The 121896-nt window shown below is 42.0% G+C and overlaps 1 protein-coding gene across 3 annotated transcripts; it reads right to left on the reverse strand.

The window, feature by feature from the left end:
* Window positions 1–5003: 5003 nt before the first annotated feature.
* On the reverse strand, window positions 5004–120925 carry LOC108938188 (copine-5-like). 3 transcript variants are annotated; one of them, XM_018758554.2, is made up of 21 exons: window positions 120816–120925; window positions 86636–86676; window positions 85476–85522; window positions 77594–77697; window positions 76660–76699; window positions 75417–75431; window positions 75160–75236; window positions 46908–46971; window positions 30604–30707; window positions 30170–30274; window positions 27009–27050; window positions 26614–26689; window positions 23911–23964; window positions 22450–22511; window positions 15996–16042; window positions 14324–14505; window positions 13320–13447; window positions 12028–12130; window positions 7714–7771; window positions 6835–6908; window positions 5004–5216 (listed from the first exon to the last, which is right to left on the reverse strand). In XM_018758554.2, the coding sequence occupies exons 1-21, from the start codon at window positions 120923–120925 to the stop codon at window positions 5028–5030; spliced, it is 1722 nt and encodes a 573-aa protein (XP_018614070.2). In that variant the 3' UTR covers window positions 5004–5027. The 3 variants fall into 3 exon arrangements, with proteins under 3 accessions (XP_018614070.2, XP_018614068.2, XP_018614069.2); XM_018758552.2 differs by lacking the exon at window positions 75417–75431 and having other exon boundaries at window positions 75160–75255; window positions 76661–76699; XM_018758553.2 differs by lacking the exon at window positions 75417–75431.
* Between the last annotated feature and the right edge of the window lie 971 nt (window positions 120926–121896).

The following is a 121896-nucleotide window of genomic DNA, read 5'->3' on the forward strand; positions in this document are numbered from 1 at the left end:
CTGTATCATCACAGCCTTAGTTCACTGGAGAGCAGCTGAAGGTAGGTGGCGGTGAATGGATAAATTGATTGAACAGACCTGAATGAGTGCAAAGGTGAATCCCTGGAGACACATGTGGCTTGAACTCTTTGGTCTAGCCTGTGTCAGTGTCTGCCAGTGTTTCCCTAAGGGTGAAAAAGCAAAGTGTAAATGAAATTGGAGTCTGAAAGGACAATCTCGAGAAGACTTTTACAACAATCACTTCAATTAACCCTTTGATTCTCCTGGTTTTCAGACATATGCTTGCTGTTCATGAGGTCAGTTGCATGTCAAGCAAAATATATCAATCATGTCAAAACATGTTCAACAAAATGTATACATTTATGTTGTTTCAGTTTGTAGTACATTCATTTTTTGATGAAGACCAAATATTCTGATGATTTCTATGACAGCTGGACTGGTTTTTGGGACAGAAGGACATGGATCCAGGTTTCACATTTAGACGTAATTTTTATTTTAGGGTGAGTGAGTTCTTGGCGAGAAGGGGAACGGACGAATAGGCAGGATGTTTCACTCTGGGCAGAAGGGCTTAAAGAAAAGTCTTGGTAACTCAAGTGTTTGTTAGTTGTAATCAAGACAAATCACCATGTATGTGTGTGTGTGGTTGGTGTGGGGTGTCTCTGTGTGCCACAGTTTGTGCTCGGAATACTTTTGTATATAGATTTCACATTTAAATTTCCTGTTAATTAATAAGTTGAAGTGAATTCAGATAATGATCTGAATTTTGGGTTTGCCATAAGAAATGGCATTTTGTGATATTGTATTTTTACTGGAAGAAGAAAACTATATGTATGAATTTAATTGTTTTCCGGCTTACATGAACAGTACTGTTGACTCAAACAGACATGCACCTCACAAATGCACCTTTAATGTTCTTCTGAAAGGAAATGTAGATGTATTGTGTGACAGTATTTTCTACCATTCTGGTCAAGGCCTGTTAACTAAAAGACAGCTTAGATATCAAAGCTGCACACAAAAAGTGGGCCCCAAGGACCAGGATTGTTGGGAAATCCTCCTGCAGTGTAATAAAGGCTGTCAGGGGCTATATCAGCTTTCTGTGCTGTCAGCCTGCATGCATTGGCACAGAGCAGCACAAAGGCAATGTTATGGTGGAATACAGGTCGTGGCGCCTTTAGGGAAGTGGCCGACATGAGGCTGATGTGTGGGCCATAGATGCCTTCCAAAGGGGTTGCTGACTTATTAGTGCTACTAAGCACTTAACAGACAGCGGGTGAACTTTTTACCCTGCTACAGCAGTGTCTGTGCATGTGGCGTTGTGCCATTTGGGTGTCTGTGCTCTGGCGTGCCATATGGTATCTAGTACCAGAGGCGAGGTAGTGATAGGGGAGTTGACTCCTGACATGGATCCAAACTCTTGCAGATTCAAACAGCCATTCACTTGTATCTGGGCCCCTTGTGGTCACTTATGCATAAGTGACATAATTTCATTGTGTGTTGTCATTGATACACAGGAGAAAACTTTTATGGTACCTGATGTAACACTGCTCAGTGAACAATTTAAATTTCCAGTTCTACACTGACATCCAGAAGGAACAAACACCATTACTTTCATAAAAGTAGTCATTTTTTTTATTAATTTTCAATTAAGGCAATCCAATACAAAGCATTTCACAACCCACCGTATGACAACAATAATGTACAATAATGTCTGACTTAGAAAAAAATAACCATGCCAGTAAAAGACCAAGAGCAGTAAACCACTAACATGAAAAGAAGGCAGGGATCCCAAAAAAGACAGAAAAAATATAACAGCGACATGCTGGGTGGCAGTAGCTTTCCATTAGAACAATCTCCATAGAAACAAGTCAAAAACCAGAAAATAATTGGGCACAAGAGAAAAGAGGAAGTAAAACAGTCTAGTGAGCTTGCTGCCATTTTTGGCTTGAGCATGCAACCAGGGGCCTGCATCATCGTGTTACAGATATTGACGCAGGCTGTAACTGCATGCAGCAGTGTGGGCATTGTGTCTGTTCCAGTGGCACTGTTCCTGACATTTTACCTGTCTACACAGAAGGGTACATGAAATAAAATCAGGGGTTTCTTGAATCAACATGTCTCTATAACTGTGTCATCAGATTTCAAATGACTCGCCTGCGATAGGTCCATAAAAGCTGTAAAAACTTTCCCGGTAGATAAAAGAATTGCAGATATATGTTATAAAATATTTGCAATAGTATTTTAACAATAATTGTCTATAACACTAAATAAGGTATTTGTATTCAGTAGCAACTTGAACTTATCTGGGGTTCATTTCCCAATTATCTAAACTTTACATTCTTGAGGTACTATCATTTGTAATTGAACAGTACTTTGGGGAAACACATCCCTAATAAAGTCCATAATGATTAAAATTACAAAGGAAAAATACATTTATTTCATCAAGAAGAATTTATTTGCGGAATATATTGAATTAAAATATTTTTGAAGCAAAATAAACTGGGTGTTTATGAATTGCAAGAATCTTCTTTGCAGTCGTTTATGCCATGAACCATTTAGCTGTTTCCTTTGTATGAAGAAACTGGATTTTATGAATTCCCTTCCATACCAAGTATGGCAACAGGTACTGTTGTCAAGCCTTGGTCCAGACCTTGCATTCCAATGCTTCCAGAATTATCCACGTCTGTAGTAGCAGCGCTTTTACCTTCCCACTCTGAAAATTGGATAAGCAAATTAGCAGTAATTAAAATCTGATTCTCACTTGAATTGAAAAGAAATCAAAACATGTTTTTCTTTTTTTTAATAGCACAGTAGCATAGTGGATAGAGCCAAAGGTTTGGACTCACAGGTTGCAGGTTTGAATTCTACCTCCAGTTGTAGTACCCCTGAGCAAGGTACTATTGTTCAGGTAAATTTTCCTGGTTGTAGGAATGGGTAAATAATGGTAGGTAGTTTAACATTCTAAGTTGCTTCAGAGAAATGCATCAACCACATGAATAAATGTGAATGATTTTTGTTACAGTATTGTGAAAGCAGAAAAAATGTTTAAAGGGGAAAAAAATTATGGCTTTGTGCCAAAGACATTATAGCTGAATGTATTCGTGTTTACAGTTCCACTCCCCTAATTACATCCTGTATAAAATTCAGGAAAGTGGCAATAAAAATAGGCCCATTACTCAAAGTGGAGTAAGAAAAGAACAAATTACCACTGTCCATAAATTATGCCAATGGCCAATTAATTTCCTTTTAAAAAGGTTTGAAAACCACATTAATATCCTTATGAAGTCTGCTTTAAAGGAAAAAGGAGTGAACATGTGATGCACAGATAAAATGAAACCTACAAATTAACCTTTCCTTTTACACCTAGATCTTACAGTTAATGCAGCTAATTAACCAGGTATCACCAGAGAGTCACACTCCTTTACTACATTGTACTTGGCCTTCAGGATACCTACAGAAAATTTTAAGAATTCACAGCTTAAGGCAGAGGTACAGTTTGTCATAATTTACATAGCATTTTTACTATGTATGTTATGAAAATGTTTGCTAATGCATACTGGACTGGGTTTCTGTGGACCCCTCTGGAACCAACCAGTACATTGATACCTGCGTTCTCAGCGTTTCTTCAGAAATACTAAGGGATCTCGACTGAAACAGATGGTCAACCCAAGAAAATATTTATGTATCAGTGGCCTCAGTATATCTGTCACTCCAGGTTGGATTGGGACTAGGGTTAGCTAACTGGAAAGCTGAAATGGATTTCATTACACGTGACACAGTGTCAACCCAAAACAATTTTCCTGAATTTATTTTCCATGCACTGTCACCAGCTGTAGAAAATTCCAAAGGAAACATTAATAGTAAACAATGTACACTGTTTGAGAGAAGTCGTAGGTGACCTCATACCTGGTTTGCACCCTTAAAGAGGTGGTATGTGTGTGTTTCTCCTATATTAGCCTTCTGGCCCAGAGAAACACCACAGAAATCAGTAGCAGTTGCTTGGCCCAACATGGAGGCTTTTCAGTGGTGCTAAAAGAAAGCAGTTTTAACAACAGCTGTATCTGTGTCCATGGCTTTGACCTGGAGGTCAGACCACACCTTCCCCTCCTATAGAAAGTAATTTAATGGGAATAAAATAGAGCCCTCTACTGAAGAGAACTGTGATGTCAGGCCTGTGGGCTATGCCCTTGAAAATCTAAAAGTTGGGTCATGGTTGGGCCATCGTTGGTTTTGAAAACTTGCACCTTGAAAAAGTTACTGACAGTTCGTGCGTGCTTTTGCTGGAGCTATTATCAGTACTCTCCGATTGGCTCTGAAAAATCAAAAATCTAAAAACTGTTTCAGAGCTGGGCACAATTTACAACATTCCCTCCCATACAGAATCAAGCTTTTCACAATCAACTGGTAAGGGCAAAGGTGAATACGAATAAAGCGGAACAGTTCAGCCCTATGCCATAAGCCTTAGTCATATTAATCTTTTACATGGAAAGTTCAGTGTTGTTTACTGACCTAAAAATAGCTGAGGAGCAAAAACCATGGCTATAAAATTACTGAGAAGACTTAACATTTTTCCCCATAATAAGTTGCTGAAATTTGACAAATCAATGTGTGGACATTTTGACAGACACCATTCAGAAGGTATCCACAAATGGCACCCACACGCACATGCTGAAATACACCAACGTCAAGTGGTTTCAAAGACCAGAGGAGGGCCAAGGACTCCAGAACATTTAAACAACCACAAACAGGCACAATTTTAGACCACTAACACCATCATCTTTGTCAATGACTCTTCTGCAGTCTATTGAATGCTCTGTGCTTCTGATAAAGAAACTCACTCTCCCTGAACTACATTTGTTTCAAAAACAGTCACTTTGTGGAGTAAGAAGGCCTTCTCTCATTGTTCCACCCCTCCAGTAAAAATAAACTAATCATAACAAACAAAAATTAGAAACCACTCTCTTTTGCAACTGGGCAATCCACAAGGATTTTCTTCCACTCCTACAGCATCTCGGGTTTCTGAAGGGCTCTTAGATCTGCGTGTGCAAGGGGAGTCCAGGAGGTGTGTAGGGTGGTGGTGATGGATTGGGTTTGATGCCACGGGATTTCATGTAGGAGATGAACTGGTCTGGGATCTCAGCAAGTACATCCTTGGCCAGCCGAGCCATGCTCAGCACGTGGTTCCCCGTCCGATCCATGTAGTCCCGAAAGGGCACAAACTGGGGACAGAAGAAAATCACAAATCAATGTGATCAATGACACAGTACTGAAAAAAGAGCACAGACTTACACAAATATTGGACAAATGGGGGCAGGAGATAGTGCAGCTGTTACAACTGCTGTTTTCACTAGAAGGACCCAAGTCTGAATCCAATCTACTTACCCTGATTTGCTCCATTAAAAGTTACCCTGCTGTATAAATGGGTAAATTATCACAAGTTGCTTTGGAGAAACATTCAGGCTAAATAAATAAATAACTAAATAAATAAATAAATAAATAAAATGTGAAATTCACATATTTTTATGTCAGACCTAGAAGCCTGTACATCTACTATGGTGATTGTACTCCTTCTAATTCCCAAAATCTTACAGTCCATTGCAAGTATCATACCAACACTGCAATCCAAGCCGTAATCCAGGAATCTTTCCCGATTTTTCATTCCCTTTAAATCTACATCAAGGCATGTGTTTCTGTCCTGCTAGTCAGAACCTTTGGTTCTCTGCTATCATCTAGCAGCCAACAGGACTATATTACAATGTGATAGTGATTAAGGAAATGGGTGATGTAGAACAGGGATAGGATAGGAAGGCTCAGAAGAGCAGGGAAGTCCCACTGGAGCTGTGATGTGATATCAGGGTCCTCCAGGATCTGTGAAATACATTCACCATGCACATGCCTGGATAGGCTGCTATGTTCACACAGACACACGTCTTAGTGACAGCTGGCCTTGTTCAAGAATCTGTTGCCAATTGTGGCCACTCCTTCCCCTAGAAGATATCATAATCCATCATGATAAAATTAAAGATGTATTACCACTTAAGTTAAATGAAAATATACACATATACAATGTAAACAGGTAAACTGTAAGTTAGATACATTTTTGCACAATGTTTCCTGCTAAATAATATTATCTAATAATACACCTTTTATAAGCATCACCAATTTTGTCCAAGGAGGCAATATTACAAACAGTGGCTCTTTTTACCTCTCTTTAATATCGTGACAACCATTCCTCTTGTACGTATAGTCGAAAAAAATATAAGATAAACTCACACAAGCATGGAACTGAAGTGGATGGCAAAAAGGACTGTTCAGATTCAGAATGTCAAACCAATCAGGATTTTAAGGTTTTCATATCACCTGAGCAGAAATTTATTTGATGTTTCCTGTCTTGGCTCAAACTTTATTATCTGCCCGATGGTTCTGGTAACATCAAACTTTGCTTTTAGAAAATCAAATATTTTCTATGTAGTCTGCTATCAAAAATTTCTGTCTTTGGTCTGTACTTTGTTCCATCAACATGTTGTAATCTGTGGTAGTCAGCTAGAAATTAAGGTGGGACCACCTGACATTGGACTCACTAAAAAAATCAAGCAGTCATGTGATTAAATTCTCAACCATCTAAAGGAGCTCTGGGGAGCTAAAGCAAAGAGAAACACACGTGAGCTGCTTTTGATTATCCTTCAAAAGAATTTTTAATTCATTTGTTGTACTTAAAGAAAAAGTGCCTTTGCACACTTTCCTGAGATGGACACACCTTCGTGGAGTGCATTCCGGTAGTTTTTTATAGATGGGTCAAGACCACTTGTGTATAAATTCTTGTTCCATAAGGCCCACCTGGACAATGTCTCGTTCAGCCAGTTTCCCTCGTGAAGAAATTCTGATGTCGTCGCCATCCAGTTCTACCATGGCTGAAGGGGCAGGAAGATGGAACAGTGGGGATTAGTGAAGGAGTAAACCATTCAGCTGGTCCTAAGCAAAACATTACTTTTTTGGCTATGGCTGAATGTAGCATTGTATGGACTTACTGTACTGTAATATGTGAGAATATACAGTGGCTCCTATGCACATCTTATACAAAAGACTGGTCATCAATGATTTTTACAGTAACAACAACAATGGCAAAAAACAGCAGCTAGCACTAGAGGAGAATAGTCCTTCTTTGTCATAGTTGCTGTGCTTAGGTCACACTTCCATCATGATAGAATCGAAAGTCAGCCATTGTACAGTGAATCTTTGTGTCGCCATTATGTTGCCAGATTTATACACTGTATGTTAGGTTATTTAAATCTGCAGCAGCTGTGGGCTGTTACCCTGAAATCCTGTGACTTGACATAATTCTAGAATAAACTCAAGAGGATGACATCTGCTCATTAGACGAGCACACTTTGCTACTAGTAATGACTCTGCACCCAATCATTAACGTCAGATGTAGCTGCTAAAATTAGGCTTGTGACACTCAATGAGTGCCTAATGACATGTAGAGCATCAGTAATGAGGAAAAGGGTCATCCATGCATTCTGGCTTCTCAATGGCTGGTTGCTTGTTTTAACTGAAACACCACAGAGAGCCACGAATGTCCATGAGTGCCACCAAGTACACATTCTTCATGGGGTTCACTCAAGTCCACTTGAGTCCATATAACTGACAGTAGCTTACAGTAGGACTAGCAAACCAGGCAAGAGTCTACAGAATTTACATCAAGTTCTTTCTTACCATCAAACTCAGCCTGTCCCACTCCGACAATAATGATAGACATGGGAAGTTTAGCAGCCTGGAGGAGACATGAGAATGTTAATTAACACCAGGATATGGGACAGTGTACTATAACACCAGTTAAACGGATTAGCCTCCTTTAGGGTATTCATACAATCATCCTTCTGGAACTGCACTTCAAGTATTATGAGGGAAGTTTTAAGTTCCTATATATTATAGAAGTGACAGGGGAAAATGATTAATCACTTTATGTTCGAGACTGCCAACATTTTGAGACAGTAGTGCAGGGCAGCCCTCGGGGGCCAGGGCATCTACAGATCTCTGATCTACTTTTCAGTTACCAGCTGTACCACTTCTGTTGAGCCAGTGACAATAGACAGAAACGACCATATAAGCAGTACACAAGAGAACAAGGTACCAGCAGCCATATTTCTCAAGAATTTAGAACTGTGATAATAAGACTGTTGTCTCAAAGCTCAGACCACCAATGATATTTTATGCAGTTTTCTATGTTCTTTGGCTTAGACACACTCACAAAAACAAGTTATTCCACTGTACACAAAGGAATGCAAGTGCTCCCAAGACCTTTGACTTTTTAGAGGAGTATTGAATATTTAATGAGTCTCTTCTACTTTGGGTCAGAGGTTATGAGCATGGTTATTAATAAGCTTTCCATTGTAAGAAAGTAGTATGTTGGAGTGTGCGATATCAGAATAGGTGAAGAAAAAAATAGGCAACCCTGCATTTCTAATGTTCCAGTTTCTTTCAGAAACCCCTGAGGTATTAGTACTAATCCACTTGGAAGCCATCCCCTTTAACTCCCTTTCTGCTGAGGGTCACAGTGAGCACTGAAATTTCACAAAAGTCATTTGAGTTTTCTTCGTTGCGTTGTTTTTAAAATCGGTGGTCTATTTGATTGTCAAAGCCCTGATCCCTTGGACACTTCAGTGGAATAAACACTGTTCAGCTGATGGTGGTAAATTAAGATGCTCGACACTGTCCTCCTTTTTGAGAAGATGGAACAAAGTTTAGAATGGGAGTGAATCTGAAATAGAGCTGAATAACAACACATTACATTGGCACAAAGAATGGGAAAAGAGAGAAATTCACAAACTTCAAAGTTACAACAAAATGCCATGGCCTAACCCTCCTAAGCACAAAATACCTAAACAAAGAAAGGAAGGAAATATACAGTATGCATGTGTTTGCACAGCAGCAAATTGCATGATTACAGGCTCCAGCACTGTAATCTGGCAGGAAATGTGGAGGGCCAGTGGGTGGGGCCGACACAATCAACACAGCGCCCACCTCGCTGTTGCCCACTTAGCCACTTTCCTGGCCTTCTGTTGGTGTAGCCAACTAATGGAGCTGAGAAACTTCGACCTATAGGTTGAAAATTGCACACACGTTCACAACCACACAAAGACACCCTTATTCAAATACTGTTAATGAGCTCTTATTTTCTCCTATCTATATTTCCTCCACCACCAAAGGGGAACTCCCACATAAACTTTGGAGCAAGTGGACATCATTAGACAAGGTGGAAAGTTAAGATTGGAAAGTTTTGCCACAACTGAAACTGCTGTGAACTGTGCTGCTCATGGCAAAGGTATCAGCAGTTTCCTGGCTACCATTACACCCGAGGCACTGTGGATATAAATACTCAAGAGCTGTCGCATACTCCACCTCACTGTCTCCAGCCTTGTTGTGATCTGCGCAATCAGTAAACAGAGCTCCCTGTCCGTTTCCAAGCACTGCAACAATATGCATAACAGAAGCCAAACCAGAGCATTCTAATATTCATGAAATGCAAAGCCAAGCATCACCTGGAGCATGTTCTCCATGAAATATTGAAATATTTACATCTTTGTAACTTGTGTTTTCATGAGTGCAGACAAAGCTTTCTATGATGTTTCAGAGTGTTACGTTAGATTTCAACAGTACTGTTGACAGGGATTAAATGATGCATCTGAAAACAGTTTGGCTTCATTATGAAATAACCAGTGGAAGAGTTGCATGACAATACAGATCTTGTTATCGTTAAGGATTTACAACTATGATCTAACAATCCTGATGAATCAGTCAGAATTATGGGATAAAAACCAGCTATCATCACTCCCTCTGAACCTGTCTCACTCTTGTTTTCACTGACAGTTTCCAGTCCCAGTCAACCCATCTAGCTTCTGCTTTCAGTAACTTCCATTATTCACAGTGAACCAGTCTCACTCTTGCCACTAGTGACAGTTACCAATCCCCCAGAATCCAACTAACACCTGCTATCAGTGTCAAGCACTAAATAAACGCCTGCCTGTCATTCCTGCCATTGCTATACCTCAAGGCATAGTGCAGTGGTGGGTAAAGATATGAAAAATCATGATGGAATACAGCCGCTCCCCCACATCCGTCTGGCTGACTGCTGCTACTACTACTGTGTCAACGACCCAGGGTTCCTTTCATAATAACAGTTGGCACAGTCAGTGCAGTGTGGTCACCCAAGTATGCCAACAATTTCCATCATTCTGAGGGCTACGTGGTACTCATCGCTCAGCAGCAGGATGAGGACAAATGGTGTCCAATGGCCTATGACAATGGGGAACTGCATACCCAACACTACAAACCTGTCAAACCCATGCTTATGCAGGCTGGGATTTGAATGCACCCCCTCAGAATCCCTCATGGGATCTAAACTCTCAACCCCTCGCTCCTACTGCTTCCTTTATTCCCTCTGGTGTCCAGCAGAAATGTTGCCACTTTCCTTTGCAGACAGATGAAAATGACAGCTGACAGTTTACACTGAAGATCAGATATCTGTGACCAACCCACCCCTTTTGGGCCATTGTTGCATGCAACACCACCCCCTCACATGTCTTGGAATATGACTGTCAAACTCTATATATCAAGAAACATCCTCATTCTTACACTGACAGTAATGTTGAGATTAATGCCAAACATAGGAGCATATCAGGTAGCCTGAAGGGAGGCAGCATCAACGTGTCCTGTTGTATCCCTGTTGCCAGTTAGGTAGTTGACAGTGCATTTTTGTACTACAACAAAATGTCAAGTTATGAACTGTACAGTTCAACTATACATACATTCTTGTTTTGCCACAAAACTGAGAAACTCTTTCATTGAGAGCACCACCATAGATTTCATGTTGCAGTGGATCTTGTGAAGACAAACTCACAAAGGAGGCTGCAATATCTCTGAAAAATAATGAGAATCTCTTCCAATTGCAGCTGGGGGAAGCAGGACATGGGAACAATGAGTTTGCAAGCAGTACACACCAACAAAGTGGGAAGTGCAAAGTGGGTCAGTGTTCCTGAAAAAGCCCCTAGAGGAGAGGCTTGGAAGGGAATGGGGGGGAGCCCAGCAATGCTTTGATCATGCTGCATACACAAACACAGACAAACACACAGACACAGGCTATGTAGCTCACAGTAAAGAGTTATAACCAACAGTTGAGGTGGTCAAAGTCACAGAAAGAGGAGTGTCTCCAGAAGGCCTAACATTTTTCACTCTTCACCCCCAGACAGACAGAGAGCCCCTATACCAGAGGCATCATGGGAGCCACTTCTCATCATTCTTGACTTCAAAATAAATCCTGCTATCTAATTTACACTTAGCAAGAACAGTTTTTTTTTCAGTGAAAGAAAAATCAGAAGGGTGCTTGATGGAAATTATACCCAGTACTCACTCATGTTTATTAGACTGCTTTTTCTCAGTGAGCATCAGGAAAACACATCTGGTAGTCACTCTTTCAATGGACCCCAACATTTCTCACTTACTGAAGTCTTTTCATATACACTTGAAAATAAAACATCTTTCAAACTGGGTATATGAGCATTCTCACACTGAGACACTCATCCAAACATAGAGTAAACAGCCAGTTGATAGCAATCACATAATCAACAACAACCACAGTGAAAAATACCTTAATGTAAGTCCACCTTAGAAGCGATGAACACTCAGGCCAGGGCAAGAATGAGCAGCAGGCAAGATCTTAAAAGGAAGGTGTGGCTGTTCTACCAGTTTGACTAACAGTCGCAAATTCCCTTTAAATCCAGTCTGCTGGGTGGCTCCTGGCCTCAACAATGGCAGTGGTGGGCAACGCAGTTCCCGCTGTCATGACAACAGCTCCCCCTGGAAAGGCTCTTGATGACCAGGAAGCATTTGCCTTCTGTCTTTCTTGGAAAACTAAAGCACACCAGCGACATTACACCTCTCTGCTTGTTTAGGTGTTTTCCTTAGTCCTGGTTTCATCATTATGTTCAAGCAACCATCTTTGCCACACATGTGAATAAGCTATGTACTTACATTCACAATGGCTTCCTTTGTTTGAGCCATGTCTGATATGACACCATCTGTGATGATGAGGAGGACAAAGTACTGTGAGCCGTCTTGCACAGCCACTGCATACCTGAAAGGAGGATGGTAAAAAGGATTCAGTTTACTTAAGGTAGAGGCACATTGACCTTCTGCACACCATGGTGAAAGCCATAATGTATAATAGCTGCAAAACTGGGAGTAGTTCTGCTCCGTGTGCACACACTATGAATTGTGTCAATCATCTCTTCTCCATCAGTATTCTAAATTAATAAACTGATTGATGCTCTGCATTCAGGGGATGTTCATCACGCTAATATTATCACATTTATCAAAGTAAGGCACTTATAACTCTTTTAACAGTACACTGTCAGAAAATAACTGAAAATCAGCGTATGAAAAGAGAGGGTTTTAAAATTTTGTTTAATTTAAAACCCCTGTATTAATATGTCAAGCTCAACAAAACTCTTTCAGACAGAAAATTAATGTAAGGTATAACAGAAGCAATTTACAAGATGATTTTATTACAGCTCTTCCATCTCATGTAGTGGAATCTTCTTCCAGTATGTGGGCTGGGAGGCTTGTGCTGCTGTAACTTACCAAGTCAAATCTTGTAATGTCTAGGCAGATTTTCTAACTACAGTATATGAGACCTCTGATCAGTCAGTGCATACTATACCCAGCAATAGTAGACAGAGGGTCAATTTATCCCCTGTCAACATACAAGTTAATTATTGTAGCCTCCTGCTTGTTCTCCTTTTCTAAGTTTGGACTTGTTTTCTCACACACACTTTCAAAACCACTTGTCCCGTATAGGGTTGCAGGGAGCCAGAGCCTAACCCAGCAACTCAGGGCATAAGGCTGGAGGGGGAGGGAACACACCCAGGATGGGACACCAGTCCATCACAAGGCACCCCAAGCAGGACTTGAACCCCAGACCCACCAGAGAGCAGGACCAGGTCCAACCCACTGCGCCATTGCACCACCCCACCCCCCCTTGTTTTCTCAACTTGAGCCATTTATCTCCACCTAATACACAAACAAGCACTGCCTGCTTCTGTGCTCATCACACCCACATAGGGCTCCAGCAGAGGAAAATAACCATAACTGAGAAAGAGGGGACAATCTCGAATTGGCAAAGGAAGATGCAGCTGATGACAAGGTTATTTTGTTCCCTTTCATATCATCAACGCCTTCTCATTGACGGCACTGGTGGAAGTGACAGCCATAGCCACAATGGCTTGTGTTTATGCAGAATCATGAAAGGCAGGAGCCAGGCCCACCTGGCCACATGATTGATGACAGGGGCAAAGTTGGTTGGACCATACAGCTGTACTGTCTTCAGGCTTTGGTGGTATGCTTCTAATATTCCTTCGATTCCATTGCAGTATGGGTTCTCTATATTGCCATTCTGAAGACAACAAAGACAAGTCTCATCCGCAGGTAGAAAGCAGTGATAATCAGATAGCATTTACCATTATGAAATCCTGATGAAAATAACTGGAAGTTTTATCACATAAACTATTTTCTTCTGAACATTTAGACAGATCTGCTGTCTATACATCATTTACATGTTCTCATAAAAAGCTATTTTGAGAAGTTAAGAGCACAAACCAAATTTAATTATTCATATCTTTATATGGAGGATAATATGCAATATATCTGCAGTACAGTGGATGCTTTCAATGAACCGTCAAATTAAGTAGTTGAAGGAAATGTTGACAACCAGTTTGCAATCGTAGGCTTTACTACAGAAAACTGTGACCAAAAGCCAGTGATGGGGTAAGTGTCTGTTAATGCAGCCAATGTTAACCAAGTAAATGCAGTAAATCAAGCAAAACAGAATTGTCAGTCAGTTTCATGCCACGAAATGTAGAGGATATCCCGTTATGCAGCTGTTCATAAATTTAATGCAAAAACAACCCAGTTGCTTAATTTTTGATGAACAAGGCATAACTGAGGATCTTCAGATATCAGTATGTCTTCGTATTATTTTTAGGAACACATTTAGACAATCTAAGATTTGTAGAACTCAATTTTCACTGTAAAAGTACATTAAGGAAGATTTACTTTTCTTATGCTTTTCTTAAAGGATTTTCTTTTCTTAAAGTTGAAAAAGTATTAAATTTTAAACACAGATATAATATCATGCATAATATATGTACAATTTACAACTGACAGGTGTACTATTGTGACCCTGCACAACACAGCAAATCCATTGGCTACGTGCTAGACAAGAGCTTTTGGAAGGAGCTTGCGGGAGGGGTAGGTTGAGTGGCACACTCACCAGGGGAAACTCATGAGACACCCGTCCATCTGGGGGCAGTTTGGCACCAAAACCCAAGGCGGGAAACATCTTGTCACTGTCATAGTCCTGGATAATCTCACCTACAGCCTTGAGCGCCATGGCATAGGCATTCATCTGGTAGGGGTTCATGTAATGTAGAGATGTAGACTGAGAAGGATTGCCTGTAAGGAGGAAAGGGGGTTAAAGAGCACCTCCCTTTAGTGCCTCAATGTAGTGCATATTTATGTTCATTTAGCTGATACTTTTATGCAGACCAATGTTATGCAGGAATCATGGCTGCAGACAAGAAATGTTAAAAAGAGCAAAAAAAGCTCATGAACGCCAATGTTCTTAGTTTCACTTGTTATTGCTTATCATTATTGGCGCAAGGTAGCTAGATTGGCATGGCATAGAGTTTTTCAACAATAAAATTCCAACAGTTCCTTATAGGAAGAAGACTTTGATCCTTACAGAGGGTGGAGGGATGCAGGGACATGAGCCAAAGAAGTGAGCCTCTACTATCTGCCAGGAAAAGAGCAAGTGCCTTGAAGCTGCCCACCACAGCATGGATGAAAGAGCAGGACCCATTGAGGGAAATGGCTGGCTGTTGCAACGTTGTGCTGCCCAGTGGACAAGCACTGATTCACTGTCCCATATGCATGGATTCCAGCTGCCACCTACACTGTCAGTTTTCGGGAATGTGATACCTCCAAAGACTTTTATACCAATGCTCACTTTTCTTTGCTATACAAGCGTCTGTCATCACTGTAGGCACACCACCTCATAAGCACAGTTAATGTTTACTGAGATAATTGCTTATCAGTGAAGGTGTTTACATGGTGCAAAGTTCGCAAAGTACTTGTATGAATCATGACAGGGCATGTACCTGCTGCATACAGTCTTCCCAAATGGACTTTGAGGAGGAGTCAATCCACAAAATAGATAGGGGTAGGTCTAACAGTGCTTAAGTTTAAGGATGTATAACAGTGCAAATGGGTTAGGCTGAATTATTTACACATTGCACAATAATTTACACATTGAAATGACAAAGTCGGTCGTGATATACAGCTTTTTAACTGCTGTGCATTCTGTTGTTATTTTCAACTTGTTTCTAATGTCAAAACACACACACACACACACTTTCAGAACCGCTTGTCCCATACGGGGTCACGGGGAACCGGAGCCTACCCGGCAACACAGGGCGTAAGACCGGAGGGGGAAGGGGACACACCCAGGACGGGACGCCAGTCCGCCACAAGGCACCCCAAGCGGGACTCGAACCCCAGCCCCACCGGAGAGCAGGACTGTGGTCCAACCCACTGCGCCACCGCACCCCCTCCTAATGTCAAAACATGACGGCATATTCATTTTATTTTTAGTTCAAAATTGTATTCGCTGACATACAGGCTTGCAAGGATTAACATTCTGGTGACCTTCTCAAGAGCAAACCTGTTAATGCAATATCTTGACACACAATTTATAAAAGGAAAGTGAAAAGCGAAGGTAATTAGTAAAACAGGCACATGTGAAGACAAGCTAATCAAATGCGTTGCCAAGCAGCCATTACTCATACACATTTCAAATGCTCCACACAATTTAAGGTAAATGCACTCCATACTTAGGGGGTGGGTTTAGGCACACCAGAAAGAAAAATATCTGAAAAGCAACTCACCATTAGATGCGGTGAAGTCAATAGCTACAGTGAAATTGATCTGGGTCCTGAAAAATGGAACAAAAAGCAACATGAAAAAATGCTGCAATTAGTCTGGAGAGGCACATCTGGAGGAGGACTGGTTCAAGTGACTGATGTTTGGACTAATTGGAGTAAATAGCCAGTGTGATTACATTGCACTCATATTAGTGACCAAAAGGAGCATATCTACCACCTCCTCTGAGGTCTTTGCTGGAGTCTAGGCCAGCTGGCACTAGCTCTCCATACCGACTGATGTCTTTCCCTTTTCATAGCTGTAACAATTTAATTATTACCCATTTTCATTCCAACAAAGCTTTAGACTCAGACAAGTGGTAGCACAGGGGTTACAGCTGCTGCCTTTGAACCCAAAGGTTGCAGCTTTGAATCTCAGCTCTGACTGTTGTACCTTTGAGCAAAGTATTTACCCTAAAATTGCTCCAGTAAAAAAATTTCTCAGCTCTATAAATAGGTTAGAAATTGTAACATTTCAAGTTGCTTTGGAGAAAAGTGTCTGATAAATACAAAAGTTTCACAGTAGGCAATATTGCACTGGTAGCAGTGAGTTCTAATACATTTGTTTTATAGTAACTGACCTCTTAGTTTAGTTTGAAATGTTAAATTGCACCTCTTTTTTTTTTTTTTTTTTTTTGCTGGTTTCAGAAGGACTGTTGATGACCAAGGTTGAAGCCATGGATAATGTTCAAATGATTAAGTGTCCTGGTCCATTGGTACTTTCAGGGCCTACTTCAGTCTTCTTTTCTAATATACATCATAATTTTTATTAACATGGGTCTAATGAGTAAAACAACTGTGTTATGGGACAAGGTTATTTGTGGATTTTCATTTCAGACTGCATTAATAAATAACTAGAGTAGAAGAGGATATCTTGTGCCTCAAGCATCTTGTCCTTAACTACAGCAAGCTTCTGTTAGTACGATGCAGAAGTTGCTCCTTATGACAGGAGCACAGAACTACTTTCACTATTGCCGTTAACCTGCTGAGAAAAGTCTAGATTGTCCAAATGTTTTCACTTGAATAATAAATCCAAATAAACAAGCCAAATACTGAAATGCAGCATTATGAAACTTGCTAACCGTATTTTTCTCAGAGAAATAAACTACCACAGTGCTGAAACCAAAGAATCACACAATCCCTGGGGCATATGTGGTGCACAGACTTTTCCTCTGAAACTACAGCTGAAAATCAATAATTGGAGAAGGACATTTTTTCTCCTTCAGGAACACTGCTCACCATATTTGGACACATTACAACCGAGGCCTGGGGAACCAGTGGTAAACTTTAAGCCAAACTCCCTTTTCTGCTACTATCACAAGATGAGGCAGAAAGGTTCAACAACACTGAAGACTGTATACCCTGTAACTGATCATCTTTCATGCTGGCAGCAACAAAAGTACAGTAGTTTTTCTTAATCAAATCCATCATAAAATACTACTTTTTACTTTATTACTTTAGATATTTATTTAACAGTTTTATTTTCAGCACATTTATAATGTATATGATAGCATAGGCAATATTTAAATGTTACAAAATCCCTTCAGTTTACAGCATTTATTACATTTATTTGTGTATCTTATGCTTTTCTCGAAAGCAACTTACTGTATTGTTTATCCAATTAAAGAGTTGGGTAATTTTACCAGAGCAGTTCAGGGTAAGTACCTTGTTCAAGGGTACAACAGCTGGATGTAGGATTCAGACCTTTAACCTTTGGGTCCAAAGAAAGCAGCTCTAACCACTACACTACCAGTAGTGCATACACACAGTATATCTTTTCATTGAGCAGATGCTTTTCTCCAATGCGATTTATAATGTAACGTTACTTATAATTACTCCTTTACTCAGCTGGGTAGCTGTACTGGAGCACTTTGCTCAACGGTACTACAGCTGCAGATGGGATTGAAACCTGTAACCTTTGGATACAAAAGCAACAGCTCAAACCACTACAGAGGCAGCTGCCCATATGTAGTTCAGGAACTGCTCTCACCAATAACAATTTCCTTTACTTGTGGAACATGGTCTGAGTCACTCCAACTGAGCCCAGCTGCAGCAGGTTCTGTACTAATGCCATACTGCACACCAAGCCAGCTGTCAAGAACTTGACCAGTGGAGTAATGTGGTGAAGAGGGATACAGTGTCAGTGTTTTCCCAGGTCAACCCAGGTAAGGGGGAAAGGTGCTGATAGGGCATAACTGAGGTCAGATTGTAACCAATAACAGGTAGTTGTCCAAAAAGCCTGGGCAAGGCTGGGTGGGGTGGGGTGGGGGTGCAAAATACCAGTCAGGAATGCCCTCTACTCTTCCCATACTAACTCCAAGAGAGAATAGTCAGCAAAATTCTGGGACTGCACTAAAAATTTTTCAGTGTCTCCATGTGAGTTACTGATATCTGCTATTATCTGAATGACATCCTTCCAACATAGTATAAATTGTACAATTCTGTAAACAGCTAACCACATGCAAAACATGACAATGATAAATTACTTGATTACTTTTTTTTGGCTTAATCACTTAACAGTGTTCAAAGATTTGTTTCACTAGCTAAACAATTATTTGACTCTCAGGCAATTATGTACCTAGCTGCCATGTGGCTCAATTAATTAAGTCATAGGCCACTGACTCTCTGAGAAAATTTCTTTAACTACTTCAGTTTGGGGGGTGCGGTGGCGCAGTGGGTTGGGCCACAGTCCTGCTCTCCGGTGGGTCTGGGGTTCAAGTCCCGCTTGGGGTGCCTTGCGACGGACTGGCGTCCCGTCCTGGGTGTGTCCCCTCCCCCTCTGGCCTTACGCCCTGTGTTGCCGGGTAGGCTCTGGTTCCCCGTCACCCCGCATGGGACAAGCGGTTCTGAAAATGTGTGTGTGTGTGTGTACTTCAGTTTGAAAACTGCCTTCATTCACTCTGTTGTGTTGACAGAGAGGAATTTGTTAACCATTTGACAAGAGTGGAATGTAAGCATGTAGCTGAAGGCTTTGTTCTCATTGGGAAGACAAATCTATTGCTCCATTAAAGGATATGCAATTAATCTGCTACATATAACTGATGTTTTGATAGCAAAATTTAGATTTTTTTGAGTTCCAGCTAATGTTACCCAACTTGCATCAATTTCAGCAGCAGAAAAATAGCTGATTCTGTAGGCACTGGGCTAAATAACATGCACGGTCACTTTGACAGCTATTAGAAATAGTTTACGTTCAGCTGGTGAGCTCTGGAAGGAGCTAAAATAAGTTTTTGAGCATAACACAACCTTATTTATTGGGTGGAGAGACATCTGTGGCTGCCTGTCCATTAAAGTCAGCTGGAAAGACCCTGGTGGAAACAAACATTTACGAAAAGTGCACTTAGAGCTTTAGAACATCCAGTTTAAGTCTTTTAACTTATTATAGCAAAGCTATTGCTTTAGCCCTCTGGGGAGGTGCTGCACTGGCTGCAAAGTACATGCTATTGGATTGTTTGGCTACTTCATGTTGACTCATTATTTAATTTCCTCAAATAGTTTTGGCAGCATTCGATAATCAGACAGATTGGTTTCAACTTCCAAGAGACAGCAAGACTGGGATGCGTTCCTTTGAGAATTTGCCAAGAAAAAAAATGATTCACAATAATTTTTTTTTTTTAAAGAAAAATCAGTGATACACACACTTTCAGAACCACTTGTCCCATACGGGGTCACAGGGAACCGGAGCCTAACCCAGCAACTCAGGGCATAAGGCTGGAGGGGACACACCCAGGACGGGACGCCAGTCCGTCGCAAGGCACCCCAAGCAGGACTCGAACCCCAGACCCACTGGAGAGCAGGACCCAGTCCAACCCACTGCACTACCGCACCCCCAATCAGTGATACATTCTACACTAATTTTTCAAATCCATCACAAATATATGACTCTTGGCCCTGTCTAACCTGCACTATAATGATTATCATCAAATATTCATGAATGGCAATTTACCTTAAAATTCATTGCATTATGCCTGTCCATTAAAAAGATCATGCTGCAAATCTATCCTTTTAGTTGATTTGAGGCAAAAAACAATTTTTGGCAAAATTAGCATTTTGAATGGAGGAGGAAAAACGCTGAATGTGCATTTCTTGTGGTTTAAACGCTCTCATGCTTTCAAATTGTAAACAATCACTCCTAAAATGTATCATTTCAGCCATGATTTTTTTTTTGCTGAAGTGTCTAAATATCTGGGTTTATATGTGTGTATTGGGAAGAGGGTCAGGTGGTGTGGGCCAGATGGGCAAGGTTGTCATCAGGACAGCCAGGGTCTGCTCAGCAGGTGACAGAAGCCCTGACAGCAGCTGTCGCAGTGTATCTGATTCTCACACATCAAGCAATACACCAAACCCAGCATCTCAGGGCTCTCCCACACCCCCACCCCACCCTGACATCCAGCAACTGAACTGGGTGTACCTCATTAGCCAAATGTCACCTTTGGAAAGTTGCTCAGAAAGGTAGTGTTTTTGTGTGTTTCACAGCACTCTCATTAAGTTGCAAATCAGGAAACTGCACAGATAACAAATCAAAATGGCAAGCTTGTAGCTCTCCAGCTGTAATAAAATAAAACACATCATGGAGCTTAGAAAACTGGTTTTACAGTGGTTTGTTGGAATCTATATAACAACATCTGCACATGAAACTACCTACTAATTGGTATCTGCAACAGACATTGCTTTGGCAATTTTCTACTGAACAGAGTAGTGAAGAGTAGTAGTACTTTTTATTGCTTTTAAACATAATTTACACTGTATTAGATCACCCACCAGTGACATTACAAACTGAATATATGTTAAATAAATTAACTGAAAGTCCCCCAACACTCCAAAACAGACTGGGTACAATAAGGGGTCCTGCTGAAACCTCACAGTAAATTAAAGAGTAAGATAAGTGGGGAAGCTTTTCAGAAAGATGGCACCATATTTGAAGACGGCTACAATAACCCATGAGCCTGAGAGGAAGACCATCTCAGTTTTAGTTTTTAAAAAGAAATTAGTTTCCTAACAGGATTTGTTTTGTTCAGTCATGCCCCAGAATATCTCAGGCAGCTTTCTTATTCAAAGCTATTTTTTAATTAATCACCCTTTTGTTCGTTTCGGATGTGAGTCATATTTGTTTCGTGACATGGGTTGAAAAGCTTATTTTTGCATAAGCTTGACACACGTTGTGCATTTCACCCAAGGAAACAACACAGCAGAACACAGTGAGCACCAAATATTTAGAGCAAGAGCTTTGCATGCAGGAAGAGCGCTGTCACAGGTTTCATAACTTCACTTCAATCCACCATTTTACATCAAAATCTCAACTTGAAAGTGAATGAAAAGAGAAGTTAGAATAGAAATTAGCCACTAGCATAGTGTCATAAATGGCATTTATATTACTGCTCGGGAAAAAGTTATGTGTGGCAAGGTCTTTCAGGGAGACAGGGACAAAAATATAACACAGTTTCTTGGCAAAACTTCTTAAGTGCAAAAAATGTATGTTGCTTTTCTTCAAAATACCAACCAACACAACAAAGACAGGCTGCCTCTTCAACCTGAAGAACAGCAAGCATGTTCTAAGTCTGCATGCAAGTCTTTACAAGTGTCCTAAAAAAATTCCTGGACACCCATAAAGCTTCATTCTATGCAGCAAAAAACACCACAGGCTAAAAACCAAAAGGCCTCTTCATCCATTACTTTGACATCTGAGTATAATCCATCACCCATGGATTATAAAAAAAAAAAAAAAAAAAATCCATGATTGTCAAAATTGCCATATCTCTTTCTTGAAGTTCTTTCCACTACATTAAGGCTTTGATTACTGCAGTTCACACAATTAATGGGAAGTCACACAATAATAACCCGAGTGCTTTCAGAAGGCAGAACAATGACTAAGGCTCACTGGATGGGAGAAATATAATGAGGTTAGTAAAGAGCTTTGACTTTCTAAAGAATTTCCACTGGCACAGCAACAGTGTCTTTGCACATGCCTATATGTTCTCCTAACCTTGTGCAGAGCCCACACACAGAGAGGGTAAAACCACTTGTCTTAAGCAGGGTCATAACAAACCGGAGCCTAACCCAGCAACACAGGGTGCAAGGCTGGAGGGAGGTAGGGGATACACCAAGGATGGGATGTCAGTTCGTTGCAAGGCATCCCAAGTAGGACTCGAACCCCAGTCCCAGCACAGAGCAGGACTCGGCCAAGCCCACAACACCACCCGCCCCCTGTGTGCAGATCACACAGTGTGGACATACAAGAAATTTACGGCCTGAAAAATTGCTATATATGGTTTCCTGAAATAAAGTGCCAAAACCTTTTGTTATCTGCTTTTGTGTGTATTTGACATTTTATGTCTGTAACTAAGAATCGGGTACACTGTGTTCACAGTAGTGGTGTGGGTAGGTATGTGTGTATATGTGTTGTAACTTCCATTGTACTCACCCTCCTTTGATGTAATCAAGGAAGGTCGATTCTGATTCCACTGAGAAGGACAACAGCGTCACCTTGGAATAAGAGACAGATATGAGGTTCATTGTGTACGCAGAGCATAAATGAGTTTAAAAGACCAACAGAAAAATACAAAGCACTGCTTGCATGGCTGCTAGCCTTAGGGTGGATACAGTGAAGATCTGCTTGTCAAAACCAAGCTCGCACACGCAACAGAACTGGTGAACTGATGGGACAGGACAATTAAATTGCTTATTGTGACCATCATTCTGCACACTTTAGACCCCTCAGTGAGCAATGCAGTCACATCATACCATCCCCTTCCAAAAACATGTCCCTTGCACCTTTGGCCAGGTTCTTTGGCTAGTAATAGTGTAAAAACTCACATGTATCAACATGTATATGATCAACGAAGGCTCTGAACATCAACAGCTCTTGGAAGGTTGTTATATTCATTAGATGAAAAACATTAATGCAATTTTCAAACCCCCCCAAAAAATCTTATAAGCTATCTGTTTGTACTGACTTTCAGAGAGTGTAGGAATATTCCTACAAGAATACCTTCATGTGGGCCAGTGGAAAAATCTGAAAAGTTGCTTCAATTTAAAAATGTGGACAAAAAATGTATTAGTTGATCAGCTAAACTTAGGTTGCAATGCCTTTTGCATTCATGTTAGGGTTCATTTATCACACCCTCTACCACAGACCAGCCGAACACACCTGATCTGAATCAGCAGGGTCGAGTAGAAAGGACGCCACAACACTGCTCTCAGGTTGCGAAATCTCAATGAGACAACAGTCCCCTCTGCGTTCGCAGCCTGACTCCTTCTACTCCTCATCCTATGTTTCTTATTGCTTCACCCTCGCCCTGCTTTCCTTTCCCAAACATCCTCAGTTTTGACCATAAGTCTGGACATTGACAACGACAAGGATTTACCCCAAGGACAACGTTTGCTCTTCGGTTGCTTGAAGCATGTTTGACCCTGACCACGATTCCCATCTTTGCACCTTCGGTTCACGACTCAAGATGCTGCACTTGGACCCCACCACTTGTCCCCTGGCTCAGTGGCCGTGACACCCTTCTTTACATACACTGGAAGCTGGCCATTTTCAATAAATATCCCTCCAAATATCATTTGCAGCTAATGACAGCTACAAGATCTCTCCGAAACAGTGTGAACTTGAAATTATGTCAAAGCTGTAAAAGGCATCTCCGAAATCAACACTTTTTTCAATTTATTCAGCATGATGTGTGGAAAATGGGAAAAGTTAACATTAAGATTATATATTTATTCAAGTTGGCTATGTCTTGTACTGCACTGTAACACTTCTGACAGCTGGAAGTACTGTAATTAATGGGAGGTAAATCTTTTTAACTATGTTTTGTTGGTTTGTCTGCATGTGCTCATATGAGACATGATCTGAATCCTACATTCAGCATAGCTGTACACTCACAGTTCCAGAATTCACATATTTCTTCTTCTTCATTTTCTTTTTTGGATTTATCACCTAGGAAGGAAACAGGAACAAATGAAGCCCGGTTAGAAGGTTCAGAGGTGAAATGAGAAATGAAAAAAGGGAAGAAAATCTCAATTTCAGATATAACTGTCCTTAACCTGCAGCGATCGTGAACAGAGTGAACATGAACTGTCAGACTTGTGGGAATGCGGATAGAGCTTAAAAAACAAGGTATATTGGGGACACAAATACAAAGCTGTGCAACACATTCCAGTTGCCTGCACAGCCAGCAGGGATGACACCTATAATGTGACAGCATTTTCCCTGTCATAGATTTCCCCTTCATGGCCAATTTGACTCCTTCTCTTTCTCTTTATATATTCTAAAAATAAACACCACAGAGAGTGATGCTACAAAGGCAGCAGCAAAATGCAGCAAGCAGTACGCCTACACCCGCTTTGAGTGGCAATTCCTTTTGATTGGAGAGAAGCCAAGGAAGTAGCCATGGGGGACACCTGTGTGGGGGTGGGATGTATGCATGGTTCAGCCAGACACGACAGGGATTGACATAGAGATTGTAGAACCCATCTGAGCACATGATGAAAGGTGGGGAGGGGAGAGGGAGAGTTATTTCATGATAGATACCCAAGTCACTGCAATGTGTCCATGCCCACTGGAGCAGAAAAGAGCGACTTCCAATGATCACTGGAGATTAGTCTTTGAAAAACAATGGTCTCTGGTCAATTCCCCACCCACTGAAGTCATTCTTTGTGCACCCTTGGCAACCATAAATAACAAAAAGCTGAAATGACTAATTATAGCATTGCTGGATAGCAGGGCAGAAAGGGGCAAAATGCTGCAAAGTGAAGCAAACAGGGGCAAGCACAGACAGAGGTATACACTGCCCTTTTTCCACAGAAGGGGTTTCGAGGCTTCTTTCCCACATCACTGGAACAGCTAAAGAAATACCCTCTAGCCTCTGTATAACCCCTTCCCTTCATCCTGCTGAGAAACATGCAGGGGGAAATTGTTTTTACAGGTTTGGATATTGCTATTCCAGGGTGGCATGGGAACCTGTACAGAGTAGAGCTTTGCACTTTTTTGTAGAAAGCCACCAGGCATCAGGACTTAAATGATATGGGAAGAGAGTTCTGTTGATTAACAACAGAAGTGAGTGGGGTCAAGGGAGCATGGAGTATGTACAGATTTCAGGTGTTGCCTTTCTCGTGTTGGGAGGGATTACACAATGAGTTTCATGAAACCTCCGCAAACGTTTGTGTGATTCCTTCTGATGAGCCAAGCCTGTGCCCCCTTACCCACCCACCCACCCACCCACAAAGAAACCTGGTTGAGCTCCTCTCCAGAAAAGTGATGTGCAAACCAGTCACGTGTAAAACAACATAGTTAAGAAGAAAATTAAATGAAGGGGTGGCTGTTAAACACGTACACAGATACAGTGAAAAAAACCGAAAACATTCAACTTGTAAAGGAGAACCTTACTGAGCCTCGTATTATTATGCACACTAGTACATCTCCTGTCATGCTTCAGTGTGTTTCATCTTCTCTGTGGATGCACATCTCCACTTTATCACAACTGACGAAGGAGTACAGTAGCAAAAGGCCCATTTGTCACATTTTTTTTTCAGATTCTGTTTTCTATCAGTTTAATTCGAAAACTTCTAGGTTAACACAAATCAGTGCTAGAGACATCTTCTAGGGAATATTCTAGCTAATTTGTGGTGATTCTCTAGACAAAGCAAAACAATATAGAGTGCATTAATCATTCAATCTGTATGATCACATATGGCAACAATATACTTATATTCAGATGAAAACTGGCCTGAGAAATTGTGGCAGGTATATAGTACAGCCCAGCAAGGGCAAGATAAGCAGTGCAGCCCTTACCTCTTCCAGACACATCCACTCGGTGAAACATGCATGTTCACAAGGCTCATTTAAAAACATATAGCAGGTATCACTGCCTAGTATAATACTTTTCCATTTTTTATCTCCCAGCAAGCAAATCAATCCCAGGCTATTACAAAAGGACAGCCGCTGGGATATGACTGTGATCATTTTTTCATTCCTTTTTATTTTAATCGTTGTTCACCCTTCCCAATAGCAAGACCTGTAATTCCATCCTGTGATTACCACCTCGAAAATCAGTCTGGGGACCTGACAGAGGAGGACAGTAATGGTAACCTTCTCTGTGCTAATGCAGGCAAAGGAAATCAAGTACAAAAATGACTTTTTGAACAGTACAATTATCAATACATGGAATAAATTGCCATGCAGATAAAGAATTAAAATCTTTTTGGGAACGACCCCATGTGGATGAACATGACAGAAATTCCAGAGGCCCAGAGTATGTAAAGTTTAGCTGCATGGTGACAATGTGTATATGTGGGATGGGGTCATGTTGGCAAGCAGTGCTGATTTAAAAAAAAAAATTACCTGTTTGCAGCATTGTGGTGTAGGGGTTAGGGACCCTGCTAAAAACTAATCGCCCGTCTGCAGCATGACAATGTAGGGTTTATGAAATTAACCAGATAAATTTTCCAGTTCCCCACTGAGGATGGGTTTTAAACTTCAGCTATGAAGGATACAATGAAGGATCAAAGCACCTGTAAAGCCCATCAATGAAGTCACCTGGCTGGCTTTGCATATTCCAGGCTAGTCACAGAATGGGACCCAACTCACCTCATACACATTAAACTGACTCTGGCCCCGTGCCAGCTCACGATAGCTAGTTGTGAATTCCCCAATGAAGTCATGACTGCAATATAAAAGGAGAAACATAAAAAAACACGTCAGGCCCTCCCAGAGCACAATGTCTGGACAAATTAATGGTATGTGCTATCAAGTGGCAGCACCAAGGAGGCACTGGTGCATCCTAATGATGACTGATAAACAGTTACACCTGACATGCAGTGATCGTACAGCACATTAAACTCCATTAGTAGTAACTGTATCCGAAGCACAATGACTGCTGACTAATGCAGACAGGTGCAATTGCACCTTAAGATCAGGGATGAAAGACCAAATTAACAAAGACACTAGCAACCATATCGTGGCAAACTATACTCTCAACTCACCTTCCATCCCTGTCCCAATCATACACCTCCACCTTGATTGTCCTGCAAAGATATATAGTGTAACACAAAGGGAAAACATGAACGTAGCTGCTCATCTTATGACAGTGCCACACCTTGCTGTTGTCTGAAATTCTAAAACATCGAGCAGTCTAAATAGGTGAAAATACAAAATTGTAAGTAACATGGATCATGTTTGATAAAATTAAATACCAACGTAAGTAAACTATTGAAGCTGATTTGGACAAGCATATGGGGTATCACATCCAAAAATTCTTCCAGCTCGTGAGTCACTAGCCCCTGGCAGACGCTGATTTTGGGAGTCATGTACCAAAGTGGGACTGCCGAAGGAGACAGAGAGAAAATAACCAGGGGCAATGCCACCTCAGGGGTCTTGTCATTTATTTCTCCCAAGTACAAAGGAGAAAATAGACTGGTATGGTGCTTAAGCACCAGGGGACAAAATGAGGGATGAGTCTTGGGGGCGAAGTTTTAGTAGTAGTGAACAAACTCGAGTCTCAATATCTTTACAGATCTTTTGTACAAGTGACAGACAGACTTAGAGGTAAGAAGTATATAGTTTTCGGCAAAATAACACATCAGACCAGGTGAGGTTGTGACCCACCCTTTCTATTAAGCATCCCATACATTAAAATATTAGCAGACTTTTGTCAAAGTGGAAAACAGCAAATTTGGTGCTCTCAGGAAGTTGCATGATGTACTTAAAGAGGCAGAACTGTTTGGTATTTTGATGGGCACACTTGTTATATTATTATTTCTCATGTAGCTCTTCAAGATCTTTTCTAGAGTCTCATATATATTTTACTCTTTCACATTTACATCCATCTGTACAAAGATGATTGTCTTCACAAGTAATCAGAACCTGCTATTATTTGTGATAAGTCTGGAGTGTAACTTATGTTCCTCATCTCTTCAACCTCAAAACCTGGAAATTTCAACCACTCAGCAAAAGAAGGCCAAGGGAGTCCTGAGATACTACCTCACGAATCACCAGAAGAGCAGTAGTGTAGACCAGTTCCTATGAACACGGCACAAATAATTCTGATGCCATCTGCCAAATTTTGAAAGCACATCTATGCAGAAAAAACAAAAGCTGCTTTGGTGTCAGAGCCTGTGGGTTCAATGAGACTTTGCTACTTTTTTCTGTAATGATATGCATTAAAAAAATTACAAGGCTATGCCCAGTAAATAATACTGCATTGCACTGTACCTTCATTTATACTCTGAAATGATATAAATTACATATATAAAAGTTATTGAACTCATTTCCTCGTTTTCACAAACACACACATTGTCTGAAACTGCTCGTCCCCAGCAGGGTCACGGTGAACCGGCCTAACCCAGCAAAACAGGGTACAAGGCTGGAGGATGAGGGGACACTGTGCACGGGACGCCAGTCCATCGCAAGGCACCCGAAGCGGGACTCAAACCCCAAACTCAGCAGAGAGCAGGACCCAGTCAAACCTGCTGCACCACTGCAAGCTCTTTATGTTCACAAACCACTTCTCCAATTATTTTCACAGTGGTCTGAAGCTCATCACAGAGAAGGAGGGGTTAAAGCTGGGTATATCCTGGATGGGGTTTCAGACCATCACACAGTAATCGTACATTCATCACACATACTCACTCATAACAGGCAATTTAGGGTCCCTAGTTAACCTGATACTTATATTTTTTGGAATGGAGGAGGAAAACAGAGCAACAGCTGCCAAATGAATAATCTAAATAGAGACTGAAATTTTACAATAGAAACACTAGGGTGTAAAATAATTTATGAAGTTCCATGCTAATGTTGATCTGTAATTTACAGAGTTCAGTGTGCTACTCTCATACATTTTGGTATTCACCAGAAAGAGAAAGCATGATGTTATTGACAGAATGTGTCCATGAGAAGGAATCCAAGCTATAATTCTTCATGGGGAGTAAATTATGTGTGCAGTTCTGTCAATGATTTAAGACTCCCTGTCAAGAGAAGTCAGATTTAGTCAGCGCTATTAAGCACTCAGCTACAAGGTCAGATGCCCTCAACTGCTCAATGCGACATATTGGGTCCTGCCATTTCTTTTTCAAGGTTTAAACACAATGATTACTCTCCTACCTCTTCACTGCTTACAGTATCTGCCTGTCCACTAGCCCTAGCAATGCTCCCTCATTTTAGCCAAACTGGAGGTAACCATGAGGTGAAAAACAAACCTATTGATTTTGAGCTGAAAGCAGCTGATGCATTAATATTGTTTTCTTGGATAACTTTTAGAACTTATTAAATTCCTAAAGTGGTTGAAAACAAAGGAAATAAAATCTCTGTACACAAACCTCCATTTGTTACACTCCACTGTTTTGTTGTGTAATTAATTTGCTTGCCATATTTTGTTATTCAAGACTCATATAGCGCATAATTCACAAATTTATCTGTAACATAGTTTTAATGAAAGAACATTTCTAAATGGTAAACCAATGTTCATCTTCTCAGAACATGAACCTGCAGCTCACTGCAGTATATTCTGTTCTATCAGCAAATGACCAAGACTGACGGCATGCAACAAACCCTGGTATCTCGTTGACAGTTGCACACGGAGAATGGTCTGGTAGAGAAAGACAGTCTTGCTCAGACAAGGCTTAGTTCCGTGGAGTCCCACAAGGGAGTTGCAGTCTATCCAGCCTACTTGTGTCTCATATGACCTTCTATTCCCACCGTCTCAGGCAGAAACCACATTGCCAATAGATGTTTAAACATTTTCTCTTTTCCTAGTGCTGCCTACTTACCTTTCTCACAAACATCCCTCAAACATCCAGACTGAGACAAATCAAATACAAAATAAGATGTAGAGATTACCTGTCTTGCATGCATCCAATCAAGCTTTCTTCTCCAACACAAACAGCATTTCATTTAAATCAATAAAATACAGTATATTGCTTTAATCATTCTGTAGCCAAGACTCAAGATAAACATGAATGCTTGTGAAAACACCTAACCCCAGTAATCCCCTTCTTCTCCCCTAAAAGCATGTATTAGATCAATATTTTCTTGAACACTATTAACAAAATATGCTATCTATGAGTTTACAGTAATGGTTTTGTAAGTTTGTATCTATGATAAGCTACAGTGTAAGGTGGTTTTGGCTGGAGGCCAGGCGAACACAGACCTGTCGTAGTCTCCATTGCAGAGCGCCCGGACCGGGATTGTGAAGGGCTGCCACACAGGGTTCAATGTGTTCTTCACTACCTCTGTCTTGTGGCAGATGGTGAACCTGCATCCGAAGGCACAGGTGTCATGAGAATGCTGTCATAACACTGTAACATGTAGTAATTTTTACAATATTTTTGTTGGAAAATTATTTTAAAAAAAATACGGTGGATTCTTAAAAATGGTTTAACATCATACCTGCTCCACAGTTTGCATAACTGATTGATGATACTTGTTACTTTATGATTGGTAAAGGAGCACTATGCGGAAGGACTATGTAAACTCTTACAGTGGCCTGAGGGAATTTAAATTCCACATACTGCTGCCTCATCTAACACCACAGCATTAAAATGTACTGGTGCATAATTAGACTTTCATGGATGTAAGACTCACGTTCCATCCTCGTTACTTCTGAAGAAGACCATGAATGGATCAGACTTCCCAAAGAAGTCTTTCTTGTCCAGTTTGTTTGCACAGAACTGCATCGTGGCACTATCCTGCAGACAAGACACATGGTTATGAACCTGAGGGTTTACTTTTGTTACTCTTACTCATTTTGTTGCTGCTTGCTCCTCGATATAAATCTTTATGAAATAAAACAAGAAGATGCAGGGGATGGGCAAAGTATCGGCAAGGCTGCATGAAAAACTATTCAAACTTTGATGTAACAATCATAATTGCAAAGGAAGCTTACTCACATGAGAAATATTAGGTCGAATACCAATAACTAATATGTGTCAGCTAGTATAAAAGAAGTTTGGCAATCAGAACTTCAACACAGGAGTTTCTAAAGCAACAAAACACAGGTAACAGAGTTCCAAAGAGGCCAAATATTCAGTAACTAGATATCAGATGACAAAGAAAACAGTTAGGATTTCATGTGAAGAAGGGAAGAGTGCTGAAAAGTATGACAACATTTGTTATAAACAAGGAAAAATTCTGATGGACAAGAATAAAAGTGTTCAGCAGTCAAAGCTTACAGCAAGCAGCAGACACTTAAAATGACTGGACCCAAAACCCACAAAAACAGGAGGTTCGAAAACTACCCGAGAGCTCAATCAGCATATCTGTGATACTGCCTGAACATAAACTGTGTATTGTGAGGTTTGCAGTGGGAATTTATGGAAGGGTAGTCATTTAGAAACTTTGTTTCCAAAAGCAATGTGGAAAAACACATAACTTGGATTACTGGATGGGACAGAGTGACTCCTGAGCAATTAAAAAAGTGGTCTTTTAATTTTTATCTTTTATTCTCTTAGTTAATTCATTCAGGATACTGTTATCTTACAATGTTTCAATCCAAGAATGAACACTATTGAATCACTTTCAGCATTCTCCCCAATTTTATTTTAGTTGTTCGTTCACTTGAGTCCAATTCTTCCTGACCTCATGGATTTTCGCAGCAGTTCTCCTTGTCAGCAGCTGCTTCTCTGAGCTCTTCCAAGCTCATACCTCCTTAATTAACAATAAACTAAAAAAATCAGTAAATCTTTATGGGACGTTCTAGAGTGCACCATGTGGAAACAAATGCTTTACTGTTACACTGAGACACCTGGAGACCTTCCTTAAAGAATTGTTTGGTGTCCAACAATACAAAGTGCAGGATCAAAATAACAGTGTTCCAAGTACATGCAATCCCCGGGTTAGAAACATCTGATTTATGTAAAACCCATAGTTACAACAACCCATCCCCATAAAGCCTACTATATTAAAAATTTGAGTTACATACAATGGTTTGTAATAATAAACGGGCGCTACTTTGCAACGTGCATCAAAACATTATGCATCTACAGCTGTTCGTTGGCTCCTGGGCGTGTGAGCCCAAGGTAGGACAAAGACTTTGTTCTTTTCCGTCAGACCATTTTGCTGTTAACCATGTCGCATGTTCCCATTGACAGTAATGCAGAAGACATTACATAACCGTCTAAAACTAATATTTTTGTGAAACATCTAAGTGCCTAAGACTTTTGCACAGTACTGTATGTATAACCATTGGTCAAATTGAATATGAATATTTTTCTCAGTACATTATACATTTTCACCCAAGAGAATAATTACAGCAGAAATGACAGTCAGACAGACCCCCATACAATTTAATTAGTACATTTACATTACATTTATTTAGCAGACACTTTCCTCCAAAACAACTTCTAATGAACTCCATGTAGTGTTATCAGCCCACCCACCTTATCCATCAAGGTGACTTACACTGCTAGATACACTACTTACAATGGGTCACTCATCCATACATCAGTGCAACACTGTGTCACTCACACACACTATAGGGAAACCTGAACAGCATGTCTTTGGACTGTGGGATGAAACATGAGCACCCAGAGGAAACCTACACAAACACTGGAGAACACGCAAATTCCACACAGACTGAGCAGGGATCAAACCCACATCCTCTCACACCACCTAGGTGCTATAAGAGAGCAACACTACTCACTGTGCCATTGTGCCTCAGTAAGACCAACATCTGAACCTTACCTTTTGCCTGTAAACTGTATGAACTGCAAGCAAACATTTACAGACATAAAGGGATCGACTTTGATTTCTTTTTTCAGTTCCAGAAGGTGTGCATGTTCTTGCTATACTTGGCAGGAAATTCCTAGGTAGATAGGCATTTATAAGCTGAAATGTAGCCAGCATGGCAAACCTGGAGATCATTTATTTTCATTTGTGATGTTACTTCTTACTACCATAATCACAACAATTTCAAACTGATGCTTTTGTTGCCAAATATGCCCACACTATCAAGGCTCTGGGTACGACATGAGGTTTTTAGGTACAATCCAGGATGAGCCATGTTCAGAATGGTGTGCCCATGTGGCTCAAGGAAAAACAGAAGGTGTAAAATCACAGTTTATCTAATTTATTCATTTGTTTACCACTTTTTATTAGAAGTGAAGAGCATTTAAAGCATCACAGTGCCTTGAAGCTGTAAAACTATGCCCCAGCAGTGTTTTTCCAGGGGAACTAAGGAGCAATGGGACAGAACTCATCATTGTTGCCATGTTCATGACAATGTGACATAGTGCTTGGAGGTGCGGAGGACTCGATTTGAAATATAATTTAGCTGGACAGGCCTCAGCAGCTGCTATAGAGACAGGGTTAGGCTGAATGGCAGGTCAACAAGTCAGTAATCCCACATCAATCACAAAAGTGACATTTTAGAAGCATTAGCCCAGAGCTGGACAGTGCCACAATTTAGATAGCTTTAAGGATAAACATATTTACGTTAATGTAGCTGCTGGAATATCTGATATTTCATGAAACATGAAAACCTACAGTACACTGCATTGTGCTATAACCGCTGTCAGATAACACAGTTGTTAAAAGAATATTTATTTGAGAATATCTTGTGTGTGTTGTTCAAGTCCCTTTGGACCATTTCTTAGCAAATTTTGTCAATTAAACTGGACTCTTTTTGAAACTTTTAAATGAATTTGAAATGAATGTGGTTGGAAGATTGAACTCAAACAGGGCAACATGGTGGCACAGAAAGAAGCACTGCTGTCCCACTGTACCTGGGTGGTGCAAGAGGCGGTGGGTTCAATCCCTACTCAGACTGCTTGGAGTTTGTATGTCCTCCCTGTGTCTGTGTGGGTTTCCTCTGAGTGCTCTGGTTTTCTCTCACAGTCCAAAGACATGCTGTTCAGCTTCCCCCATAGTGTGTGAGTGGCAGAGAGTGTGTTTCACTAATGTATGGATGAGTGACCCATTGCAAGTAGTGTATCTAGCAGTGTAAGTCACCTTGGTGAATAAGGTGTGTGGGCTGATAAAACTATATAGTATCCATTGGAAGTTGCTTTGGAGAAAAGTGTCTGCTAAATAAATAAATGCAAATAGATTTAAGAAAATTCTTTTGCCATCTGTCTCCTACTTCCTCAAAGAACTCCATGTGGTAAGTGAATGCATCAAATAAGTATTCTACAAAGGACAGGAATTACTGCCAAGATCATGTAACATTAATGCATCCATATCCATACCCACTCTTTACAAGCTTTGATCAACTGACATGTTTTATCCCAGCTAAATCAGTCTAACTGGGCATAATTGGTGTTCCAGATGTTGTTTTCTTTTACTATATCGTGTTACATCAAGGGTCCATCTCCATTTTAATTAGAGACCATTTTTTGGTGCAAGATTGCAAAGAAACGTATTATTAATATTAGCACTTTCCATGGTAACAGCAATATAATACACTCCTCAAAAAAATTAAAGGAACACTTTTTAATCAGAGTATAGCATCAAGTCAATTAAACTCCTGGGATATTGATCTGGTCAGTTAAGTAGCAGAGGAGGTTGTTAATCAGTTTCAGCTGCTTTGGTGTTAATGAAATTAACAACAGGTATACTAGAGGGGCAACAATGAGACGACCCCCAAAACAGGAATGGTTTTACAGGTGGAGGCCACTGACATTTTTCCCTCCTCATCTTTTCTGACTGTTTTTCCACTAGTTTTGCATTTGGCTAGGGTCAGTGTCACTACTGGTAGCATGAGGCAATACCTGAACCCTACAGAGGTTGCACAGGCAGTCCAACTCCTCCAGGGTGGCACATCAATACGTGCCATTGCCAGAAGGTTTGCTGTGTCTTTCAGCACAGTCTCAAGAGCATGGAGGAGATTCCAGGAGACAGGCAGTTACTCTAGGAGAGCCGGACAGGGCCGTAGAAGGTCCTTAACCCATCAGCAGGACCGGTATCTGCTCCTTTGCGCAAGGAGGAACAGGATGAGCGCTGCCAGAGCCCTACAAAATGACCTCCAGCAGGCCACTGGTGTGAATGTCTCTGACCAAACAATCAGAAACAGACTTCATGAGGGTGGCCTGAGGGCCCAACGTCCTCTAGTGGGCCCTGTGCTCACTGCCCAGCACCGTGGAGCTCGATTGGCATTTGCCATAGAACACCAGAATTGGCAGGTCCGCCGCTAGCGCCCTGTGCTTTTCATAGATGAGAGCAGGTTCACCCTGAGCACATGTGACAGAAGTGAAAGGGTCTGGAGAAGCCGTGGAGAACGTTATGCTGCCTGTAACATCGTTCAGCATGATCGGTTTGGTGGTGGGTCAGTGATGGTCTGGGGAGGCATATCCATGGAGGGACACACAGACCTCTACAGGCTAGACAATGGCACCCTGACTGCCATTAGGTATCGGGATGAAATCCTTAGACCCATTGTTAGACCCTACGCTGGTGCAGTGGGTCCTGGGTTCCTCCTGGAGCACGACAATGCCCGGCTTCATGTGGCGAGAGTATGTAGATGGTTCCTGAAGGATGAAGGAATTGATACCATTGAATGGCCCCCATGCTCCCCTGACCTAAATCCAATAGAACACCTCTGGGACATTATGTTTTGGTCCATCCGATGCCACCAGGTTGCACCTCAGACTGTCCAGGAGCTCAGTGATGCCCTGGTCCAGATTTGGGAGGGAATACCCCAGGACACCATCCATTGTCTCATTAGGAGCATGCCCCGACATTGTCAGGCATGCATACAAGCACGTGGGGGCCATACAAACTACTGAGTACCATCCTGAGTTGCTGCAATGAAATTTCAGCAAAATGGACTAGCCTGCCGCATCATTTTTTCACTTTGATTTTTGGGGTGTCCTTGAATTCAGCCCTCTGTAGGTTGATAATTTTCATTTTCATCAAACGATGTGGCATCCCTTCGTTCCTAACACATTACCCAGTCCATATCAGTTTAGATACTCAGCATGATTTTTTCCCCCATTGAGATCTGACGTGTTTTCAAAGTGTTCCTTTAATTTTTTTGAGCAGTGTATATGCCCATCCATCTTAATAGAGAGAGTTAAATGGACATTCATTTGTCTGGATTTATAGAATTTGTTCCACACATCTCCGTAAAAGGAATCTTGTCCTAATAATACAGTATTTTCAGTCGTTTAGCTCAGCAAATCTCTAAAATGTTTGAAAATGACAAAGTCTAGCTCCCACAAATGGGCAGAAACAACTGTGTCCACTGCTTAGATCAGAAAGTCATCACAGCTGATAAGCACACATTTGGATATGCATACAGGCTAAGATGCTACAGTCGGATTGCATCTTATTTCTTCCATATTGTTGGCGTTAAAGTGTATTGAGTATGGTGAAAGAAACAAAGCTGTAACAGTAACAATAATCAAGAAGCTTCTCTTTCATAACAAGCATGATTTTCTTCTGAAAATGTGCTTGAAAAGCAAATTGTGATACAACAAATTCTTAGATTCAATTTAATTACAAAATGATTTGCATGTTATTGAATTACAAAAGGTTTGCCTATTTGTCCTCTTATCTTTTAAACACAGAGAATATTGAATTCAAACCTACCCATCCATTGTTAGTAACTGCATATTCAGTCTGGATTTTAATGGTTCAGAGCCTATCCCGGAAGTATAGAATGTGACTCAGGGTGCACCTTGGACTGGACATCCATAAATCGCAGGGCAATCCTACACATTCATTCATTCTCACATATAGACACAACTGTCAATTTATAGTCGCCAATCCTCCTGAAGTATGAGTCTTTGGACTGTTGAAGGAAACCCTTCCATAAAATGAGATGATGAGAATATTCAAACACTGCACAGACTGAAACTTGACAACTCAAGAGCTATGAGGCACCAGTGCTACCAACTATGTCACTGTGCTACCCTAATTCAAGTCAAGTCCAGAAAATGAAAACGCTACCTTACAAGTCTCGTAATGTCATTACTGTAATCACTTGTAACACTCATAGAAGCTTGCTGCTGAGATATTTGTATTTTGCGACAAAGAATGATATATTTATACAAATTAACTTATTTGTGTTAATATTACCTTTCAAGAGAGTTCAATGTTTTTAATCACTCTAAGTTTGCATTTATTAGACACTTTTCTCCACAGTAACTTACAATTATACAGCTGGGTAATTTTACTAGAGCAAATTAGGGTAAGTACCTTGCTCAAGGGTACTACAGGTGGAGGTGAAACTTGAACCTGTGACCTTCTAGTGTAAAAGCAGCAGCTCTAACCATTGTGTGACCAGCTGCCCAATAGGAGCTGCTAGCAAATAGTAAGGCAGCAAGTTCAAAACTGATAGCTGCCTTTTCTTTTCAACATAGCATTTTAAATTTATTTGTTTTAGGGCTCATTATTATGATAAATGATCATTGACAATACTCTACAATACTCTTTACAATAATGATTTTAAAAAATCATTAGATTTCTGAGATGCTTGCGAGTAGGTACATGACTAGAAGACAACTGAGATGTGTATGAAAAGCCATGGCTTATGTTTGGGGGGCTGTTCACCCTGTGTAATCTTTTATACCACCATATGTGTCCAAAATGTTAACACCAGAAATTGATAAACTGATAAATGGGAATGGGTGAATGATTTTTTAAAAATGACGAGTAATGTTACTTTTTTCTTTTTTTCTAACATATGACTTTCCTTCTTGCATTGCCCCAAACACTGTGATGAGTTAACCATTCAATACCTCGTCGAGAAGGATAGGATGTAAAACTAAAATACACTGATACATAGTACAGTGTGTGTTCCATTTTAGGGCACATTTTTCAAATATGAGAAATTGCCATGAATGGCCATTTGACCTGTAAGATAAATGTTCAACATTTTAAAAAGCACAGCTTTACAGTCTTTAGGCTTTTCATTCTTAAATCTCTCTTAATTGCTCCTTGAGGACAGTCATGCAAACACAGGAGAACATCGAAACTCAGGGTAGACAGGGATCTAAATGATGTCCCACTGGCAGTTCAGGCACTTGTGAGGGACTCTTGCTACCTGCTGTGCCACCATGCAATTTATCCATAAGCAAAATAAGCTACAAAAATAGCTTTAAAGGTCACAAAAGCTAAGTTATTTAACAAGTAAGGCTAGTATTCTATGCATATACATAATATTTAATGTATGAGCTCTGGCAATTGACAGATTTGACAGATTAAATAAGAATACTCAGTTATGTCTACTTTCAAAGTCATTACTTTCAAAGTCAGATTTGCTTTACAAACAGTCAAATTAGTTTTTAATTCAATCCATGGGTGCACTAATACTTAAAATGGTGACAAAACTGCCACTTTGGTGGCACGGTGCCGATTCCCTATGGGATGGAAAAAGTTTTAATTCAATCATTTCATTATTCATTTATTCATTTAACATTGATTATACCCATCGTTATTGGAATTTTATTTTATTTTTTTAATTAAAAAAAATTTAAGGCTTTTCTTGTATTATATTTTGGGGGGGTGCGGTGGCGCAGTGGGTTGGACCACAGTCCTGCTCTCCGGTGGGTCTGGGGTTCGAGTCCCGCTTGGGGTGCCTTGCGACGGACTGGCGTCCCGTCCTGGGTGTGTCCCCTCCCCCTCCAGCCTTACGCCCTGTGTTACCGGGTTGGCTCCGATTCCCCGCGACCCCGTATGGGACAAGCGGTTCTGAAAATGTATTGTATTTTTTTCTGCCCACACTAGGCAACAAAAAATTGAAGGTAGCGTATCAGCTTGTGACGTTCTCCGCATCTGGCACATCTGCAACACCTGCCGTTCCCTGATGGGAACGACAATAAAGAGGGAAGCCGAGGAAGCCCAGACGCGGAACTTTGTTTTGCCTCCTTGTTTCCCTGCGAACTGTGTTATCGAGAGACCCCTTCCGACTTCGACCCTTTGCATGTTTCTTCCTGACCACGTTCTTTGCCTAGCCCTTTCTACGACGTTTGCTGATCGCCTGACCCTCGCCTGCCCCTCGACTCTGATTATGGATTCTGATTCGGCTTCCGTGCACGTCGACCCGAACACTCTGCACTTGAGTCCGTCCGCGCAACCGTGACACAGCTCAATTTTAGAAAAATTAAACGTTGTCCGTTCCTTGAATCTTTTTTTATGTGGCAATAAAAGATTCATTCATACAAACACACAAAATAGGGTACATAGATTTATCAGTTCACCAAAAAAACAGCCTTTGTACTGTGGAAAGAAACCAATGCAAACAAAGGGAGAACATGCAAACTCCATAAAGACTAAGCCAGTTTCATACCTGCAGCCCAGGAGCTGAGAGGCATCAGCACCGCTTCTTGCACCACCCTGCTACTGCCTTTACTCTTCCAAGTAACACACACACACACACACATTTTCAGAACCGCTTGTCCCATATGGGGTCACGGGGAACCAGAGCCTACCCGGGAACACAGGGCATAAGGCCAGAGGGGGAGGGGACACACCCAGGACAGGACGTCAGTCCGTCGCAAGGCACCCCAAGCGGGACTCGAACCCCAGACCCACTGGAGAGCAGGACCTGGTCCATCTCACTGCACCACCGCGCCCCCCCAAGTAACACAATATATGTAATATAATACAGTATATATTTCATATATTACAATTATCAAGCAATGTATCAAATATTTCTAAAGACACACTAAATGTACTTTATTTTTTTTGATGACCCACAGCATAGTAACCACATTATTTTGGAATTCACAGGTCATAGAACTCGAGTGAAAAACAAGTGACAAATTCCTGTGTGGGTTCAAAAATGGATTTTGTGGGTTCAAAATTGAATAATGATGGGGTCTTATGAGGTTTAGTCAGAAACAGTATTATTGTTTGGCTTTCCTGTCTGTGCAGCCTGGTATCAGGGTTGCATTTTATTGCTTCAATCAATAAAATCAGAGAAGTACTCCAACTTTACAGTTCTACCAAAATTAAAACTACTGCTAACATAAGCCATTACTAGATTTTTATGGATACAGTTTAATTATTACATTCATAACTATAGTACAACAAATACATCAGCAATCCAGAAGGCCCATATTCTTAGTATGATCATCACTGGCAACCTGCAGCTGCTATGTTACAGTTACTCCTTAGTGAGCAATTTTAAATATCATACAGAAACACACACATACTCCCACACACATATAGAAATATAGAGTACATGGCAGATATTTTCTTATTATTGATAAAAATGCATGCAGATTATGAAGAAGGGAAAACAAAATCTGAATTTATAACAAAGCTAGTTTATGTCATTATTTGTGTTTTTATGTTGCTTTATAGGGGCAGCTAATAGTGTAGGGGTTACAGCTGCTGCCTTTGGTTGCTGGTTCGAATCTCACCTATTGCTGTAGTACTATTGAGCAAGATACTTACCCTAAATTAAACTATAAAGTTACCCAGCTGCATAAATGGGTAAATAATTGTAAGTAACTGAACATTGTAAGTTGCTTTAGAGAAGAGCATCATGTAATTATTGATAACAGGTATGTGAATGTTGCATATGCACAGGAAAATAATTTACACTTTGACTGAAAATGAATTGAATACAAGACTAAATTTAATAAATAATGAATACTGAACTTATTTTCAAGACAAAAGTATGTTAAAGGAACAAATAGATATCTGTTATTCACTGTGTAGACCATTCATTCCATAAAAAATATTAACATTTTTGCAACATTTCAGACACAGAGGCAGCAAAGCTTCCTACAATTTTATAGAATGTAAATGGTGTCAGATCTTAAATTTTCAAATGAAAGTGTTTAATTGTTATTAAGCAAATTTAAATTGTTTTCCAAGATTACAATTTATTTTTGAATTTTTGTATCAAAATTTGGTGCCGCTAAATTTGAGCACCTCTGCGCAATTGTCTAGATTTGACTAATAATGAAACAGGTCCTGCCTATAGATCTAACAGGACTCTCTATTCTACAGAGAATTTTGTCTGAGTTGTTTGTGAATGTCAGTTCAGCAGGAAAGGCGACTGTGTGTTTCTGTGTGTGTATGGATGTGTATAAGGAGAGCGACTGATACCAAAGAAAAGAAAATGAAATGATGGTGCAATCTATTTTCTAATAGTGTCTATTCTTCAACTTCCAATCAACTGTGCTGACTGTAATATAAGCTGCCAATAGTTCTTCTACAACACTAATGACAGCATTACAGTTACACATTCCAGCATATAAACCTGTCCGATCCTCACTTTACTTTGAGGAACACATGCTGTCGCAGGTACTACCAGGAAAGGCTGATTAAAAACAGAAACAGAAGTGCTAGAGGCTCTGAGCTCAGGGTTGATTGTTGACGTTCACAGTAAGTGCTAAACCAAGGATCTCAGGATGACAGAGGACAAAGCACATAGCTTTATGTAACTTGTTTACCTTTTTGCTCATACGATTCTTGCTTAAGGGTACAACAACCCTCTTGACTGTAGACTGTAACTGGCCAGCTTTACTGCATTTATGTATTTGCTTCAGTTCCATAAACTCTTTGACATCTGCTTGTCAACATTTCTGCTTATGAGCATTTAATTTTTTTTAAAGAGCTGATGAATTATTTATTTAATAAATAGCAAAGGTCACATCTGGTCCTGCATCTTTCAAGGGTGGAATTATTTCATCTGTTAATTCAATCACGCGCTTGGATTGTTACATAACATACGGTTATACCACAGCAAAGCATTTTATGTAAGTATCCACAAAGGAATTGATGCTTTTATATATACAGTGAAAAGTGAATTCCAGCAACAAGAAAACAAAGTATAAATTACAGATTGTCCCTGTTGGAGCAGCTGTAAGTTGTAAGTTATCAACAGACTGTTAACAGGAAAGCTGAACAAGCAATGTGCACGTTGGCAGGAAGATGAGCTGCAATGCAAGTGGAGCATTTTAGCACATTTTTCATTTATATTTAGACTTTTTCTCAACAAGACTGCAATCACAGTTTCATCTGTCTAAAAGTTCTTTTAAAAAGAGAACAAAAGGAGCAAAGGTGATATAAGATGAAACACAGAGAAAGGATTATACAACTGTGCAAGTTAATACATGTGCCTGATTTCTCTCACTTGCCAGATTCCTGTCCTTAGTTCAGGATCTCTGTATCTTTCAGAGAGCCCCTCTGAAAGGCACCAGATACACACTCAACAATGCACATCTGCTCCATGCTTCATAGGACACCCTATCATAGGCAGAGCAGCCAGCACACAGAGATAGGAGCTTCTGGGTATGACACCAGTGTCTGAGGGATGTGAGGTCCCTTGTAATCTTGGTGGAGGAGGTGTTCTCCTCACTTATCTTTTGGGTTTATGAAACCCACGTACTCAACAGCTGCTCAGAGTGCAGGTCTAAATACATCTAATGCTGCTGTATTGCGTCTTTCGTTGCTTGTAGTGTAGAAGGGGAAGATTCACACAACGTGCATCAGCAGACCATCATCACAGGTTGGCAGGCTTGTAAATATACATGGGCAAACTGTGGTGTCCCGCAGATCAGCTCCCAGCCCTCTGCCAAAATTGGTCATTTTTAAGCCTGCACTCTCTATGGTCCACTGTCCTCAGCCTCCACTCTGTTTGGTCCAGCTCTCCTCTGTGATAGCCAGCAGCTTGCCTCTGTAGACTACACCTTGTTCTGAACTACATTAGGACACTTTATCAGCTGCCTGCCAGGCAGATTGCACCCCCCAACTAGAGGAATGACTCGCTCTGTCACACACCAAGTAAGGAGAATATGCTCAGAGTCCATGCCCCTACACACTCTTCCTGCAGCACTGGATAAGCCATATCCCCTTTATCCCTGAGGTCCTAAAAGGGAAATATACGGAGACAATTCAATGGGTTCTCACGCCAGCTTTGAGCTCTGAAGATGGCATAAGGGTGCACTCTTCAAGAAGAGCAGCAAAGGAGTGCCAAATACTGAAGTGAGGTTCTTTGTTAGCAAATCCGCCAAAAGGGAGAACGTCAGGTGATTAACCTCTTGGACGTTCACCAGCAGATCTCTGGTACTTATTGTTGCCCTCAAAGAAGTTCTGTATATGTGGATCATCTTATCACACACATCTGAGCACTGCATTCAGCCATGTGGATTTAGGGTTTTATATTGACATCATTACATATAGATCATATAATGGACTGGTGTCATGTTCAGACTGTACCTCACCCCTTCAAGACTTGAACTAGATTTGCACTTTATTCTGGGATATGTTCTGGACCACCACAAGCCTGACCAGAACAAATGTGATTAACATGAGTGAGTGACTAAAATATCTAGGTGTGCATTCCAAGCATCAGAATCTAGTTAAAGAAATGAGAGATGAAGAGAGACATCAGCAGATTTTTGTTTTTTTTTTTTTTACAGACAGTTACTGGTTTTCTTCATATTGATAAAAACCATAAACTGGAAATTTTTCAAATAAAAAAAAAAAATTCCATGAAAAAGTACAGGACCTTCGTAATAAGAACTGGTAGTGTAATGGTTAAAGCTGCTGCTTTTGGGTTGAAAGGTTGTAGGTTCAACTGTTACCTTGGTCTATTGTTCCCTTAAACCAGGTACACACACACACACACATTTTCAGAACCGCTTGTCCCGTATGGGGTCACGGGGAACCGGAGCCTACCCGGCAACACAGGGCGTAAGGCCAGAGGGGGAGGGGACACACCCAGGACAGGACGCCAGTCTGTCGCAAGGCACCCCAAGCGGGACTCGAACCCCAGACCCACCGGAGAGTAGGACTGTGGTTCAACCCACTGCGCCACCGCACCCCTTAAACCAGGTACTTACCCTCAATTGCTCCAGTAGAATCCCCTTTCTGTACAAATGGGGAAATCATTGTAAGTTGCTTTGGAGAAAAGACTCAGATGGAGTTAACTTAAATACTGTCTAAATGCAGGAGAGGATGAGATTTTTAAAAATACGAAGGCAAAATAGTGAAGAATTTTGAAGAACTTTAGGTGTTAACTTTGCATTACAATTTTACAACTCCCCTCCTATTTCTATCGTATGAGTCAGCTTTCATTAGCAAGGTGCAGGAAAGAAAGCAGAGAGATGGAGAAGTGCCTGAGTGAAAGATAAAACTGTAGGTGGCTGGGAATAGATTAGAGACACTGACAAGGACACTGGCAGTTTTACTAAAACCTTTACTCCATATTTAAAAAATGTTTGAGAAAAATAACACAGAGGTTTTGGGCATAGCGATGACTTCCTGTCCATACTGTAGCAGTACACTCACATCATAAACTAATACATACATGAAAACACACTTACAGGAATGCACATACATACACACACAACAATACACAAGCACACAGACATGTACACCATTCATACACACAGATACGCAGATATAAAAGGCTTGAAATATTACACTCTGGGCTTTGTCGGACAACTCTTCTCACAACACCCTCACAAAATTATCAGCTGGCTAAAAGTAGCTTTGTCCTAAGGCTGATGCTCTCTGGGGCAAAGATCAATGGATTGACATTGGTGGTGAGGGATACATGGGCAACTGTCCCAAAGCCCCCACCCAGTGCTTTCAGAAATGCTGCTTTCCAGTGTCTCACTGGATCACAGAGATCAGGCAGCTGTCCCAGGCTCTGGGCAGTTCTGGGTTGGGCTTCTCCAGTTCTGAAGCTCGTCCTTCAAAAGAAGCACAGAGTAACCTTGTGGCTCGGGAGCGAGGCTGTTCCATGCTTTACACATTGCAGAGCTGTGGGGACAAGCTGCAGGTAACTCCCTGTCTCACCCTCCCACATCTTGCAGAGCTTTCGGCAGCACGTCACAGACGTGTGCTCCACTCACGCACATTGCAGAAATTCCACATAAAAGTTTTTTGACTGTTTGCTACCACTGATGGGGTAAACAGGGATAAATGAAAAAGATTCCACGCCAAACAGAAAATTTGTGGAAAGAATGATTTAAATACTGAGTAATTACATGGTAAGCAGTTATCTGTAGCCATGTGCCCAGTTTAATGCATAATCTCAATTAAATCAACTACCTAATAAAGTTCAACAGCTGGTAGTATAGTGGTGAACACTGTTGTCTTGCAACCCAAAGGTTGCAGATTCAAGCTCTTCCCCCCAGCTATAGTACTCATGAGGAAGGTACTAACCCTAAATTCATCCATTAAAGTTACTTGGTTTTATAAATTGGGTAAATAATGGGAAGCAGTGTAACTGTGAAAGTGGCTTTGGAGAAAGTGTCAGTAAAATAAGCCAATTTAAATCAGTTACTTGTTGCTGTCTTTCACCAGATTTTCACTTAGTGTGGAACCCTACACTGTTAGACACACAGGCTGCACACTGTATCTTAATTAAAATTCAAATTAAGTTCTTTGCTTCAGGATACAACAGAAGTTCTACTTTTGCCACTTGATTCCGTTTCCTTCACCATTACTGTACCTGCTGCAGCATAATGAATAAGGGTAAAAGTCAACTCCCCTGTGACACCATGCTCCTCTGCAGAGTTCTGAAGCTGTGCTTTTGCCACCCCTGCCTGTCCGTTACACAGAAAGCAAATAAGTATTCACTTCAGAGAATATTCAGCTAAAGAGACAGAACTACACCAGACTTGGGAAAAATAAGAAGAACCAAATCAAATTAGGTCGCATAAAACATGCAGCAGGGCAGTGAGTGTTACCAGGACAACTCATGGCAGGTGGTTTAATGGGAGGACTGAAGAAAAGACGAACAAGCATTGAGAAGAAAAAGCAAACAATGGCACAATTACAGCTCAGGCCACATAACAGCTGGGGTGGGGGGTACAGGTAACACAAGCAGAACTGGCTGAATACATTCCACACCTTCACTCCTTTAATAACACTTCTGACTTTAAAGCACAAAGGACACAAAGAAGGTGGTGATTGCTGTTGGGGGTGTGGGGGGTAGGAACACACCACACAGGCTTATGAGTCTGCGATACACCAGTAGAAGACTCAGCTGGGCCACACCACACCTCAAAGTCAAGTACCTGACAATAAAGAAACACCAATGGGCAAGAGACGGTGACTAATATGGACTTTGGAAGAGTCCTGTTTCAGGGTTTCATCCCAGCAGACCTGAGTCACTTAACTCCAGGATTTTGAAATGAGGAAAGAGAAAGCAGATGGATAAAAGCATTCCTATAAGCCACGCCAATAACACCCAGGGACTGAGCACTTTAAAAACAAATGAATATCTGCCTGATGTAGGAGGAGCTGTGACTTGACTGACATGTTTTGAACAGCCCACTTTCACAGCTGTAAATGTGTTGTTACTTGTCACTGTTTTATTTATTTTTTCTGTACTTTTTGTTTAATCTCCAGATTCCCAACTATTCTCCAAATTACTTGTAACTGCACTGCTGACACATACATTCTGTCAAAACAATGTGTCAGTAAGCCTGCAGGTTCAGGAAAGATTTGAAATCCTGTTACATAAGATTCAAGTGAAAAGTATACTGTAAACACATGGAACTTTTTGTAATATTTGCCTTCTATCTGACTTGGTTTTCAAGAGTTAACGTTAGCTGAAACAGTACGGAGAGCCGTGGTTTAATAATTGAGTCTGAGGTCAAAGGTCATTGAGTAGGAAAACAGCAGAGTGAAAATTTCAAGTTGGAAAGTAGACTTGCCAGGAAAGTCACTCACATTCACTCGCTTGTACACTTCACATTCACATTCATTCACACACAAATGCATGCGTATGGAACTACATTTTTTTACACACATACACTTAGATTCTGTCAGAATTATGCCCTCAGAACAAAAGCTCAGTAATAGATACTTTCAAACCAAACCATTTATATGTGTACCTTATGTTCATACATAATGCTTCTAGATAAACATGTGGTTTAATAATGTTCTTCAGAGCAGTCTTAAACAAGAGAGTAGGGAACATGAGTGGGAAGATGGGTATATACACCCTCACAGCAAAGGCCGGTAGCCATACTCACCCTGCAGTTGCTCAGCTCCTCAGCAGTTAGAATGATGGTGCCACACTTCTTCCCTGGAATCCCCCTGGAAGCAGATACACACTGTCAAAAACCATGTTGCATACATCAGTTATACTGCATTTTCATCTTCTCCTTTATTATCTGTTGGGAAATAAAGGTTTCTGATGGACCTGAAGAAAGTAGGGTGAATAGATTATAAGAATGGGCTCATTTGGTGCTCCTAACTCAGAAGAGTTGGGAAACTGTGCATTGCGAGGTGCAAACACCCTCCTGCCTACAGAAACACATACACTACAATTCTATGTCAAAACTTTCAGGAGCACATTCACAGTCACACACAGACACACAACTACTAAAATCACACTTTATAACAGGATTTTTTGTGTGCAAAGGTCAAAAGGGGGTACAGAGCTCAGTTACCCTCTACTTTAAGCTCTCCGTCCACCACAGCCCCCTCCACTTTCCCCCTCACACCCCTTCTGAGAACTCTCTAATGCTTGAGGGGATGAGTCATCAGTGGAAATCAGTGGCCACACTTGGGTTTGAGTCCACAATGTCCACCTCTCACAGAGAACAGCTGCCAGCATGATGGCTAATGCACGGAAAGGAGGGGTTGTAAGTCCATAAATTATTTATTGTATTTGTTCAAAACAGTGGTCAGGCCACAGTGAATAAAACAACCTCCGCACTACTCTGAATTAGTTCAGCTTCAAGTTAGTGCTCTTGTGCATTTAACCTACTGGGAGTAAAACATATAGACAGAGTCTGGAAGTCAAGCACAGGGATCAACATATCCATCCCAGGCTGTTGGAAATGCATGATAAAAACATCATGTAACAAGGGAGGAAATTGGTATATTCTGTTTGTGTACAATGGCATCACATGATGTGTGCACATCTTTAAACCCTGCACAGGAAGTGGACTAAGAGGAAGTGAGCACAAGTAGCATGGTACAATGCTGGATGCTGTGACACTGAGACTCAGTCACTGTTTAGTAAGGAATCTGTGGCTCAGAAATGTAGCTGTGGAGATCATGTCTTCCCTTTTTCTTCTTGTTATGGGACATACTTCAGGTTTGGAAAAACAAATTGAGGCCTCAACTTCTCCCTATATTTCTACTAACCAATTTTTTGGTTTCTGCCTTTCCCGTTCTCATTCTGACTGTCACTGGATGTGTTCAACAGCAAGACACATAACAGTCATTGCAAGAATTATGATCTAATTATATAATTCAACATAATTGTTATGTGACTTCCCTAATTACACTACATAAGTGATGAGAATTAAACATGATCAAAAGAAATGATTTTCTTATACATACTACAGAGGTTGTATTAAAATTCTCCCATAAATTTGATACCCAACCATAAAAAGAAAACAGAAACACACTGTCTGTCCAAGTGGAGTCAGAGTGAACTGGAGCCTAACCCAGCAACACAGGGTGCAGGGGAAGAGGACACAACCAGGATGGGACACCAATCCATCATAAGGCACCCCAAGCAGGACTTGAACCCCAAACCCACTAGAGAGCAGGTCCCAGCCAAACCAGCTGCACCACTGCACCACTGCACCCCCTGCTACAAAGAAACCAAATAAATAAAAGCATGATATTTAAGGCAATCCAAGCTCTTTGTCTTCACAGAGATTCTGAGTCACACAGTTCTTAGAAAATGTACTAATTGGTTGGTCAAAAAGCCCTTTGCTCAGTTCTCTCCAGGCTAAAAACAAACAGACCCAACACCCCTCCCAACCTGAGCTTCAGTATTTAATGGAGAGATGTACACAATACCAAAAAATAACTGCCCCAGAATAAGGCCTGATTTTATTATGCAAAACCCAACATACTTATGTTTTTAATCATAAAAGCATTTAAACTGCAGATTTAACCCAAGCGTGCCTTCTTTCTATCCAAGAAAAATACTTTTTCTCTATTGCAAATTCTGATGCAAACTACTACATTTCTAAAGCAGTCATTAAGCTTCAGTCAAGGCATGTCTCATACTTACGATCCCTCAATAGGACGCAAGTATGCATTTCACTTTTAGTGATGCAGAAGCTGGTGGGAAGTTTGGATAGAGGTGCACATTTTTACTATACTAAATATTGCTACAGGGGTTGCAGTGGCACAATGGTGTGGTGGTACAGCAGGTTTTGCCAAGGCCTCCTCTTTAGTGGGTCTGGGGTTCAAGTCTTGCTTGGGGTGCCTTGTGCTGGACTGGTGTCCAGTCTTGGGTGTGTCCCCTCCCCCCCTAACCCTGCACTTTGGGTTAGGCTACAGCTCACCAAGAGCAGCTTCAGATTGCGTGTGTATATACATTTATATTGCTACTGAGTGTGTTTTCTTGAAATGAATGGGAGTCATTGAGGTCTACTGGGTGCAAGTATATTAGAAGTTGTGATGCCCACTCTAGGCCCCCTGGTACCCCATAGCACTACTAATCATTTCTTTGGCACGTGCTCTGACAAACAGAATGAGGTTCCTCTGAGCCCTTGGCTCTGAATGCTAATGCAGTCCCACAGATATGAGTTGGATGCACTGTACCTCTGTTACACAAAAGCGCTTCATTGCTTATAGGGAGAAAATGTTTACATTAAGTGACTGATTCTTTTTACTGAAACTCATTCACATCATTATCAAAATCACAACCAGCCTGAGGCTACCTACATGCACATTTTTTACCAAAAAACTAAACCTATCACAAGCCTTGCATGTGCTGTTGAAAGGGTAAGAATTGATGTGGCAGTGATCTAGTAGGATCAGACCCTACACCTGAAGCTACTAGTGAAACTGCCAAGATATTACATTAATGTACATCAGAGTTTTCCATTCAGATAAGGGTTCTTCCTTATTTATAATCTACAGCAGAGAAGTCATCTTGGCTCAAACTGAGAATACTGAGGATCCAACAGACACATTCTCCACGACACTGCAATAAAACGTGCCATGGTTCAAGAGACACAGACTGAAGTCTCACAACAGCAAGAGAAAAGGCTGAGCCAGTACCAGGTTCAGAGATTCCACTTACACGGAAGTCTCTCAAAAATCTTGAGTCCATTTCCTGAATAAGGCAAGATTAACTGCAGGATAAAATGGGCCATAATTATTGCTAGGAACCCCCTCTCCAAGCACCAAGGGTGTGTAAAGTTCAATGCAAATGCATCTTCTGCCTTCAGAGATAAAGGTTGTAATCACCAGCCTCTAAAGGCCTCCTACCCCAGGGATACAGGCATCCAGGTGACCTCTACCATTCAGTGGAGATGGGGGTAAGAAGGGGACTTTTGGTTTGGGATCCGTAGAGAGAAACCCAAAGTCTTAAGTGGGAAAAACAGGCCCCTTGCATCCTTAGTGAGATATTGAGTGGTGGTGGCTTAGAGCAAGGTGAAAATCTCTAATAAGGAATACTGATAAGTTCATTTTCGGCCAGGGAAGGAAGGGGTCACACCCATCATCAAAAGGTTTGTCCTTTAATGAGAATGATCAGTTTTCTCTAATTTGTCTGTAATTTTGCACGCATTATGTAACTGTATATGCAGCTTCAAAGTGGCTGCAGACATTTGTTTGTGTTTGAAATGATGATAAACCCTTTAGGCAGACATCTTAATTAAAATGAAGAACAAAACATGGGGAATGAAGGAAGGGGGGGGGAGGTATTGCAACTGTTAAAATTGCTTTTACTAAGCGTAAGAGAATTTGCCTGGTTTTCAATTGTCCGCCTAATTGAGACACACATTTGAATTGTTTCATTGGCGTGCTTCAACATATATATTCTACTCAGGCTGATGTGCACTAATGTTTCTTCAAATCTCAAGCCATTTCACACTATAACCAGATTACATTCACAACAATGGCAGCCCTTTCCTCGGCTCCAAAGCCCCACACAATTAAAGAGCTATTTAGAGGGGAAAACACACTGAAATGAATGAGATATATGAGAAATATTTTTAAAAAAACCTAGCACATAAATAAAGGTGGTTTCGAAAGAGAAGTAGGATGTGCAGTATCAAAATTATTTTCGTGCTTTTCCTCAACAAATAATTTCAGGTTAATTGCTCAACAACAAAACAGGAACAGAAATCATTTTTGAAATGAGGAAATGAGAAACGTGTTGATGCTAACACCATTCTGAGCAGTTTATCAGTAGCAGGTCAATGAAGGGAGTGAGGGGGTAAGAAGTCAGCTTTGAGCATGTCAGGTTCCTGAGGCTTTGATGACCACACAATCTTTGTTTCCAAACAAGTCACAGGACAAAGTGCATGCAGGGCCACTAAAATAATTTTTCTGGCTGCATATATCAGATTGCCACCTATAAACACACTTTAAATACTCTGCCTGGTGCAAGTATTATACTCTGCTAGCAGTTTCTTTCTGTAATACCTTTAATCAGTGCCTGTTCCTTACTAATTATTATAATTCCCACAACCAGGAAAGATACCCAATTCAGTCACAGCTACAAAAATATGTAGCAGAGTAAGAGAAATATGTGAAAAAAACCTTCACTTCAGAGAAAGAAGACAAAATCATTTGAATGTTAACAAACCATAAACACTGATTACAGTAGAACAAACACAAACACAAAAGGGAATGCACATAAATATGCAATACCGGGTTAATATTTCTAAACTCATCAGCTAAACTACACAAACATATTGGCTGGCGCAGATAGATACCCTAGACAGGACATGTTATCACACTGGCAAGCATTTGGCAGTAAATGGTAAAGATGAAATGCTGAAGCTACAGGCAAACCTGAACCCTCCCCACTTCTAACAGGTTTTTTTGCACCACTTTGTCTTCTCAGAGCTCGAGGCAGCTTGTAGTGCCACGCAGACAGCAGCATTAGAGCAACAGAATAAGATGAAGACTATAACCATGCTTTGGGAGGCACTGCACACTTGCAAGGGAGATGAAAAATTCCTTTAGGTGCCAGATAAGACAGTATTCAGTTAGGTTCTACGATGGTGGAGGAGAATTACAGGCTATCCAGAAGTAATTGGTATAATATATTTCTGAAGCCACCAGCTGGCAGATGCTCATCCATGTGTGGACAAGGCCAAACGTGAAGTCGGTATGGGCTGGGGACGAACTCTGACAAAGGGCATGGTACTGGAGACATCCTACCCATTTCACATCCTAATACAGCTGCTCCTCATCAGCTCACTGAACAGGAAAGCTATTCAGACTCCACTTTCAGAAGAAGAAATGAGCAGCCCCCACTGAGAGAAACTGTGCCCAAACCAAAGAACAGAACCTTGACTTAGTCCTCCGCACAAAAAGGTCTCAGCAGCATCCAGCTCAGATAACGATAAACAGCAAGTGCTCACACGCTGTAAACAGCACTTACACAGCAAGCTTGGCACAGAAAACAGGAACCACCAGGGATCCAAACCTTACTGGAAATTAATCAAATCTATGATAAGTGCTAAACCCACAGCACCAGTGAAACATAAGAATATCATGCTGCTATGTCCTTGCTGTTTTTTTTTTTGTTTCACTCCACTAAGGCAGACACCATCAAGCCTTTAATTTACCACCACATGAACATCTAATGAGAATGAAGTAATGTGAAAGGATAGCTCTCGCTCAAAAAGAAATAATGACATGTGCTTTACTGTCTCACAGAGGGCAGCCAGCTTCAAGGCACAGCCTCCCACCAGGAATATACTATGGAAGGAGGAAACCAGAGACTTCTGGGTCTTGTTCAGAGATCGCATGCAAAAACCTATTTGGATGTGGCCCCTTTCATAGTTGCTGTGATTTGCATTGACTTGGTTACACCAGCATGGTTGTATTAGGTGACTCCTCTAAAAAGATGCCTTGGGTTGCCCATTATCTTTTGGTCATTTGTGTCAAGTTCTATTATTCCTACCAGTTTATCAGTAGAACACTAGGTTGATCCCTTATCACTGAAAAGAGCCTCTGTTGTTCTGTGGTGCTTGAGCTACCCAGCAAAATACATTTGGGCACATTTTTTCCACACACATCTTGTCATACACCTGGATCCATCATCAGAGATATAACAGGTCACAGGATGTCTGAGGTCTTTCAACATCAGACACACTCACACAAGTAACCTGACCAGCACTGATCATACCCAGTCTATGTCTCTGAGGAAATACCTTGACCTCCTCTATGTATTCTTTTCAAGAGACTGTGAGCTCCAACTAAATGACTTGTCAGGCAGCTTCAGGAAGCAGGACAACATTTAGTCATAAAGCCATCTCTGTGATGGTGGCCGCCAACCTAAGCTGCCTGTGTAAACCATCATTACTATGACCTGTTGTGCTGTTCCCCCACTGCCATAGGCATGAGGATCTTCTCATGGTGCCAATGAGAGCAGACCTCACTTAGCTCTATTGTACAGCTGCTAAGATCGTGATCCAGTGTTCCTATCTTCGGATAGAATTATTATGATGAAGAATCATATTTTACCTATAGCTGAAAAGATTGATGGGCTTGATAGTACATCATAGACTTGCTGAATCAAAAATTTTGATATGCTGAAGCTCTCCTCTTCTAAACTGTACATGTTTCCAGTAACTTTTGGCCCGAGCATGCAAGTAACTCATCTTCCCCCCTCGTTTTCCCCTGGGGTATTTCTCAATTGATCTGGTAGTAGTGTGCTAAGGCTATTTTCCTTTCAGAAGGTTGCAGGCCAATCTACCAACCTTACCTGGCCTCTGTTGCCATCTCTCTGGCCACTTTCTTTCCAGCTGCCACCAAACTGTATTTGGTTGTCGACCAGCATATTCCTGGTTGTCACGAGATACCTCAGCTCATCCATTTGTGTCACACATCTTCTGAAGCACATTGGATGCCTTATCAGTGATGAAACCTGGGGTAACTGAGTAGTTCAAGTCTTTCAGCACCAGACACCCTCACCCAGGCAAGCTGACCAGAGTTGGCAAGATTAAGTCTCCATTCATTGTGCAATGCCTTGGACACAGGACTCACAAAAAAGGTGTTAACTCGGTCTCGGTTAGCTGAGAAATTCTACGGTTGACAAAATGTTCAAAACATCATATAACATAAACTTCAAGTAATCAATAAGAAGCTCTGCCATCTTTATTTTCAAGATGGTTACCATTCTTCTTGGAATGCTGCTATGCTCCATTTCTGAAACTCTCAAATGCCATAATTTTTTATTACTTGAATAGTTCACTATGCCTGAAGATAGGTTAAATCATATGTAGCTCTAGTGACTGGGGAGGTTATGGAAGTCCTTTTAACTTAGTTTTGTAGTTAATAAAATCACTCCTGAATCCATTTAACAGTGTATACAATATAAAGTAAATTAATAAAGATATAAAATAGGGTGGGCATTGTGAAGTGTGTTAATTTACGAATGACCATGAAATTACAATACAAAGCAAATATCTGACCCGTTGAACCACACAAAATGGCTGCCTGTTATAGGCCTTGTTGAACAGCTGGTGCAATGTGGATTCATAATTCATAAATCGCACACTCCTTTCTGGTATGATGTTATAGTTGCATTCCTTTGAAATGCAAAATGGAACTGTTAAAGAAACAGGCATGGAGAACAGCACATGACATACATTAACCATCACATACAAAAAAAAAACACTGCACAAACCCAAAAATGTATGTATGAAGATTTAGGTGTAAAACCTACCAAAACAATATATTGTAAACAAAGTACATGAAAATAATGAAAGAACAATAAAAGCTTTTATTTTACAATTTCACCCAGATTTTGACCATCAGACTTTTTTTACACACTTTGGACAACCATGCTTACCTGTTCAACAAAGCACCACTGATGGGTTAGGTCAGTAGGGTTTACAGTATGAGCAAGAAAAATACATGATATGACAATACCAAGAAAGGTATGCCCTGCCACCTGGGCGGGCTTGAGTACGACTGGTTCAGCTCCTCTGTTTATCTACTGTATATTTTCTTTTTTTTTTTTTTTTTTAAAAAATTAAACTGATGATTATTACACCTTTTTAATGCTGACACATATTAGACATTGGTATTTACTTTAAAATGACTCACCTGTACCATTTCAAATTGTGATTGTCACTTCTAAATTTGAGGCATCATAATTTTCACATTAATTGTATGTGTTTATATCTATAAATGACTGGGAAAGTGAAAATCACTCCTTTCATTCATTCATTCATTCATTCATCTTCCTCCGCTATCCGGGGCCGGGTCGCGGGGGCAGCAGTCCGAGCAGAGTCCTCCAGACTTCCCTCTCCCCGCACACCTCCTCCAGTTCCTCTGGGGAAACCCCAAGGCGTTCCCAGGCCAGCCGGGAGACATAGTCTCTCCAACGTGTCCTGGGTCTGCCCCGAGGTCTCCTCCCAGTGGGACAAGCCCGGAACACCTCCCCAGGGAGGCGTCCAGGAGGCATCCGGAACAGATGCCCGAGCCACCTCAACCGGCTCCTCTCGATGCGATGTTCATGACCATAGGTGAGGGTAGGAACGTAGATTGACCAGTAAATTGAGAGCTTCGCCTTACGACTCAGCTCATTCTTCACCACAACAGATAGGTACAATGACCGCATTACTGCGGACGCCACACCGATCCGTCTGTCAACCTGCCGCTCCATTTTTCCCTCACTCGTGAACAAGACCCCGAGATACTTGAACTCCTCCACTTGAGGGAGCAACTCCCCCTAACCCGGAGGGGGCAATCCACCTTTCTCCGACTGAGAACCATGGCCTCGGATTTGGAGGTGCTGATTCTCATCCCCGCCGCTTCGCACTCGGCTGCAAACCTCCCCAGTGCACGCTGCAAGTCTTGACTTGATGAAGCCAACAGGACCACATCGTCCGCAAAAAGCAGAGACGAGATCTCGCGGCCACCAAAACAGACACCCTCCGTTCCCTGGCTGCGCCTAGAAATTCTGTCCATGAAGATAATGAACAGAATCGGTGACAAAGGGCAGCCCTGGCGGAGTCCAACATGCACTGGGAACAGGTCTGACTTACTGCCGGCAATGCGAACCAAGCTCCTGCTCCGGTCATACAGGGAACGAACAGCCCGTTGCAGCGAGCCCCGAACCCCATAATCCCAAAGCACTTCCCACAGGATGCCACGAGGGACACGGTTGAATGCCTTCTCCAGGTCCACAAAACACATATGGACTGGTTGGGCAAACTCCCACGAACCCTCCAGCACCCTAGTGAGGGTATAGAGCTGGTCCAGTGTTCCACGGCCAGGGCGAAAACTGCATTGCTCCTAATGAATCCGAGGTTCGACTATCGGTCGGATTCTCCTTTCCAGTACCCCGGCATAGACTTTCCCAGGGAGGCTAAGGAGTGCGATCCCCCTGTAGTTGGAACACAATCTCCGGTCCCCCTTCTTAAAAAGAGGGACCACCACCCCGGTCTGCCAGTCCAGAGGCACCGTTCCCGAATTCCACGCGATGCTGCAGAGGCGTGTCAGCCAAGACAGCCCCACAACATCCAGAAACTTGAGAAACTCGGGGCGGATCTCATCCACCCCTGGAGCCTTGCCACCGAGGAGTTTTTTGACTACCTCAGCAACTTCAGCCAGGGTAATGGACGAGTCCCCCTCCAAGTCCTCAGCCTCAGCTTTCTCTACGGAAGGCGTGTCGGAGGGATTGAGGAGATCCTCAAAGTACTCCTTCCACCGCCCGAGGACATCCTCAGCTGAGGTCAGCAGCACACCACTTCCACTGTAAACAGTGTTTGTGGAACACCGCTTCCCCCCTCTGAGTCGCCGGACAGTTTGCCAGAATCTCTTTGAGGCCGACTGAAAGTCTTCCTCCATGGCCTCACCGAACTCCTCCCAAGCCTGAGTTTTTGCCGCGGCGACTGCCAGAGCCGCACTCCATTTTCCCTGTCGGTACCCGTCAGCTGCTTCAGGAGTCCCATGAGCCAGCCAGGCCTGATAGAACTCCTTCTTCAGCTTGACGGCATCCCTTACCTCCGGTGTCCACCACCGTGTTCGGGGATTGCCGCCGCGACAGGCGCCGGAGACCTTATGGCCACAGCTCCGAACCGCCGCCCCAACAATGGAGGCGTGGAACATAGTCCATTCAGACTCAATGTCCCCCACCTCCCTCGGGACCTGGTTGAAGCTCTGTCGGAGGTGGGAGTTGAAGACTTCTCTGACAGGGGCCTCCGCCAAACGTTCCCAACAGACCCTCACTATGCGTTTGGGCCTGCCAGGTCTGTCCAGCTTTTTCCCCCGCCATCGAATCCAACTCACCACCAGGTGGTGATCAGTTGACAGCTCAGCCCCTCTCTTCACCCGAGTGTCCAAGACATATGGCTGAATGTCAGAAGAAACGACTACAAAGTCGATCATCGACCTCCGACCTAGGGTGTCCTGGTGCCAAGTGCACTGATGGACACCCTTATGCATGAACATGGTGTTCGTTATGGATAAACTGCGACTAGCACAGAAATCCAATAACAACTCACCGCTCGGGTTCAGATCAGGGAGGCCGTTCCTCCCAATCATGCCCCTCCAGGTGTCACTGTCGCTACCCACGTGGGCGTTAAAGTCCCCCAGTAGAACGACAGAGTCCCCAGTGGGAGCGCTTTCCAGCACGCCCTCCAGGGACTCCAAGAAGGCCGGGTACTCTACACTGCCACTAGGCGCATAAGCACAAACGACAGTGAGAGACCGTTCCCTGACCCGAAGGCGCAGGGAGATGACCCTCTCATTCACCGGGGTAGACTCCAACACATGGCGGCTAAACTGGGGGGCTATTAATAAGCTCACACCCACCCGCCGCCTCTCACCAGTGGGCAACGCCAGAATAGTGGAGCGTCCACCCTTGGTCGAGAAGAGTGGTTCCAGAACCCAAGCTGTGAGTGGAAGTGAGCCCGACTATATCCAGACGGTATCTCTCAACTTCCCGCACCAGCTCAGGCTCCTTCCCCGCCAGTGAGGTGACATTCCAAGTCCCAAAAACCAGAGTTGGCGCCCGAGGTTTGGGTCGGCCGGGCACTCGGCCCCGACCACTGCCCAAATCACAATGCACTGGCCCCTTACGGTCTCTCCGGCAGGTGGTGAGCCCACCGAAGAGCGACTCCACATCATGGCTTCGGGCTGAGATAGACCTGACCACCAGGCACTCGCATGCGAGCCCCCCCCAGGCCTTGAAAATCACTCCTTTCACCCAAATCAGTTTTACTAACTGAGTTGTAGTATATTTATTTCTTATGAGAACAAGCATTGCTATGAAAAAAAGTAGGATTAATGTGTTTTTGAGGACTTGAACTGGCATCATTATCTAATTTACTTTTAAACAACAGCAGAGCAAATAATCACATCACTCAGCCTGCACCAAAAACAAAACGCCACTGAAAAATTCATCCATGAGGCACAGGGATTTGAAGAAAAGACACCACCATTTGACGCACAGCAAAGTACTAATATGCCATGTTTATTCAGTGAAATTGAAAAGGAATTAATAATTGAAAACTTTGCATTAGAATTAATAAGGCAGATCAATGAAGGGTAAAATACAGAGCAAAGAAAAAACAATACAGCAAAGCTGCATAATTTGGGGGACATGTGGTTGGGGATGATGGCATCAACTAGTCAGACAAAGAAACCCAGAGCAAAACAGCATGCAAAGATGTCTAATAAGACAAAACAGAATGATTCAGAACTATGGACAGTTCCACCTGTGGCAAGAAGCGCAAAAAGGGCACTGATAGCATTTTAATTAGTCCTGAACATCAGATGTGAGGAGAAGTGATGATAGAGAACAGGCCCAGCATGGCTCACACTTGAACTACTTCTCTCTCTCATCTGTACAAGCGGACAGAAAAGGTAGTATACCCTGAGGCACATTCTAAATCACATAAGTTTTCTTTACCAGTGTTTCAGAGCGGTAATTGCTTTCATTGGCTTGAATGAATGAAATATGTACATTTGCATGTAATGGTAGGATAAAACCATCACCGGTCCTCGGTGCTACTCGCTGTGCCACCATGCCGTCCCAGTGGTTTGGTAGCATCAAGCATTGAGACAGCATTAAGCATTAAGCAAAATCAAAATGAATGCTAACATTAGCTGCTTGAGGATGAAGCGTCACACCTTAAAGACATTACATTACATTTATATTTACATTTATTTAGCAGATGCTTTTTCCAAAGCAACTTCCAATGAACTCTATGTAGTGTTATTAGCCCACACACCTTATTCAGCAAGGTGACTTACACTGCTTGATACACTACTTGCAATGAGTCACTCATTCATACCTCAGTGAAACACACTCTTTCTGTCACTCACACACTATAAACTATAGTACATTGGTATGTACTGTCTTAATTAGACTGAACTGCAGCTAGAACACCATAACATACATTTTGATTCTCTTTTCCAGATTTTTAAAATGTCATAAATCAAGTTATAGGCACTCCTGTTACACTGATACAGTTGTTTGGCTTTTTCATTCTATGAGATCAGCTACTTTCATGGGAAAACATGGAAACTGCAAATTGAAGTAATACCTCATTGTCTGCCTTCTTGGACATTTACCATAACAGATGCAGAATCTTCAAAGGGTCAGAAGTCAGCCTTAAAGCAGCATTTTCACATTTTAAATTTGTTAATTTAGGATGACACTTTTCTCCAAAACAATAGATTGTGATTATTAACTAGTATTTAGCTGACTCCTTCAATCCAGGTCATTTACAATGCTAGATACAGTAAACCAGTCTACAGGGATTCACCTGTCTATACAGGAGAGAAATATAACACAGTCATTCACTCACAGAAAGTACAGTTTATTGTAGAGTCACCAAGTCATCTGAAATGTATATCTTTAGACTGTGGGAGGAAACCCACAAGAACTTATAACCCCTATACAGACTGGCCCAGATTTGAATCTACTTCCAAACAGTCAGGTACTGTAAGACAGTAGCACTACCTGCTGCACCACCGTGCCACCCAAAAATTTAGCTGATTCTTTCCTCCAGTGCAACTTACAGTTCCTTACCCATTCATACAACAGACCAGTTCCTTTGTGAGCAATTCAGGGTATTATTGCTGGAGATGGAATTCTAACCTGGGACTTTTGAGGGTACCATTAACCACTACGCTACAGGATGTCCAATGGTACACATTAACTAAGGCAACATAACAATTACTTAGCTTTAGGCAGAATTTCCAATTAACGGTCTTTTAATGAGATATATCAATGGATTTTCGCGCAAATTTAATAAAGCCAAAAATCGCAGCTTTAAGCAGACAATAAATGTCAGTCTCCTGTTGGATAACGCAAGCAGAGGAGTGTCACAGGCAATTAGCAGGCAGACTGAGCAAGGCTGTTTAATGTGTATAATACAGTGGCCCTGAAGTGCAGAAAGCATGCAAAGTAAAATGATAAGGCAAACAATTTGAAAAGAGTGGCACTACAAATTAAAAGAGGTGACAAAAAAAAAACGAGCATTGCTATAAACTAGAGTTGGCACATATACTTGAAAAGGCACCAATGAAAATTAAACTGTGCGAAAGGTCAGTAGGTCGGATCTTGGTAGAACAAGTTCTTGGGACATTGTAAAATGTATAAAGTTAGCACTTATCCACTCATCCCGATAAAATCAGAAGCTTTATTATGTAAATCTAAGTGATTATAGATTTTTATCTGTGTTTACTGTGTCCAAAACAATAAGCATATAACTGTAGTGAAAACTTAACTAAAACATGTTTAGCGTTTGCTGCATGCAGAAAAGACTACAAAATCCTAAGCAGTGCATAATGTATTAAAAGTAATGGTTTAGGAATTCAAAACCAGAATAGTTTCAGCTTTTAATTAATGCCTGACATGATAAAACGCATAAGGTTGTTCCCATTCTGAAAACCTCTTCATACACACAGAATCACAATGATTTTAATAGAACACAAGCAGGGCTGACAGAACATTTAAAAAAATAAATCGGTAATTTCTTGCAGGTTTCAAATACTGTGTGATATATTGGTTTTTAATATTGATTTAGTTTATTGAATGAATGGCACAAAACAAAAATTCATTGATCCAAATGTTCTGTGGGATGTTCGTAATGAAATGGGAAAGCAAAAGTAAGTGGATCCAAGTACTATTTTTTCCTGAGCTGTGAACAGCAAATTTTTAGATTCTTTACAGGAAGAGCAGAAAGGGTGATTACTGCAGCAGATGTGACACGACAGAGGAGGTAAACACATCTCAGTGTCTTGATCACACACAGGTGTACTCCCTGCAATGAAGGGCAGCAGTGAATGCTGCAATGCTATGCAAGTTTTTTCTCATCAAGTGTGATTTCATGAACAAATTAATAATTTTGTATGAGGGATGGGCATATGTACTTTTTAAATCAATTGTGACTCTAACTATGCAAAAACACCAGTAAAGTATGTTTAATTTCTTTCATCACATTTGAAATATTAAACTGCATAAAGTGGTATTGAGTCATGCTTGGGCTGATGAATCTTTTGTTTAGGACTGATAATAAAGTAGGCAGCAGTTGTATTGGTAATGTGCATTTAATTAAATAATGCCCATATCATTTTTCTTTTGAAGGGAGAAAATTAAGAAATATCTTTCCTGATCATTTCTCATATTCTGGTGTTCCTTAAATAACACTGACTGCATTAGATGAAACTTAAACATTTAGTGATTCCTTACCTAATGTAACTGATAAAAACATTACTTAAAAAAACAAAATAGGAGAACTTATTGTTGCCATGCACTATAGGCTATGATTAAACATGGAGCATGAAAAAAGCAACATGCAAAGTTATAAATTTGCTTAATATGATGTTCTACCTTACGATTACCCTAAGAAACTGTTTTCACTGGAATCGTTTAGAATTCCCTGAAGTAGTATAGGACTGACTGAAGTGTAAAGATTCTGAGAAAGCCGAGTCCTGCTTACCTACTTCAGGCTCAATTTAATGTACTGTTGCCATGTGAACGTGTCCACTCATTCACTCACTCTGTAGTGTTTCCCTTTTTAACATGCAGTACTTTCATTTAGCATTTTTTTACCTCTGTCTTAACACCATGATTTCTGTCTGTCTTCAAAGTAGAGATGAGGTGATTTGTTCTGCTTAGGAAAAAAATCTAAATTAAAATCGCAAAAAAGTTAAAAGAATAGCAGGCCCACCTATGGTTTATGAGAAGTTTATAAGAGGTTTATGGGACATGTAAGGGTGGTTCTTTTGCCTCTCTGTTATGAATGAGATATAATGTGATTTGCGTCACTGAAATTTATGGTACAGATACTTAATACATATGTATTATCCAAGATGGCTAGATTTAGTGTCCAGAGAAATTATCATCATCAAAAGCCTCTGCAGCTAGGCCGCCCACACAGATATTAGCCACGGCCATAAACAGAAAGCCGGTCTACAGTGAATGCGCAGGGGAAAACCCAGCACAATAGGAAAAGCAAGATATTCGCTGGTGAAAGCTATTTATCTTGGATGTAACAAATTCATTGTCCAAGGGACACTCCTCTGACAAACCAACATGTTTCCTTGTGAACAAATCACAAAAATGGGCAGTTCTCTACAGAAGGTGATGAAAGATGGATCTTTACTCTCCACTCCGCTCAACACAGCCACCTGATCTAACATCATTACTCCCATTCCAAAACTTTGTATCTGCCCTCTTTAAACCTTTTACTGTGGTTTAAATGCATATTCCTAAATCAACTTAAAATACTTATTCATAATAAATAAATCATAAGAAAAAATTCTGAAGAAACAGAAAAAATTCCAAAGTTCTAGATGACTGTTCTAGTTCCCAGACCTGCGATTCAAGTATTTTATATATATATATACATAAATACATAAACTAACACACAGTATCCACAAATAAATGTCCTTTAGTCAGTTAGTTTCTCTTTTGGCATTTCATTGTACATCTAAAGCTAAGACAGAGACAGTAGCAAAAGAGCATTGCAAAAATCCCAGAGGCTTGAATTCATATGGTTATATCACTCCTCTGTGCGTGGGGTGTGGTGGGGGAGTGGAAACAGATGTGCTGATTGCAATATTTTGTTCTTCACACTAGAAGTCCCTGCTGTACCCAGTATAATAAAAATGTCATTATGCTGTGCTGCAAAAGTTTTATTAATTAAGTTTTACAGATGGTGTGTATTCTACAGTCCACTGCAAGAAGAGGACTGGTGGGACTTTAAAAAGGTGAAATCTACTCTAATTTGTCTTCATAATGATTGCAGTGCTAAAGTCAAACCAGGCTAATACTTTCTGCTCTCATTATGTACCTTCAAGAAGTATTTTGCACCAGTTGACTTAAATCTCTGGAATAATAAATAGGTGATGCTTGTGGAAGCATAATAATGTGAATTTTTAAAAGAAGCTTTAGTAAATTATGTATCTTTCTTTTTAAAACTGGAGACATGCTGAGCTGTTGAGACAGCAAGACGCCTTTCAGCTCTTCCTTTCGTCTCATCATCTCCTAATTTCATTATGCATAAATTTCTCCTTTTAAAACATGAAAATGTCTGTCCTTTCCAAATTCAGCAAAACAACAAAAATCGTATTTTGTTTATGCTTCAGTCATTCATAGTTTTATGCACTTCCTTTAGTTTGATTACTTAAGTGTACTGTACTTTTTTCTATGAGATGTTGCTTAATTTGGAGAAAAGCACCTGCTAAAAGAATAAATGTTAATGTTAGTGCATCCTTTACCTTTCATATGAGTTTACTTAATTATTTGTTGTCATTCTGGTTATCTAAACAGCTGATGGTGATTTTAAACTCAACTGACAGGGATAACAGTTGTTGTTTTCATATATTTCTCCCTTTATTTTCTTACATGAGGCTGCAGAAATCACTGCTAGGCGACAGAAAAATAAGATCCTGCCATCTGCCTAACATAAACACTTCTGTTATTTGTGTCATTGGGAGTGAAAATAAAAACACCGTTCATTTATTCACTTACTTTTTCCTGGGACACCATCACATTTATTCATTTAGCTGACACTTTTCTCCAAACCAACCTACAGTTTTAAGCTACATACAACTCTTTACCCATTAATGCTGCAGGTTAATTTTACTGGAGGAATTAGTGTTAGTACCTTGCTCAAGGGTACTACAGCAGTAGGTGAGATTTGAGGAAGCAACCTTCAGAGCCAATGGCAGCAGCTCTGACAGTACGCTATGTTTCATTATCTGGTTCCATGGTGCCCTGACACCTACTCTTCATGCCTCCATTCACCCCTCACCCTTCCATAAAACCATTTATTTGCCTTAGAACATCCCACAGTCAGAGCATTTCAGCAGCATAAACCCTTGTGGGGAAAAACAAGTGTTTACAGTATGAGCAAGAGACATACATCTTGTAACAATACCAAGAAAGGTGTGCCCTACAACCTGTGTGGGCCTCAGCATGACTGGTCCAGATCCTCTATATAGCTATATAGTGGCATTCAGCTGCTCTTGTTCAAGTGGGAGGCCAATAATCTGATTCCAGGCCTGTGACTGACCGTGTTCTTTTAATGGAAGCAGGCAGACATCTCCACAGAGTCCTGACAGTCTAAGGAATGGGAATTCATCTCCAATTACTCCAATGCCCCACCTTCTTGCAGAAGCACCAATTGACTCAACTAATGCCAACCAGTAAGAGTAATCACATTAAATGGTAATGATAATAAGGGGAAAGCAATTACACGCTTTGAATCTCCAGAGAATTAATAAATGTGGAGCTCTTTCCACAACTGTTGATGTGAGAGAATTGGTCACCTGAAGAAAAGTAGAGGCCATAAATCAAAGAGCTGCTTAAGATGGGCAATGGGGAAGGGAATTCTGAGGTAGTAATTTTACAATATGCCATTCCTGTTATTCAGTAATCAGGATGAAAATGGCATCTACCATAGCATTCATCCAACACTTGTCTATTCTGACCCCAACTTTTTCAAAGCCCGGTCTTCAGTCTGGACTCCAGGCAGATTGCCAATGTTGTAATGTCAGCAACAGAATTCATGTAGTGTAGATACTGTTGTTTTGAACACTTACAGTGCACTGAATGGCCCCTGCATGGAAGAAGCCATATAAACAAGGGTTAAACCAAACCATGAACTGACCAGAAAGCTTTCCAGCTAATGAGCAGCCCTTTTGGGAATCACACACACACTTTCTGAGCTGCTTTGTCCCATACAGGGTCGCAGGGAACCAGAGCCTAACCCGGCAACTCAGGGCGCAAGGCTGGAGGGGGAGGGGACACACCCAGGACAGGACGCCAGTCTGTCGCAAGGCACCCCAAGCAAGACTCAAACCCCAGACCCACCAGAGAGCAGGACCCAGTTCAACCCACTGTGCCACCACGCCCTTTTGGGAATCATTGAATGGAAAATGGGAGCAGGTTATATGGGACCTTCAGATGGAAATCAGGGGTAGCATGAGGACTGGGGTCATTTTCTTATTAGAGGTGGTACTTTGCCTCTGTACTTCCTTCTACGCACACACACTGTCTGAAACCACTTGTTCCAAGCAGGGTCACAGCGAACTAGAGCCTAATCTGGCAACACATTGCACAAGGCCAGGGGGTAAAGGACACACCCCAGATGGGATGCCAGTTCATTGTAAGGCACCCCAAGCAGGACTCAAACCCCTTACCCACCAGAGAGCAGGACCCAGCCAAGCCCACTGCGCCACTGCACCCCTAATTCCGTCTATACCTTCTTTTTTTAACATCTATGGAGACTTTAGTACATGTCTGTGGCAGAATGAGAAAAAGACAAGCTGCTCTGTGGAAGAACTGCAGCTAAAAAAAGCTAAGTCTATCCTGTGTTTACATCTGATTTCATCATGCCTGGAAACCAGCTTGAATGCACGGCAATGTGAACCATTGAAACATACTCTCTTGCTTGCATATTTAATTTTTTATACAGACATGTTAAAACTAAGTATAGCCAGTCTTCAAGGGTACTGTAAATGTGTCACAGACCAGATCAGTTGTCACCTATGTGCATGGCTCGCTACCCATGCAAATAACAAGACAGATTAATGAAGACCTAAGACTTCTGAGTGTTTCAGGCAGATAACTAAATGCCATTCCCTCCAGAAGCTAAAAATAAGGTTCTTATCATTGCCAAATGTCAGTCTGAAAAAGGCAACTCTACTGGCTCACAACAAGAACTCAGCTGAATCTATCTATTTGTATACCTCTGCATATGTCAATAGCATTAACAATTGCAAGTTGCCAAAGGCCAAACCATGTGTCAGAAATAGTCCTGTACCCATACCAACAGGAAGATTTGCACCACGTAGAGACTGAAGGACAAGGGTTGGACATAGAAGCCAAGCAAGACTGAAGCTGGTGTTTGGCGCAAACTGCAACACCACTTTTACCTCTGCTCTAAGGTCAGCTACTGTTTAGAGAATTTACTATAAATCTGTTTTCTCATTACCTTGATATTTCTTCATATTCTGTGCATATTTTTTAGGCAAATGAATACAATTTGATAATTATTACAACATTAGTGGTGACAAAAAGGTGATGTAGCATGCAGATCAAATTAATGAAATAATTACTCTACAGAAGCCCAAACTACACACTTAAAGCTCAGGCTAAACTATTAGTTCCACCACTGAAGAGGAGAGAGAAATATGGATACATAATGTACAGCATGTGTGCTTTTTGGCTTGTCTGTTCCCTTCGATTCAAGGCAGCTGGGAATAAGCAGATGTTTCAACTAAATGTAAACTAAACAAATTATTTAAAAAACAATTCTAACACCTATACAATTATACTGTTACTTGTATACTTCCCTAAGAAAGTAATATCAGCGCAAAGCCTGCCGTATATTTGCCAAGCAAATGAAAGAAATCAATCATCTGGGTGGCTTTTTTAATATAAGCCCATGGAGATGTGTGCCTAGTTTACATGGTCTCCACAGAGACAACTCCTTGTCTCTAGAGAGAATGCTTTAGACACAGATCTTCCTTCATTACCTTTTTGCTGATTGTGGTTTGTGGAAACCTGTCTAGCTACTGACAACTGGCCCACTCAAAGAAATGTCCAGTTGGAGAAGTTCCACCTCAATCAAATCTTTCCAGAATGGTAGAGCTCCTACAGGATTGGAAAGAGAACACACAGCACACACGTGCAACACAGAACAGCAAGGAGGTATAAAATCAGATTTTCTGATTTATTGCAGAGCATAAACAAACCAAGATAAGGTTCACTGCTGAGTTAACAGGGTTTGTGTTTCCTCTAGCTTCACAGTACAATTTTTCCACATGGATGCAGCAGATACAGTACCTTGAGTAATTCTGCAACTCACAGTGCTTGGCATGGCATGGCTTAGCGTGTCCCATTACAGACAACTACCGTGTTCTACTACAGAGAATTACTATAGAGAACAGACAGTTATACAAGTCTAGCATGTTTCACATGCTACATATTCCAGTTCGGTGGAAAAGTTTTATTTATCCCATATTATATTTATAATTACAATTGCTGGTTAAAGCTAACCTAAATGTTAATTTAGGCCTCTTTTGCTTTTTTGGGGCGGCATGGTGGCACAGAGGGTTGCGTTGGTGTCTCACAGTGCCTGGGTGGTGAGAGAGGGCGTGGGTCCAATCCCTGCTAAGCCTGTGTGGAATTTGCATGATCTCTGTGTCTGCATGGGTTTCCACAGGGCATTCTGCTTTCCTCCCACAGGCCAAAAACATGTACATCGCTTTGCAGAAAAGCGTAACCTAAATGAATAAATGTAAATGTAATGCTGTTCAAGTGAATTGGCAGCTCAAAAACTGCCCATGGTGCGTGTGTGTGTGTGTGTGAGTGACAGGCAGAAAGTGTGTTTTAGTGATATATGGATAAGTGACTCACTGGAAGTGACTTTGGGTGAATAAGGTGTGGTCTGATACTATTACATAGTGTTCATTGGAAGTTACTTTGGAGAAAAGCATCTGCTAAATCAATAAATGTAAATACTTTCCCCATTGATGGAAATGATTCACTGAATTCACAGAAACTCTTGCTTCAGTGTCTATAAGACGCACACTGAAAATTATCCTTCATTTTACTGTGTTTTTGTCTACAGTTATTTTAATTGTTAACTACTGTTCAGTGCTCTGGGCATAAAGAACTACTCTTATTCCAAACAGGAACAAGGCATCCCACCCTTTTCAGTGGTGTCCCTACAGAGACTCAAGTAGCCTTTAAGTCAGGAACAGTAAATATCAAAGCCATTACCAGTCTTCTAAATGCCTCTTATTTTTCCTGTCCAAATGTACAGTAATTTGCTTTAAGGTTCTCTTTTTATAGCACAGGTCTTTGCTAGTTTAAAACAGGTGAGTTTATTGGGTATGATTAGAGAACCTTTGACTACATCTTCAGCTTCAATCTTATTTTTACGTAGCACAATGTTATCAGTTTACAAGCAGCATTTACTGGGATTTTATTTGGTAATGTGAATGTCAGTATTCACATTCATTATACAACTTGTGAAGGACAAAGTGAAGAAATTGCTTTATATGTTGTTATGCTCAACTAGTGTGAAGGTTTCCACTCCCATACTCAATTGTATTCATTGTCCTATAATATCCTGTTAATTCATTTTGTCATTTTTGCAGACAACAAAAGTGCAAATGTGATAGAGTGTCTTCATATTTTCCTTTTCTCACCTTACTTCATGTCTTTATTCTCTTCAGGTGGAATGCACAGGAACTGAGACAAGGCTGTTCTCTCTGTGTCCACAACTCAACAATGTACAAGAGCACAGCGAACTGAGGCTCTCTTGAGCTAATGACTTGGACACAGCTAACTTTAAAATAAATGAAAGGATGATTTGTATTCACAGGAGGTTAATTGCTATTAAATCTTGTCCACCTTGCTTATGTCCATTACTGCTGTATTTTTATATTTTAATAACTTTAATGACTCGTGTAATTATACAAGTACACAGTGCCATTAAGCACAGACTACATCACATCAGGCTTCATGAAGTAATTACTTTAAAGCTTTCTGCAGAAATATTTCCAGTTCTTAAGGTTGTGACTTAATGGATCCTGCCTTCCACACACAGAGTATATTAAGTGCAGGCACAGTAATTAGGTTAAACATACCAAACACTTTGGCTTACACAGGCAAAGCAAGGCACACTCCTCTGCCCAAAAAAGCTACATCCCTGTCACGTGCTCTGTAATAATAAGCACCCGAAGGCCTCGCTCACATGGAATAAGGTTGTCCTTTCAGGTCAGAAGTCTCTTTGAATTACCATGTTGCTGAGTCGACAGTTACGAGAGCTTCCGATTGCCCACATAATCGGTTCTGTTCCAAGTGTACCATGAGGCTAGTCCAGCACAGCAGCCCTGTACATAGAGCCAGTCTGACTTCAGTAGTTGTAAGGATTTCTCACTCATATTTTAAATCTGGGACCTTCTCTTCTAAGTACAAAGAGCTCTGCAGTAGACTGCCAAGCAAGAGTCCACCCAGTAATGTACTCTGGCAAATTTCACGTAGACAACCTGTGGATGAAGACAAACGGATCCACAGTTGATGTTTCACATTTCTCTGTGTCCTTTAAATGCTGGGCTTCCACTGTACACCAATGTCAATCATTTCATTCACATTTATTGTTGTTACATGACACCATCTGAGGCTCAAGTAGATGGGTGGCATTTTGACAACACTGAACCTGAACTCCGCTGGCAACAATGAATCAATTCAACTTGAAGGGAAGTCGATGTGACTGTCTTTTCCTCCATTGATCGAGTCATCTGTTTGGATTCACGTTTAAAAACTAATCATTCACGTATTGACCTGAAAACTGACAGCCAAAACAATGTCTGAGTCTCAGCTGAACTGATTCCAGGACTCTGAGGCTCTCATAAACAATTAGTTTGGAACAGTATGTCAAACTACGGTGTTTAAATATGGCGGACGGAGGGAGACCTGTTGATGTTATGAGCAGCTTGCCAAAATAAAGTCGATGACCTTACATCTGACCTAGTTTTTCACTCACATTCTCTTTCTAAGTCTCTTTCTAAGTTAGCAAATAACACACTTTCTTTGCTATTCAGATAATTCTTGAATCAAGGAAAAACAAACAATGGAAGTAGCAACATACTCATCCAACCCTATAATATGGAGCTCAGGGAAATAAAGATTAGAAGAAGTGTGAATGGGAATATGTTGACATTGGGACTATTTCCTCATCACTTTCTTGAGGGTCACCAGGGTTTTTCACACCTTACTAGCCCACCCTGCCTCTTTCTGCCTCCACTTCTGTCTCAAGGTGTCACGCCCACACCCACGAGCACAACGGCAACAGCTGGTACCAATCAGCCCAGCCAGGTATAAAGGCAGTGCCATCCTGGTATTGCATGCGGAATCTTGCAAATACCTCCCTATGTGGCTTTGTGACATTCAGCGGTCTTCTCCCTGTACCGTCTCCCTGTTTCGAGTTTTCACTCTCCTGGTTTCTGACCCCTGCTTGATCTCCTGTTACTGAGTTTTCTTCACCCCTGGAAACGCCTTGAAAACCCATGCATGTCCACAACCTCTGTTTTTGCCTGTCCCTACGAATTCATCCACACTTGGGTCCAATCCCTTACCTCTCCTGGCCTCACCGCTGACACAAGGATTCTTGTCAAGCTTGGTAGGGCCCCAAAGCCACTCTCAAATCTCTTCCACACTTCCTAACACTGGCACTGGCACACTGCATACAACAGTGCCAAAACTACTCCTCTAGCTTTCCCATGCTCTCCAATATACTCTCGAACATACTCTTCAATGTACTTTTTATACTCTCCTCCTTTGCAAAAGCCTGTTGGCATCGCAAATAACTGGCATCACAAATCCCTGTATCATGAAAGTTCATAGCTTTTTTCTTGCACCTTAAGTAATTTGTAAAATGTTTGTGAAATGTAAGAAACTGTAGAACAAAATGTCAAAATTTATCATTGTTCACCTGCTGGGATGTAGGAAATGACTTGAAGAAATGAGAGTAGATCATTTTAATTTTCCTACGTTTAATTATGTGTGTCTGTATGCACAGTAGGAAGAGAAAGCGTGTTACAAAAGAGAAAATAGGACATTACTGATCCCCAAATGTTCTCTATCAGTCTTAGTAATCCTCCCATTACAGAAGACAGCATTTGATATGCTTCCAGGACAGGTTCAAGATCACTGCAACGCTACCTAGGATGAGGAGTTCTCAGTACATGCCTCCTTTTTGCACTCGGGACTGTCATCTGATTATTTAATTCATCGCACTATAATCTTTTTATTCTACTATATTCCCTTCTTTCCATCATGATCTACTGATTCCATCTTCTGCCATTTATTCCATTACGTTCTATTCACATGATCAGGGTCCACTACGTCCATTACCTACCTCAGTTGGTGATAGTAGTAACCTGCTACATTCTAATGGCTTTTAGTGAACTAAATCACATTTCTGCGCTTAAGAATCCTAATCTGAAAAATTCGTGGATACTTTTCCTTTGTTTCTGCATTCCATTCACGTGGAAAAATCATCCGTCTATCCATTTTCTATCCCGCTTGTCCTAGTAGGGTCACGGTGGCAGTAGGGAGAGCAGAGAGGCCCAGCTGCCCCTGTCCCCCGGAACTTCTTCCAGCTCAGCCTTAGGGATCCTCAGATATAATCCCTCCAGCGGGTCCTGGGCCGACCTCGGGGCCTCGTCCCAGTTGGCCGTGCCTGGTATACCTCCAAAGGGAGGCGCCCAGGGAGCATCCTTATCAGATGCCCAAACCACCTCAACTGGCTCCTCTCAATGTGGAGGAGTAGCGGCTCTACTCTGAGTTCCTCCCGGATGTCCGAACTCCTCACCCTATCACGGAGAGTGAGTCCCAACACCTTGTGGAGAAAACTCATTTCAGCCACTTGTATCCGCCATCTTATTCTTTCGGTCATTACTCAAAGTTCATGACCATAGGTGAGGGTAGGGACGTAGATCAACCGGTAAATGGAGAGCTTCACCTTATGGCTCAGCTCCCCCTTCACCACCACAGTCCAGTACAGCGACTGCATTACTTCTGCTACTGCTCCCAGTCTGCGGCCAATCTCACGCTCCCTTCTCCCCTCACTCGTGGACAAGACCCCCAGACATTTAAACTCCTCCACCTGGGGCAAATTCTCTCCCCTTACCTGGAGGAGGCATGCCATCCTTTTCGGTGAGAGAACCATGGACTCAGACTTTGAGGTGCTGATCCTCATCTCATCTGCTTCACACTCGGCTTCAAATCGTTCCAGTGCACGTTGGAGGCAACCATGTGAGGTGCCAAAAGGACAACATCATCCACAAAAAGCAGAGACATCACCTTCCAACTCCCACACAGAATGCCCTCCTGGTCTCAACTGCACCTTGATATCTTGTCCATGAAGACCACAAACAGGAGTGGAGACAAGGCACAACCTTGGCGGAGTCCAACACCCACATTGAACAGGTTTGACTTAATGCCAAGTATGTAGACACAGCTTTTGCTTCATTTGTACAGAGACCGAATGGCCCGCAGTAGTGGCCCCGGTATCCTATACTCCCTAAGCACCTCCCACAGAATTTCCCGGGGAACACACTCATAGGCCTTCTCCAAGTCCACAAAACACATTTAGACGGGATTAGTGAACTCCCATGCCCCTTCAATTATCTGTGAGAGGGTAAAAAGCTGGTCCACTGTTCCACGGCCAGGGCAAAATCCGCATTGTTCCTCTTCAATCCGTGGTTTAACTATCGGCTGGAGCCTCTTTTCCAGCACCCTGGCATAGACTTTCCCAGGGAGGCTGAGAAGTATGATATCCCGATAGCTGGCACACACTCTCCAGTCCCCTTTCTTAAAGATAGGGACCACCACCCCAGTTTGCCAATCCAAAGACACTGTCCCTGAGGTCCATGCAACATTGCAGAGGTGTGTCAGCCATGACAGCCCTGCAACATCCAGGGCCTTAAGCAGTTCCGGGCAGATCTCATCCATCCCCGGTGCTTTGCCACTTACCAACTACCTCAGTGACTTCCACCAGGGAAATGGACTCTGACAGCCCGGATGCCTCTGGCCCTGATTCCTGTAAGGAAGGCATATCACTCAGGTTTAAGAGTTCCTCAAAGCGCTCCTTCGACCTCCCGACAATGTCCTCATCAGAGGTCAGAGTTTCTCCACTCCTGCTGAGCACAACCTGAGCGAAGCTCCTCAGACCCCTTCTGAGCTGCTGGATGGTTCTCCAGAACCTCTTTGAAAAATCACTTCTCAGTTTAAGTTTGCTATTGCAGGAAAATGAGTGGAAAGTCTTTATTGGGGCATCCTATCAGTGGGATTTGTCTACTGCTGGAAACACAGACTGTCAGTTAAATGGCTGCTGCTGGACTCAAACTAATGCTCTTGCTTATGATCTATTTTTCATCAGCTCCCTCTAGCATTCTGAGACAAGACCATTTCTGCTCACAGAAGCTCTAGTATTTAAACAAGATGTAGATGCTGGTCAAATTAATTAATTGCACTTAAACATCCCAATCCAAACTGCGAAGTCAGCAAGGAGGGAAATATGTCTGAACCCTGTAACAAATATTTTATATACACCGATCAGCCACACGATTAAAACCACTGACAGGTAAAGTGAATAACATTGATTATCTCATTACAATGGCACCTGTCAAGGGGTGAGATATTTTAGGCAGCAACTGAACAGTCAGTTATTCAATTTGATGTGTTGAAAGCAGGAAAAACATGCAAGCGTAAGGATCTGAGGGACTGTGACAAGGGCCAAATCGTAATGGCTAGATGACTGGGTCAGAGCATCTCCAAAACAATAGCTTTTCTGAGGTGTTCCCGGTGTGCAGTGGTTAGTACCTACCAAAAGCGGTCCAAGGAAGGACAACCGGTGAACCGGTGACAGGGTCAAGGGTGCCTAAGGCTCACTGATGTACGTGGGGAGCGAAGGCTAGCCCGTCTGGTCCGATCCTACAGAAGAGCTAATGTAGCACAAATTGCAGAAAATCTTAATGCTGGTTATGATAGAAAAGTGTCAGAATACACAATGCATCGCAGCTTGCTGCATTTAGGGATGTGTAGCCACAGACAGGTCAGAATGCCCATGCTGACCCCTTTCCGCTACTGAAAGCATTTATAATGGGCACGTGAGCATCAGAACTGGACCATGGAGCTATGGAAGAAGGTGGTCTGGTATGATAAATCACATTTTTTTTTAGATCATGTGGGCGGCTGGGTGCGTGTGCATCGTTTACCAGAGGAAGAGATGGCAGCAGGATGCACTATGGGAAGAAGGCAAGCCAACAGAGGCAGTGTGATGCTCCGGCCAATGTTCTGCTGGGAAACCTTGGGTACTGGCATTCACGTGAATGTTACTTTGACACGTACCATCTACCAAAAGATTGTTGCAGACCATGCACACCCCTTCATGGCAATGGTATTCCCTGATGTCAGTGGTCCTGCCACACTGCAAAAATTGTTCAGGATCGGTTTGAGGAACATGACAAAGAGCTCAAGGTGTTGACTTGGCCTCCAAATTCCCCAGACCTCAATCCACTGGAAGATCTGTGGAATGTGCCAGAAAAACAAGTTGAATCCACGGAGGTCTCACCTCATAACCTACAGGACTTAAAGGATCTGCTGCTAACATCTTGGTGCCAGATACCACAGGACACATTTAGAGGTCTTGTGGAATCTATACCTTGAAGGGTCAGAGCTGTTTTGGCAGTATGAGGGGGACCTACACAATGTTAGGCAGGTGGTTTTAATGTTGTGGCTGATCGGTATCTTTCAAGTTGTGTGGGTAAGTGTGTGGCTGGGCTCTTTTTCTGTATTGCAGCAACCACTCTCAACTCTCACCACCAGTATGAGAAATATATAAAAGTGAATACATAAAAAAATGAGAAACTGTGTTTCAGAGGCCCCACACCTATGTTGCAGTTGTGTAAGTCAATCAGGTTTGGACAAGACATAGCAACATTAACAAGAAGATAAATAAACAAACCTGCAAGACATGGGAGGAGATCACCAACGTCTTTCAGCTCACTCCTGCCAGGCCCTCACTGCTCACAGTTCATTTTTGATTCATTTCAGAAAAGCCACACAGAAAAGCCATTCGCATCCTAGTTCCTCTCTGCTGACAAAACTGTCACTGTGATCAGCCCAACAGCTTTCCATGCTGCAGCTTAATTGTCAAATGTTCCTGAAAATAGTGGCACTGCCACACACATTGATACAAATATGTACACTGATAGGCAATCAGTAACATGACAGATTTTACAGACAGCTTGAAGGAAGCATTAAGAGGCTCTTTTGGATAGTTCTGTACTCACCCAAGAGGCTTCTCCAGACGACTCGCTGGTGACCCAACAATCTCACCAAGGGTGCAGAACATCTGGCCCAAGAAGTCCTGAAGGACGAGGGGGTTAGCAGGAATTGGTGAGGACAGGAAGAGCAGGGTACAGGACAGGGGAACAGTGAAAGAACAGCAGAGGATAGGTTGGGGTGATGTTCAGAGAGGATCAGAGGTGAGAAGCTTGGCCCTATGGCCCTTTGTACAGTAAAGAAGTTTACAAAGGCAGAGACGTACGTTGAATTCGGAGGGCTTCCGGAAGAGGAGCAGGCAGCAGTGGTAACACAGCAGAACACATCATTTGACAGGAAGCACAAGACACAAACACCCAAGGGTAGTAGAAGAAGAGCAATACTGTCCATAGGGAGGCAGAGGAGCAAAGCTGATCTTACAGTATGTCACTGTGAATTCTAGTGACACTGATACAAACAAAAAACCAACAATCTGAGCACTACATTGAAGCATTAGCAAAGGTCTTATGGATCTATGCAAATCTTTGAATGCTCCCAAATATATTTCACTAACATCTGCAGGAACTACATGAATGGATCTTCTTTTATCAAAGCTTTTTGTCGACACATTTTTCAATTTTTTCCTGGTTGTGCCATATAAAAGTTGTACTACAATAAAATGAAAACAAGATTAGTGAGGGTCCAAAAAGCTTTGATAGCTGAATGAGAGATGTTTTCACTCTTGCACTCGTCTAAAAGAGGGATGTCATCCACCATGTTTCATGAAATACGCAAGGGAAATCACTTTACAAATACTGTATTCTACAAGGTGGGTATGCCCTAAAAGATGAAATGGATATATACTTTAAGAAGCATACTAGATTTTAGATATTAAACATTCAAGGAAAAAATAAATTACACACACACACACACATTTTCAGAACCGCTTGTCCCATATGGGGTCACGGGGAACCGGAGCCTACCCGGCAACACAGGGCGTAAGGCCAGAGGGGGAGGGGACACACCCAGGACGGGACGCCAGTCCGGCACAAGGCACCCCAAGCGGGACTCGAACCCCAGACCCACCGGACAGCAGGACTGTGGTCCAACCCACTGCGCCACCGCGCCCCCGAAAAATAAATTATTTTCTTATTATTATTTACTATTATAAAATGGGAAATATACTGGGATTTTTTTAATGACACCATGGTTTGGATTGCGGTGGCGCAGTGGGTTGGACCACAGTCCTGCTCTCCAGTGGATCTGGGGTTCGAATCCTGCTTGGGGTGCCTTGCGGCGGACTGGCGTCCCGTCCTGGGTGTGTCCCCTTCCCCCTCTGGCCTTACGCCCTGTGTTACCGGGTAGGCTCCGGTTCCCCGTAACCCCGTATGGGACTAGCGGTTCTGAAAATGTGTGTGTGTGTGGTTTGGATTTGCATAGATCCAGAACAGCAGCAACATGCATTACAAACTGCAGATTCCATTCACAGGGGCTCCACCAGGCATCTCACACAGCCTTTTCTTACTCACATGTTTTGACAGATCAGGACTTTTGGAGTCCACATCGTATCTGTAAGAAAACAAATACAGACAGCTTTACAGGGGAAGGGAATGCACTTGTCTTTCGTAAGGCTGCCTTTCGCTGTCTACATACAGCACAGAAAGGACTGCGTGGGCAGAGCAGAACGCTAAAAATCATTCACACTTAACTAAAGCAGAATGTCATATCTCACAAGCGATAAGGGGAAGGTGTAGTTGAAAGCATAACCAGGCACTCTGTTATACTGAAGTGGATCACTGTAGTTAAGGACTCTATATGAGCCATAACATTATTTTAAGCTACACATGTTCCTTTATAAAATATTACGAGAATCCCTTCATTATACTTAAACCTTTACTTACACACACACACACACTTTCAGAACCGCTTGTCCCATATGGGGTCGTGGGGAACCAGAGCCTACCCGGTAACACAGGGCATAAGGCCGGAGGGGGAGGGGACACACCCAGGACGGGATGCCAGTCCATCGCAAGGCACCCCCAGCGGGACTCGAACCCCAGACCCACCGAAGAGCAGGACTGTGGTCCAACCCACTGCACCCCCTCCTTTACACACACACACACACACACACACACACACTTTCAGAACCGCTTGTCCCATACGGGGTCGCGGGGAACCGGAGCCTAACCCAGCAACACAGGGCGCAAGGCTGGAGGAGGAGAGGACACACCCAGGACGGGACGCCAGTCCGTCGCAAGGCACCCCAAGCGGGATTCGAACCCCAGACCCCCTGGAGAGTAGGACTGCGGTCCAACCCACTGCGCCACTGCGCCACCGCACCCCCTCCTTTACACACAATATGTCATATTCATCATGAGCATTAAAGAAGGATGCAAGGCTGCTTTATTCTTATATAGATATTTTTCATGAAAAAAACTCAGTTGACAAAGAAGCATTACTCACAAATCAAAGCGGAGATTCTGCTTTTCCTCAAAGAAGTAGTCCAAGATGTATTTTCTTACAAAGTCTGGGTTCAGTGTATTATCAATCACCTCCGTTCTTCCAAACTAGTTGAGAAAAAGAGTTGAAAAAGAAGAAGCAGAAGGGGAGATGCATCAAAGATAAAAAGAGCTTGTAAGCCTGCCAATTACCCCTTGCACCCTTATTTGGTGTTCCATGATGACAGAGGCACCCTCCTCATTGACAACAATGTCATGTCGCACCAATAAGCTGCCCCAAAACTGAGATTAGTTTAAAGCTGAGGGATGAAAAAACAGGTCCCTTTGATGGGTGACTCTACTCACCCAGGCACGGAGCTCTAGCACTTTTGGGAGTGCTGGCACTGGGCAATGTTGTATACTGTATAATTAAACATGTTGAAATGAATGGGATTTTCATTTAGGGTCTGAGCCCTGCAGAAACAGCTGGCTCGCTTGCTCTCCACTTTGAGTGACACCAGCGTTACAGGTGACAACAGCTGGTACTGCAGTGCTCAGCCCTTGAGAGAACTGGCATAATTTAGTGACCTGCTTGCCAAGAAAACCCTTTTGGAAGACTGCTATCAACAATGAATAATGCAGCCACAAAAACACACAATATTTGCAGGAAATGAATTCACAATTAAACGTTAAACTTCCAGGCAAAAATGATTTGACTCAGTGATTGTGAGAATTCACAATTTTGTGGCCGATGCCTAATGGGAAATTAGACTTTAGGATGGCAGCAGGGTATTATGGGGAAGATGGTAATTAGACATGGCATCTACCATGTATGAAAGAATAAGTTCATGCTTCAAATTAAAAAAGGGGGAACTACATTTCTTGTCAGGTGAATATTACTCAATAATTCAGCAGAGGGACATAATGCTGAGAGCAGCTAAAAAAATCATCTTTTCAACAAGGTATCCAGTCAAGCAACAGTAACCATTGAAAAAATTGAAAGCACAGCCTTGATGAACTCCTGTATATTTTTGGAATCCACATTCCTTCGGAACATCATACTGACATTAAGAATACATACCCAGTGAATCCATACTGCAGGAAAAAATAGAACAGTTTTGCTATAGATGTCTGTGATACCTATATTACGGTGGGAACAGGTATAGATAGGAGGATATATTTATTGTCTTTGCCTATAGCCAAAACCAAGAACTTACAGACTTTAGGTATTGGATCTGTCATGAATGAGAGCATCAAGCAGCCAGAGATGGAAGTCTCTTGCAGGAATGTAGGTTAGTGATCATTTTTAGTAGACTCTGGGGTGCAGATCTTTTGATCATCTTACAGACTGACACTTAGTACAGTCAGCAACAGACTCTCTCTATTGGAGAGTGACCTGGAGTGGTGATACTCAAAGTGTTTTGACCAAACCTCATCTGAGCACTTAATTTTCAATAGAAACAGTAAAAGTGATTTGTTAGACAGAAATCAAGGCAGAGTTCTAACTTTTATCACCCATAGGATGAAAAAGAGAATAACAAAAGAAAGTTCCAGAACAGTATTACCACAATATTACTGCAATGCTGCCAGAACTACAACAGAGAAGGTTTAATTGTGTTCAGCACATGTGGCCTGGAAAAGAAGACAAAGTGAATCAATTACATTAGGAGTTCATTAGACAACAATAGGCAGCGGGGCAATTTAATGAGGTTGCCACATGGATTCCTTGTCTTTCCACACAAACAATCCAGATGCCAAGTAAATAACCACCCATTCTCAGAACCCCCCCACACACACACATACATTACATACAGACGCTCAAAAATACACACATGCCATTTGGTCCCCAAACCAAGTTCAACGGATACCAGATGTCAGAGCTGTACCTGATTTTGTAAACCTGTAAAGTATCCTCCAGTGCCTGCAGTTTGTGGCTCATAAGCGTGGGCCGAGAGAACTCAGGAGACCAAAATATCATTGGGGGCCCCATCTGTTCACCACTGATTGTTTTTTTAGACTCTGACATCAGAGATGGTGTCATCATTTCATCCCTTGGTGGGTTTAAGCACCATTTAAACTTTTTGTAGAGCTAGTAGTATAGTGGTTAGAGCTACTTTGGATGTAGTTTGAAACCCCCTTCTAGCTGCAGTGCCCTTGAGCACCTTCAGTTGCTCCGGCAAAATTCCTATCATTGGTAAATTACAGAACTATTTACTTGCTACACCCCAACCAGACTTCTCTGCCTGCTTGGTGGTCCCATGCATGAAAGGTCCAAAAGCACAAAGGTTTTTGGTTCTGACTCCTATATTGGAACAATCTCCCCTTTTCACTCAGAACTACTGAATCTCTCTCTACATTTAAGAAGGGTCTCAAAACTCACCTCTTTCGGACTCGCTTCTCCACTGATCTCTTCAGTGTCTTTTAAACGTGTAAATGTTTATGTTTAATAATTTTGTGTTTAGAAATTGCTGAATAATGGGTAACCCTTCATGCACCTATTAGTGTGATGTATACTGGTTCATGTGGTGGATTGGGAAAATTAACTGTTCTCTAGAATCACAAGTTTGCATCCAGGTTTATCCTTTTGTTGATGTAATGCACTCAGTGTGATCTAATGTACTCATTGTATTTTTTGCTGAGGTATGCATTGCTTGGAGAAAACACACGCACGCACACACACACTTGTCCCAAGTGGGGTCACAGCAAGCCGGAGCATAATCCGGCAACACAGGGCGCAAGGCTGGACACACTCAGGACAAGACACCAGTCTGTTACAAGGCACCCCAAGCGAGACTTGAACCCCAGATCAACCAGAGAGCAGGCATGGGCCAAACCCACTGTGCCACCACACCCCCTGCTTTGGAGAAAAGTATCTGCTAAATGAATAAATGTAAATGCCCATCAAGTTTTCTTGGTAAGATACAGAAGTAAATTGCCTTGCCTTTCTGCTGAGCAGTGTAGATTCAATGTTGTTGCCATTGTCACATGGAGTGTGATCTTCTGCCTCCAACACTGCCCATCTGCTGCTGCCCAGATGGGTGGAAACCATTTAGTCTGGCACCTCTGCTAGAATCTGTCCGTTTTGGGTGGCCCTTCAGGTAGTCAAGGCTACCAACGGCATAGCTTCCAGCTTCACAAATGCACACAAGCCCCAATAGCGCAACAAGCTAGGTTTCCTTGTTGTGGATGTGTTTGTCATATTTCGGTCATACGGTTCAAAGGGAAAGATTACTGGAAAAGGATGTCATGACTGGAAAGATCAAGGGTACAAGGTGCAGATGAAGACCACCAATGAGATGGATTGATACGATTACAATGATGACAGGGCGGACGCTCGAGGATCTCATCAGACTAGCAAAAAATCGAGCCCTTTTTAATTCATTTGTCTAAGTCACCAAGATCGAACCCGAGTTGATGGCACATGACATGACAAATGTAAATGTAAATGTAAATAGACCACTTGTAAATTAGATAAATGTGAGTCCTTGCCATAGCTTTTCCCATTAAAGGTAAAAAAAAAGACCTTCCCAAGCTAACAGTTTCATAAAGACAAGCACATCTACTGGCCTCTAGTTTAATTTTTGGCTCCACCTGTAACTCTTATATCCAGCAAGATCTCACATCCAGCATTCTACCAATACCATAATTGCATCCAATTAAGAAATGACACTCATACCCATTCTGATTTCATCCACGTCAGATTGTTGATTTTGAAATATGTTACTAGTACCAGACACTATTTTGTGGGTGTTGTAACTGTTATATTGTCCTTTCAAAAAAGCCAGGACACTGACATACCTTCTTTGGGCTGCTATGAAAACCATTTATTTTATCTGATGCGCAGCTGCAATTATAGGACATACTATACAAGCATCGGCTTCAGTGCCTCAAAGTGGCGCAACAGTGGCAATGGCTGTCTGGTAGCTATGGCGGTTGGATATACTCTGTATATCCTGGCAGGTTCAACCATGCCGCATTGGTACCGGACTATCGGTCATGCAGGTGGATCGCCTTAGCAGAAGCAGGCGTATGGTCCATCCTGTAGAGGCTGGAAGCTAGCTAAACTGAAGAGGTGCAATGGCCTGCCCGCCTAGCCAGCGGGGTGGCGTCATTTTCTGGCTAAAACAGCACGAAGAAATGGGCCTCAGTACCCTGCACGTCAATCGGACCGTGCCACGGCGGTGGTACGCCATCCGAGCGACGAGAGGCCGCTAAGAATCTCAGGTTCCAAGAAGCCGCCGCGGAACAGGACTAACCTTGCCATTTGCACCTACAACTGCAGGTCTTTGGCAAGGGGGAACGGATTGAACCACCTGATGGAGGAGAAGATGAAGATCAGATGCGACGTGTTGGGTCTGTGCGAGACTCGGCAGAAGAAGGAGATGAGTGCGAGGTGGGAAGATGGATGCGCTGTAAGACTAGGAAAAGCGGATGGCAGCAGATCAGTTGGGGGTGTCGGGTTCATCATAAGCAAAGAATGGACTACGAAGATCGCCTCATGCCATTTTGTGTCATCGCGTATCGGAGTGCTCAACGTGAACCTCTCGGGAAAGGCCACCCTTAAGATCATCCAGACCTATGCTCCCACCAGTGCCAGCGACGACGATGAAGTGGAAGAGTTCTATCGCCAGCTAGACATGGTGCTAGCTCGGAAATCCACTTACACCGTCGTGATGGGAGACTTCAATGCAAAGGTCGGAAAAGGGAGGCAAGGTGAAAGGTATGTTGGAAAGTTTGGAACTGGAGAAAGAAATGAAAGAGGGGAACGTTTGGTCACTATGGTAGAGGCGAGAAAAATCTACATCGGGAACAGCCTGTTCAAGAAGAACAGCGAGAAAAGATGGACCTGGATAGCCCCTAACACTGCACATCGCAATGAGATCGACTACATCCTGGTCGACAAGCGGCGCATTCTGCAAGACGTCTCTGTCGTAATGCCATTCAACACCGGCAGCGATCACCGCCTGCTCAGGGCCAAGATCGTCATCGACAGGACAAAGGAGAAGAAGACACTGCATCTGACGTCGAGGGAAGAACATGTGAAGGTCTACGATGGAAAGCGACTGCAGGAAGCGATGGAGAGGAAATCCTGGTGCCGAATTGACGGAATTGACGATGATTATGACTCACTGATCGAGAAACTGAAGGAATGCTTGAGGGAGGCAAAGGAGGCGGGCCCAAGGGAGCAGAAGGGAAGAATCTCGGAAGAAACCAAAAAACTTCTCGAGAAGAGAAAGAACATGAAGAGGACTGCGGAAGATCACCTTGAATATTCCATTCTCAGCAGGGTGATACGACTGCAGCTGAAGAGAGACTTCGAAAAATACCGGATGGAAAAGCTCCTGAAGGCCGCCGAGGAAAGGAAGAGCCTCAAGAAATGTGAAAGGGGGATGGCACTCTATAAATCGGAAGTGACGAAGCTGAAGAACTCGGATGGTGCTACAGCCGATGAAAGAGGCGAGGTGGTAAAGATCTGTAAAGACTTTTACACTAAGCTTTTTAAATCTGCTGTGAAGATTGAACCACCACCGTCACTTCAAAGGAAGGAGAATGTGCCCCCCATTCTCGTAAGTGAGGTTGAAAGGGCCGTCAATCTGATGAAGAGGGAAAAAGCACCGGGGAAAGATGGCATAACATCTGAAATGCTGAAGTTGGGCGGAGAACAGCTCTGGAAAATCCTTGCCGAACGGTTCAGTCACTATCTGAACACGTGCAAGATACCATCGCAGTGGAAAGAGTCGAGAACCATCCTGCTGTATAAGAAGGGAGATAGAGAAGACCTGAAGAACTATCGTCCCATATGCCTCTTGTCCCACATCTACAAGCTGTTCACGAAGATAATCCTAACACGATTATCAGAACACTTGGATGGACAACAACCAAGGGAACAAGCAGGCTTCCGAAGAACCTACAGCACGATGGATCACATCTTCACTCTGACCCAATTGCTGGAGCGAGCGAAAGAGTACAGGCTGCCACTATGCGTCGCGTTCGTGGACTACGAGAAGGCCTTCGACAGCGTCGAGATCAACGCAGTGCTAAAGTCGTTGGAGATGCAAGGAGTCGAGGCGCAATACATCGAACTCCTACGGGAGGCGAATTCCGGATGTACCACCGACATAGCTCTGCTGTCGTCGCCGATTAGAATACCAGTCGAGAAGGGCGTCAAACAAGGAGACACCATCTCTCCGAAGCTCTTCACCACATGTCTCGAGCAGATCTTCAGAGACATCGACTGGAAGGGCGGCGTAAACATCAACGGCGAGCTAGTGACCCACCTCCGTTTCGCTGACGATATCGTCCTTGTCGCCGAAACCACAGATCTACTTCAGACCATGCTAACCGAGCTAGACATCAGAAGCTCGAGAGTAGGCCTCAAAATGAACCGCATGAAGACCAAGTTCATGCGGTCAGATTATGCAACAAGGGGCCGAATAGTGGTTCAAGGCGATGAAATAGAGGAGGTGGAGGAATACGTCTACCTTGGACAAGAAGTAAATATGCGTCGAGACATGGAGAAGGAAATCTCGCAGAGAATAAGGGCCGGATGGAAAGCGTTCAACTCCATCAAGGATGTGCTCAAAGGAAAGTTGGATAAGACCACCCGCGCGAACCTCTTCAATGGCACAGTTTTACCTGCAATGTTATACGGCAGTGAAACTTGGGCCACCACGAAGAGAGAAGAGCAAAGGTTGGTAACTGCTCAAAGGGCGATGGAGAGATCTATGCTGGGAATATCACTAAGAGAACATATCCGGAGTGAGACGATCAGAGAGAAATCCGGCGTGAGGGACGTCATCAACGAGTATGAGAAGCAAAAGTTAAGATGGGCCGGACACGTTGCTCGGTTCACCGACAATCGGTGGACTCGCGCAATTGTCGAGTGGTATCCGCGTGAGCGGAAAAGGCCACGCGGAAGGCCTCCAAAACGATGGATTGACGACATAAGAAAAACGTTTGGAGCTACGTGGATGAGGAAGGCGCGATCCAGAGAGGAATGGAAAGCGTGCTGTGACCAGCGGAGTCGATTCGACGCCCGATAGTCTGGTCGGTCAAGACAACTCAAGACAACTTTACAAGCAATAGACAAACAGCACAATCCCAAAACCAGCTAGCCATGGGAAATTACTTACTCCAAATCCTAATGCTCTTGAGCCTCAGATGGCATGTCATTGATATGTATAGACCCAGAGCTCAGAAAAGAAACTATCCTGCCTGCAGACCCCTGGAATTAATACCATATAATGCTCTGCATTTTGTCTAACACTTTACACAGAAACACAGTAAACTTTCAGAAGGTACCGCTATAATCTGAACTGCAACATCAAGGAAAAAATAATATGTTCTGAAAATAAAAGAAACTAAGAGAGTGAAAGAATGAGAAACTCTGGCACAGCCAGTGAAGATGTCTTCCCTGGGCTCTGTCAATAGGCCACAGCAAGAGACTAATTGGATTACAGACATTTTTGAGAGGCGAACTGACCTTATCTCTAAAGGGAGCAGGAATGTATTATAAAAGACAGAGCACAAGGAAGCGCAACTTTAACATGGCCACGCAGCTTGGCTCTCCTTCCGTCGGGATTTATCAGATGGAGCGGACACACAGAAATGGGGGGACCATGGCCCTACAAACAGAGGCCAAGGGAGATTTAACTGATGCACAGCGAAGCCTGGAATGGGTCAGTGTGGCGTTTGGATGGCCTTCAAAGAAATTGGTGAAGGAGGATTTTTAAGGGCCAGGCTATGCATCTCTGACTTCCAGCACTGGACAATGTGGATGAATACTCTGAGGAATACAAGCCAATGATATTTGCTGCCCTTGGCGGCCACAAAGAGTGGATAAATTGGGGGGCAGGAGATGCTGATAATGTGTGCTATACTTCCAGGGCTCTTGGCCAAGCACTCACCTCTCTCCACTGCTTAGTTTCTACTCCTTGGGTGTACAGGACACACACTAGAGAGAGAAAGAAATTCAGTCACATTAATCTCGACTGCTTGGACAGGACAGATTGATGTGATCAAACAGAAACAGTAATACAGGCACACAGATTAATACAGGCATGGATAACTACACACTGATGGAACCCTGTAAAATTTCAGTATAGCACGTTTAAATTATTCAAATCAAAAGTAGTAAAGGGTTTTCCAAAAATATTTCTTTTTTTGTCTTTTCTTCTCAGAACGTTTTATGACATGTTGGAAGAAGAAGTTCTTTAAATGCAGCTCATGCATTTATTTACAGCTGCAGAGTATGGAAGTCATTATGTTTTAGCAGAGGGTACAATAGTGTGACAATGTGGTTCAGAAGGTAGTGTAGTGATTAGAGCCATCACTTTACACTTGGGTTTGAATCCTTACCCCTGCTGTAATATCCTTGTGCAAATGACTTACCCTAAACTACTCAGGGAATACCATCCAGCTGTATAAATTGGAAAAAAATTATAATTCACTTAAGTTGCTTTGGTGGAAGGTATTAGCTAAACAAATTATCAGGGTTGCTTATAGGATTACAAACAAAACTGTGTTGTGTTCCCAATGAACAGATACCTAGGTTATAAACTTTAAAAAATTAAGAATTGAGAACATTCTAGAGAGTGGCAGCTGAATGAACACGCTTCACATTTCACAAACAGCACTTGCTGAATTAGTTTAGTCTGTCTGCACTGACTGATCTTGGAATAAGGAGGTATAGAGTGTGTGATGAATCATCAGCGTTGATGAAAGCAGGAGCTGAGACTGTAGATAAACTAGGTGTAGACAACATTTGTAAACAAAACATGGTCCTTGTGAGTGTGTATTTATAGAGCGTGGCAATCAATGTGGTAGTGAAGGTTCTTACAAAAGGGTAGGGAGGAAATGAGATAAGTAAGATAACTCTTTCCTAAGGGCAAGGATATCATTTGCAGAAGATTTTAAAAACGAAGAAAAAGGGGGAAAAAAAGAGTTTAAAAGAGGGAAATTATAGAAATAATAATTAAAGTTGCATATTCAAGGAGGGGACTATAGCTGAAAGGTTACACAAAGTAGAAGATGTGATAATTGTGAGAAAGATTTCTAGTCGACTTACATGGGTCCGATTTGGAGAATGTGTCTTTATCTAAAAGGTTCCTGTGGAGAAAAAGGAGGGGGGAAAATGATTTCATGTAAAAATTCTGAAAGTTAATGTTAAAGGTCGCTGCTTGGAGATTGTGCTTTTACAGGTAATGCAAAGGTTCCATCAAGTCAGAAGTGTGTAGAACTCAGTAGGCAGAATTTGCATGTGAAATTGTACATGCAGTAATTAAATAAGGAACGTATTTATGTAGTTCTGTACTGTACGTATAACATTTGCATAAACTACAAATGAAGGAAATTAACACCTTTTCATTGTCCCAACTGAAAAGAGCACTACACAAAAACACAATAAACTTAAAATATTATTCTCAGTAGTAATGCATAAAATGTCAAAATTATTTAAATTTTATAGCCTTCCTTCATTGCACATTTTGATCACCAAGTCACATGCACACAGCTATATCTCACACACACACAGGCACAAGTGCAGACATACCAGCCAGTTTTATATACTTAAAAAAAGGAATTTTGTCATTCCCAAATTTCACATAAATCAGTGGATCCCTCGGGGAAGAATTACTGAGCTGACTATCTCTGGCCACATTGTTGAGCACTTATGATGACCATATTTTGCACAAGACATCCAGCTGATGCCTTGTACTATTGGTAGTGTTATTAATTAAGCTCCCAGTGTTGGTTCAAGCTGCATGTGTAATAGTTTACATTGAAGACTGTTTAGGAGTGATGTCCCTCCTTGGCATATTCAAAGAAATTTTTGTTAGTTATTCGAGCAATGAGTCAGAACATTTTGTGCAGGGTCCTAGGGGTGCTGAAAACCGACTGGGTTGGAGTTTTAGCCTTACTACATAGGCTAGGAGGAGTATACCCTGGATGGGAGGCCAGTCCATTATGGAATAGGCACACAAACACATTTCCAATCAGCAATTAACCTGACATGCATGTTTTTGGGCAGTGCAAGAAAACCTACACAGACACAGCAAGATCATGCAAACTCCATACAAACTAAGCTAGAATTGAATCTACACCCAAACATTCCAAGTACAGTGAGGTGGAAGCACTACCCTCTGCACCACTGTGTTCCTCCTAAACTTTTACATTTTACCATTTTTATGTTTATGCTGCAAGGCAGGCACCTGGTCTGAGGGGCATAAACCAGAGGTACTTATGAGCCTTGACCCTCTAACCAGCAGATTACACTCTGTAAAGTGGCAACTGCTTGATCGCTGCACTATATGTCCCTCTGCCTATTGCTATCCATGCCACAGCGGCTGCAACAGCTTGAATCACACTGCCTGCTATTGACAGCCTGTAGCTGTTACTTTGCTCTCCTCAGAAGCTAATTCTCTGCGGGCCTGGTCAGCACGGCAACGGAAAGAATAGGTAAGCTCACAGATTCCAGACTGAGTCAAGCCAACAGGAGGTGTTCTTCTTACAAACAAAACGCCCTAGTTTTTGAAAGAAGGATCTCAAAGAAGAAAGGGGCCTGCTGTTGGACTGAGGAACCTCTGGCATTTTTTACTTTTTTTTTTAAAGTCAAGGTGTCATTGAGTCATCTGTTCCAATTTCAGTCTGCTCTAAATTCCTGACAGGACTTACCTTTACATCATCCATTGGAGTGTGCTGTGCATAACTGGATGACCCAATGGTCAGGCTGCTCATCCCTGGAGCAGGACAACCTTCAATTATCTTTGGGATGTCCTGGGATCCCATTGACTGACAAGTCTTCTTGAATTAGTCACAGAGGCAGTCCAGAGGTTGGAAAGTGTAAAGTGGCTTATTCATTGCAATAAGCACACAGAGGTAACTAATTCAACCTCCAGAGGGTTTGATAAGAGTTTCTCTAATCCCTTGTTGGACGGAGCGCAGCCCCATGCAGGTGGTCAACACTGTCTTGGCCGGTACCTTTGCTTACGCCATGTTTCACTGATATTACTCCCAAAACGGGGGTTGAAAGACCAATTAGGTATGCAAGGAGTGCTTTGACATATGCAAGATCGCTGCCATCAAATTTAAATTAGAAATGTCGCAGGCATCGGTGTGAAGTGTCGAACCCTGACTGACAGAACCAGAACATCACCAGCGTGAATGGATGGTCTGATTTGAAAAACAATGTTAGTCTGATTACAGCCTTTCATCTCACCATTTATATCTGTCTCTCTGTGGCCCTTCGCAATTAGCTTGTCTCCCACCTCCAGCACCTTCACTCATACAGGAATGTCACACTGGCAGGGATTTTGGCTTTTTCTTTTTTGTTTTCATTCCCCCCATCACCCATTTCCTTCACAATGTCCTAACAGAGTAGAAAATTACCAAGCACAGCTTTAGATCAGGGTGCCCTTCTGTGAGCAATGTACCTTCACCTACATCAAATGTCACTCAACACTTTGCACGGAGAGAGTGATAAACTGCACCCAAAACCCCGGACTTCTGAGTTAGGTCTGTTTAGAGGAACAGGCATGACTAAATTAGCGATATCATGCCAATATGTTAGTCTTCATGATTTTACAAGATTGTTGCTGTTGAACAGCTTGAAGCTCAAAGACTTTTTCATCCATAAATCTGTCCACAAATGCAACCATTAACATCACTGCAGAGCAAAAAGAGGGAAAAAAAGTCACATTGAAAGCATGTGTATCTGATAAACCATTTCATGCCCTGCTAAAAATTGTTACGATGTTAATGTTTGTATTATTAAGGCATTTAGAAAAACACAGTTCATAATATGCAAAGGAGTGAGTCATTGAGTAAACTGAAATCCAGTATATGAAAATTAATTACAAGGGAAATGTTAATATTTGGATTACAAAAGGTAAATAAAATGCTTCGCTTTGTCAATATTTACAGTTATGCTTCTTCACTCATTATTTCATAATACTGAAATTAAATATTAGTTACGTATCTTTCTAGGAATATTAAGTGGCTTGTACTCTTATGTATCAGCTTTTATTAGTGTGACCTTTTTACTCAGGTGGTGCAGCAGATAACATTACTGCCTCCAGCGCATGGTTCATCTGGGCAAAGGTTTGAATCTGGTTCAGTATGTGTGGACTTTGTATATTCTTCCCATGTCTGTGTCAGCTTCCTCCCACAATCCAAAGAAGTGTTTTTGCCTAATTGGAAACTTTGAATTGCCTGTCCTGTGTGACTGTGAGAGTGAATGTATTCATGTACGGCTATTCTGTGATGGACGCATCCCATCAAGGGTGTACCCTGATTTGCCTTGCACCCTGTGCTCCTGAGATAGGCTCTGGACCACTACAACCCTTTCACTGACAAGTGATTAACAATAGCGATTGACCTTGAACTCTCAAGAACTTTCAGGTACCCAGAAAGCACAAACCCCTACCCCAGCTCTGGTGCATATACCTCTGCTTATATAATTGCTGCAAGTTGTTCAATTCTTTGCAAAGCTTGCAAAGAACCATTTTTACCAAGTTGCCCTAAATTGATTAATACTTTTAGAAAAGACCACAATTCACTCATTTGCTGCCAATTCTTCAAAGTTCCACCCAGTCCAGTAGGCGAACACATAAGCCCTTTGTGGTAAAAAGAGCCATAGTTCCCTTGGGTGTTTCACATGGCTGGTGTTCCTACAACAAAGTGCTGGAAAACACCAGCCATGTGAAACATCCAAGGGAACATAGTCCACTTTGTGTTCTATGGCTCTTTTTACCACAAAGGGCTTATGTGTTCCATGGCAGAATAATGGTGCACTACAGGGTGTAAATCTTCCATTTTTATTAATTATCGGAATTATTGGTACACCACATTTAAGTTGTTGCTGCTGTGTTCTTTTGTGATTTTTCATAATGCCACTTTGTTCCATTTCCTAACTTTGTGTAACATATGGAGGTGTGGACCTGCATGGTAATCCAGTATTCTTTGTGTCACAGTTCTACATTTTCAGGGTTGAATCCTCGCAAAGCAGTGACGATGATGCAGTATGTGCCAAAGCTCAGGTTCAGCTTAATGGCAGCCATTCAAAAATTGGGATAAACTGGAGCTGAGATAAATATATAAGAAAGCAAAAGAGGTCCTGTGAGCAGAGAAAACCACCACATTTCAACCTAATTATCCTTTGCAGTGTGCATTTGCTCTGTACCCTAATTAGGGGTCAAGGAAAATGGCCTCCATGACAAGCTTTGATAAATCCCATGGGATCTGATATCTGATACACCCTCTCCCCTTTTTGTGTTTAAAGTATTATTTAACTTTATTTGATTTAGTAACTTCTCATGGAAACTCCATCCCTCAAAAGGTAAATACAGATGGTCCTCAACTTACGATGGAGTTACAATCCTATAAACCCACTGTAAGTCAAAAACATCGTAAGCTGAAAATGCATTTAATACACCTAACCTACCGAACATCAGAGCCTAGCATGTGATGGCCATTACGAGCTTGCTGCCTTCATGCTGGGTAATTATCTTGAGTTTCTCCTCAAGACTAATTGCCTTCCTCTTCTTCTCACCAGTAGCAGGAGACACAGATGGATCCACAAAACACAACACAGATACGAGGGGGGGTGTTTCAAAAAAAATGCTGGCATCACAGAACACTGTAGAGTATCGGTTATATACACTAGCGACTGTATAGCAGACTGGGAAATTCGAATCCCTGCCGCTGCTGGGATGAACTACTACTCATAGCTATCTGCCCTCACACACTGTAACAGCTTTCAGAACAAAGTTTGAAATCTGCTCAAACTTGATCCACACTACCAAAATTAAGCTTTCTGTATCAACAGATAAAAGCATAAACTTTTTCCCAAACAATGAATGACAGGAGAAGACAGGGATATTATTGAAAAATCCAGGTTTTCTGACTTAAGCAAAGAGAAGCAAGCTCCCGTTCTTCAAAGATAACACAAAAGAACCATGAGAATGGCGTTTCTATTTTCAGGAGCACCCCACAAAAATGGGAAAATGTTTCAGCACATCCATCTCTGTTGCATTATGTGTTGCATCTATGTGCCGCTCCACCCGTCCCTGGTGTCAAACAGCGCGCTCTGCTTTGATCTGCGCTCAACTGCGACTTGGCGCCTCACTGCAGCAGGCCTCAATCTGTCTGAGCACTATGTGCTGATGTTCACACTCAGAGGAATGAGAACAGCTCGCAGTTCTCAAATCTGTCCTCCAGTTCGCCCAACAAAAGTGATTCTGCCATACTTCAAGCATGTGCAATAATTACAGTGTATTGCACTAAAACAAGAGTTGTTTATTCTATAAAAAGGAAAATGATTAATCTTATTGAAATATTAAACTGACCCCTCTTTAAAAAATACAAAATCAAGAATGAACATCTAATGTACACACTAAGTTCTTCAGTACCTTGGCACTAAAATGAAAATAATACGGCGCACACACGCACACACGCACACACACATTTTCAGAACCACTCGTCCCACACGGGGTGACGGGGAACCGGAGCCTACCCGGTAACACAGGGCGTAAGGCCGGAGGGGGAGGGGACACACTCAGGACGGGATGCCAGTCCGTCGCAAGGCACCCCAAGCGGGACTCAAACCCCAGACCCACCGGAGAGCAGGACCGTGGTCCAACCCACCGCGCCACCGCACCCCCAATAATACGGCATTTTTTAGTATTTCAGAGTTTCTTAACAGCACAGGCAATGAAGGCATCTAAAGAGAGGTGTCTGTCGTGAACAGAAAGCATTATGTCTGCATACAACTTTATTATAAAATTTTATTGTTTACACCATGCCTTTTCAAGATCACAAAAGTGTGCATATTGCATTTTTTACTCATGAAAGTGTTAACCCAAGAGACTTGGTACAATTCCAAACCTGAGCGCAAACAGCAGACCGAGGAACATTGTAAATCACTGTTCAATCACATTGCAAAAAAGTCCATATCAGGTCTCAGCCATCAATTAATAAAATGTTGCTGTGTGGCTGCACACTCATGGACCAGAAAAAGGAGCCTGGTCAATTTTGCACATATCTGGACCTCATCATAAATGCTAGGCCATGACTTAGTATCTCCATGATTGTGAGGCACAGCAGTTACATGACTGCAATATTGCTCAATTATAAATGACAGCATAGCTTGTTTGGGGGCCTCTCTTTTCCCTTGATGAAGAGCCATAAAATCAAATGCGAGAAAGTAGACAAAAGGAAAAAAGAGAACATGAGATGTAGAGTAAAGAAAGAAATACAGGTATATGAACAGAGAGAGAAGGAGAAGTGGTAGGCAATGGAGAGAGGGAAGAGATAGTGAAAGAAGTGAGATTTTTGTGTGTGTGTGTGTGTGTGTGTGTATGTGTGTGATGACATGCGGGAGTATAGATACTGCTTCCTTTTCTTTCACACAGTTATGCCCATGCAGAATGATTTCTCTGTTAATTTGCTCTTTTGGATTGTGCCCATTTGTGAAACAGCCCGGAAAACCGTCTGCACGTACAGGGTCACAACAGTGCAGGTTAAAATCAGGCCAACAACAAGGGCTAGAGAAAATGGAAAGGGAAAGGAGAAGGAGATGGAGAAGGAGAAGAGGAGAGAATGATCAACATTGAAACAGGAGCAAAATTTGCCATCTTGCTGAGACTGATGCTGAGAGTTACGCGCACAGCTCACTAATGGGTACCGATACCAGCAGGGTGTTATACAGATGTGTCCCCTCTTTCCATCAGCCCCTGTAGGTGTGCAGCCACCATTCTGGCTCTGGGCCACATAAGCCACACAGTTGCACTGCAGGTGTCCTGTATTGCATGGTAGCCACTGCCACTGTGCCCCAGAGACAGTTGTTTACTGCTGCTTACAACAGACTGCCTCCATCAAACAGCTGGGACTGATTGCACTCCCACATAGCCAGATACCATTACATCCAAAGGACATTTTTAAAATTCATGGATAAAAATACTACACAAAATACATTTCCATAAGAAACCATCAAAAACAAGAAAGGAAAAATTGAAATTATTGTGTCAAACTTTAAAAAATTACTGGAAGGCAAAAAGGAAAGACCAAATAAACAAAGGTTGTGCAATAACCATATACAGTCCTCCCATGATTTTTAAATTCTCTTTTTCCAAAATTTTTATGTTTCAGCTAATGGTTTCTGATATTCAGTTTTTGACTGATGAAACAAAAATATAAGAAAACTTACTAACACTTACACTTGCACTTACACATACACATACACATATACACATACACATACACATACACATACACATATATACATATACATATACATACACACACACATATACACATACACATACACATACATACACACACACAAACATACACACATACATACATACATACATACATACATACACATACACATACACATACACATACATACATACATACATACATACATACATACACATACACATACACACACAAGCCGTTTGTCCCGATCAGGGTGGCGGCAAGCGGAAGCCTAAGCCAACAACACAGAGCACATGGCTGGAGGGGAAGGGGACACACCCCAGACGGGATGCCAGTCCACCGCAAGGCACCCCAAGCAGGACTCAAACCCCAGACCCACTGCACCACCGTACCCTCTACTAATAAAACTTAGCATGTCCAAAAAAATTTGAAAACTACATGACACGAGACAAGCAATGTACTGTAGCTGGTGTGTCTGCAGCTAAATCTTTTCAGTTGTTGGTGTGTTAGGAATGTAGGAGTGTTGCTGTAAGAGACCAGGGAATTCTGGGAAGTGTACAAAGTTCCAAAGCTGTGTCTGTCAGCCATACTGAATATGTTATTCATTTACTTTTATTTATTTACCTGACACTTTTCTCCAAAGAAACAGCATTAAGATACCTACAACTATTTACCCATTTACACAGTTGTGAAATTTCACTGGAGCAATTGAGAGTAAGTACCTTGCTCAAAGATATTACATCAGTAGGTGGAATTTGAACTGATGACCTGTAGACCAAGGGTAGAAGTTCTAATTATTACACTATCAGCTGCTCCATAAAAGATGGTGCTCCCAGATGAACTGAAACAAGGGTTTATTTGAGTCATATAAGAGGAGCAGCAGTCAATAACCAGCTCTTTAACAAGCATGCAGGTTGTTCCTGTGCAGGGAGGGAGCGAAAGGTCAACTGAGATTTGAACACAGACGGCTGAACTCAGCAGCTAGAGTGCTAACCACTACAGCCTGGAACCTGCAGCTTGGGTCAATGTATTACTCAAAGATACCTAGTGCAGTTTGAACCAGAAAGCTTTTGGTTGAAAGGCAGCAGCAGTTCTAACCATTATGCTACCTTATTCACTGGAATGATTGTGGAAACAGCAGTGCAATTAGGAGAAGTTTAGTTAATGGTTGTTTGGGCTTGTATGCGCATTGTAGAATCAGTGCACAGTTTTAGAAAGTTGTTCACCACATACTCGGTGTCTCCCTGCTGTGTTCATTGCTCATCTTGCTCAGAATTGACCAATTATACAGAAAAGTGGAAATTACCCTGGAACAATACCTCTGGCCCTGGAGTTTTCAGCAGAGACAGAAAACTGCCTTGGGTTTTCTGAGGTCTCAAAGCAGGACAGCAAAGGTAGAAGGTTTAATGTACTGTAGTGTTGTTCTCTGAAATGTATGTTGCATTGGAGAAAAGCCTCTTCTAAATAAACAAATGTAAATGGAAATGTGTTTTACAATTTGCTAAAATCATGGGTTGATAGTAATATAGGTGTTTTCACAGTGTATCAGAAAACTGGTATGGGGTTTTACTAAGGGATGGGAACGCATTGTTACATCTCTCATTTAAAAAAAATAGGAAATAGTCTTTCGGCATCCAGAATTTTAATCTCCACTACTGAGGTGTTCAGCAGTTCACCAAGCTTGGCATTTAGATTGCAAATGTTTCATCACCAGTCAAGGTGACATCATCAGTGCACAAATTGTGTGGAGTGTGTTGGACTTCTTTCTTTATATATAGTTTGAGCGTGGGAATTATCTGGAGGTTTGACGTGATTGGCCGGTTTGTGGTGACCTTCGGCCTTGGCAATTGTTCTGGTTTCTGATTGGTCGGTTGTCTTGACCTGAAAGGGTTTAAAAAAAAAGAAAAAACACAGTTTAAAACCGGTCAGGAACCGGTTTGATACTAGCTTGATCCTAATTGGTCCTTGCGTCGCATCAGTTCATAGATGGGATCCAGATCAACGTGTTTGTTTATAGAGTTGCTTGAAGAGTACCAGGCCTCAAGGAACTCTCTTGAGTGTCTTGTATCTGCCTGGGATAGGATTTCTGTATTTTCAACATCAAACACATGCCCTTCTTGATCTTGGTGCATGGATATCTGTGACAATTGATCATGTCTCTTGATGGCCAGCTTGTGCTCATGAAGTCGAGTTGATAATTTTCTGCCAGTTTGGCCGACATAGTACTTGTCGCAGTTTGTGCAGTTGATTTTGTAAATAACCTTCATTCTATCTTCGTTCTTAAGTTTTTCTTTTGGTGTTGAAATAATCCTTCGTAATGTGGCCGTTGACTTGTGTGCTACTGTGATTCCATGCGGCCAGAGTAACCTGGCTGTCAATTCCGATATGTTTCTATGTAAGGAAGGATTATTCTTTTGTTTGGTTGTTCATTAGAGCTCCTTCGTTGTTCTCGTTGCAATAAGCATCTTCTGATAAAGTTTCGTGGATATCCATTGCAAGTGAACAGCCTGAACAGGTAATTTTCTTCTTTGATTCTGAGAGCGTCGGTGCTGCAGTGTGTTCTTGCTCTTTGAAACAGAGTTCGGACGCAACTCTTCTTGTGACAGCTTGGATGGTTGCTATGGAAGTTAAGCACTTGGTCAGTGTGTGTTTGTTTGCGGTAGACTGATGTTTCCAATGTTCCTTCGATTATCCGTTTGACCATTACGTCGAGAAAAGCTAGGCTATTGTTGTTTTCCTTTTCCATGGTGAATTTTATGTCTTTGAAGATGTTATTGATTGTGTTGTAGGTTTCTTCTATTGCAGATTGTTTCAAAACTACAAAGGTGTCATCAACATATCGTACCCAAAGCTTTGGTTTGATCCGCGGTATGGCAATTTTCTCCAGTTTTTGCATAACGGCTTCTGCAATGAATTCAGATATAGGTGATCCCATCGGGGTTCCTTTCAGTTGTTCATAGATTTGTCCATTGAATTTGAAGTTTGTATGCAGGCATAAACATACAAGTTCGTATACGCTTGTGTGTCATAGGTTTTGAATTGATCCTGCTTGTTCCAGGAGGTCTTTCAACGTTTCTTTGGCTAGATCCAAGTTGATGGATGTGAAAAGTGCTGTCACATTAAAGGAAACCATAATCTCATCTTCTTCCATTGTGACGTTTTTCAGTTTGTTCAGAAATTGTTGGGCATTATTGATTGAATGTTCTGATCCAGCAATGAGGGGTTTTAGTCTTTTCCAGAGGTCTTTGGCGAGATTTTAGGTTGGTGTTCCTGGTAATGAGACTATTGGTCTTAGTGGAGCTCCTTCTTTGTGTACTTTGTGTACTTTTTTTTTTTTTCAAGACAACCAACCAATCAGAAACCAGAACAATTGCCAAGGCCGAAGGTCACCACAAATCGGTCAATCACGTCAAACCTCCAGACAATTCCCACGCTCAAACTATATATAAAGAAAGAAGTCCAACACACTCCACACAATTTGTGCACTGATGATGTCACCTCGACTGGTGATGAAATGTTTGCAATCTAAATGCCAAGCTCGGCGAACTGCTGAACACCTAAATCAACAACCTGAGCTACGAAGACCACCAATCTTCTCGATAATTTCCAATCTCCACTACATTTTTAGTAACAGGTTAATCAAAGTAAATCAAATCAAAGTAAATCAAATCAAAGTAAATCAAAGTAAATCAAAGCAAATCAAATCAAAGTAAATCAAAGTAAATCAAAGGATGCCTGTATTTTTGTCATTTTTAAGTGTTTCACTCAGAACTTTATTCCATCTGTCATGAAGAACAGAGGACTCAAAGGAGGCTGGACCCAAGTGCAGGATCATTTATAGAGAACCAAGAATTTAGATTTATTATTGAGGTCAGGAATGGGTGAATGGTCAGTCAATTGGTGAACAGGACAGAGGTGAAGATCAGAAGTCGTAACTGGGAGACAAGGCAGGTGATCGTTGCCGAAGAGACGTGGAGCAGGACTGGGGAACGATGAGGAACAGGACATGGGAAAAGCAAGGCAAGGTACTTTGGAGAGCGTAGACGGGACATCTCTCTGTTATTGTTAACAATAATAACAATATTGTCAATACGTCATCACTTAATGGCTATGTTCTGAAAGTTTTTAAAATCACTGTTATTAGACCCCTACTAAATAAATCAGATCTGGATTGCAATTACCCAAGTAATTATTGAGCCAGGGGGTGCGGTAGGGCAGTGGGTTTGACTGGATCCTGCTCTCTGGCTCTCAAGTCCCACTTGGGGTGCCCTGTGACGGACTGAGCAGTGGGGAGTCAGGGCAATGGAATTAGTCAACAGGCCTTGGAAAACCTGTCTAAGACCACCAGGATCATGGTATTACCGGCAGAGTGAAGTAAGTCCCTAAGGAAATCCATTGTGACATGGGCCCAGGCTGGGATGGCACTGGGAGTGGTTCCAAAAACCCTGCGCGTTTCTGATTTGGGGTTTTTGCCTGGGCACAAACCTTGCATGTCTCCACAAATTCCAGCACATCATCACAAAGAGAAGACCACCAGTACCTCTTTTCGAGCAGGGAGAGAGTCCATCGACTCCCTGGGTGACCAACTGCTGAGGCAATGTGTACAGTGTGGAGCAGCTGGGATTGCATCCTCGCTGAGACATACTCCTTGCCCTCAAGGGTGTCTGCTGGACCTGGTTCCTCCACTTGGGCCCTCTGGAGGTCCTGCGTGAACTTCCACCGAACAGGCACCACAAAGCATGAGCTCGGCAAGATGGTTTCCAGCGAGGCTGGGTCAGGTCCTTGTCATAAAGCCTGGATAGGGCATCGGTCTTAGTGTTTGTCGAGCCCGGGCAATACAAGACGTTGAACCTGAACTTGAACCCAACGGGCTTGTTGAGGGTTTAATTGACGGGCTGTTCTAAGGTATTCCAGGTTCTGGTGGTCTGTAAGGACTAAGAACGGGTAGAGTGGTCCCCTCCAACCAGTGCCTCCACTCCTCTAACACCTTTAACAGTCAGTAACTCCCTATTCTCAATATTGTAATTACACTTGGTGGGCGACAGCTTATAGGAGAAGTGTCCACACATATGGAGCTTTGCAGGGGGTCCCCTGTCTCTGCAACAGAACTGCCCCTATGCTCACAGTCGAGGCATCCACCTCTACTTCGAATGGCAAGGACACTAGGTAAGTGATTTTGCTGGAATCAGTGTGGTAGGCATGCGGCCGACTCGAGAAAACAAGCTCATATTGCAACAAGAAACCTTTGCATTTCTCCAGATTGCCATCCTAGGGCTTGGGCATGGTGAGCAGGGGTTTGGTTGCTGGGACTGGGATGGCGCCTGACGATATCGTGGGTTTAGGCACAGGAGCGAGCATCATCTCGGTCTCCAGCTCTTCTCCATCCGAGCAGACACAGGACCTCCTGCATGGAGTCTGACAGTTTTGCAGCGTCTACTCATGAGATCCAAGGACTGTATCATGAACAAAGACAATCTGCCAGAGTGGTTCGATCTCTGCTGGGTCCATGTTAGAGGTGGAATCTTCTGTCATGGAGAACAGGGGACTCAGAGGAGGCTGGACCCCAGTGCAGGATCGTTTTTTCAGACCCAAGGGATTAGATTTGTTCTTGTGGTCGGTGACGGGCAAATAGTTGGTCGAACGACGAACTGGACATAGGCGAGGATCATGTCACATCCCCCGCAGCCGGCACATTGGCGACACCTGCCATTCCCTAATAGGAACGGCAATAAGGAGAGATACCGAGGAAGCCTAGATGCGGAACCTTGTTTTGCCTCCTTTGTTTCCCCTCGAGCCGTCCCACTGTGAACCTATTCCGACATTGACCTTTGCCTGTATATTCCTGACCTTGTTCTTTGTCTAGCCCTCTGTACTACATTTGCTGATCGCCTGACCCACGCCTGTCCCTCGACTTTGCTTTTGGATTCCGATTTGGCTTTATTAAACATCTGTTTACGACAACTCTGCGCTTGAGTCCGTCCTCGCTAAGCGCAACCATGACAGATCAGAAGTCATGGTCAGGGAACAAGGCAGGTGGTCATTACTGAAGAGACATGGAGCAAGACTGGGGAATGATGAGGAACAGGATATGCGAAAAGCAAGGCGGGGTACGTTGCAGAGTGCAGATGGAACAGTTGCCTCAAATGAGATTCCACAAATAAGAGGCTGAGTAGTGTTTTTATAATTGACTGCTCAGATTAAAGCCAGGTGCTTAAGCGGAGTTGCTGTTGACTGAGGTGCAGGTGTGGTTGTAACCCCACCCTAGTAACGCACTTTCTGCCTTCAATTTTTTCCAGGAAATGTACACTAGCATGTTTCAACATAAATTTTACACCTGAGGAAGGTGGTGGATCTAAGACACTTTTCGTCAACATTGACCTTTATTTAACTAGATATGTCATTGCAAACAATTCAGGGGGTGCGGTGGCACAGTAGGTTGGACAACAGTCCTGCTCTCCGGTGGGTCCGGGGTTCAAGTCCTGCTTGGGGTGCCTTGTGGCGGACTGGCGTCCCATCCTGAGTGTGTCCCCTCCCCCTCTGGCCTTACGCAAACATACAATTTACAGCACCACCTTTGTTCAAAGTGGGATTACATAACAAGGGAAGTTTGAAGTCAGTTAAAAGATAATATTTGTAATTATAAAAGTGCAGAAATATTAGAATTATGTAGGAATGAGTAAAACATTCGCTTCAGTTATATTAGCCAAATCTACTTCAAATCCACTCCACCACCCTCATCCTTCCCCTGCTATTATGAGTACTTATTTTAGGAAACACTAATTCAAAGCACAGGTGAATAAGTGAATAGGAACAGAATAGAGAAGTCAGTCATGGGCAGATGATAAAAAAGGGGTTTCATTCTGCATTCTGTTTGAGGTTGCCAGGGGCATGTTGACAGCTGGAGGAAACTTGACAGTCATGGGTACAGATGTAATGTGGGGTGAGAAGGGAGGTTATTAGATTTGGATATGGGTGGGATCTGGTGTCCCATGGACCAGCACCATTTCAGAAAAGCTTAACAAGAAAGTTTGTCTACAAATGCAAAACTGGGCCAGCTCCCCCTTCCTGTAACAAGCCTACACTGGGGCCAACTTTATGCTCAAGCTCTGGTTCTGAGCCATCAGAGTATGGCTACAGTGCATGAGAAGGCTCAGTTTCCAGCACCCACACAAGCAAAGCCCCTAGAGAAAAGGCAAACTCCTCCTTGGCTCATCTAGCTCTGAAGCATTGCTGACAGCATGCCATCAGAGCCTCTAGGCATTTACATTAAAAACTTCCTATTTCCTGCTCCCCAGTGCTTATTTTCCCCTGAGCTAATGCTCCAAGTCATTGAAAAAAACACCTCAGATCTCACAAAATGGCAGCAGACAAAAGGCAGTAGGGGAATCTCTCTCACATACACACACACACACACACACACACACACACACACACACACACACACACACACGCAAACAAAAGTACTGCCCTAACAAAAGGGATTATTTGATTAAGTTTTCTCTTTTTTAATCATCACAGGGCTTCTCAGTACTTGGGGAATGCCATGAAAGTGCTCACTGGCAAATCCAGCAGAATAACAATGTGGCATCCTGCATGAAGCTGCAGTCTCAGATGGCAGGTAGATAAATAATTCAAGGGAAAATGGTCCCAAGCAAATGAGGAAGACGGGGGTACAGGACACTTGGGTGGGTTGCTTGTCCACCCACTCTCTCTCTCTACGCCACAGCCCTCAAATGGGGTCATCCACACATTAAATTGACAGGCACCTACTGTGGAATATACATCTTACCTGCCTCAACGATCCCTACCCATGGGGATCACTGTACCCAAAATTTAAATTTATTGGTTCTTTCCAGTGGTTCATTTGGGTAAAATTATGGTATTTCATAATAGTAAAGGGGGGAAGGGAAAGGTTTAACTGATACGAATATTACAGAAACTGGCCCAAGTCCCACAAAGACCATGAACTCCACATCCCTAGTGCAAGTTTCCCCTCTGTGAGTTTCATCGATAATATCAAAAATGCCTTGAATTTAGTACTCAGACATTAGACTTTTATGCCACAACGTCAAAAACTTGAGAATAGTACGCTCGTGTATTCAGAGCATGAGGATAACGAGCTCCTTTGAGATGTGTCTTACATAACCAGCTCTGAAAACTCCTCTAATAGGGGACTGTGGAGAACGAGATGCTCACCCATCACACTTAGTGCTGAGCCAGTACTGTGCATATGAGAAGTCAACTCCCACCCTGAGTTAATTAGTCATTTTAAAGACTATAGCAAAACACTTCAGTTCTTACTTTTGCTGCAGCACCTGAGAAGAACAGCCCACTGCCCTCTCTGGGTCCAGGACCAATTATGACTTTTTACCATCAGATCATCTTACTGGGCATCCCCTTTTGGCTTCAACAACAAACATGGCAGGTCTGAATAATATAACCATGGCATTGTGCTAGAAACAGATGAACAGAAGAATTCCATTCAAGGTCTGCGTTTCATCCTAAGAAGTGAGGATTAATACACAGTATCTCAAAATCCATGTATTTACATTAACCTTGAGAGTATGAGACCAAACCGAACTGAAAATATGGACAAATAAATCCACTGAGTGGAAGTCTGTACTGAGTGGAGCAGCAGACTGAACACATGTGGTTGGATTTATTTTCCTCAGTGGTGAAGGACACTGGGGAGGTTTAAACTATAATGGTATATGCATAGAGATTATAGATTAAACATGAGTCCATTTTTAATTCAAGAGATGCTTAGCAGACATTTGTAACCAAATAAACTGTATCGCACAATTTCGTTTTTGTTCTTACCCTTTTAAGCAGCTGTGCATTTACTCAGTTCAGGTGCTGATACTTACACAAAGCCCCAGCATCATTTATCAATGATATTCATGACATTAACAAAATTGAACTTTGGTTTGTCTGTCTGACATTTCTGCACACATACCCTGTTGGATAGCATGCTTCGGTTATTTTGGTATATTGCATATACTTTCGTTGAGATACTCATGACAAAATTAACCACCCTCATGGTTTATTTAAATGATGTGACTGTGACTTATCTATACTGTGTGGGCCGGAATAAATAACACCTCCAACACCTTTAAGGCTTCTTAAAACCTTCACAGAGTGCAGTACAACACTCCAGACCTTCTGTTCACCCCCCACTCTCACTACCATACCTCAAATTGAGCACAATGGTGTCTTACTTCAATCTGATTTGGATCAATAGTTTCTGCCAAGGCATTTTTCTCATTGTCGGGTGCAAAAAGGAATCTATGTGTGAATGACAAGCTGTATTTGTTCCCACAGAAATAAGGATGCCAAATGACTATTTCAAGCTCTGCACTATGGTTGCAGAGCTCGGAGACACCATTCATCCACCCAGATAATTCTCATCTGTCACACGTTGGACAGGTGGTCAAGACCAGCCTGGAGGAATCCAAGTTGAGGGCAACCCCACTGAGGGAAAACATAACAGCAGCAAGGTGAGAAAAGTACCCCTCTGGGGGTGCATTCTTTGGCAATTCATTCCTAGCACCAGAACGTACCCTGCCCATAGGCCAGCAGTGATCGAAGGCAACCCAGGTTCTTTTCCCACCATCTATTCAATAATTTATCCCAGCTATTCACCCCCCCACTCCCCATATCAGGTTCAATCCAATAATACCGGCTGGCTTAAAGTAGATTCTCTCCTACAGCTTTCAGCAGCATTGCCTGGCTGTGGTCCAGGCTGTAAATGTATCAGTGAAAAATTGCTGTGAAAATGGGTGGGGGTTGTCTCATTTCCAGGTGTCTCACTCTAGAGCTGAGAGAAGGTGAGTATTTGTGTGATAAACAACATCACAGACATCCCCAGCACATCTGTTAGCTAGACCACCAAACCTAGACCACCCTTGACCCACTGGGTCACACAATCAACACCTGAATGGAAAACAGCGACAGCTTGCTTTTAGGAAGTAACTCTGAAGACAGTGAGAAGAAGAACCTGCACAGTGGGTGACTCCAGTTGTTTCTGCTACCACAACCCCTATGGATGAGCTCCTGATGGACTGGTGGGAAAACCCTGCTCAACTTCATTAAGTGCAGCCTTCTAGGAAACAACAGAAGTACACTTGCACTACCACAATAGACCATAAAGGAATCCCCACAGAATGAAAAGGAACCAGAGGGATCAACAAAAAACAAATGGTAAATGACTTTTGAAAAATGACAGTGACAGTGTAAAAATGTAAAAGATTAACTATTTTATGGAAATTTGAAGGTTTTGACTGATCTGGAGGTTTTTTGTCAATGGCTGTTTCTTTCTTATCTCTGTATTTCTTTATACCTCCTTCAATTTCCATTTCACTTTCCCTTTATACCCACACCCCCCCTTGGTTTTCCCCTCAGTTTTCTTCTCTATTGTACGCCTACACTCCAGGAAGCCTGTCAGCCTGGCAGCTATGCAATCAGACACCAGCCGCCCACTGACACGTTTAGGGACCTCACACCTTCCGAGGAGATTGTGCATCATATTCTGCACGGGAGCAGCTGACTGAGGCCATGGCTGTGTTGCCAATTTTAAACAGGCGCCTGGCTGCACTTAACACTGTACTACCTCACATGCACATGTACGTGTGGTATATATGCATAGGCTGCCTCCACAATCTTGCCTTTGTTTAATTAAAAACTAATTGGATTCCATGAGGTCTATTGGTCTGTCAGTGAACCATCAGCACCTTCTCTACAAGCCTTCAGAGATGACCTCGGTCCCTGTGGACACTGGGTTCATTTCAGTAGCCAGGCTTTCATTAAACACTGAATCTGACTCTCGAACCTGCTCCAGAACTTGCTAAAAGGGAGCAATAATCACACCGATTTATGCACTGTTGAAGATACACCACTCCCCTTCGCTTGACAACAGTTTTGCCCTCAGGAAAACACGGCTGCTTTCTGTTACTGATTTTAATGAAATTATCTTCCACTCTTTACAGGCACAATTGTTCACTCATTAACATTAATGCCAAATAGTAGGGTCAGCAGCAGGTTACTGATCTTGGGTACATTTATTCATTTTCTCCAATGCAACGTACATCTCATAGAAAATACAATGTGTGCATTATATTAGCAGAAAGAGAACCATAGATGCAGACACATAATACTTAAGTGCAGCGTTTATTTCTTTCCACTGTATGAACCAATGTTCATCACAGGGGTAGCTGCATAAAACTTTATCGGAATAGCCATGATTCCTGATCACCTTCCTAGTAATTTTTTTTTGAAAATACACACACACACACACACACACACACACACACACACATTTTCAGAACCGCTTGTCCCATACAGGGTCACGGGGAACCAGAGCCAAACCCGGTAACACAGGGCGTAAGGCCGGAGGGGGAGGGGACACACCCAGGACAGGACGCCAGTCCGTCACAAGGCACCCCAAGCGGGACTCGAACCCCAGACCCACCGAAGAGCAGGACTGTGGTCCAACCCACTGCACCACCACACCCCCTTTTTTGAAAATACTACTGCTTAATCCAGTAATTACTGCTATTAGTGTTAGGATTTTTATTCAGCAGACATATTAACCAAAAAAGAACTGAGTATGTCAAAGTTTAGCACTTTCTTTAATTTATACAGCAGGACACTTCTCAAATATCTTTCTCAAGAGTGCAACAGCTGCTCCTTTTTGCAAGTTTTCATCTAAAGGCTGAGAAATCCTGTGTGACACCTGACAGTGATGAGCAGATAACTATGTCTAAAACGTCTTGTGCATCCATTACTGTCAGTTTTAGATCACTCCTCCCCAACTGTCAGCCAATGGTAGCTGCCAGGTTGGCGGAAGGGGGGGGTAGTTTATTCTAGTTCCATCAAACTATAGCAGCACTCATTTGTCTCAGGCCTGAGAAGATGTGGAAGCAGCAAGCATGACAAATCCCATCCGCAAACATATGTTGCACATGATGTGTTATCGCTATTAAGCGCTACAGCTTGCACCTGTCATGTGATCATATACTGTGTAGGAATAATATTATTCCTGCATATTATGTGCTGGAAGCCATACAGTACAATGTCTTTAACCAGGCATACATGCTGTGCAGACCAGCGCACTTTCGCCATTGCAAAAGTGGCTCTTAAATTCCAGAGCAATCATCTCAAACACTTCATTGCAATTCACTTTATGCTGGCCTGTTCAGCAGAGGAAAAATTATTGGCTCTCGTCATGGGTAGCCAGGCAGCAGAGCAGATGTCTGAGATGCAAACGGCATCAGAACAAAAAGATGCACTGTGGATATGCTGTGAAGAAATAGGGAGGATTCGTAGGCTGGGGGTTAGTACTGAAGGGAGGACAAGGAGTGTAAACATGAGCAAGCCTGTCTTTTGACAGAGGAGCCCATCCACATATCTGAGTAAAACACCAAACTGCACTTGGAACCATAGTAGGACTTTGCCAACAGCAACACCACGAGAATCTGCCAGAGGCATTGTAACAAGCTGAAGTTCCACCTGTCTGCATAGATACAGTGGTAACACTCCCATCGTTTTCCAACAACACTCACTACATTGCAAACTTCAGCCCACCATCACCCACCCCAAACTAATGAACCAAGTGCATTTTGCTGTGCTTGTAATTTATAGTATTACAGTCTATACTTTTAGTGCAATTACATTTTATTTTACGAACTTAATTAGAAAATTCGGAACTACCACCACACAATTATGAGGGAGAGTCAAAAAGTATCCACATAAATGAACACTGAGTTGAATTCAGATTTTTGCTGATACTTTTGACTGCTCCTCATACTTTAAGAAGTGGTTCACATATAATTCATATTTGCAAACAAGGGTGTCTACTGTAACATAAATAAAGAAATGAATTTAATAATGGATAAATCTTTATGCAGCTACTCTTCGATGTACCCGTTTATTTAATAATTTTATGATTTGAAATTGTTGAATAATGGTTAAACCTTTATGCAGCTACTCATCTGATGTATACTGGTTCATATGGTGAAATGTGACAAATTAACTGTATTCTAGAATCACATGTCTTCATCCAAGTCTCTCTTCCTGTTGATGTAATCCATTCATTGTATTTTTCTGAGATGTACATCGCTTTGGAAAAAAGCATTTTCTAGATGAATAAATCAGAAACAATGTCTACAACCGCTTGTTCGGTGTGGGGTTGCAGCAAACCAGAGCCTAACCTGGCAACACAGGGTTGCAAGGCCAAAGGGGGAGAGGGCACACCCCAAACAGGATACCAGTCTGCCACAAGGCACCCCAAGCAGGATTCAAACCCTAGACCCACCACAGAGCAGGCCCTGGCCATACCCACTGCACTACCATGCCCCCCTGAATGAATAAATGTTAATGTAAATTTCCAAAATGTAAAATCATGTAGATTCCATAAACTGCATCTATCAGCAGTACAATTGTTGTTTAGGGTCACGTGATATAGCAGTTAAGTTAAAGGAGGTTACTTTAAACATTTACATCACATTTATTCATTTAGCTGACACTTTCTCTGTAAGGAATTACAACGTGAAGGTTACAATTATTTACCTATTTATACAGCTGGGTAATTTTACTGGAGCAGTTTAGGGTAAGTACATTACTCAAGGGTACTCCAGCCAGACATGGGGATCAAACCTGCAACCATTGGATTCAAAGGCAGCAGCGCATATCACTACACCACCAGTTGTCACTATGGTTGAATAACTGAACAGACTGAAAACATTGTTTTGGGACCTTATGGAACATGTGAAAAACTTAAGAGCAGAATGGCAGTGGTGAGAACTGTTAGTTCAAGCCTCTGAATTGAGGTAGGCAACCATGGCAAACCTAAATTTGGGTAAAGTAGAATGACTGACACCATCACGCTTTGTGGAGGATTGCAATTTGCAAGGCGTAGGTTGTAACAACCAAAGTGTACAGAAATCCCAGTGCAGTTTATTTGGATGTGATTGTCCACTTCCAGCATTCTGTCTCCCACCTTCCTCTCCTCTCCACTGGGAGTGAACACATATGGAACGGTCAATGCAGTAAATATTTTCTGGCCTCTCAGGGCTCCATGAAGCTGCCTGGTATGAGTACACAAGCCTGTGGACACTGTCAAAAGAGCTGCTTCAACTAGAAAGTGCTTCACCCTTAGATTCAGCGGACATCTAACTGCCTTTCTGTCAAAAACGCCCAAATATCCAGAAAACCTTTCCTTCTTGTGGGATGGAATTCCCATCCCTACCCTCACCATCTATCTGTGTGTAACAATATAAATCACACACACACACACACACACACACACACACACACACACACACACACACACACACACACACACACACACACTGTCAGAACCGCTCATCCCATACAGGGTCACGGGAACCGGAGCCTACCCGGTAACACAGGGCGTAAGGCCGGAGGAGGAGGGGACACACCGAGGATGGGACACCAGTCCATCGCAAGGCACCCCAAGCAGGACTTGAACCCCAAACCCACCGGAAAGCAGGACCGTGGTCCAACCCACTGCGCCACTGCGCCACCACACCCCCTTCAATATAAATCATTGTTCTAAAAAATAAAAATATTCTTAATATATTTAACATGTTCACCCACCCATCCTTTATCATTAACATGTGTTTGTCCAGTACAGTGGTCTGGAGCCAATCCCAGAAGCACAGGGTGTGTGGCAAGGTAGACCCTGGCACACACACACTTATTCACTCATCCATTTGCACAAACATATTGGCTGAAGCCACTTGTCCCAAGTGGGGTTGGGGCAAACCAGAACCTAACACAGGGTACAAGGCTGGAGGGGGAAGGGGACACAGGACACACCAAGTCCATCGCAAGGCACCCCAAGCAGGACTTGAACCCCAAACCCACCAGAGAGAGGGCACAGGCCAAACCTGCTGCACCACCACACCCCTGCACCCTGTCACCTCTACACACTAAGGGCAATATAGATTTAAAAACTGACCTAGAACATGTCTGACCTGTAGGAGGAAGGCAGAGCACCCACAGGGACAACATGTCAAATTTTTTAAAAATTAACTTAAAATTCATTTGGAAAAATGATATAGTTTATACAAAATAAATGGATCTGAGAATGATGTTGGTATACAGTTATTATGGTGTGACTTCTAAAGCATTTATAATAGATTAGTATATGTGATCCAGATTTCTGAGAATTGTTTTGATTGTCCATGATAGATTCTCAAAGTAGACAGCTGCAGCTGAAGTTCATGGACATTTTAGAGGTCATTTTTTATCAGAAATACCTGGTTAACCAAACCAAACAACATGCAAATACTGTCAACACTGGTGTGATTAAGATATGCATACATATCATGAAGCAATAGAGTGGGTAGTAGTGTTGCCACGAGAATTAGAGGTCCCTTGTTCAAACCCACCTCCAACTATAGTATCCTTGACCAATATACTTACACTAAATTGCTGCAGTAAAAATTGCCAGCTATTTTAAAGGAGTGATTCTCTTTAAGTAAGTTAACATTGTAAGTTGTGTTGGAGAAAATGAATGAATATATTTCAATCACATGTTTACTTTCTATTTATTTCAATTGTATAGTATTGAAAAGTTTTCTACTTAGTAAGGCAAAGTTGGGGGTGCAGTAGCACAGGGGGTTTGGCTGGGCCTGCTCTCTAGCAGGTCTGGGGTTTGAGCTCTGCTTGGGGTGCCTTGTGATGGATTGGCATCCCTTCCTGGGTGTGTCCTCTCTCCCTCCAGCCTTGTGCCCTGTGTACCCGGGTTAGGCTCCGGTTTGCTGCAACCTCACTGGGGACAAGTGGTTTCAGTCAGTGTGTTTGTAAATTAAGCAAAAATACTACTAATGGCCAGTTTTTTTTTTGTTTTTGAAGATCCTTCATAGTCATATAGGGAGAGAAACTAATCTTTCATAAGATTAGATAAGATTTCATAATCTTTCATCTTTCTGATTCTGAATGTGATTTCACAACCTGAGATACACACTGTCACGCCCCCGCTCCCACGCTACCAGAGACACCTGCGTTTGATCAAGGAACGGGAGTATATTATAAAGGGCTGCTCCAGACGCAATGTATTGTGGAGCCTACTGTTCAGCCTTCTATGACTGCTGTGTACTAACCTGATCTCCTCGGCTCCCTCCATGGTCCCTGTTCCTTTGTTTGTCTGCCTTCATGTCATTGTCTCCCCAGTTTTCTGACACACGGCTCGTTTCCTGACTACGTCTTTTGGATCTTCCCTGTAACCACGTTTGCTCCTCGGTGACCTTTTGACTGTTTTTTGGACCACGAGATTTTGCCTACCCCTCTGAATAAACACTTGGGCACCTGCAATTGGGTTCATCGCCTCTCTTCATGCGGAAACCATGACACACACCAATGCGTATTTGTATTTGTGAATAACAGTAGCCTCAACTAGTAAGGCCTACACTGAAAAAAAAAGCCAACTTAAACAAAAAGTTCTCCAAATAAACATAAAGTAAATTGAGCTAAGATTTTGATCAGAAGTGTTCATGCATCATACTTAGTTCATTCAGCAAATTCATTCCTTAAATCTTACAAAGTGCAATGTTTTGTTTATCTTATTAAATAATTTTAGTTTTGCCTTCAACCTTCACGTTTCACATAGTTTGAATCTTGAGCCCATGCACAGTTTGAGACTTTAACTACTTGGAAGTTTTTCATGAATTGATGTTCATGTGAAGGAGTGGTTTTGTGCCTAATCAGTCTGGCGTTTTCTGCATAATAACAAGTATGTATCAATCATTTTTTAAACAACTATATGTTATTTGTCATATAATGTATGTTGTTCTCTTCCTAAGATAATTCTCTAATCTGTTGTTAAACACTAGCTTACAAACTGTTACTTTCTAGAAAGCCCAGAAGGGGTGGGCAACCACTGGCCCGTGGACCCCCAGAGGATTTTTTCTCCCTCAGCCTTCAGTTGGGAGTTTTTGATTCTTTTCCCTGGTGGCCAGTAGGTATACTTACAGCTCTATAATAAGTTCTTCATTATGGTAGCCATTAGTTGACTGTCTTCTTTGTTTGTATCAATTTTTCTTGCTGGCTGCCTGTGTTAAAGCGCTCTGTGTCACTGCATAAGAAGAGCGCTCTATAAAAATAATAATAATAATAATAATAATCTAATTTAGTGTTACTGATTTTGCGCACTGGTGCCTTGCGCACGTTACATGGTTATTAAAGTTTTGAGAGAAGCTTGTCTGTGGGACAAATGGAAAAAGGCTTTAATTTTAATTACTTGATTAATTGAAAATTGCATGACTAAATGTAAGTATTAAATTAGGCAAATTATTTGCTCATTACAAAACGGCCAATATATACTCTGTCTGGCCGGCCATCCAAGACGGTCATCGCTATTTTCTTTCAAAACTAAATGAAATTTACGCACGTTACTTCAACTTTTGAGAGAAGCTTGTCTGTGGGACAAACACGAAAAAGGCTTTAATTTCAATCGTTTGAATAATGTAATGAGTATTAACATGGGACCATTTCTGCTCCTGTCTTGACAGAACGGCCAATATACAATATTGAATTGGATTCTTATATCCCAAGATGATATTTTCATTCATTGGATGCAGTTTACCTGGCTTAATTGTGATCAATAAGACCTCGGTAGGAGGTCGCACCTTAGTTATAGAGCACCGAAACTGTAGAATAGTCCACCAGTTACTGTCAGAAATGCCTCGTCTGTCTCCATCTTCAAAACCAGACTAAAGAGTTACATGTTCACTCAGGCATTCCATCTCGAAATGTAATTCACGTGCTTGTGTGTTTGTTTTTACCAATGCATATTAAATTGACTTGTTTAAGTTACAAATTACTAAGACATTACTAACTCTGTTCTTTCTTCTTGTTTAGCATTGTCTCGCTACATAAGACTTGAGGAGGCCGGCCGGTGGTGACAGATGAATCCCATGCTGACTGAAGATGAAGACAGACTGCCATGATGGACGAGACATACCATGCTAAGCTGGGGATTCAAGCTACCATACAGCAACAATATCATTATTACTACGCAGTGCCCTTGGGCCTGTAGTTTCAATCAAACCCTTTTCCAGCCCCCTGCTCAGCTAGAGGGTCCGAATCCACCTTCTTTCTCTTAACTTTCTTACTTTTAGTATTGTTTACGTACAATTTTAATGTAAACAACTAAGTCCATCTGACTCACGTGCAGTCAGTTACCTCAACTGGTTCTATACTTGGTCCTTTACTGGAGTCACACAGAGTAAACTGGTTCAGTACTGGACCCCCTGAGGTTTTTTCTCCCTCGATTTTCAGTTGGGAGTTTTTGTTCCTTTTCTCTGTGGCCAGTAGGCATACTTATAGGTCTATAAAAGTACTATATTATGATAGTATTCTGGCCCTGGCCATCCAGATGGTCTTATCACCATTTCTTTAAATGAGCTAGCCTAAATATCTGTATAAAAATGGGGTAACATGATGAGAAGAGGATGTTTTTACAAAGAAGCAGTGCAATGAAGGAAAAATATTGAACAGGAGGAAATGCAATGCAAATATTGCAAATTTTCAAATTCTGACCCAGAGGTCCACAAGACAACTAATGTCACATATGGTTTTGTTACTTTATATAATTAATACTTTCTGTGGAGTTGTTACCCATGCATGTTAAACATGCATCGAGTTCAGTGTAACATGCAAGTTATGTGAGTTAAAATGCAAGACTTGATACCAGTAAGGTCATTGTTGTGACACTGGACACAAACCATTTAAATAAGTTCTTTGACAGTGTTATGGTTTGTCTTCTATTTAGACTATTTAAATAATAATTAATGAATTCATCTGGCCTATTTATGTTCAGCCAACAAAAAATATTTTGTTCTGTGATTCATTAGGTAAAAATAACTATTTATGTTGTGAGAACTTATGATTTTAATGTAATCTTTTGAGTTGGGTGGACTTCTGCCACACCCACGCCATCACCCTAATCAGATACACCCGGACCTGGCAGGATATAAGACAGAAGCAAACAGAGAAGCACACGGAACCTTGTTCACCAACACAGCTCACTCGTTTGAGTCAGCCTGCTCCTCGCTTCTCACCCTTGTTCCCATTCCACCTGCCCGAGTCCTTCTCCCATGACCTCTACCTTCCTGTGCTCTGATCCGTGTTTTTCGTATTTGACCTGTTGCCTGTATTCACTGACCACGATTCTGGATTTCCTGATAAACGACGTTTGCAGTACGAAGACCCACGCCTGTCCCCGACCATGGTTCCTGTCCTGTCCCTAAATAAACTCCTGTGTACTCCGCAATTGAGTCCGCCTTCTACTTCCGGACGAAACATGGCAACTTCAGTCCCAATTTGTTGAGATAACTCAAAAAAGTGCTTGCAATAGGTTGCCTTATTATTTTAATTTGCCTCAACATATTTTTTTTACAGTGTAAGAATTTGTGTGCTTTGAAACAATTAATCTCCAGTAAACACTTTTCTTGGGCATGTTGTCAATAGGATGAGTTCTAGGGACTTAAGGGTCGCAAGAAGGATAACCTTGTTTCTGGGGAAACATGTGGTTGCATCCAGGGGTTCACAAAGAACAGTAAAGTCCCAGTCAGGGAACAACAAAAAAGGAATGGGGAAATAACATTAGTAAAATGTATGGAAGAAGCTTTTCGGATAAAAGTGCAACCATTACTTTCAATATAATTCCATGAATTAAATCTGGGGATTTTGCTTCCTGCACACATATGCCAGAGGCAAATTTTTAAGTTATACCAACAAGCACATTGTGACCTTTTGACTCCAAATTTTGGACATAAAAAACCAATATGAACTATCTCTTAGAACGTTTCCACTTAAAATTATTTAAATCACAGGTTTTCTATGGCATCATCGTAACACCTGAAGTACTTATGTAGGACTGTAGGGCATACAAAGATATGTTAGGAAGTCTTTCACGTTGACTGTTCTCAAGCAATCCACACTTACTGAAATAATTATGAAAAGGTGTGGTTTGGAGAATTCAGTGTAGACTATGAAGATGATGCAAAAGTTTCATCTGGGACCCTTTAACAAAACTGTTAATTAGGCAGTATGTTTTTGCTGTTTAAGTAGGTGGACCAGAAAGTCCTGCAACGATCTTCTTTTCTCTTGCCAGTCTTCTAGAAAAAAATCTCACTAAACACAAAAGAGCAACTTCTACAACAGCAGCGTAGAAAAAGAATGTTCCAACTTGAGAAAACTTAAGAAACTCTCTCTCAAGCCTCATTCCTTGTTTAGGTGCTGAGAACACAGTCACATACTGTAAGCGGCAGACACAGATATGGATATGCTGTGGGCACCCACCCCATAAAACTCACTGTCTCACAACCACTACAATCTTGCTATGCCTATTAAAGGGTACCCACAGAGTAAAATCTCTGGCCCATTCGGTGTTCTCTAGGACATGTACAATACTCTTGTTATCCTCTCTTCCTCCAGGGATAAAGACTTTTTGAATAGGTATCGACTTGATCTGGGTCTCTTATCATATTGCCAATGATTTTAATGAATGGAACAGTAATTGCCTCTTAATTACAGTAATTACACGAAATGGCAGATCTTTTTTGCCTGAAAAGACTGAAAAAGCCAAGTCAAGGCAGGGAACTGACTTCTAAATTGACTGCTCTTGGAGAAACCTGTGTCTCTGAATAGATTGTGACTTATGTCCATGCTGCTCTCCCATTACAAGACCAGAAATCCAGGTGGGGGCTGGTTTCAGGGTTTAGGAGAGCACAGCACATTCATGCTTCAGCATCTTGGGACAGTTTCTGTTACGCATGGACTTGTGTTGCTTGTGCATTTGCGCGGTATGTCCAGTAGGAATGCATGTCTTATGCTGAGAGACCAGCGGCTACAGCCTGAAAAAGGGTACCCAGCTCTCATCTGCCTCAAACCCTGGGTTTAATTTAAACTTCAGAACACCTGGAAAACCTTTACATTCCTTTAACTTTCCTCTCTATAAAGAAACCAACAAACACAGACAGAAATGCCTAATTTCTGCTTTACACATATAAGAGGGTGAATGAAAGTATCTGCTGTGATGTTTTAACAATGTGTTTTCAATACTTTTTCATTTACCGTTGTATTTAGGACATTATAAGATGTTACACAGACTTAAAGCAAGGTGTCAAAGTCCTGATTTGAAATATAGTCTTTATGCAATTAACATTGAGGCTTATTATCATAGGAGCTGTCCCTTACTGGTTGCAGGTCTCAGGAGGGTCAGGAAGATCAGATTTCTTAGTCCTTTGGACAGGCAATTTACCTGAATTCTTGGCATCTGAGCATGTAAAACAGTGAGACTTTGAACTTCTCCAGATTACAGTGAGTGTTGCGCTGTCAGCTTGGAAACTTATGCAAGGTGGTGACAGGATGCAATGCTGGCACTGCAATGAATCTGTACTACTGTACATCAGTTCACCTCAGAAACATTTGGTCAAATACATATGTAAACATGTTCAAAAGTACCAGAAAGAACTGGTGCTGTATTTTTCAAACAAATTCAGAATTTTAAAGGAGAATGTATTTGCAATCCTATAAATTCCTGTATAAAGTAAATAATAGTACAATTTTACTCATTTTTCAGTCTCTTTGAGGCATTGTTACTTAATACAGAATGACATGCATCACCTCTGAAACCTGCTAAGTAATGCTTAAAGGAATATTCACCTAAACATGAACTGGGTTTTCAGAAATTTCAAAAGAAGTGTCCAATCATTTTAAACTTCTTTTACATTGAGATTCACCTCTACACTACATTACAAATGGGTAATTTGTGTTACCTGACATTTGGTCAGTTTCCACACTGCAAAGCTGGCTGCAGCATATTGGAAAACTCCAGGAAAGACCATGCTGTTGATGTTCCGTTGATGTGTTATTACTAAATGTGTTGTACATTATTACTAATGTTAGACTGATGCTTGACACAACTGTACTTTGGTCTTGTTGAGTAAAACTTAGGATTCTGAAATTCTGAGTTTAAATCAATAAAAATGGACAGAAAAATGACAGAATAAAGAAAAAAAAATGCTTATTAAAGTTTTAATATTTAACCCTAATGGTGTTTTTAATAAACTTCATGGATAAAACACACCAAGTACAACCAACAGCCTGTCATAAAGCTTACCTGTTCTATCTTTGTTAACAGAAAAGACAACTGTCCACATACAACAGTATACTCAAGGGCATTTCCAGTTCATTAACAATGCACTGAATTAATGTGCAATGTATTGGAAATCTATTTCTCATGCTGGTCATTAGTGTATATTGCATTGACAACTGAATGATGACATGCTGTGAAACGTGTAGCAACTTAACTTGTAATGTATTTTGAATTGATCTGAACAATGATAAAATGAAGGTCAAGATAGAGATGTTTTACATCATTGCTGGTCCTGAAAATCAACAGTGAGACCTGATGTTCTCTCATTATTGGTTCAGTCATTTCCTGTTTCAAACACAGATGCCTATAATGTTTCCCCATGGTTTCCTGATGTATTGCTTCTCCAATACACTACCTGCCAACACAGCACAAGTCACACTGTGCTTTGCAGACCTCCAGCTGACCAGAAAAACAACACATCACGCACAGCTAACAGTCTACAGTTGCCTGTATGATGAACCTTTTAGGAGTCAAACCACAGGATCAGTAGTATTGTTAACTTTATTTAGCAGACACTTTTTTACAAGGCATTTTACAATGTAAACTTATAATGAGTAGAGCAAACTATTCTTACTGTATCAGTTCAGGTTAGCTACCTCAGTGAAGGGTACTACAGCAGGAGAAGGATTCAAGTGAGCAAATTTCAGATTGAAATGCGACAGTCCTGAACACAACACTTTCTGCTGCCTCCATGGCTCATTTAAAACATTGTGATCAGAAAAGCTAATTTCTGCAGTTCTGTGTAAAAGTATGTGAAGTTTGTCCAGCTCAGGAATTCACCTCAAAATTTAATTCCACTTAGCTGTGTTTGTTTTTTCCACCTCTGTACTTAAACATGTTAAACTTGTTTGAGTTAAACATTACTAACATTTTTATCTTGATGAGCATGCATTGTTCTCTACAATAAGACCTGAGGAGGGTGGCCGGCAGTTAGATGCGTCCATGGAAAATCATTGACGGAACAACCCCCCCCCCCCCCCCAAGGGGCAATTTCCAGTTTTTTTGTTGCACCACCTCAGCCGATACTGATATGGTAGCTATTGTTTTGTATATTCTATTACACAGACACATTTTCTTTACACTTTTACTTTTCAAAATATATTACAAAATGTAGAATCCATTGGTCAAAATACATTTCCAGTATAAAACTACATTTGATTTGAGTGAGCTAAAAGCAAATTAAATGTCTCAGATTCATTTAATTCAGTCAAGCAGAGACTTCTTTTTTACACATATACATTAGCTACAAAGAAATTCCGAGTGTCCCTTATAATCTTCTGCAGGGGTTGGCAACCCTTACATGTCACATACTCCACCATCCGTGGCTGAGAGAAAAATCTCTCTTACAAACAAAGTTTAGATTACAGTTCACCATAAACTCGTTCTCCCTGACTTTGCTAAGCATTGGTTCTCTGTCTCCCATTCTTTTTTATACTTCTCTAATCGTTTTTGTTTACTTGGTGGACTAGTATGATGACATGCCATGATGACATCTAGTCATTTAGTTAGTAACTACCTGCCTTGTCCCTCTCACAGGAGGGGGTCCCCTTGACCCTTAACCCTCCCTCCATTGTCAAATGTAGCATCCGAGTAACGAAGCAAGACCAATGACAGTCGGACTCACACACGCAGTACAGCTGTGTTTCGCATCCATTTTTGCCATGTTTTCCTAATCTTCTAACACTTTAATGCGAACTGCAAGGTTTATTTATGCAATAAGTATATGTAATAAATACTTGTAAATGTTTCTGGGTGTGAAAGATTAAAATACGGGACACACCCACGTTCCGTATGGTTTTAATACAGAACAATTCCGGTATTTTACGGGACGGTTGGCAACCCTAGTTACAGATGCACCCCATGCTGACTGAAGATGATGACCCACTGCCATGATGGACGAGACGTACCTTGCTGAACTAGGAAATCAAGCTACCATACAGCAACAATGAGATTATTACTTATAAACTGCCTTAGAACTCTTATTTAATCTAGAATGCCCAGGAGGGGTGGGTAGCCACTGGCCCTTGGTTTTTTTATTCCCTTGATTTTCAGTTGGGAATTTTTGTTTCTTTCCTCCGTAGCCAGTAGGCATACTTATAACTCTATAAAAGCATTCTATTTCGCTAGTCTGTAGTCAGCTGTCTTATTTGTTTCTTTATTCTGATGCATTTGTTATTTTTGCTTATGCCTGTGTAAAGTGCTCTGTGTCACTGCATGAAAAGAGCGCTCTATAAAATGAACTGAGATGAGATTCACACTGTTTCTTTGAAAAGTATGGTTAGTTACAAACTGGTAACATTTCTACACAACTTACAACTGTCCACAGGACCACATTGCTGCAGTAATACATGTATAAACTTCCAGATGAACAGGCAATGAAAAGTCAGCAGACATGTCAAAAATTTTCAATTAACTGTAGACAGCAGTGGGGTCAGGGTGGTGTGGGAGGGTGCAGACCACACCAGGTAACAGCATCACAGGGGGTGACACCAAAATGACTGTCTATAAAATTCTGTGCAGTGTTTCAGCAGAAATGTATTATTTTTATAAAAATATCCTTTAAGTTAGTTATAACAACAAAAACATTTTTTGTAAGTCCAGTTTACATGTATCAATATACCAATTGTTATAATATTAATTAGAATAAATATTCAGTTCATTTACAGACACACAAGAACAGCTACAGGTTATGACAATATTATCACACACACAGACTTCCATATACAAAAGCAGGCAAAAGCAACACAAAGATTTGTTTTTGGCCTTGTGTTCTCTATATATGTGTGAATAAGATCAGTCAAAAGAAACATAACGAGTTAGGTTTGGAAAGCAACAATCCAGCCCGTGAGACAATATTCATGCCGATTAAACAAATGATTACCATGCTTCTGGTGTCAGCTTAAAACTGTTAAAAGTTATACTTTCACGTGCTTCCTAATAACCCATTGCTGTTGTCTAAATAATCAAAGGAGCGTTTTTAAAGATTGTGACACAAGTAAAATCGTTCCATTCATCCGTATCATTACTGTCACTTATGGAAACCCGGCCAGGTGATTGATGGGTGCAACAGTGCCATTTTTCTTTCTTTTCATCTACACATCGCGCCTGCACAACCAGAGAAGCATTCTGAATGCGAACCGACTTTCAAGTTGTTTTCGGAGGAAAAATTACCCAAACATGAAACCTTACCGTGTATTGGCGCAGTAACTGGAAAAAGCTATTGCTCCTGTCTTTTTTTCTCCTTTTTTTTTTCCTCGAGGTGCATGCTGATTTATTAGGGTTAGAGCACGAGAAAGATTATATAGTTTTGGTTTTTCCAGAACACAGTAAATGGAGCCACAATAGGTGCGACAGATTGTTTTGCACTTTACTTTAATTTACTTCTGCACTATGAAATAATGACAGAGTTTGCCAAAGTTTTAATAAAACAACACACAGTTGAATGAAGGATTCAGCTTTGCACAAGATAGTTTCAGGAAACAACTCCCCCAACGGAACATGGATGTTACTGAGGTGCTGTGACTATGTTTCTTCCGTCACAAAAAAAGTGACAGAAAGGAACTGATTAAATTAATCAATCAGATAAAGCATTATAATTTATCTGACTTCTTCTTGCATAAAGCGACTTGCGAGGTTTGATCGCCTTCTTTGTAATGATTCACCCAATTGTACCTCAACAACTCTGAGTAATTGCTTTGATCGAGGGGACTACAAGAATGGGATTCGAACCGAGAACAATCAGGTTGAAGGGAGCTGCCCTGAGCAGCACACTCGGGCCCGGTCCACTGGTGCTGGAAAATGCGAAATAGGCGGACTCGTGTCCCTGAGTGCACAACACGACTGCTAGACAGTCAGAAGAGGATTGTGTTTCTCTTCAAAAACAGCAAGAGCCGCTGCCCCCCGCGCGCACACAGCCGCGGCTTCACCCAATACGCACACGTCGCGCCGCCGGCACGACTGGGCTGTGTGGTTCCTCGTTCTCATTCAGCTCTCTGTCGGTTTTGGGAATTCTGGGGAAAAAAAAAAGAAATCCTAATGAAAACAGCCTATAAATGTTTTTAAACCCCGGCAGGCAGCTCAACGCCACATACGCAGTGGGTGTGGTGTCCGGTAAACAATCACACCACATTGATTGGCAGGTCTACGGCTTCTCTCCTAGATCTGCAAAATTTGCCCATAGAAATGGCTCATATTTTGCAGAGCACGTGTTAAATCGATTGGTTTTAAAGATGCAGATTTTCCGCAGCATTTGATTTGGCGTGAAGTCCTCGCAGTTGAAAACATTCCTTCGCGGTGCGGGGCTTCGCCACTACCAAGTGAATGTAACAGAAGGAGAGCATTTCGCGTGTTTCACCTCGGAAACGGAATTGTGAACATACAGCTAAGAAGACGCTCGGCCGTCCACACCCTTGAACATCTCGAAAAATAAGAGACACCTTGCTTCTGGGTTTCACGTGTTCGGTTTAAGTCTCATTTGCTCCAGCTTTGAAGGCTTTTGTGCAATGACCCCAACCCTACGGTGTGCTGCTTTGAGCTCTTCACTTGCACTCTGAAGGTCCTTGGTTCGAATCCTGCTGTCACCCCATTGTTGAAGGTATTTACCCTGAATTGATGCAGTAAGAATACCCTGTTGTGCGAAAGAGTAAATCGATGCAAAAAAAAAGATTTTCGAACCCTACAAGGAGACAGGACTCCGATTTTGAAAAATGTCTAATAACAGTAACGGTTGAGTAGCACAACACACACGCGAAGTCGAATACCAACCAGTGAAGAGAGCGCAATTTGGAGAAATTCACTCTCTGTGCTCCAGGTTAACTTGGTGTCGCTCTCCGCCCCTGAGCCTTACCTGCAGGACACGCTGATCTCCACCTTGGTGGCCGGGATATTTCCCGTGATGGGATCGAACTCATACACCGAAGCCATGTCATCCAGTTTGTCCATAACGTCCTCTTCCATGAGCACCAAGGGCTCAAGGAAGCACAGCCTGACCGCCCCCCTCCCTAGCGGCGAAGTCCCCCAAACAAGATCCTCAAACTGGATGTCTTCGATCTGGCACGGTGGGCGTGAGGACGCGGAGGGAGAGCGGGTATCACGCACGCCGAACCACCGCTCAGTGGCCCTCCGTCCGGTGATGCCCCCGAAACCGTCAGGAAAAGCAGTCGCGCGCCGTAGCGTTCGGCTGCACGTGAAAGAGCGATGCCGATGGTGGCTCGCGCGCGGAACCGCGCTGGGGGGCGAGAGCTGTGAACTCCACCACCCTTCCCCCTCCTCGATCGCACCGCAACAGGGCTCCCCTGGTCTCCCCGCTAAGCATTTATCTACCACTGACATGCAGTCACTTTCTCAGTGTGTGGCTCGCGCACACGCACACGCGCGTCACATGTGTTGCCTTTCTTTTTATTCTCATTTCCTGGGCTATTTTAAATATCCGCTATGCACCTTACCCACTTCACGCATTTGCGCGATCGCTTGCAAGCTCCTTACATTCTATCCCACACACTTTGGGCATCTCATAAACCAGATGCTGTGCAAAAATCGCACTCCGTTAGCTAGTTCGTCACATGTTGTTTGCCACTGAATGTGTCATTCTAACAATCACCAGCCCATGTAGAAGAAAAAGAAAAACCCAAGTGAAGTACATCGCGCTGCACATTGTCTCCACGACTAAACTGTTCATTGTGCAGAATAATAAACGAATACTAATAATGTAGTTCTTATGAACGATCTTTAAACAATAATTCGGGCATATTCTGCCAACATCTTTGCAGAGGATGACTTAAATAATTGGCTTCACAATAATTTCTCCGTAAATACAGCACAATTTTACCCTGTCAATTCAGGGCAAGTAACTTAATGAAAGGTATTACAGCATGGGTGGCATTAGAACCGGCAACCTTCAGGGCACAAGCTGACAGCCTTTGCTCCAC

This window comes from Scleropages formosus, chromosome 2 (assembly GCF_900964775.1).
Source record: "Scleropages formosus chromosome 2, fSclFor1.1, whole genome shotgun sequence".
NCBI lineage: Eukaryota > Metazoa > Chordata > Actinopteri > Osteoglossiformes > Osteoglossidae > Scleropages > Scleropages formosus.

What these genes read in the sequence shown, in the direction of transcription:
- LOC108938188 (XM_018758552.2), bottom strand. Translation starts at nt 120,925, where the DNA reads ATGGAAGAGGACGTTATGGACAAACTGGATGACATGGCTTCGGTGTAT. An exon ending in CGTCTGGAGAAGCCTCTTGG is followed by an intron (nt 46,972 to 75,159) that starts GTGAGTACAGAA and finishes ATCTGCTTCCAG; the next exon opens with GGGGATTCCAGGGAAGAAGT. An exon ending in GGGACAGGCTGAGTTTGATG is followed by an intron (nt 6,909 to 7,713) that starts GTAAGAAAGAAC and finishes CTGCCCCTTCAG; the next exon opens with CCATGGTAGAACTGGATGGC.